Consider the following 144,179-nt stretch of genomic DNA (forward strand, 5'->3'; position numbering starts at 1 on the left):
GAGAGGAAGAGATCTCTCAACGGGATCATGGCCATAATCTCAAAGATTTGGGGCCAATCCGCGCTTGAACTCGACCTCTCTCTGTGCTGCCTCGTGCTGGACGCTGTGCCAGACGCCAGAGCGCGCACCGGCGTTTGCCGTGCACGCCCCGAGCGCTTGTCAGAGCCCCGCCCTCGGCCGTGCTCGCCCGCGCCTATAAAGCCTCCCCGGGCGCGCCTCACTTCACCCCGCGCTCACCACCGCCGACCAGACACCCCTCCTTAGCTCGCGAGCTCCTTTCCGCCCACCATTGCCTCCAGAGCTTCGACCATCGTGGCTAGCCCACTCCAGTCACCCCCAAGTCGCGCCCAGCGCTTCGGTTAGCTCCGTCATAGGCCCGTGAAGCTTTCCAAGCCCTCGGACCTGGCAGAACTTCACCGGAAGGCGAAGATCGACCTCACCGGACTTCGGCCGCCCGCCTGCACGCGTAGACTGGGCACTCCGGTGAGCCATTCTTCAATTCCTCGCGCGCACCCCTTCCTTGATCCCTGGTGAAGCTCTCGGACCCGTTTGATTGGTCATCTTCGCCTTGGATAGGCCGGACTCCTCGCCGCCGACGAGCTCCCCCGCCTGCGCACGCGGACCGGCCAACTCCGACCATCCCCGACGGTGACCCGCACATCGCTGTGACCCTCAGAACCTCCTCTACACCCTCGGCCATCTCACCGGAGCAATCTCGCCGCCGGTAAGCCCCTCCACCATTTCTTCCGCCGCGGGTACTGTTTAAATTGGGGAAAGGACCTCGGGTTAGGATTAGAAGAATTCAGGGGGTTTTCTGAGATGTCAGTGACTCATTTGATTAGTAGCCCAGGGACTAGTCTGTAAGGAAAACTTAAAACACCCGCCAGGAACCCCGTTGCAAAGTAGTTTTCCATTTAATCATTTCTGTTTATTCTTTTTAATAAACAGAGAACTTAGAAAATTCATAACTTGATGAATACTTAGCCAAAAGTTGTCAAACCAATTTTGGTAAATTCTAAATATAATGAACTACCAATTAAAAATACTGAACCCTATGCTTTAAGTTCTAATTTTTAAAGTTTAAAATTAAAAACAGAAACTGACCAAACCTTGTTTAATTAAGGAAAATTTGTTATGCTCCTGTGTTGAGCCTAAGAAAATTTGTAGATGTTCAAACCCCATTTAAGCACTGTTTAAAAATAGTGAGAACCCCAGTATTGAAAATTTTAGTGTAGATATCTATTAAAAGCCATTTCTGCTCAAACCTTAGGAAAATCAGAAAGGCCTTAGAAATTAATGACCAATGGATGAAATTATTTTTCCTAGTTTGCTTAAGTAACAGAGAACCTAGGAAAAATAAAGGAACCTCTAGTCCAGATTAGTTTTAAAGTGAAATGTTTTATTTAGCATTATTCCAACTAGAAATCAATTATTAGAATTACAAAACCAGACCCAAAATCGATAATAAAAATCCAGTGGACTTGTAACCACCAAAACCCCACTGCAAAAATAATAAACACCCCAGCCCATCATTTTAAGTAGGGTAAATAAATATAATATGATAATGAGTCATATTCCAAATAAATCATGAATAACCCATAATAATGCAATAATGGGCAAATAAAATTTTGCTAGATCAATAATGAGATAGGCCACCAGAGAAAAATGCAAACTCATTAGAAAGATGCAAATTAATACCTATTGCTAATATTTTACAAGAAAGGCCATTTAATCCAATTAATGAATACCACCCCTTCCCTTAAGCAAAAAGATGCCAAACTTCAAAATGATTGCTCTTGCACAAAATAGAAGCTAGGAAAAATCAGAAATCTGTTGTTTGATATTTTTCAAATATAGTGGTAGTAGAAAGCACCCCTTTTGCTAGAAACTTTAGAAACTCCTAGTAAAATAACCAATAAGTATTAATGGATAGAAATTTGTACCAAGTCATGTTATAGCATCTAAATGCCAGCAAAAATAAGTCTTAGAGAATTACCTACTATTATATGATAGTTGTAGTTCAAATCACCCCTTCTACCCTAAAATTTGGTAATTTTGTCGAGAGAGAACTATTCACTTTTTGAACCCCAAATTTTGAGACAAAGAATTATACACCATTAATAAGCCACTGTAATTTTTACAGAAGTTTTGGAAATTTATTAAAGTGACTTGTAGTTTAAACCCACTCCAAAAACTTAAAGAGAATAAAGAAAAAGAAGGGAGAAATAAGGTTTTAAAAGGAATTCAGTGGAACCCCAAAAATAAACCTACCACTTAACTTAGCTAAGGTTGATCCAATTTACCAAGTTACCACCCAAAAGTCTCACATAAGTAAGGTTTAACTCTATCTAACTCAATTAGATCATACACCATAAAAAGTTGAAATTACTAAAGCACATATCATATCATGCATATATCTTACGCATTGCATTCATTAGATTGTAATCTCGCCGACGGAGAGTACGTGCTCATCCCCGAGCAAGGAACTGTCCGAGAGGAGGACCAGGAACAAGCTTTCGAGGCTGCTATTGAGGATCTCCCCGCAGCCCCAGCTATTGAAGGCAAGCCCCGATTTATATGCATAATCGTATTATTATATGCTACTTTACTACACTTAATGCTTGTAGGATTGAAATGTGCACTTAACTATAGGAGTTGCTTGAAACCTCTAGTTGCATGAACTTAGGATTCCTTTTTGAGATGAATACTAGTATGCTAGGTCGAGTAGTTGCTTGCTAATCAGGATCTCGGTAGAAGTCGAGTGATTTTTCTAGCACTCGCGCAAGGTTAGGAATTGATTGTATTCATCTTGATAACGAGAGCTATGTTGGTCTATGGACTTGGATCCAGGGAGGATGCCTTGACCATGAGACGAGAAAAAGGAATTAAGGATTAATGTGTGGATACCCGAGTCAAGCGTTTGAACGTACTAAGCACATGTCGGGAAAAATGGTAACCGGTAAACCTAGTACCTGCGTGAAGCCGGGCGCGGACTTTATCCATCATGCGACCTGAGACTGGGTCTCCCATGCTAGCTATGGTGGGTACAAGTGCGGTCACTGCATGGCGGCAGCCGGGGTCAGTGGAGCATTGTATGCCAAGGTGGTGAGGCCTGGACGCGAACGGGGAATCGATGGGGACGGTTGACATGTGTGGGGACGGAGTGCCCTGACATGTCGTATGTTTAGGTTTACCTTGCAAGGATAAAAACTCGATTCGAATCGTCTGCTTCTCACAGCTAATGAGACTGCTTGACCCCTTGTACTACATCGAGTAAGAAGTGAAATGAGGTTACATGAGACAATTTGTTGATTGAACTAAATGCTTGTTACCATGTATGCTTAGAAGGAGCAAACCTAGCTAAAATAATGATACTAGAATTTTAAAAGCTAAGAATTGATTTTAGAAACAGCTAGCGCTTTTGGCAAACCAAACCCCTCAGCCAAACAGCTACATAGTCTAGAGGTAGAGGAGTAGACTCCTCACACCGGGTAAGTCTAGCTGAGTATTAGTATACTCAGCCTTGCTTGTGGCATAATTTTTGCAGGTGCGCTTTAGGATATGGTTGATGGTGTGACTTGGCCTACCACCCTACCACCGGGTTGGACGGTCGAGTGGGATGTTGCTCCGGCAGGAGAGGAGCATGAGGAGTAGTGGGCTAGGCCTTGCCCATTTCTTCGATACCGACGACATCGATTATCCGCTGCATTTTATTTCGTGAACTCTTATTTGCTACTCAAAAACTCTGATCTATGTAATAATTCAGCACTTAATTTGAGGTTTCTTGTTTTATTGTATTTCTTCTGTGACTCACCTTCGAGTGAGATTGTGGAATTTGATCCTGGTTAATTGGCTCTATCAGACTAGATCTGAGGGACTGACGGGTTATTCCGATTTAAGTGTGTTACGGCCCCTGAGGCGTGACTTAGGCACTTAAGCTGGAATAATTCGGGTGGTTCTGCCACAACTGGTATCGGAGCAAATTCCACCACAGATAAGGACAATAAACCATGAGTACCATTTTCAAAAATTAAAACTTGCCTAGAAACTGCTATGGATCGTCAGGACTAGACCACTAGACCTAGGACGAAAGGTCTTAGGCATAGAGGGAGAAATAGGTGGCTAATTACTTAGGCCCCGTGGGCCAGTACTTAGACTTTTAAGGATGCCCTAAGAGCACCCTATTATTGGAGACGAGATGTTACTTCCAGCATGCATGCATTATAAACACAAAAAAGGGAATTAAAACTTGAGCTAACCCACTTCCTTTAAAACCATCCGGGCTCTCTTTTTCTTTTTCCTTCCACCATAATCTTTACCTTTGGTTCCCTTCCGCAGATGAATTCACCCACCCCCGCCAGTGGAGGAGAAACTCGTTTCAGTTCCAACTTCCTTTCTCGTGATGGCTTTCCTTCCATCTTGTGGGAAGTGCTTAACTCCGCCGGTTACCCTACGCCCCCTTTGTACACGGTGCAGTTGTATGAGGAGCATCGGGTACCTCATTGTCGGGTCTGGCTGACTTTGGAGGCTCATCCTCTTCAGCCGGGTTGGCGTTCTCTTGATTCCGAGACAATTGGATTCAGGACGGACGACACCGTTGAAGCGGTAGCCATGAAGACTCTGACAACTTTCTGTGGCTACCATCCCCTGGAGATGGTGATGCACCCCTTGGGACTCTTCCCTGCTGAGAAGAAGGATGACCCCATGTGGTGTAACCGCGTGAGCCATGTGAAGGATGTATGGGCAATGTATCCTGACTTGGTTGGGAGGGTCACTGTTTAGTGCATGAGTGCGCTATACCGCCTTCAGGCCCTTCAGAGCGACGCTATGGCACACCTTGCTAACATCGCTCAAACCGCCAAGCTCACTCTCGATAGTCGAGAAGATTTTGTGGTCGATTTATCCACCGAGTTGGTAGAGAAGGATCTGCAGGTGGAAAGGCTGAGCCAGCGCATTACCACCTTGGAGCAGCAGGTGGAGATCCGAGACAACACTATTGATGTCTTGGAGAACCAGCTCCACGATGTGCAGATGGAACTCGAAGAAGCAAATGACCACCTGGACATGCACCACATGGAGATGGAGGCCAATGAAGCCGGAAGCGAGGGAGAAGAGGCTCCCGAGGAGCTAGGACCAGCCCCTGGTGCCAATGGGACTACCTCCGCGATGCCTCCTTCATCCGTATCCAGTGTCGCTTCCACCGCTCAGGGTTAATCAGTCACTTCGACACTTTTAGGCGGATAGAAACCTATGCGAGCTTAGTTAATGTCAGATTTTGGACTAGGCTTAAGGGTACCTTTTCCCCTAATGTAACCCTGTGAACTTTTGAAATCTGTGGGATGTTGTCACCATGTTATCTTCATTTCGAACCTAATATTATGATTATGGCATTTTTCCTTCCATATGAGATAATACCTTGTCGTCCGGAATTGTGAATTTGGATAACAATGGCGCCAATCTCTGTTTTCAGATGGCAGCTAGGCAGCGTCGCGGGCATAACGAGCAGGTTCCCCCGCCACCTCTTCCAGCTCCCACAGTGCAGGAGCTGATGGCCCAGCAGAATGAGATTCTGCGACGGCTCTTGCAGCGCCAGCCCCACCCTCAGCAGCATGGTGGAGGCCAGCATCAGCGACCTCCGGCAGCGGCAACCTACCAGGAGTTCCTGAGTACGCAGCCACCCTTGTTCACCAAGGCAGAGGATCCATTGGACGCCGACGTGTGGCTCCGCGTCGTTGAGTCCAAGTTTCCCCTCCTCATGGGAGACTGCCCTGATGAAGCCAAGGCTCGCTTCGCCGCACAACAGCTTCACGGCCCTGCTCGGACTTGGTGGGACCACTTTCGTGCTATGCTCCCCGCTGATCGTGAAGTGTCTTGGGAGGAATTCAAGACTGCTTTCAGAGGACACCACATCCCAGCTGGCATTCTTGATCGCAAGCTGAATGAGTTTCTGACGCTTAACCAAGGAACCCGCACGGTACTGCAGTATGCGTAGGCCTTCAACGACCTATGCCAGTATGCAGGGTACCATCCTGATTCTGATGAAAAGAAAAGAGACCGCTTCCGCAGGGGTCTTAACACCAAGCTGCGGGAACGACTCAACACTGTCCGGGCTGATAGCTTCAATGAGTTGGTCAACCTGGCCATTTCCCAGGAGGATTGCATTGTAGCTCACCGGGCAGAGAAGAAGAGAAAGGCACCAATAACAGCACCACCCACTCAGGCCCAGAGGTTCAGGATTGTTTCTCACAACCAGAGCAGTGGTTTCCACCAGCAGGCAGGCAGATGGGTGATCAGGCCACCTCAGCAGCAGCAGCCGACACCCAACCGTTTTCCAGCTCCCGCTCCAAGGAACAATCAGCCTCCGCAGCAGCAGCAGTTCCGCCAGGGCAACAGAAACAAGTGTTTCACTTGTGGCAATGTGGGCCACTATGCCAAGAATTGTCCCAGGAACCAGCAGAGGCAGATGTCAGCACCAAGTCAAGACAAGGGAAGAAAGCAGAAGGTACAAGTCAGGCAAGGGAAGCTCAACTTCACTACTCTGAAGGAAGTACCTGAGGGAGCTCCTATCATGACCGGTATCTTTTCAGTTTATAATCAACCTGCTTTAATTCTGTTTGATTCTGGTGCATCTCATAGTTTCATTAGCCAAAAGTTCAGTGCTAAATGTGAACTGCCATTCTCTCACTCAAAAGGGTCATTTATGATAGTCACAGCTGGGGGTAAAATTTCAACTAATCAATTAAACCAAAGTGTGCCTATTCAACTGGGAAGCCACATTGTCAAAACCACCCTTCTTGTTTTGGGTTTGGAAAATGTGGACATTATTCTGGGAGCTAATTGGATGACCTTGCACCAAGTTGTGCTTGATGTAGCCAGCATTACCGTGGAAATCAATTTTCCATTCTGTGGGAACTTCACCTTAATTCTGCCCAGTCGAGGTTCTACTCAGTCATTTGCTTTTTCTATGACGGAGTTACCTCTGAAGAAAATCCCAGTGGTCTGTGAGTATGCAGATGTATTTCCTGATGAATTGCCAGGAATGCCACCAGACCGGGATATTGGATTTGCCATCGAGTTGCAACCGGGAACGACATCAATTTCCAAGAGGCCCTACCGAATGCCACCCGCTGAGTTGGCAGAATTGAAGAAGCAATTGCAGGAGTTGCTGGATAAGGGATTTATTCACCCAAGTACTTCGCCTTGGGGATGTCCAGCACTGTTTGCGAAGAAGAAGGATGAAAGCTTGAGGCTGTGTATAGATTACCGCCCTCTTAATGCGGTAACTATCAAGAACAAGTATCCTTTGCCTCGTATTGATGTTCTTTTTGACCAGTTGGTCGGGGCCAAGGTGTTTCCCAAAATAGACCTTCGCTCCGGCTACCATCAGATCAAGATACGAGCAAGCGATATTCCGAAGACGGCATTCTCGACCAGATATGGGTTATATGAATTCTTGGTGATGTCATTCGGGCTGACTACTGCACCAGCATATTTCATGTATCTGATGAATTCTGTTTTCATGCCTGAATTGGACAAATTCGTAGTGGTTTTCATCGATGATATCTTGGTGTACTCGAAAAACGAAGAATAACATGTCGGGCATTTGCATGTAGTGCTTCAACGTCTGCGAGAGCACCACCTTTATGCCAAGTTGTCCAAGTGTGATTTTTGGCTAAAGGAAATCAAATTCTTGGGTCACACTATCTCTCAGGCAGGAATAGCTGTTGATCCTGATAAGGTGCAAGAGGTGATGAACTGGAAGCCACCAACGACTGTCTGTCAGATTCGGAGTTTTCTGGGGTTAGCTGGTTATTACCGAAGATTTATTCCGGACTTCTCTCGAATTGTGAAGCCTATAACTAAGTTGCTGAAGAAAGAAGCCAAGTTTGTTTGGGGTCAGAAGTGCGAAGATGCCTTCCATGCGTTAAGGCAGCATCTGACCACAGCACCAGTATTAGCGCAACCCGACAACAGCAAGCCTTTTGATGTGTATTGTGATGCCTCTGGCACTTGACTAGGTTGTGTCTTAATGCAAGACAACCGAGTCATTTCTTATGCCTCAAGAGCACTCAGACCTCATGAGCAAAATTATCCCACTCATGACCTCGAGTTGGCAGCAGTGGTTCATGCATTAAAAATGTGGAGGCACTATTTAATGGGAACCCACTGCAACATCTTCACTGATCATAAGAGCCTTAAGTACATCTTTACTCAGGCTGATCTCAACATGAGGCAGAGAAGATGGCAAGAGCTGATCAAGGATTATGACCTGGAGGTACATTATCACCCAGGAAAAGCCAATGTGGTAGCAGATGCCTTGAGTCGGAAGTTGCAATGCAATTGTATTCTGATGGATTCTCGCATCAACACCTTGTGTGATGAGTTGAGCAAGATGCAAATAGAAGTGATTCCTTCTGGTGCTCTGTCTCACATTTCTGTTGAGCCAGCTTTGCAAGACCAGATCATCATGGCCCAGCTCAGTGACAAGGGAGTACAAATTATCAAGAAGAATCTCCATCAGAAGGTTGAGAAGTATAAATGTTTCCGCCAAGATGAAAAGGGTGTATTATAGTTCAAAAGCAGATTGGTGATTCCTAAAAACCAGGACCTCAAGAGGAAAATCTTGGACGAGGCTCATCTCTTCAAATTCTCTATGCATCCGGGAAGCACCAAAATGTACCATGATCTGAAGCCTTTGTATTGGTGGACCAGAATGAAGAGGGAGATAGCCCAGTATGTATCGGAATGTGACACCTATCAGAGGATAAAGGCAAACCACTTGAAATCACCTGGAGCTTTGCAACCCCTATCTATACCTTCGTGGAAATGGGATGACATCAGCATGGATTTCATCGTGGGTCTGCCCAAGACCTCTCGTCATCATGATTCGATTTGGGTTATTGTGGACCGACTGACGAAAGTGGCACATTTTCTTCCTGTGCACACCACTGATAAGGCTCAAAAGTATGCAGAGTTGTACATTGACCGGTTCGTGTGTTTGCACGGATTACCTCGGACCATTGTTTCTGACCGAGGAGCCCAATTTGTTGCCAGATTTTGGGAACAACTGCAGGAGTCTTTGGGAACCAAGCTAATCAGAAGTTCAGCTTACCACCCACAGACTGATGGTCAGACGGAAAGGGTAAACCAAATTCTGGAGGATATGCTGAGAGCTTGTGCAATCGATTGTGGTAAGAACTGGGATAAGAACCTCTCCTTGGCAGAGTTTGCTTATAACAACAGTTATCAATCCAGCCTAAGGATGGCACCTTTCGAAGCTATCTATGGAAGAAGGTGTAGGACACCACTCATTTGGTCTCAACCTGGAGAAAGAGGAGTTTTTGGACCTGACTTAGTGACTGAAGCCAAAAGGAAGGTCAAACTAATCAGGAAAAATCTAGAAGCTGCTCAGGCCAGGCAGAAGAGTTACCATGATAAAAGAAGGAAACCTCTCTAGTTCAAGGTGGGAGATTTCGTATACCTCAAGGTATCACCCACCAAGGGAGTGCAGAGGTTTGGAATCAAAGGCAAGCTAGCCCCTCGTTACATTGGACCTTATGAGATCATCGAAACATGTGGACCCGTGGCATATAAGCTGAAGCTACCTTCAAAACTGTCTGCCATTCACAGTGTGTTCCATGTATCTCAGCTAAAGAAGTGTGTTCGACTGCCGACCGAGATCATAACAGAGCCAGAATTGGAGATAGAACCAGATCTATCGTACCAAGAGTACCCCTCCAAGATTCTGGATTGCAAAGAAAGATCTACTCGGGCTAAATCGATCAAGATGTACAAGGTCCAGTGGAGTAATCACTCAGAGGAAGAAGCTACTTGGGAGACTGAGGAATTCTTGAGATCCAACTTCCCCGATTGCCTACCTAAGGAAACTGGTACGTAATCACACCCCAACCCCTCCTCCTGCCCTTCGAATCTAAAATTCAGAAATATGATCTTAAATCAGAATGAAGTAATCATGAAACAAATTTAAAAAGGACTTCCTTCTGAAGTCGCAAAGAGAATGACATTCGAAGAGCAAATTGCCCTAATAACAATAATCACCCACTTCCTATAAGTCTCACCCTTCGCTTCACCCCGGGAGGACTCTGGTCCGAATCTCGAGACGAGATTCCTTTAAGGGGGGAAGGCTGTGACACCCCAGTGTCACCTAGGGTTTCTCTCAAGTGCTAACCCAAGAACCATCATCTTATGTGAACCAAAATTGAGCATGAACATCAAGTTGATTTAAGAATAAAGAACCCACTAAGCTTATACTTAAAAGCATCATGTTCAAAACAAAGGGCTTTTCAAAAAGGCAAAATGTGCAACCCCAATAAAAACCCCTAATTGAGCCCTATAAACAAAATTCAAGAAAATGGGGAAAAGAGTATGAAAAATTTAGAGTCATGGCTTGGGCCAATTATAAACATTAAAGTATACTAATTAAGCAACAACAAAGATTATGGAAGCTTGGCCAAAACAATTTAAATAAAACTCTAAACAAGCCTCTCAAATGGGATTTCATTAGGGAATTCTGAAATTCAGAATTCTGAATTTCAGACCTTGAGCCAAAGATCAAGCGTGTTCACCTTGATCCCTAACTCAAATCCTAATGGCCCCATTGACAAAAACGTGCCTAACTAACCTCTCTGTCTTGTGCCAGAAGATGGCATTGGGACGCGTGCCTTGGACACGTCAAACCAGAGATCTTCTCCCTGTGTGCGGCAGTGAGACAAACAGGATTTCTCCCCTCTCTATCTCTTAATCCAGTCGACCAAACCTGCTAGCCTCCACACACAAACGACAAAGGGACCTGAGAGGAAGAGATCTCTCAACGGGATCATGGCCATAATCTCAAAGATTTGGGGCCAATCCGCGCTTGAACTCGACCTCTCTTTGCGCTGCCTCGTGCTCGACGTTGTGCCAGACGCCAGAGCGCGCACTGGCGTTCGCCGCGCACGCCCCGAGCGCTTGTTAGAGCCCCGCCCTCGGTCGTGCTCGCCCGTGCCTATAAAGCCTCCCCGGGCACGCCTCACTTCACCCCGCGCTCACCACCGCCGACCAGACACCCCTCCTTAGCTCCGGCGAGCTCCTTTTCGCCCGCCATTGCCGCCAGAGCTTCAGCCACCGTGGCCAGCCCACTCCAGTCACCCCCAAGTCGCGCCAGCGCTTCGGTTAGCTCCGCCATAGGCCCGTGAAGCTTTCCAAGCCCTCGGACCTGGCAGAACTTCACCGGAAGGCGAAGATCGACCTCACCGGACTTCCGCCGCCCGCCTGCACGCGTAGACTGGGCACTCCGATGAGCCAATCTTCAATTCCTCGCGCGCACCCCTTCCTTGATCCCTGGTGAAGCTCTCTGACCCGTTTGATTGGTCAATTTCGCCCTGGATAGGCCGGGCTGCTCGCCGCCGACGAGCTCCCCCGCCTGCGCACGCGGACCGGCCAACTCCGACCATCCCCGACGGCGACCCGCACATCGCTGTGACCCTCAGGACCTCCCCTACACCCTCGGCCACCTCACCGGAGCAATCTCGCCGTCGGTAGGCCCCACCACCCTTTCTTCCGCCGCGGGTACTGTTTAAATTGGGGAAAGGACCTCGGGTTAGGATTAGAAGAATCCATGGGGTTTTCTGAGATGTCAGTGACCCATTTGAATAGTAGCCCAGGGACTAGTCTGTAAGGAAAACTTAAAACACCCGCCAGGGACCCCGTTGCAAAGTAGTTTTCCATTTAATCATTTCTGTTTAATCTTTTTAATAAACAGAGAACTTAGAAAATTCATAACTTGATGAATACTTAGCCAAAAGTTGTCAAACCAATTTTGGTAAATTCTAAATATAATGAACTACCAATTCAAAATACTGAACCCTATGCTTTCTGTTCTAATTTTTAAAGTTTAAAATTAAAAACAGAAACTGACCAAACCTTGTTTAATTAAGGAAAATTTGTTATGCTTCTGTACTGAGCCTAAGAAAATTTATAGATGTTCAAACCACATTTAAGCACTGTTTAAAAATAGTGAGAACCCCAGTATTGAAAAATTTAGTGTAGATATCTATTAAAAGCCATTTCTGCTCAAACCTTAGGAAAATCAAAAAGGCGTTAGAAATTAATGACCAATGGATGAAATTATTTTTCCTAGTTTGCTTAAGTAACAGAGAACCTAGGAAACATAAAGGAACCTCTAGTCCAGATTAGTTTTAAAGTGAAATGTTTTATTTAGCATTATTCCAACTAGAAATCAATTATTAGAATTACAAAACCAGACCCAAAATCGATAATAAAAATCCAGTGGACTTGTAACCACCAAAACCCCACTGCAAAAATAATAAACACCCCAGCCCATCATTTTAAGTAGGGTAAATAAATATAATATGATAATGAGTCATATTCCAAATAAATCATGAATAACCCATAATAATGCAATAATAGGCAAATAAATTTTTGCTAGATCAATAATGAGATAGGCCACCAGAGAAAAATGCAAACCCATTAGAAAGATGCAAATTAATACAATTAATGCATACCACCCTTTCCCTTAAGCAAAAAGATGCCAAACTTCAGAATGATTGCTCTTGCGCAAAATAGAAGCTAGGAAAAATCAGAAATCTGTTGTTTGATATTTTTCAAATATAGTGGTAGTAGAAAGCACCCCTTTTGCTAGAAAATTTAGAAAATCCTAGTAAAATAACCAATAAGTATTAATGGCTAGAAATTTGTACCAAGTCATGTTATAGCATCTAAATGCCAGCAAAAATAAGTCTTAGAGAATTACCTACTATTATATGATAGTTGTAGTTCAAATCACCCCTTCTGCCCTAAAATTTGGTAATTTTGTCCAGAGAGAACTATTCACTTTTTGAACCCCAAATTTTGAGACAAAGAATTATACACCAGTAATAAGCCACTGTAATTTTTACAGAATTTTTGGAAATTTATTAAATTGGCTTGTAGTTCAAACCCACTCCAAAAACTTAAAGAGAATAAAGAAAAAGAAGGGAGAAATAAACCTCAATCCAATAAGGCCAACATAAATTCTTGGCAATTCTCACTAAGGCTTTAAAAGGAATTTAGTGGAACCCCAAAAATAAACCTACCACTTAACTTAGCTAAGGTTGATCCAATTTACCATGTTACCACCCAAAAGTCTCACATAAGTAAGGTTTAACTCTATCTAACTCAAGTAGATCATACACCATCAAAAGTTGAAATTACTAAAGAACATATCATATCATGCATATATCTTACGCATTGCATTCATTAGATTGTAATCTCACCGACGGAGAGTACGTGCTCATCCCCGAGCAAGGAACTGTCCGAGAGGAGGACCAGGAACAAGCTTCCGAGGCTGCTATCGAGGATCTCCCCGCAGCCCCAGCTATTGAAGGCAAGCCCCGGTTTATATGCATAACCGTATTATTATATGCTACTTTACTACACTTAATTCTTGTAGGATTGAAATGTGCACTTAACTTTAGGAGTTGCTTGAAACCTCTAGTTGCATGAACTTAGGATTCCTTTTTGAGATGAATACTAGTATGCTAGGTCGAGTAGCTGCTTGCCAATCAGGATCTCGGTAGAAGTCGAGTGATTTTTCTAGCACTCGCGCGAGGTCAGGAATTGATTATATTCATCTTGATAACGAGATCTATGTTGGTCTATGGACTTGGATCCAGGGAGGATGCCTTGACCATGAGACGGGAAAAAGGAATTAAGGATTAATGTGTGGATACCTGAGTCAAGCGTTTGAACGTACTAAGCACATGCCGGGAAAAATGGTAACCGGTAAACCTAGTACCCGAGTGAAGCCGGGCGCGGACTTTATCCCTCATGCGACCTGAGACTGGGTCTCCCATGCTAGCTATGGTGGGTACAAGTGTGGTCACTGCACGGCGGCAGCCAGGGTCAGTGGAGCATTGTATGCCAAGGCGGTGAGGCCTGGACACGAACGGGGAATCGATGGGGACGGTTGACATGTGTGGGGACGGAGTGCCCTGACATGTCGTGTGTTTAGGTTTACCTTGCAAGGATAAAAACTCCATTCGAATCGTCTGCTTCTCGCAGCTAATGAGACTACTTGACCCCTTGTACTACATCGAGTAAGAAGTGAAATGAGGTTACATGAGACAATTTGTTGATTGAACTAAATGCTTGTTACCATGTATGCTTAGAAGGAGCAAACCTAGCTAAAATAATGATACTAGAATTTGAAAAGCTAAGAATTGATTTTAGAAACAGCTAGCGCTTTTGGCAAACCAAACCCCTCAGCCAAACAACTACATAGTCTAGAGGTAGAGGAGTAGACTCCTCACACCGGGTAAGTCTAGCTGAGTATTAGTATACTCAGCCTTGCTTGTGGCATAATTTTTGCAGGTGCGCTTTAGGATATGGTTGATGGTGTGACTTGGCCTACCACCCTACCACCGGGTTGGACGGTCGAGTGGGATGTTGCTCCGGCAGGAGAGGAGCATGAGGAGTAGTGGGATAGGCCTTGCCCATTTCCTCGATACCGACGACATCGATTATCCGCTGCATTTTATTTCGTGAACTCTTATTTGCTACTCAAAAATTCCGATCTATGTAATAATTCAACACTTAATTTGAGGTTTCCTGTTTTATTGTATTTCTTCTGTGACTCACCTTCGAGTGAGATTGTGGAATTTGATCCTGGTTAAGTGGCTCTATCAGACTAGATCTGAGGGACTGACGGGTTATTCCGATTTAGGTGTGTTACGGCCCCTGAGGCGTGACTTAGGCACTTAAGCTGGAATAATTCGGGTGGTTCTACCACACAAAGCCGGGTGCATGTCATACATGTGCCAAAGAAGACAACATATATAATAACAGAGTGTACAGAGATAAATGTCACAATATAATAAGAGTACTTTATTACATAGCGGAAGTCTTACAAAATAAAAGATGAATATAGCAGGAACTAAAATCTATCCTTGGCGCCAGAAACCTGACTGGGAGATGCCACCTAGATCAAGTCGAAAGCCTTAGTGTTAGGCGGCTCCTCTTCGACCACCTGTTCTTCTCCTGTGGGGGTGGGGTGTGAGACAGCAAGAGTGAGCTCACATACGATCATAGCTCAACAAGTTGTGGGGAATAATGTGCTTGAACTCACCAAAACCGAGTAGTAAACTGTGATCCTCGATAAGACACGATCTTCTTAGCCACCCCATGTAGACAAACTATCCGGGTCATATACAATTCTGCTAGCTTGGCTCCCGTGTAATTAGTCCTCACCGGTATATAATGAGCCACTTTTGTCAATCTGTCCACAATCACCCAAATAGAGTCATATCCTGCTGGAGTACGGGGTAGTCCAACAATGAAATCCATACCAATTTCTTCCCATTTCCACTCGGGAATCTTAAGCGAGTGCAATAGTCCAACTGGTCTTTGATGTTCGGCCTTAACTCTTTGACACACATCACACTTAGCCACATGTGCAGCAACATCTCTTTTCAATCCATACCACCAGTACTTTTGCTTCAAATCCTGATACATCTTAGTGCTACCAGGGTGAATAGAGTAATCAGAATCATGGGCTTCTTTCAATATAGTCTCACGAAGGCTATCAATCTCCGGAACACATATCCGATCCTTGAACCATATAGTACCTTGCTCATCCTCCGTGAATTCTGGACCTCTACCTTATGTAATCAGATCCTTAATCTCTTGAATTTTTGCATCACCCACTTGACCTTTACGAATTTCTTGCTCCAAGGTAGGTTCCAATTCAATGGTAACTCCTTCAGTGTGTGTAACAATTCCCAGGTTGAGTCTCTCAAAATCTTTTGCTAATTCATCGGGTAGCTAGACAACAATAGCGGAGTGAACGTGCTCCTTCCGACTCAAGGCATCTACAACCAAATTCACCTTGTCTGGGTGATAGTGAATCTCCAAATCATAATCCTTAATAAGCTCCAACCAACGACGTTGCCTAAGGTTGAGATCCTTCTGAGTGAATATGTACTTCAAACTCTTATGATCCGTGTACACTTGGCACTTAGTTCCCATAATGTAATGTCTCCAAATCTTAAGCGCATGCACAATGGCTGCTAGTTCCAAGTCATGAGTGGGGTAGTTCAATTCATGTTTCCGCAACTGACGAGACACATAGGCAATCACATGTCCTTCTTGCATGAGTACACATCCCAATCCTTGGCCACATGCATCGCAATAAATATCAAATCCCTTCATTAGATCTAGCATAACGAACACGAGTGGTGACATCAATCTTTCCTTTAATTGATCAAAGCTTTCTTGGCACTTCTCATCCCACTTAAATTCTCTTCCTTTCTCCAGAAGCGAGGTCATAGGCTTAGCAATCTTAGAAAATCCTTCAATAAACCTTTAGTAATATCCTGCAAGTCCCAAGAAACTCCGAATCTCCATAACTGTAGTGGGTATGCTCCACGCCATAATCTCCTTGACTTTAGCATGATCCACTGAAATTCCTCCATTAGAATTGATATGTCCAAGAAATGGCACCTTGTCAATCCAAAACTCGCATTTTCTAAACTTGGCGTAGAGTTGATTATCTCGTAGCTTCTGTAGCACCAATCTCAGATGTTCTTCATGATCACTTTCACTCTTAGAATAGATAAGAATATCGTCGATAAACACCACGACGAATCTGTCCAAATACTCCATAAACACCTTATTCATCAAATTCATAAAATAAGCTGGTCCATTGGTTAATCCAAACGACATAACAGTGAACTCATATAATCCATATTGGGTTGAGAAAGCCGTCTTGGGAATATTCGATGGTCTAATCTTCATTTGATGGTAACCCGATCAGAGATCAATCTTCGAGAATACCCTAGCACCTCTCATCTGATCGAATAAATCCTCAATGCGGGGTAACAAATATTTGTTCTTCATAGTAACATCGTTAAGTGATCTATAATCCACACACATCCGTTGCGACCCATCCTTCTTCTGTACAAACAGTACCGGTGCTCCCCAAGGTGAGGAACTCAGACGAATGTATCCAGCCTCTTGTAATTCCGTTAACTGCTTCTTAAGTTCTTTTAATTGTTCTACGGACATCCTGTATGGTCGTTTAGAAATAGGAGCAGTCACAGGTAAGAGATCAATGACAAACTCAACTTCTCTATCTGGTGGCATCCCTGGTAACTCCTCTAGAAAGATATCTGGAAAATCCCTAGCCACACGGATGTTGTCGCCAACAAACTCCTCAGCTATAAAGAACATCACCCGTTTGGAAGAGTTGGTTACTGCAATTTGAACTTGAAATCTTTCTCCTTTAGGGTTGGTGAGTTCTACAGTACCCCTACCACATGCTATAATGGCCTCTGCCTTTCTTAACCATGACATACCAAGGATCAGATCTATACTGCTTGCCTCTAATATTATATTAGTAGCTCCAAATTCTCTTCCCATAATTGTTAATGCCAATCTACGTGTCACATGATTTGCCTCAATAGGCCCTTTAGGTGTGATTACTATCATTGGTTTTCTCATATTTAGCAGTGGTATCTCATTTGTGTTGGCATATCGAGCAGACATGAATGAATGTGTAGCACCAGAATCAAATAATATGGTTGCATGAATTGCATTAACGTAAAACATACCAAGTACGATGTCAGCACCATCAGGAGTAGCATCAACGCTGACTTGATTAACCCTGGCAATAGAGTATCCCTTGCCAGGAGTCTGTTGCTTGTTCTTAGCTGGTGTACCAGAATTTCCCATCGAACAAGCATTAGCATAATGCCTAATCTGACTGCACTCGAAGCATGTAGGGCCGGTCTTCTGTCCTATAGGCCTCGTCGGGGTGCCAGTGGGGGCAGCCTGACGAGTGGGAGGTGTCCGTGGAGACCCCTGTGGAGCATACTGAGATGGGCGTGGTCCTCCTCCTGGACGAGTTGGTGTACCCTGTGACGAAACGTAGCGAGGACGAACACTGCTGCTACCCTGCCCCTATGAGATAGCCTTCCTATTCAAGTCTCCCAGTTGAACACGCTTGTGTTCAATAGCAAGAGCCTTATCCAACAGCCTCTGAAATGATGGAAATGTGTGTGCAACTAGTGCATACTGTAGGGGTCCATTAAGTCCTTCAATAAAGTGCTCCTGCTTTCTCTCATCCTCAACAACTTCATCCAGAGCATATCTGGAGAGCTGAATGAACTTGTCACGGTACTCGCTGACAAACATGTTGCCTTGCTTTAATGACAGAAACTCCTTCTTCTTGATCTTCATAAATCCAGCAGGAATGTGGTAGTTTCTGAACTATGTACTGAATTCCGCCCAAGTAATAGTGTCAGCAGCATCATGGGAAGCAACATAAGAATCCCACCAGTCAGCAGCAGGACCTGTCAGACGACCAAAAGCATAAAGAACCTTCTCCCGGTCAGAACATTAGGCAATGTTGAGCATCTTCTCAATTGATTTCAGCCAATCATCAGCATCTAGTGGATCTGGCGAGCTGGCGAAGGTCGGCGGCTTGTGACTCATAAACTCCTGGTGCTTATCACGAGGTGGAACTGGTGGTGGTGGTGGAGGCAGTGGTGCTTGCTGCGGTTGCTGTTGTTGTTGCGCCCTCCTTTCCTGGCGTATCTCCTCTCTTTCTTGATGCAGCTCCCGGCGTATCTCCTCTCTCTCCTGGCGCATCTCCTGGCGTTCTTGCTGCATCTGCGCACGCATATCTGCCATAGTGTCCGCCATCTGTTGCATCATCCTCATCTGAGCTGCAACCATTGGGTCAACTCCGCCTGGTGGAGGCGGTGGTGGAGGATCCATCTCTACTGGTTGTGGCTGGGGTTGTCTAAATATCCTCCGAGTGTGTCGTCTGGGAGGTAAATCAATTCCACCACCCTTCCTGGTATTGACCATCTAAGTTAGAAACATATGGTAAGAGAGAATAGTAGACAAAGCATGTAATTACGAATCATGTTACTTTGGGGGATTTATTAGCTAAGCAGATTGGTGTTTTACTTACTAAAGCTATTTCATTACCTTATGGTGGTACATGCTAAGATGCCCAACTATAATGTCTCAATCAATCAAAGAAGCAAATCAGACATTTATCATCAGAACAATCAACCAACATTTGTAGATATAGAAAATAGTTTTGATTTTGTTTTAGGCCTCCTATCTCTTAAAAAGATCATAAGTGTAGGATTCTACTCGCATCAACACAATACATACATAGTATAGCAAAAATTAACATCACACCAAACATGTAAATAAAATCCACAGTAATAATCTAGACATTAAAATAAGATCATAGGAACTGGAATCATTAAATTTGGAGTCATAGATTTTAAGTTATGATTTTCCAAGGTTTTATGTATTTAATATAAGATTAAGTAATAGATAAATGTTAATGAGTCTTTCATGCCAAAACAGTGGCACTACTGGATGAACAATAATATTACAAAAATTTAGGAACTGGAACGGACCAATTTGGAGTTCATATGGATTTTCTACAAATTAAACAAGTTTATGTAATTAATTAAATACTAAAAATCTATTTTTAAATTAGTTTCTCTGATTTTCCAATTCTCTGGAATGGGCCTCATTTTCTGGAAAACGCAGGGGTCTCGGGGCAATATTTCTAAGACTCTGAGCACAGTCAGGATGGACGGCGAGTTCATTTTGAAATTACCGAGGGCTCATATGCTAAAAGGTCTGGGTGAAGGGGTACGATTCTTTCTAAGCCGTTGGATTAGAACCCAAGGGCTAGGATTAGATCTCTCATAAAATGAATCGGTATTCAACTAGGGCCATTGGATCTAACTTCAACAGTCTGGATTTTATTTGACCGAGATCGGCACGAATCCATCCGATCTCACGTCAACGGCTGGGATTCAAAACGTGAAGGGGTATTTCTATCTCTAATCGTGGTCGTTCGTTGCACGATCGATGGCCGAGGGCCATTCTTCTTCCTCGCTCCGCTCTCCTCTCTCCGACGGCGCACCCCGCTGCTAGTGAACTACTCCGGTGATGGCAACCGAGCTCGATACTACACCATAATGCAATTACGCGGTTCTACACATGCATGATGCGAAGGCGATTCAGATGGAAGCTCATTTACCAGGAATTAGGCGACGATTGTGGCTGCCCACGCTACGCGTGACCTCCCTGCTAGAAGCGAACGACGGTGATGAATTGCCGCCGAGCTGATGATCACTGGAACCATCGATTGCTACCATGGCGTGCGCAAACCCGCGGCGAACACCTAGAGCGCGACACCGACGCCAAAGCCTTGCCCAAACCCAGGATGGCGGAAAGGCCCTCCTTCCTCTGACGCAAGTGCTGGTGGCGACAAAAGTTGGTTTAGCGGCTAGGGTTCGGTCGAGTGAGCACTTATACGCGTGGACGAGGCCAGTGCACGACGCCGATTCCCCGAAAACCCCGGCGAGATTAGCACGGCGCATGCGGGCAGCGACGACTCGCACCGGCTCCGGAGATGGCGGCGGGTTCGGTTGGAGTCGCGCTGATAGCCCTGCCCCACAATCCAGCCAGTCAGGAAGCTGTGAAGCACACGGGTGCTTGGTTATTAGCGGCTGCTAGTGGGACCCACGTGACAGGCGATCGCGCGCGCGGTGGAAGAGATAGTGTGGGCCGCGCGGATGGCTTTCACTGATGGGCCAGATAGGTGGCGCACGACCCAAACGAGGTTTTGGTTTTCTTTTTCTTTTTATATTTTTATGTTCTTTTCTCCCTTTTCAAATTCAATTTGAATTCCAACTTAATTCAAACTGTTATGGCCCATCATTACCAAGTGTATTTGTGAAATTGGAGGTACTAATTCTAGAGATATTTATTTATATATATGGTTTATTTATCTTTTCTCTTCTCCACATTTATAGAATTCCCTTTAAATCTTAAATTCCCATTTAGGCATTAATATATATTCTAATATTTTTTTTGTATAGCCACAAAATGCACACAAAATAAAATCTAGCATGATGCACAATTTAGTGACATGTATATTTTATTAATTGTTTTTTTAAAGATGGTGCTCACATGTGATGACAAATAGAGATACATACACATATATAAAAGAGAGAAAATTCTACTTTTATTCTTCCTTACAATTTGGGTATTACAACTTGAAGCGCGAGATCCAAGTCGACACGCTTTGAAACGGAGGAGAGCAACCGTCGTAGGGTGTAGGTTCCAGAGTCTTAGGGTTTAAAAGTGGGGAGGAAAGGTTTTTATAGCCCGCACAAATCAGATATAGCTAATTTTTTGCAGCTGCGCAATTCCCGATTGAACTGGCACTAATCTTTGTTGAACCGGTATTTCATTAGGAACTCTATGTAAATTCCTGGTTCAACTAGAAATTGAAATTCCGGTTGAACCTAAAAATTCTAGAGAAAACCTTGATGAATTCCGTTGGCATAGGACCCGGTTCAACCTGTGTGCACAGGGAAAAACAACTTTTGAAGTAAATGAGAAAGAAAACAAATGGTGGCTACGTAACTTTTCAAAACAAGGTCCCTATTACTAAGATAGAACATACCATCCTTACCTTGTGAAAAGAATAAGCATGCGAAGATCCCTATTACTAAGATAGAACAATAAAATAGCTTGGGAATCTTCGCCAGAAACCATTTGCAGATCTTTATTTTCCACCTCTTGGTTTCGCGTTAGCTCATTGATTTTATGCCTGTGCATCATTTCTTGATTTAAAACTGACATACACTGGGAGCAAACTCATTAGTACATATTTAATTGCTTTGTCCATTAATCACCAAAACCCTCAAGATGTTGATTGCACTTACACCATGGCTAGACACGACACGACCGGATAGGTCTCAGTCGGCTAAGCTTTAGTCGGCCAAACCTCCCTCAAGCTAAATTCAGTCAGCTAGATGTCGTTTAGCGAAAAACTCGATTTGCTCACAATCAGACCAATAAAATGATCCTTTGAAGAAAAGATCTCGGAGACCATCGAGTTGATTGTTGCTCAACTCAAGCTTGAGGGCTACATCCATTGGATGCACCTACAGCATGGGAAAAGAAGATGCAGTCAAAGACAATCAAATAATAGAGTTCATTCTTGGAGTTTTGAGCCTATTGTCCTCGAAAATTTTCTTGAGCCTTGGGGGCTTATGGGAGATAGATATCCCATGGGCCACTAAGGCACCCATACATTCCTTCGGTCGCCTGAGAGGCCCGTGATAAGTCGTCCAATAGGGCGCACAATGGGCCTCGCCTGGGCAGGACAAAAACTAACCGAAGTTATGGTGCGCGGGATAGTTAAAAATCTCGAAGGGTACTGCACGGGTATACCGGTGGTGCGCGTGTCCCACAGAGGGATCACCTCGTGTGTCCCGCGGAGGGATCACCTGAACTCTGAAGACGCATCCCGAGCATGGTCGAGGGCCGGATCATTCAGATGATAACCAAGCACCGAAAGAATTGGAATACTTGTAGCAACAGGAAGTAGACTCGAGTGGACTCAATGATCTATAAAGGGATATCTCTTCAGTCAGCTATATAAGGTTCCAGAGGTACCCCTACAAGAAAGAGAGAACACTCCATTAAATTGATAGGCAACTTCATCTTCCACCTCCCACAATCACTTGTAATCTTCAAACTCAGAGGAATCCAATACTCAGCACCACACAGTACGTAGGGTAATACGCACTTGCGCAACCCGAACCTGTATAAATCCCCTGTGTTCCGACGTTCCCCTACACATATCATCGAGTAGCAATCGACGTTGTCGTCCTTCCAAAAGCTCTACGTGGGTTACCCCGTGGTGCGCTGTCGGCACTAAACACCGGTAGTGTGCGCGTACAAGGAACAAAGTCCTCATAGAACTCGAGGAAGATGGTTCTAACGACCGGATCAGAAAATCAGCACACAAATAAAAAAGATTTTTGATATATTTTTATTTAAATTTCAAATTAGAATTTCTGAACAATCAAACATACATGAATGCATTACACTAGCTCACACTTAGTTTTTAATTACTTAGTGCACTCTAGGCGATAGAACCAGCCATTCATGAATACGTCGCCCTTTTCCCTGGCACAACTGTCGAGGTGGTCGAGGGATGGGTGGTGACTGGGGAGGGGAGGGGAGGAGAGGTGGCGATGGGGTGTAGGGGCAACACGTAGATTCGTGTCGTGATGGGGGTAAGCGGTAGACGACAGTACCTAGGACGAGGGCGGGGTGCGGTGTCGAGGCCGGGGAGAACGGGCCAGGCAAGAGGACGCCAGAGGCAGTGGCGGATGCGGTGAGCGCAAGGGGGATCACGAGCGGGGGGGGCACGGTATCACTGTGCACGGCTACAATTGATGCTTAATAGGTGGTAGAGATTTTGTTAATTATATATAAAAGTGGAGCTTTAATTTAAGATCTGGTGACGTATATTGTGAACAACAAAATTATTTGTTTTTAAAAAAAATATAGGATCACTATTTTCTAATAGAGTAGAGAATGTACGTAATGATTAGTGTAGAAAAAAATAATTTTATGATGATTTTTAATCTTGAATACGATGTCTTTTATGGCCTCATTGAATTTTGAAAACAATTCAACCTATATACAAATCAGGTTTTAGGCTAACTGCAACGCTGCCCCCTTGGCAGCCCCCTCCCCTTGCATGGCGCCTGTAGGGGGCACTCTACGGCCGCAGCGGTGCCCCCTACAACGCCCCCTACGCGTCGGCCCCCTTCTCTCTCCCCAGATATATCGTGTCACTGTTCATCCCCAAACACTGTGTTGTGGGTCCACGAGTAATTGTTAGTAGATAAAAAATTGATAGTTGATATAGAAAATGATAGTTTATAGTTGTAGTGGGGTATATGGGGGTATTTAGGGGGAACCGCTGTGGGAGATGAAGAAATAGGGGAAAATAGGGGGAAAAGTGATATAGGGGGAAAAATTTAGGGATAACGGTTGCGAATAGCTTTAGAAGCAAGGGATCGAACAAACAGAGGGAATACATTTCCATATTATTGGCATCTTAATTATAAAGATTATTTTGAGTTTTGACGTGTAAAACAAATTTACAAAGTTTGTAAATTTGAAGAAGAAATAAAGAAAGAAATACAAAGTTTGTAAATAAAAAACATGCATGGTTGTTTTGACGTACAAGCACACGTACATGGTTGTTTTTACGTCATGTACACGCAGAACGGGCAATACATACACAGCACACACATGCATGGTCTGTTCACGTACGTAGACGCAAGATAGATAGTAGATCGATCACCATTTCAAGATATATCTATCTTTTCACGTAGATAGATAGTAGATCGAAATTCTGTTATCTGGAAAAGGTGTATATAAAGACCTAGCTAGCTAGCTGCCTGTGTCCGTGCAAAACTATCACGCGCAGGCGCACATAGACGCAAGAAGCTAGCCGATCCACCATCACCTGCATCGTCCGGCGACGAGAGAACGTACGCTAGCCGGCCGGCCGATACACCATCACCACCTGGAGATCGGAGATCGGTGGCATATGGCCGCCAACGATCACGTCTTCCGGGCCACCAACGAGGCGTCCGTCGCCCTCCTGCGTGACCTCCGCGCCGGAACCGTCGACCCGAGATTCAAAGCCTTCATCCACCACGCGGACGTTTACACCGCTGTCCCTGAGGAGCTGGTCGCCGACCTGGAGCCGGTGCCGGGCACCGACGTGACGGAGGACGGGTACAACAGGCAGTGGTATATATACTGTCCGAAGCGATACAAGAACGGCGAGGGAAGGACCAGCGGGCACAGGCTGCGCGCGGTGGAGACAGCCGGGACGTGCTGGCACTCGGAGACTGGCCCGAAGCCCATGGAGGGCTTGCCCGGCGCCACGTTCTGCAGCCTATCCTACGGCCACAAGGAGAAGGAGGGGACGTCGGGTCGGCATCGCTTCCACCGAATGGGATGGAGGATGTTCGAGTACGACGACACCCAGGGCGGCGGCGGCGACCACGTGCTGTGCAAGGTGCACCGTTCGTCCTCGTCTCTGGCCAAGAACAAGTCCAAGGCCAAGAGGACGGCGACAGGCGATCACCCCGAGGCGCCGCCAACCAAGGTGATCCACGACGTGCAGGACCCCGCCGGCGCCATCTTCACTGGTGCTTACCCGACGATGGATGATCCCCTGATGGTCGGAGGCGAGGAGGCATCAGAGGCGGACTTGGGCAAGTTCAACGTCGGTGACTTGCTCATCAACATCGACAATGTCGATTGGAAAGCTTTGCTAGACTATGTCGATGGGGAGCACCAGCAGCAACAACCATGCGCTGAGCCGGCCAAGCAGAGCAGTGACGTGCAGGTGCATGTGGACCCCGCCGCCACCTTCATGTCCTCCAATGTTCATGGTCATGAACAAGGCGGGGATTCCATGATGGTCGGAGGCGAGGAAGAACAGCGTCGACTCATTGAGGAGGGGTTCAACGTCGACGACTTGTTCGACGTCAACAATGTCGATTGGAAAGCTTTGCTAGAGATGCTAGAAGACGATGAGGAGCAGGGGCTGCCGCTGCAGCAGCAGCCACGCGCTGAGCCGGCGGTCGAGCAGAGCCAGAGCAGCAGGATCGAGGACCCATCCGTGCCGCCCGTTTGAACATTATTCGTCAGCTCTAGTGTAGCGTCAAGATCAGAACAAATTTAGACAAGTGGTCTAAAATTAATCATCTTCAGGCAACGGACCCGAAGAATGTTTGATGCTTAATACTAGATGTAATGTAACAGTAGTTCGTTGGAGTCACAAGCTCGTCCAATTTTGACGTGGTTTGAGCACCACAATCACATGCTTTCTGAATTCTAATCACTCATAGCGCTCTCTGCTTGCTCATAATTTCATGGAGCACAAGGGGTAAACCAGTCAAGGTCTCTGGATTGCACAGTTAGAAAAAAACAATCTCCAGATTGCATCTTCTAGTGTAGCGTCAAGATCAGAACGAATTTAGAATGGAGTTGAGGCAGCGCTTGAAATTTTTCTCTTTGTGCAGCCATTTCCTCGATTAATCTTCACACAAGTGGTCTAAAATTAAACATAGAAAATAGAAAGGAAATCATTTATTTCAATCTTACGTCAGACTAGTTAGGAAAGATGAATACACAAGACATTCAAACATTTTAAAATGTTAACCGAACATTAGTAGTGCCAAAATAAAAATGTTACATAAGACATTCACGTTGTTGCCGTGTAATACCCTAAAATTTGGAAGGAATAAAGGAGTGTTTTAACTATGTGATTAGGAGAAATTCTTGTTTATTTAATTCCATGCGTATGAGTTATTTGTTTAATCAAATTAATAAATTAAAAATAAGAATTTCATCATGCTGGATTCATTGCCTGCTGCATTTATATTTGAATTCATGAATCATAACCAGATTTGATTTTAGAAATTCAAAATAAGAATTTTAAAAGGAATTAGAAATGGAAAACAAAAAAAGAAAAAGGAAAAAAGAGAAACAACTTGACCGTTGTTGGGCCAAAACCCTCAGCCAAACCCAATCGTGGGCTCATGTGCCGACAAGTGGGCCCCGCTAGGCAAACGTCGAGTCGTTGAAGCCATCCATGCCCTCGAGACCAGTCACCGACACCACATGCCCACTCGTCAGTCTCACATTTCACCACACGTTGTCTTCACGCGCGCACATCACTACTGATGGGCCGCGATATTAGCCGCACGACAAGATTTCACACGCACACACCAGAATCACTGGCATGTGGGGCCATGGTGCGAGAACCGCATTGGCGGGCCCAGGATTTAGAGGGTGGGTATTCGAATTTTTTTGTAGAATGATTTTTTGGAAGATTAAAACATGTCTATCGATATATATAATTAATTATATATGTATAACCTATAATTAAGCACACACTTTATGGTCAAAACCGATTCAATAACTAGTCTACTAAACTCAAATTTCATGAAACTGTTTCAAAAAATTTAAATCGAAATGCATCTGTTTGTTGTTGCTCGGTTGCTGGCTGGCTGCTTGTCCTCTTTGGCATTTTCCAATCGCTAATGCCCCACCTACAGCCTAGTACTGTGTAAGGAGCAAAGCAGGGAAGGTCAAGGTCGGGTTGCCACTGGCTTGGTGGGCTTGGACATTGGCACGATGGGACCTTGCCCCCTGGCTATCTGTTGTAGCACACGGTGACACCCTGACTACGGTGGATTGAAGCCTCGGACGATGCAACAACGAGGCAGATGCAACACAATGACAGTTAGTCGGTCAAGTATAGGTACCTAGCTGCACTGCAGAGCCACAATGGTGCAACAGAGGTGCTGGTGTCTCCATGGCATGTGGGACTGCAAGACGTGGCTAGCGCATCTGATGGCTCTGCCATGGTGCGACTACAATAGGGTTTGGGGTTTTTTGCCGTGAGGTACTGAGGTGGTGAAAGTCGCCTAGAGGGGGGTGAATAGGGCGAAACTGAAATTCTTAAAAATAATCACAACTACAAGCCGGGTTAGCGTTAGAAATATAATTGAGTCCGCGAGAGAGGGTGAAAAACAAATCGCAAGCGAATAAGGAGTGAGACACGTGGATTTGTTTTACCGAGGTTCGGTTCTCGCAAACCTACTCCCCGTTGAGGTGGTCACAAAGACCGGGTCTCTTTCAACCCTTTCCCTCTCTCAAACGGTCCCTCGTACCGAGTGAGCTTTCTCTTCTCAAATGCTTGGAACACAAAGTTCCCACAAGGACCACCACAAGATTGGTGTCTCTTGCCTCAATTACAAGTGAGTTTGATCGCAATAAAGAATCAAGAAAGAAGAAAGCAATCCAAGTGCAAGAGCTCGAAAGAACACAAGCAAATCTCTCTCTCTAATCACTAGGGCGTTGTGTGGAGTTTGGAGAGGATTTGATCACTTGGGTGTGTCTAGAATTGAATGCTAGAGCTCTTGTAAGTAGTTGAAGTGGGAAAACTTGGATGACTTGAATGTGGGGTGGTTGGGGGTATTTATAGCCCCAACCACCAAACTAGCCGTTTGGTGGTGGCTGACTGTCGTATGGCACACCGTACAGTTCGGTGCACACCGGACATGTCCGGTGCGCCAGCCACGTCACCAGGCCATTGGGATTCGACCGTTGGAGCTTCTGACTTCTGGGCCCGCCTGGCTGTCCGGTGTACACCGGACAAGTACTGTAGATTGTCTGGTGCACCGTCTCGCGCGTGCCTGACTTCTGCGCGCTTCTGGCGCGCATTAAATGCGCCTACAGGTGACCGTTGGCGCGAAGTAGTCGTTGCTCTGCTGGTTCACCGGACAGTCCGGTGAATTATAGCGGAGCAATTTCCCGAGGCTGGCGAGTTCCAGAGCCGCTCTTCCCTGGGGCACCGGACACTGTCCGGTGTACACCGGACAGTCCGGTGAATTATAGCGGAGCGCCTCTAGATTTTCCCGAAGGTGATGAGTTTGACTTGGAGTCCTCTGGTGCACCGGACACTGTCCGGTGGCACACCGAACAGTCCGGTGCGCCAGACCAGAGGTGCCTTCGGTTATCCCTTGCTCTCTTTGTTGAACCCCATACTTGGTCTTTTTATTGGCTAAGTGTGAACCTTTGACACCTGTATAACTTAAACACTAGAGCAAACTAGTTAGTCCATTTATTTGTGTTGGACAATTCAACCACCAAAATCAATTAGGAACTAGGTGTAAGCCTAATTCCCTTTCAATCTCCCCCTTTTTGGTGATTCATGCCAACACAAACCAAAGCAAGTATAGAAGTGCATAATTGAACTAGTTTGCATAATGTAAGTGTAAAGGTTGCTTGGAATTGAGCCAATATAAATACTTATAAGACATGCATGGATTGTTTCTTCAATTTTTAACATTTTGGACCACGCTTGCACCACATGTTTTGTTTTTGCAAATTATTTTGTAAATTCTTTTCAAAGTCCTTTTGCAAATAGTCAAAGGTAAATGAATAAGATTTTGTGAAGCATTTTCAAGATTTGAAATTTTCTCCCCTGTTTCAAATGCTTTTCCTATGACTAAACAAAACTCCCCCTAAATGAAATCCTCCTCTTAGTGTTCAAGAGGGTTTTGATATATCAATTTTGAAATACTATTTTTCCCCTTTTGAACACAATAAGATACTAATTTGAAATTTATCAATTGAGAATACTACCAATTGAAAAACTCGTTTTAAAATTAGGTGGTGGTGCGGTCCTTTTGCTTTGGGCTAATACTTTCTCCCCCTTTGGCATGAATCGCCAAAAACGGAGTCATTAGAGCCCTTGAATTACTCTCTCCCCCTTTGGTCATAAATAAATGAGTGAAGATTATACCAAAGACGAAGAGTGATCTCTCCCCCAAAGATGGAGAGTTGCTCGGAGCGACGGCGAAGGATGAGTTACGGAGTGGAAGCCTTTGTCTTCGCCGAAGACTCCAATTCCCTTTCAATACACCTATGACTTGGTTTGAAATAGACTTGAAAACACATTAGTTATAGCATATGAAAGATACATGATCAAAGGTATATAAATGAGCTATGTGTGCAAATCAACAAAAGAAGTTTCTAGAATCAAGAATATTTAGCTCATGCCTAAGTTTGTTAAAAGTTTGTTCATCAAGAGGCTTGGTAAAGATATCGGCTAATTGATCTTTAGTGTTAATATATGAAATCTCGATATCTCCCTTTTGTTGGTGATCCCTTAAAAAGTGATACCAAATGGCTATGTGTTTAGTGCGGCTATGTTCAACGGGATTATCCGCCATGCGGATTGCACTCTCATTATCACATAGAAGAGGAACTTCAGTTAATTTGTAACCGTAGTCCCTAAGGGTTTGCCTCATCCAAAGTAGTTGCGCGCAACAATGGCCTGCGACAATGTACTCGGCTTCGGCGGTAGAAAGAGCTATGGAATTTTGCTTCTTTGAAGCCCAAGACACCAAGGATCTTCCCAAGAGATGGCAAGTCCCCGATGTGCTCTTTCTATTAATTTTACACCCCGCCCAATCGGCATCCGAATAACCAATTAAATCAAAAGTGGATCCCCTAGGATACCAAAGCCCAAACATAGGAGTATAAACCAAATATCTCAAGATTTGTTTTACGGCCGCAAGGTGAGCTTACTTAGGGTCAGCTTGGAATCTTGCACATATGCATACGGAAAGCATAATATTCGGTCGAGATGCACATAAGTAGAGTAAAGATCCTATCATCGACCGGTATACCTTTTGATCGACGGATTTACCTCCCTCGTCGAGGTCGAGATGCCCATTGGTTCCCATGGGTGTCTTGATGGGTTTGGCATCCTTCATTCCAAACTTGCTTAGAATATCTTGAGTATACTTCGTTTGGCTTAGGAAGGTGCCCTCTTGGAGTTGCTTCACTTGAAATCCTAAGAAATACTTCAACTCCCCCATCATAGACATCTCGAATTTTTGTGTCATGATCCTACTAAATTCTTCACATGTAGACTCGTTAGTAGACCCAAATATGATATCATCAACATAAATTTGGCATACAAACAAGTCTTTTTCAAGAGTTTTAGTGAAGAGTGTAGGATCGGCTTTTCCAACTTTGAAGCCATTTGTGATAAGGAAATCTCTAAGGAATTCATACCATGCTCTTGGGGCTTGCTTAAGCCCATAAAGCGCCTTAGAGAGTTTATACACATGGTTAGGGTACTCACTATCTTCAAAGCCGGGAGGTTGCTCAACATAGACCTCTTCCTTGATTGGTCCATTGAGGAAGGCACTCTTCATGTCCATTTGATAAAGCTTGAAGCCATGGTAAGTAGCATAGGCCAATAATATACGAATTGACTCAAGCCTAGCTACGGGTGCATAGGATTTCACCGAAATCCAAACCTTCGACTTGAGAGTATCCTTTGGCCACAAGTCAAGCTTTGTTCCTTGTCACCACACCATGCTCATCTTGCTTGTTGCGGAAGACCCATTTGGTTCCTACAACATTTTGATTAGGACGTGGAACCAAATGCCATACCTCATTCCTGGTGAAATTGTTGAGCTCCTCTTGCATCGCCACCACCCAATCCGAATCTTGAAGTGCTTCCTCTACCCTGTGTGGATCAATAGAGGAAACAAAAGAGTAATGCTCACAAAAATGTGCAACACGAGATCTCGTGGTTACCCCCTTATGAATGTCGCCGAGGATGGTGTCGACGGGGTGATCTCGTTGGATTGCTTGGTGGACTCTTGGGTGTGGTGGTCTTTGTTCTTCATCCTCCTTGTCTTGATCATTTGCATCTCCCCCTTGATCATTGCCGTCATCTTGAGGTGGCTTATTTGCTTGATCTTCTACTTCATCAACTTGAGCTTCATCCTCATTTTGAGTTGGTGGAGATGCTTGAGTGGAGGAGGATGGTTGATCTTGTGTATTTGGAGGCTCTTCGGATTCCTTAGGACACACATCCCCAATGGACATGTTCCTTAGCGCGATGCACGGAGCCTCTTCATCACCTATCTCATCAAGATCAACTTGCTCTACTTGGGAGCCGTTAGTCTCATCAAACACAACGTCACAAGAAACTTCAACTTGTCCGGAGGACTTGTTAAAGACTCTATATGCCCTTGTGTTTGAATCATATCCTAGTAAAAAGCCTTCTACTGTCTTAGGAGCAAATTTAGATTTTCTACCTCTTTTAATAAGAATAAAGCATTTGCTACCAAAGACTCTAAAATATGAAATATTGGGCTTTTTACCGGTTAGGAGTTCATAAGATGTCTTCTTGAGGATTCGGTGTAGATATAACCGGTTGATGGCGTAGCAGGCGGTGTTGACTGCCTCGGCCCAAAACCGATCCGAAGTCTTATACTCATCAAGCATGGTTCTTGCCATGTCCAATAGAGTTCTATTCTTCCTTTCCACTACACCATTTTGTTGTGGGGTGTAGGGAGAAGAGAACTCATGCTTGATGCCCTCCTCCTCAAGGAAGCCTTCAATTTGTGAGTTCTTGAACTCCGTCCCATTGTCGCTTCTAATTTTCTTGATCCTTAAGCCGAACTCATTTTGAGCCCGTCTCAAGAATCCTTTTAAGGTCTCTTGGGTGTGAGATTTTTCCTGCAAAAAGAACACCCAAGTGAAGCGAGAATAATCATCCACAATAACTAGACAGTACTTACTCCCGCCGATGCTTATGTAAGCGATCGGGTCGAATAGATCCATGTGTAGGAGCTCCAATGGCCTGTCGGTCGTCATGATGTTCTTGTGTGGATGATGGGCACCAACTTGCTTTCCTGCTTGGCATGCTCTACAAACCCTGTCTTTCTCAAAATGAACATTTGTTAATCCTAAAATGTGCTCTCCCTTTAGAAGCTTATGAAGATTCTTCATCCCAACATGTGCTAGTCGGCGATGCCAGAGCCAGCCCATGTTAGTCTTAGCAATTAAGCAAGTGTTGAGTTCAGCTCTATCAAAATTCACTAAGTATAGCTGACCCTCTAACACTCCCTTAAATGATATTGAATCATCACTTCTTCTAAAGACAGTGACACCTACATCAGTGAATAAACAGTTGTAGCCCATTTTGCATAATTGAGATACAGAAAGCAAATTGTAATCTAAAGAATCTACAAGAAAAACATTGGAAATAGAATGGTCAGGTGATATAGCAATTTTACCAAGACCTTTGACCAAACCTTGATTTCCATCCCCGAATGTAATAGCTCGTTGGGGATCTTGATTTTTCTCATAGGAGGAGAACATTTTCTTCTCCCTTGTCATGTGGTTTGTGCACCCGCTGTCGATAATCCAACTTGAGCCCTCGGATGCATAAACCTACAAAACAAGTTTAGTTCTTGACTTTAGGTACCCAAATGGTTTTGGGTCCTTTGGCATTAGACACAAGAACTTTGGGTACCCAAACACAAGTCTTTGACCCCTTGTGCTTGCCCCCAACATATTTGGCAACTACCTTGCCGGATTTGTTAGTCAAAACATAGGATGCATCAAAAGTTTTAAATGAGATGTCATGGTCATTTGATGCACTAGGAGTTTTCTTCTTAGGCAACTTAACATGGGATTGTTGCCTAGAACTAGATGTCTCACTCTTATACATAAAAGCATGATTAGGACCAGAGTGAGACTTCCTAGAGTGAATTCTCCTAATTTTGCTCTCAGGATAACCGGCAGGGTACAAAATGTGTCCCTCGTTATCCTGAGGCATGGGAGCCTTGCCCTTAACAAAATTAGACAATTTCTTAGGAGGGGCATTAATTTTGACATTGCCTCCCTATTGGAAGCCAATGCCATCCTTAATACCAGGGCGTCTCCCACTATAAAGCATACTACGAGCAAATTTAAATTTTTCATTTTCAATTTCATGCTCGGCAATTTTAGCATCTAGTTTTGCTATATGATCATTTTGTTGTTTAATTAAAGCCATGTGATCATGTATAGCATTAACATCAACATCTCTACATCTAGTACAAATAGAAGTGTGCTCAATGGTAGATGTAGAGGGTTTGCAAGATTTTAATTCTACAACCTTAGCATGCAATATATTATTCTTAGTTCTAAGGTCGGAAATAGTAGCATTGCAAACATCAAAATCTTTAGCCTTAGCAAGCAATTTTTCATTTTCAATCCTAAGGCTAGCAAGAGACATGTTTAATTCTTCAATCTTAGCAAGCAAATCATCATTATCATTTCTAAGATTGGGAATTGAAACATTACAAGCAATAGAATCAACCTTAGCTAACAAATTAGAATTCTCATTTCTAAGGTTGTCTATAGTCTCATGGCAAGTGCTTAGCTCACTAGATAATTTTTCATATTTTTCAACTTCTATAGCATAAGCATTTTTAACCTTAACATGCTTTTTGTTTTCCTTGATTAGGAAGTCCTCTTGGGTGTCCAAGAGGCCATCCTTCTCATGGATGGTACTAATTAATTCATTTAACTTTTCTTTTTGTTGCATGTTTAGGTTGGCAAAAAGAGTGCGTAAGTTATCTTCCTCATCACTAGCATTTTCATCACTAGAAGACTCATATCTAGTGGAGGATTTAGATTTAACCTTCTTCTTTTTGCCATCCTTTGCCATGAGGCACTTGTGGCCGACGTTGGGGAAGAGAAGTCCCTTGGTGACGGCGATGTTGGCGGCGTCCTTGTCGTCGGAGGAGTCGCTAGAGCTTTCGTCGGAGTCCCACTCCCGACAAACATGGGCATCGCCGCCCTTCTTATTGTAGTACCTCTTCTTCTCCTTTCTTCTCCCCTTCTTGTTGTCGCCCTTGTCACTGTCACTAGATATGGGACATTTTGCAATAAAATGACCGGGCTTACCACATTTGTAACACACTTTCTTGGAGCGGGGTTTGTAGTCCTTCCCCCTCCTTTGTTTGAGGATTTGGCGGAAGCTCTTGATGACGAGCGCCATTTCCTCATTGTCGAGCTTGGAGGCGTCGATTGGTTGTCTACTTGGTGTAGACTCCTTTTCCTCCGTTGCCTTGAATGCAACCGGTTGAGCTTCGGACGTGGAGGGACCGTCAAGCTCGTTGATCTTCCGTGAGCCCTTGATCATAAATTCAAAGCTCACAAAATTCCCGATTACTTCCTCAGGAGTCATTAGTGTATATCTTGGATTACCACGAATTAATTGTACTTGAGTAGGGTTAAGGAAAATAAGAGATCTTATGTAACACCCCAGGTGTTTATCGTCTACTCGACCACGAGTGCGGACATTAACACGTGATAGCTGTGAATGTAAAAGTCACTAAATTTTAATCATCCTCGTCTATCACGATTTCGATATCGTGCCTGTCTCCATCTGTCTAAATGTTCTTAATTTATTCTGCAAAAAAAATTTAGACTTAAGTAATTTTCGGAACACCGAATCCAATATCGTTTGGGTTGAGCCATCGACGTCTTGCCCAAACTCTAATCCTTGAAATCGAATTTGGTTCCTTAAATTTCGTTTGAAATTCTTTCATGTTTGTGTTGCACGTGTCTCTTGGTGGCCCGACATTGTGACGCGTGTGGCGGGCGCAACCCTGTGTGTGACAACACACAACTTCTCATTTACGTGAAAGACATGTATCGTCTCCACGGAGGTCCCCGTGTGCACCTTATCTCTCTACCACTATCCCTTTTGTTTATCCAAATCGGCCACCGATTCAACTCTTCACTACGTGTCGCGCTTTCCGTCACTCCGCTGTCGCATGTCCGATGTGCTAGCGAGTGTAAAATTTGGGTATCGATTGATTCCATAAATCTGGACTGCACGTGTTATTCGAGGAAAACACACACAAAGTAGATAATTGAGGTTGGTTTCATCCTGCACGCTATTTATGGCAGCGAAATCCAAGTATTTGGTGGCGTGCGAATTTATTTGATCTCAGATAAATCAATGAAACAATACCATCTTGTCCCAGGTAAATTAAGCGGATCTCGACAACTAAAGTTTTTGGTGCAAAATAATTTCGTCTCCCTCGTCTACTGAGAAATCGCGTTTGAGGATTTATAATTGAAATTTATTCGTCCAGTAAATTATCTGCTCTAAATTAAATCAAGCGCAGTCTGTACTAGTTTGACTGGTATCTTTTGTTTCGTTCGGTTACATCTCGCGCAGACCTAATCTGTGAACTAAATTATCTGTGTAGTCTTTTGTAACAAAAATTGGAGAAAATAAAAAAAAAATCTGAATTTCTTTTCTCCCTTCCACCGCCTAAACCCTCTGACTTATCCCCTTCGTGAAGCCACCATTCGTGGTGCCGATCTCATCCACCTCATGCCCAGAAATTTCCGGAATTCTTCCACGTACTCAATTTCTGGAACCTCCCGTACGTCCTCATCACCTGCACAAGCCGACGCTTGTTCTCATCCTCTAGCTGCCGCCCTTGCTTTCCATGGCGGCGCTTCCTGCTGCTGGCAACAGCACCGACCGCCCTCCCTGCTCGCCGTTCCTATTCTCTGGCGCTCGCCCCTGCCCCAGCCATGGACGCCGTCGACCTCGACTTCCTCTGGCCGCGGCATCCGTCCTGCTCCCCGCTCCATCCATTTCTCCCTCCTATGGCGCACTCCTTCCCCTAGTCGCCCATGGCCGCGCCCTCTGCTCCTCCCCCTGGCGTCTCCTTCTCTGGTTACAGCTGTGGAACAGCAGCTGCCCTTGTCCCTCCCTGGCTCTAGCTCTCCAAGCCGATGCTGCTCGCTACCCCTCTCCAAGCTGACGCCCCAACCATGGCACTCTCTGCTCCTCCAAGCCGGCGACCCCTCCTCTCTGGTTCAGCGCAGGGGACTCCCTCCATGGCTGGCGCCCCTGATGGCCGGACCTCCACCTCGCCATTGCCGGTTGCTCCTGCACTAGATTATCTTCAAGCCCGGTCACGGTATAGCAGCAACAACCATGAAACCCCATCGTGTCGCGCCCTCGACGTGTTCGACAGAATATCGCAGCAAGCAGTGCCCTCCCCTTTTCTGCAGCAAGTGGATGCCCCCAGCCCCTCCCTTGTTCCCATGGCCGACCACCTCTGCTGCTCCCATGGTGATTTCTAAATTCCTTTGTTGTTTTACTAGTTCTTATTAATACCCTGCTGATGTGAGGTTTTATGTGTGTTGATGTGTGCGATATGGAGTAAAATCCTTGGAGAATTAGGTGGAGAAGAAGGTTAAGTTCAACGCTCCTTAGGTGTTCGATGGTATGCTCGAACTGGTGGCCGTCTTCGTTCTTGTTGAAATCGAGTCGGAGCATGATGTGGTGAGCCAAGTCATTTCTCCGACTACTTAGTTAATGAATGATTTGGTTATATAATTATTGTTGTAATGGTATTTGATGTGATGAAATGTTTTAGTTGTGTGCGATAATATGGTTGCCGTTCGAATGGAAAGTAGAATTAATCTATATATGTAATTCGAAAGTGCCAAGCACATGATAATTATAGGAGTAAACTGAATATTTGCTGTTTGGACTTGCTGTTTGGACTGTGTTTAGTTTTAGTATGCAGGTAGTTTAGTGAAATAAATCATGTTTTCTGTGAAAGTGTTATATATAAAAGTTGTAGATAATTTCTTTATCTTGCTTGTGCTAAAATTTCATGACCATAGGTCTAGTAGTTTAGAAGTTATGATTTTTCGAAGTCCAGTTTCAGAATCTGTCCAGATTCTGTACTGATTTCGAAAATGACCTTGTTTGTCCAAGTTAAACTGAGAATCAGCTCTTAGTAATTATAGGAGAATTATAGTACTTTTCTTAAGCCTTCCAACAAATTTTGGATCATCCTTTTTGGTGGTCTAGAAGTCAGGTTATGGCTGTTTGAAATGTGATGTTTGAAGCTGTCAAAATCTGGACAACAATGCTTGTTTGTATTAACTGACTTCGATACACATTGAATTACCTTGAGATGTTTATAAATAAGTTGTAGACAATTTTACTAGCTTTCTAAAAAGTCTAGAATCACCTGATTTGGGTGCCTGAAACTCTAGTTATGAATTAATGAAGTAAGTAGTCGAATTCTGTCCAAATCTGGACAGAAATTGCGTTTAGTACTGTTTGACATTTTTAAATGTCGAATCTCATTGTGATGATAATACCAAAATTATAGAGGATTTTATAAGCTTTCCAAAAAGTCTTAGTTTACTATTTTTGGATGAATATTGTGTAAGTTATGAATAAAACAGTTAACCACTATGCTGCTGTCTAGAAAATCTGCATGTGTTAAACTGATTTCTTGGTGTCATTTTTGTTTGCCTAGGAAGGATTAGTCAATCCTTGATCCTTGATTGATGAAAACTTGTTGCATATGAAGTGTTTATCCAAATTCTTTGTTATATATGGTCAGTTCATTCTTTCTAAATGTTTGCTTTAGACTTGATTGAATTAAGGAGGAGGTAAATACCTTGATGAATGTAAATGAGTTGCGACTATTTAGATTTGTGTAAGTATGGTGAAATCAGTAATACGAAGTAAAATTAAATTAGTTCTGCATGAGCGATGTGTGGTATAAATAATAATGCAAGAGATAAATGTAGCATTTCAATAATTAGCTGATAAGTCTGTTTAGGCTAATTGTGTTAAATGTGTTAGTTTGCTTCTCTCCATATGTTAGTCCTAGAAGCCAGTTATAGTGAATTTAATCGGATGAATCTTTTGTATTATACTCTACCTAAGTACGATAGGACTTGTATTCGTTTAAAGTTTCTCGATGTTTGGGTTAGAACCCGTGGTCGTCCTTGTTGTACTTAGTCATTTGTTGGCGTCTAGTATTTTCTCACAAGTGTTGCAGCGCCTTGTCATTGTGCTTAATTATTTATTGTGTGTAATATGTTGTGTTATTTTTCCTTATGTTTATACATGTGCATTGTACATCTAATTAGGTACGCTAGTTGAAAATCGTGCGAAGCGAAGGGTGTGGATCAAAACAACTCACAAGACGATGTCGGCCGATGATCCTGAAGCTAGATGAACTAAGCGGGTGTCAGAATAAAAGTTGATCGTCAAGTGGCCATCATCTAACAACACTAACATAGTGTTATCCCAGGCAAGCCCCGGTGCATTTGCCACCTTCCTTGTATTACAAAATTTTATCACTTATATGCTGCATTAGGTAATAGGAGTTGAATGATTAAACACTTGATGCATTACCATCCTTGAAAGATTGATTATCATACCTTGTTACCTATTTTATAAAAACTAGTAATGCTTAGTTATGCTTATAGATTAAGAAAAATGTTTTTGATCTATGACTCATGATTTTTTAAAAAAGAAAAAGGGCTTGGGATGATGGAGGCATCCTCCGCGGGGATGAATTCATCATTCAAGCAGGGTACCTCTGTCAGGTATCAAACTTTGAGAATTTGTTTAAAATGAGACCAGACGTTGAGCTGGACAGGTCGCCCGTCTGTGTCGTTCAAGGACCGTACCGATCGTAGGCCTGTTGATCTAGGACCTTTTAACTGGCCACATACCTCGTCATGGGTAAGCCTGAACCCGGCTACTCCATATGTGAAAAGACAATCGCGCACTGGGAGTGGAGAGATGGCGGGAGTGGCGTGTACCCACCTGGCACGTGGCTGGATGGTGGAGTACCGTACTCTCGGGTGGCGCGGACCGGTTCACGTAGTGGAGGACCCGTGGGAATGGTAGACATATGCAAAGGTTAAGTGCTACATATGTCGTGTGGTTGGAGATCCCCAGCTGGGTATTAATCGATTCGGATCGCCGTTACTTCTCGGATATGAAGACTGGATCGCTGCCCTTCATCGTAGATAACAAGCGAAACAAAAATTTGGATTTTAAAAGCAACCTAGTGTAGGTCAAGTGAATGATCTAGATTAGGAAAATGCTAGATTCAGGCTAGAAGATTCAGTTAATAAACTAACTTGTGAAATAAAACTTGGCTTAAGGACCCACTTCTAGTAAGCTTTTCTGCAAAATGAGTCCTTGAACTTTGATGAGCTTTACCTTGATTCCCAAAAGCCAGCATACCCTTGAGAGTCTTTTCTTTAGTCGGGTAAGTCTTGCTGAGTAATTGCGTACTCAGGGTTTTATTCCCTGTTGTTTTCAGGTTATAATTTTGTTCTGTTGTGGATGGTGCTAAGTGCCGGTGGGCTCGGCCTTCTTATATAAGTATATCCCATCTTTGGCTTCTTTATTGAGGATTGTCACTTAAGCTAGCATGTATTTTAAACCCTATAAGTATTTTATAGATTTTAAATTGTAATTCTTTCGAATCACTTTCTTTTGTAATCACTCCGATAATTGTATAATGTAAACTTATTGTAACATGTAATCATTTTGCAATAAAGAATTTATTTCCGCTACAAATGTTGGTATGTGATTTGTGTTTACTTAATCTTGCGATCCTGGTTGTTCGTGGTTTATCCGGGGTCCTCGGGGCATCGGACAGATCCTGTTAAGTTGTTTGGTGCACACGCATAGCTGTTTGAGGTCTTTGAGACAAGGACAGGTGCATGTGGGCCCGATAACTTGGGAGGTTCTGCCACAGCTGGTATCGGAGCATGATTAAGTATAATACGGTCACATACGTATTTTCAAAACAAAAGTTTTGGTTTTAGAAAACCTATTTTCAACTAAACACATTGTTTGCTTTTGAAAAACAGATTTGAAAAACTATAATGCTAGCGACATCCTTTGTTAAGCCCTATACTAAGGACTATCAGGTGGCTTAGTTGAAAAACCACTAACCCACAACCGGGGGTAATGCATACATGTGTATTGTTATTTTTGAGGCCATTCAGTTTTGAATGGATCGACGCTCAGGTAACGTGAGTTGTGAGAGCATGACTGAACAAACGTCGGTCTAGGGGAGTGCTTAATTGTGGCGCTTGATTATATACATGTTACACATATGTATATATGAAGGCTGCGATGTGGAGTAATTACTTTTCCGGGATTTAGTATCCCATGGATGTGTATGGATATACAGACATGGGAATACTGAGAAGTGTAATGTATTTGCAACGACGCACCTACGCTCAGGTAAGAAGGTGAGTTACCATAATGAGCTGCCCTATGGTTAAAGTGTGGCAGCAGCGCCTATGCGTGGCTCGGCGCTTAATGAGGAGCTGGCCTCCATATAGCAATATATGGAGTATAAACTGTGATAAACTGTTATGTGTGAATTGCATCATTGAGAATTGGGCTGTGATGGAATTTTCTACAGGTACACTAACCTCGAACTCGTATGTGTAGCTGACGACTAGCAATATACCGAGAGAGAACGTGGATATGCCACCGATATAGAACGCTATTGCCACATTATGTTGGCGAAATTCGTGAGGACGAATAGGACAAGCATGCATCCTGATTGTTGCATTGTGTTTGTCGTTTGTGCACAAATATGCTTCTCTCACCTTTATTCTAATAATTGGTGATTGTGAACGAACGTGCTTCCCTCATCTTTATTCCGATAATAAATAATTAGGAAATGTGTGAAGCATGACTGTCCTATAAGCAATTTTTAGTTTTGTTTGTTATGTCCTTTAGACATATGTTTATGTGGCCTGTGTTCTTCTTAATTTGACCGCTAGTGCAACTTGGGTTTGTTTTCGTGCTTGTGTGCTGGTAGAATGTAGGTAGTTTGTTTGCATAAACCCAAAGCTAGGTCATGTCCTCGTTTAGTGAACCATAACCCAAATCGTCATCAATCCTCCAAAAATTCCTCCAAGTCTCCAAGCATGGATGAGTTCGAGTTTCTCGTTACTACTCCATGACCGCTTAGATAAGCTTTTTGTTGGATGTAAAATGCACGCAGACTTAAAATAAGGATCTTGAGTACGTGTTCTTGTCGTTTAATATGTGACTCTTTTGTAGTAATTTTTCCATCCAAAATCATGCCTTTACTCGCTTGGTGCAAGTTGATGTTTCTATTCCACTTCGTATCATCTTGGGGACCATGTCGTTATTTTATCAACCTAACCCGGGAAAGGAATGCCCAATAAATTTTCTTGAATTTAATGCCTTTGGTTTCCTCGTATCTCTCGAAGGCATACCAATTTAATCTTCTGATCGTTTTCCCCTCTATATTTAATCAGACACTAATCGTTGACTTGATAATCTCTGCGATGGACATAGAAATATGATTGGGCTGAATTAACAATCTCCCATCGCACTCCTTCATAATAAATCTATTGAAAATCAAAATCTATCCATGTTTAATGGTGTGATAAAATCACCCTTTTCATGTGCGGTCTCTTTTCTCTTGACTTTGGTGGTGATTGCACACATACAAGTTCCCTTTGCATCCTTTACTGTAAAGGTGAAGCCTTGAAGCTTTTTAGTGTTGGAAGACAGCTAATTAGTTCTCAAAATGGAGAATTGATTTTCCCTGCTGCTGAGATACAGGAGTTTGTTCATACACTCTCTTATTTAATCCATGTATTCCTGAACCAAGTCAGTTCATCTTGCATGAAGAAACGGATGAACAACCTGACCAAATGGATTTCTACCCAAACGCATGATCTCTTGTTAACCAATGTGAACTCTCGACCATTGGATTGCTAATGGGTAATAAGACAAAGTTTCTCAGTGTCAAAAGTAGTTCAACAAGTTGGTTTTACTAACTTGTAACTGCATTGCGAACAAAGATTGAGTTTAGAGATCGTTTTATCGAGTTGTCTAAACTCACTTTAGTTCAGCCTATCCTGAAGAAACCCTTATCAAGATCAGGTGAAGGTTATGAACATATGCGCAGATCTTGTGCCATATTGGATTAGATTATGAGCATATGCATCTTAACTCTACATTGTTGGCCGAGGTACTTTACCATCCTCAGCTAACTGGTAACAGCCTGACCACAGTTCTAGTCGTGTCTCGATCGTCTCACATGTGATTTCCCAACATATGTGGTTTGATAGAGTTATGCTAGCGCTAGAAGAAGTTGGTCTTTGGTGAAGTCAACAATTGTTGTTCGCCTTCACTAATGTATTCCCCAAATCTCTATCATATTTATTGAGCTCGAAATCCCTGGATAACCACGGGTAACCATGATGTTGTTTGATATCCACACTTGTCTTATGTCCCATGGATTTCCAATGCTAGTTTATCAACAAACCTCTTTCTGTGTGTTTTACCCAAGAAGTTGCAACTAATTCCGTTTGGGTAAAGTCGCATATCTACAACTCGTTCAACAGACTCAGATAGTACAGTGTCATTAGAAAAAGCAAACTGCACATATGGAACCTTATGTGTTCTTTTGTCAGTTATAACTTGTTTGTTGACGTCTCTAGTTAAACTAAAGTGATATGTGCTATACCCACTAGAGAAGCAACATTTTGAGATGCTCGTCTTTGCTTGGAATTAGTTTATGCTATCACTATTATGGACAGGGTTATACGCCTCTCTACTCTTAGAAGTCTTTCGTTCTGAATCTCGGGACGAGATTCTTTTAAGGGGGGAAGGTTGTAACACCCCAGGTGTTTATCGTCTACTCGACCACGAGTGCGGACATTAACACGTGATAGCTGTGAATGTAAAAGTCACTAAATTTTAATCATCCTCGTCTATCACGATTTCGATATCGTGCCTGTCTCCATCTGTCTAAATGTTCTTAATTTATTCTGCAAAAAAAATTTAGACTTAAGTAATTTTCGGAACACCGAATCCAATATCGTTTGGGTTGAGCCATCGACGTCTTGCCCAAACTCTAATCCTTGAAATCGAATTTGGTTCCTTAAATTTCGTTTGAAATTCTTTCATGTTTGCGTTGCACGTGTCTCTTGGTGGCCCGACATTGTGACGCGTGTGGCGGGCGCAACCCTGTGTGTGACAACACACAACTTCTCATTTACGTGAAAGACACGTATCGTCTCCACGGAGGTCCCCGTGTGCACCTTATCTCTCTACCACTATCCCTTTTGTTTATCCAAATCGGCCACCGATTCAACTCTTCACTACGTGTCGCGCTTTCCGTCACTCCGCTGTCGCATGTCCGATGTGCTAGCGAGTGTAAAATTTGGGTATCGATTGATTCCATAAATCTGGACTGCACGTGTTATTCGAGGAAAACACACACAAAGTAGATAATTGAGGTTGGTTTCATCCTGCACGCTATTTATGGCAGCGAAATCCAAGTATTTGGTGGCGTGCGAATTTATTTGATCTCAGATAAATCAATGAAACAATACCATCTTGTCCCAGGTAAATTAAGCGGATCTCGACAACTAAAGTTTTTGGTGCAAAATAATTTCGTCTCCCTCGTCTACTGAGAAATCGCGTTTGAGGATTTATAATTGAAATTTATTCGTCCAGTAAGTTATCTGCTCTAAATTAAATCAAGCGCAGTCTGTACTAGTTTGACTGGTATCTTTTGTTTCGTTCGGTTACATCTCGCGCAGACCTAATCTGTGAACTAAATTATCTGTGTAGTCTTTTGTAACAAAAATTGGAGAAAATAAAAAAAAAGAATCTGAATTTCTTTTCTCCCTTCCACCGCCTAAACCCTCTGACTTATCCCCTTCGTGAAGCCACCATTCGTGGTGCCGATCTCATCCACCTCATGCCCAGAAATTTCCGGAATTCTTCCACGTACTCAATTTCTGGAACCTCCCGTACGTCCTCATCACCTGCACAAGCCGACGCTTGTTCTCATCCTCTAGCTGCCGCCCTTGCTTTCCATGGCGGCGCTTCCTGCTGCTGGCAACAGCACCGACCGCCCTCCCTGCTCGCCGTTCCTATTCTCTGGCGCTCGCCCCTGCCCCAGCCATGGACGCCGTCGACCTCGACTTCCTCTGGCCGCGGCATCCGTCCTGCTCCCCGCTCCATCCATTTCTCCCTCCTATGGCGCACTCCTTCCCCTAGTCGCCCATGGCCGCGCCCTCTGCTCCTCCCCCTGGCGTCTCCTTCTCTGGTTACAGCTGTGGAACAGCAGCTGCCCTTGTCCCTCCCTGGCTCTAGCTCTCCAAGCCGATGCTGCTCGCTACCCCTCTCCAAGCTGACGCCCCAACCATGGCACTCTCTGCTCCTCCAAGCCGGCGACCCCTCCTCTCTGGTTCAGCGCAGGGGACTCCCTCCATGGCTGGCGCCCCTGATGGCCGGACCTCCACCTCGCCATTGCCGGTTGCTCCTGCACTAGATTATCTTCAAGCCCGGTCGCGGTATAGCAGCAACAACCATGAAACCCCATCGTGTCGCGCCCTCGACGTGTTCGACAGAATATCGCAGCAAGCAGTGCCCTCCCCTTTTCTGCAGCAAGTGGATGCCCCCAGCCCCTCCCTTGTTCCCATGGCCGACCACCTCTGCTGCTCCCATGGTGATTTCTAAATCCCTTTGTTGTTTTACTAGTTCTTATTAATACCCTGCTGATGTGAGGTTTTATGTGTGTTGATGTGTGCGATATGGAGTAAAATCCTTGGAGAATTAGGTGGAGAAGAAGGTTAAGTTCAACGCTCCTTAGGTGTTCGATGGTATGCTCGAACTGGTGGCCGTCTTCGTTCTTGCTGAAATCGAGTCGGAGCATGATGTGGTGAGCCAAGTCATTTCTCCGACTACTTAGTTAATGAATGATTTGGTTATATAATTATTGTTGTAATGGTATTTGATGTGATGAAATGTTTTAGTTGTGTGCGATAATATGGTTGCCGTTCGAATGGAAAGTAGAATTAATCTATATATGTAATTCGAAAGTGCCAAGCACATGATAATTATAGGAGTAAACTGAATATTTGCTGTTTGGACTTGCTGTTTGGACTGTGTTTAGTTTTAGTATGCAGGTAGTTTAGTGAAATAAATCATGTTTTCTGTGAAAGTGTTATATATAAAAGTTGTAGATAATTTCTTTATCTTGCTTGTGCTAAAATTTCATGACCATAGGTCTAGTAGTTTAGAAGTTATGATTTTTCGAAGTCCAGTTTCAGAATCTGTCCAGATTCTGTACTGATTTCGAAAATGACCTTGTTTGTCCAAGTTAAACTGAGAATCAGCTCTTAGTAATTATAGGAGAATTATAGTACTTTTCTTAAGCCTTCCAACAAATTTTGGATCATCCTTTTTGGTGGTCTAGAAGTCAGGTTATGGCTGTTTGAAATGTGATGTTTGAAGCTGTCAAAATCTGGACAACAATGCTTGTTTGTATTAACTGACTTCGATACACATTGAATTACCTTGAGATGTTTATAAATAAGTTGTAGACAATTTTACTAGCTTTCTAAAAAGTCTAGAATCACCTGATTTGGGTGCCTGAAACTCTAGTTATGAATTAATGAAGTAAGTAGTCGAATTCTGTCCAAATCTGGACAGAAATTGCGTTTAGTACTGTTTGACATTTTTAAATGTCGAATCTCATTGTGATGATAATACCAAAATTATAGAGGATTTTATAAGCTTTCCAAAAAGTCTTAGTTTACTATTTTTGGATGAATATTGTGTAAGTTATGAATAAAACAGTTAACCACTATGCTGCTGTCTAGAAAATCTGCATGTGTTAAACTGATTTCTTGGTGTCATTTTTGTTTGCCTAGGAAGGATTAGTCAATCCTTGATCCTTGATTGATGAAAACTTGTTGCATATGAAGTGTTTATCCAAATTCTTTGTTATATATGGTCAGTTCATTCTTTCTAAATGTTTGCTTTAGACTTGATTGAATTAAGGAGGAGGTAAATACCTTGATGAATGTAAATGAGTTGCGACTATTTAGATTTGTGTAAGTATGGTGAAATCAGTAATACGAAGTAAAATTAAATTAGTTCTGCATGAGCGATGTGTGGTATAAATAATAATGCAAGAGATAAATGTAGCATTTCAATAATTAGCTGATAAGTCTGTTTAGGCTAATTGTGTTAAATGTGTTAGTTTGCTTCTCTCCATATGTTAGTCCTAGAAGCCAGTTATAGTGAATTTAATCGGATGAATCTTTTGTATTATACTCTACCTAAGTACGATAGGACTTGTATTCGTTTAAAGTTTCTCGATGTTTGGGTTAGAACCCGTGGTCGTCCTTGTTGTACTTAGTCATTTGTTGGCGTCTAGTATTTTCTCACAAGTGTTGCAGCGCCTTGTCATTGTGCTTAATTATTTATTGTGTGTAATATGTTGTGTTATTTTTCCTTATGTTTATACATGTGCATTGTACATCTAATTAGGTACGCTAGTTGAAAATCGTGCGAAGCGAAGGGTGTGGATCAAAACAACTCACAAGACGATGTCGGCCGATGATCCTGAAGCTAGATGAACTAAGCGGGTGTCAGAATAAAAGTTGATCGTCAAGTGGCCATCATCTAACAACACTAACATAGTGTTATCCCAGGCAAGCCCCGGTGCATTTGCCACCTTCCTTGTATTACAAAATTTTATCACTTATATGCTGCATTAGGTAATAGGAGTTGAATGATTAAACACTTGATGCATTACCATCCTTGAAAGATTGATTATCATACCTTGTTACCTATTTTATAAAAACTAGTAATGCTTAGTTATGCTTATAGATTAAGAAAAATGTTTTTGATCTATGACTCATGATTTTTTAAAAAAGAAAAAGGGCTTGGGATGATGGAGGCATCCTCCGCGGGGATGAATTCATCATTCAAGCAGGGTACCTCTGTCAGGTATCAAACTTTGAGAATTTGTTTAAAATGAGACCAGACGTTGAGCTGGACAGGTCGCCCGTCTGTGTCGTTCAAGGACCGTACCGATCGTAGGCCTGTTGATCTAGGACCTTTTAACTGGCCACATACCTCGTCATGGGTAAGCCTGAACCCGGCTACTCCATATGTGAAAAGACAATCGCGCACTGGGAGTGGAGAGATGGCGGGAGTGGCGTGTACCCACCTGGCACGTGGCTGGATGGTGGAGTACCGTACTCTCGGGTGGCGCGGACCGGTTCACGTAGTGGAGGACCCGTGGGAATGGTAGACATATGCAAGGGTTAAGTGCTACATATGTCGTGTGGTTGGAGATCCCCAGCTGGGTATTAATCGATTCGGATCGCCGTTACTTCTCGGATATGAAGACTGGATCGCTGCCCTTCATCGTAGATAACAAGCGAAACAAAAATTTGGATTTTAAAAGCAACCTAGTGTAGGTCAAGTGAATATCTAGATTAGGAAAATGCTAGATTCAGGCTAGAAGATTCAGTTAATAAACTAACTTGTGAAATAAAACTTGGCTTAAGGACCCACTTCTAGTAAGCTTTTCTGCAAAATGAGTCCTTGAACTTTGATGAGCTTTACCTTGATTCCCAAAAGCCAGCATACCCTTGAGAGTCTTTTCTTTAGTCGGGTAAGTCTTGCTGAGTAATTGCGTACTCAGGGTTTTATTCCCTGTTGTTTTCAGGTTATAATTTTGTTCTGTTGTGGATGGTGCTAAGTGCCGGTGGGCTCGGCCTTCTTATATAAGTATATCCCATCTTTGGCTTCTTTATTGAGGATTGTCACTTAAGCTAGCATGTATTTTAAACCCTATAAGTATTTTATAGATTTTAAATTGTAATTCTTTCGAATCACTTTCTTTTGTAATCACTCCGATAATTGTATAATGTAAACTTATTGTAACATGTAATCATTTTGCAATAAAGAATTTATTTCCGCTACAAATGTTGGTATGTGATTTGTGTTTACTTAATCTTGCGATCCTGGTTGTTCGTGGTTTATCCGGGGTCCTCGGGGCATCGGACAGATCCTGTTAAGTTGTTTGGTGCACACGCATAGCTGTTTGAGGTCTTTGAGACAAGGACAGGTGCATGTGGGCCCGATAACTTGGGAGGTTCTGCCACATCTTAGAATAACCTTAATCACCTCGTGGTCATCCCACTTTTTGCTCCCGAGGTTGCGCACATGATTCACCAAGGTCTTGAGCCGGTTGTACATATCTTGTGGCTCCTCCCCTTGGCGAAGACGGAAGCGACCGAGCTCCCCCTCGATCGTTTCCCACTTAGTGATGTTGGTGAGTTCATCACCCTCGTGTGTCGTCTTGAGCACGTCCCAAACTTCCTTGGCGCTTTTTAGTCCTTGCACCTTGTTGTACTCCTCCCTACTTAGAAAGGCGAGGAGTATGGTTGTGGCTTGGGAGTTGAAGTGCTCGATTTGGGCCACTTCGTCCTCATCATAATCCTCATCCCCTACGGATGGTACCTGTGCTCCAAACTCAACAACATTCCATATACTTTTGTGGAGTGAGGTTAGATGAAATTTCATTAAATCACTCCACCTAGCATAGTCTTCACCGTCAAAGGTTGGCGGTTTGCCTAATGGAACGGAAAGTAATGGAGTATGTCTAGAAGTACGAGGATAGTGTAAGGGGATCTTACTAAACTTCTTGCGCTCACGACGCTTAGAAGTTATGGAGGGCGCGTCGGAGCCGGAGGTAGAAGGTGATGAAGTGTCGGTCTCGTAGTAGACCACCTCCCTCATCTTCTTTATTTTGTCGCCACTCCGATGCGACTTGTGAGAAGAAGTCTTTTTCTCCTTCTTCTTCTCCTTCTTCTTCTCCTTGTTGTGGGACTCTTCCGATGAAGCCTTCCCGTGGCTTGTAGCGGGCTTGTCGCCGGTCTCCATCTCCTTCTTGGCGAGTTCTTCCGACATCGCTTCGAGCGGTTAGGCTCTAATGAAGCACCGGGCTTTGATACCAATTGAAAGTCGCCTAGAGGGGGGTGAATAGGGCGAAACTGAAATTCTTAAAAATAATCACAACTACAAGCCGGGTTAGCGTTAGAAATATAATTGAGTCCGCGAGAGAGGTTGAAAAACAAATCGCAAGCGAATAAGGAGTGAGACACGTGGATTTGTTTTACCGAGGTTCGGTTCTCGCAAACCTACTCCCCGTTGAGGTGGTCACAAAGACCGGGTCTCTTTCAACCCTTTCCCTCTCTCAAACGGTCCCTCGGACCGAGTGAGCTTTCTCTTCTCAAATGCTTGGAACACAAAGTTCCCACAAGGACCACCACAAGATTGGTGTCTCTTGCCTCAATTACAAGTGAGTTTGATCGCAATAAAGAATCAAGAAAGAAGAAAGCAATCCAAGCGCAAGAGCTCGAAAGAACACAAGCAAATCTCTCTCTCTAATCACTAGGGCGTTGTGTGGAGTTTGGAGAGGATTTGATCACTTTGGTGTGTCTAGAATTGAATGCTAGAGCTCTTGTAAGTAGTTGAAGAAGTGGGAAAACTTGGATGACTTGAATGTGGGGTGGTTGGGGGTATTTATAGCCCCAACCACCAAACTAGTCGTTTGGTGGTGGCTGACTGTCGTATGGCACACCGGACAGTCCGGTGCACACCGGACATGTCCGGTGCGCCAGCCACGTCATCAGGCCGTTGGGATTCGACCGTTGGAGCTTCTGACTTCTGGGCCCGCCTGGCTATCCGGTGTACACCGGACAAGTACTGTAGATTGTCCGGTGCACCGTCTCGCGCGTGCCTGACTTCTGCGCGCTTCTGGCGCGCATTAAATGTGCCTGCAGGTGACCGTTGGCGCGAAGTAGCCGTTGCTCTGCTGATTCACCGGACAGTCCGGTGTACACCGGACAGTCCGGTGAATTATAGCGGAGCAATTTCCCGAGGCTGGCGAGTTCCAGAGCCGCTCTTCCCTGGGGCACCGGACAGTCCGGTGAATTATAGCGGAGCGCCTCTGGATTTTCCAGAAGGTGATGAGTATGACTTGGAGTCCTCTGGTGCACCGGACAGTCCGGTGCGCCAGACGAGAGGTGCCTTCGGTTATCCCTTGCTCTCTTTGTTGAACCCCATACTTGGTCTTTTTATTGGCTAAGTGTGAACCTTTGACACCTGTATAACTTATACACTAGAGCAAACTAGTTAGTCCATTTATTTGTGTTGGACAATTCAACCACCAAAATCAATTAGGAACTAGGTGTAAGCCTAATTCCCTTTCAGGTGGGCTTTGTCGCTCCGTTGGGCAACACAAGATGTTAAATGTTAAAGCCCATCGTCCTTCGAAACATTATTTCCCTTAGGATATAATGATCTTCAGACGAAGGTCATGAAGGACATACCTTCATCAATGCAGTATATGATAAAATAGAAGGAGAAACGTATGGTGTGTAGAAAACAACATAAACAATCATATCATATCATTTATTCTTAATTATACAATCATGGAAAGGTAAGAACAATATTGGATTACAAAAGTACCTTCGGCTTGATAGAAGGCAAGAGAGTACAAGTGTGACGCGAAAGCGAGTACAAGTCAGTGTGAACAGTACGGGGGTACTGTTCACCTATTTATAGGCACAGGACACAGCCTATGAGAAATTACAATCATGCCCTTTACATTTACTATTGGCCTATAGAAAAATCTATGAGGACTGAATAGCTTTTTCCCTTTTAAGTCGGTTTCCTTTTCTGCGATTTAGCCGAAGCTCCCTTGCGCACAGCTTCAGAGATACCTCATTGTGTACGCTTTTATCATGAATCCAAAGATACATGTCCATAAACCATACTTGGAAGACATTGTTAAGTTATGTTTTTGAGGACCTTCGGAGGACGAAGGCCCCTAACACAATGTGTAAGTACACTGCCTTCATACCTCTTAGAGTATAAAACCACACCATCTGCAAATATCACTTTAATGAATGCATATGAATGCAATGCATATGTCCTCTACCTTCATACCTCTAAGGGTATGAAGCCCCATCGTACCCCTCCTCGGGCAACGTACGATGCTAAGTTGTACGGGTACGGTCGGACCATAGGTCACGACAAAACTTCAGATGCAAGTGAATCATGCAATGTATATGGCATGCTGCATTTATCAATATACTTCACTTCCTTCATATACAATACAAACCTCAAACAATACTTCGTTTACCTTCAGATACAATACAAACCTCAAATAATACTTCGTTTACCTTCAGACACAATACAAACCTCAAATATTACTTCATTCACCTTCAGGGGTGTGAATTAATCTCGTGGGTCATACTCGAATCTTCATCATCATCAATATATGATTAAGCATCAATATAATACAATCAAGTAAAGCATCACCATAGAGTTCAATTATGAAAGAATTCGATGATTCTGAATATTAGAGTGTAGACGATGAAACAACAAGTCAAAACGGTAGCAACCACCGCTACATTCACTTGCCTTCATCGAAGAAGAAAAATGTACTAGGCATGATCCGGAGTGTAGACACCTGCTGTGGGGCATAAAACTTAGTACATATATTTCACAAACATTTTCCGACAATCAACAAATCGCTCCTACACTTGAAACCAAGACCTGGTGGAATGACTCCCACCCTGAACCACATGCCAAACAGCAGCAGCGCTGTTTGTTAATTTTGTATCTTTAAAATTATAACAGTGGTGATATCAAACAAATACTCTAGGAGTTTTTACACAAAATACTCTACAACTTCGGTATTCAATGGATAATTAAATTTTGCCATCTATAAGTTCTAAAACATCTGACAAGATAACTGACTGAATCTGTTTCAGACAGCAGCATAGTTAACTTCAAATTTGATATCTCCCAAATTACTCAACAAAAAATTATGAAATTCTTCTGACAGTAAGAACTTTTATCCGTCTACAAAAGTCTCCATAGTTGGAAGAGCCAATTCGGCTATTTACTAGATGAAACCTACCAGTGAACAGACCTGCTCATTTTTGTCAGGTAAACAGGAACAGCCACAGTAAAACAAACATAACTGGAGTTTCAAAATTCATATGAATGCACTCTTTAACAATATGGAAAGCTTATGAAATTATATACAACTTCTGTTACCAACCTAAAGTTTAATTCTGTTGATAAAATTGCCTAAATCTTAAGAGAACAGATTCTACACAGAATTGTGAGACTGAAAAACTGCTATAATCAAACTGCAATTACTTTCTGATCTGATGTCCGATTTAGGTGTTCTTCACGGCCACGGAAATATATACAAATTATCTACGACTCATATATAGACTTTTTATTTTTTTGAGACAACTAAGACCACGGAAAACTAGTATGAACAGAAACTATCGAATCTGTCATTCTGCAGAAAACTAAATTCGAGATCAAAACCTAACCCCACATCTAATCCAACCTCTAATCCTTTAATCTCCGTGATACACAACCTCCAAAAGCACATAATTACAGGGAGGAACAAGGATTTCATCCATACCTAGGTTTTCCCCAAGAAAATCTTCAAGAAGAGATGGGGAAGAACATCTCCTTGATCCTCTCTCCCTCTTCAATTCAACGTGCTCCTCCTCTTCTCGATCCTTGCTGCGTGGGGGGGAGATCTAGAGGGAGGAGGAAGTCGTGGAAAGGGTAGAGGGCTGCTTCCCAAGGGGAGGAGAGGGAGGGGGGCGGCGGCCAAAGGGGTGGAAAGGGTGGGGGCGACTGCAACCAACTGGGAGAAGGGGAGGGGGTCGGCTAGGGTTGGGAAGGGGGGCTCCCATCCATCGGATCGAGATCAAAGGCCCAACACGCTCTCCCATCTGAGCTCCCTACCCCTGCGGAAAAAAATGCCAAAAGATCTACTTTTTCCCTGAGGAATGCCTCCTGAAACTCCAAACCCCAATGCCACAGAACATGAAAGAAAAGAGAAAAAGAAATTTAACTTCTTTTTCAGAAAATTGGATATCACACTCTACCCCCCTTAAAAAGAATTCGTCCTCGAATTCGACCACTCCAAGCAAAGCATCCAAGGTACCCGTTATAGCACCATCATTCAAAACATGGGTCCATTATTGGTCTTAATTAACACAAGAACTTCTACCTCGGACTAATTGTCTAAGGAAACTACACAACCTGATATCCAGCATGAATCAACATGCAATGAAGCTCAAAGCAAGTCATAGATGCAATCAACACTACGATTTCACACCATCGAATTTGGATGCAGCTATACATCAACATCAATGTCTTCAAACAACACTCTTTTATGAAGGGGTAATATGCACTAAGCACAACCCTTACCAGCTTCAACAATTCATTTTAATTCAATGGTGAAACATCTACACCAGATTAATGTATAAGAAGATCAAATACCTCGCCTCAAAGCACCACAAAACAAGTGGTTCTATTGAAACAAAACTCCTAATCATCCTAAAGCTTGTTCTTGCCATCATGAAAAGATAATCATGTAATCTCACATTCTTTGCACCCCACAAAAGGGAGAAAGTCTACAGAACTAATGGAGCAATAAAGCCGACAAGAAGCCAATAACATTCTACGCGGCACAGTTCATCGAAGAAATGCCAAAACTCCACAAAGAGCACTGACAGCACAACAACAACACAATACTTGCTTAATCAATGTCACTATACTTCATCCAAAACTCAACTAAGAAAAATATCCAAACTAGTAAGGTTAACCTACACATAACATAAGTCTTCATCTACTGTAGTTCAGAAACTTACATTTCATTCTATCATACGATGCACTCAAAGTACCAGACATACAGGGTCAATAATAACCCCGTAATTCTTCACACATTTGACAAACATCTCAAACTGATGTAAAAACCACATCATTTAGGAATAGGTGACTAACCACACCCAACCAACTCTAGGCTAGGCAATGACTTCATTCAAACCAATAGATAAGTGGTCCAACAATGGCTCCACAAGCATGCATCAGGGAGATAACCATTAGATCCTCAACGTATTAATATATAATCAATGGATCAAGAAAATCAAAGATTTATTCTACAATGAGCATGACTAACATGCAACCACTTTAAACCACATCTAGGCTTTGTGGCTACTAAAACACAAGATAGAAGGGAGACATGTAAACCACTCTGGCTAGCTATGTAAAGACTTCCCCCAAAATCCATATAAAAGTACCAATATTCATTTCTTTCAGAACTGGTTTCTCAGCATAAACAATCATTCCTTACAAAGATAGTTGGAGCTATCCACCAACCGCCCAACAACTTAAATCCAAATCGATGGTTACCTTGTAACCCAAAACACGCAATTCACACTCCTCTTAGAAACATCCTCAATCAAACATATATAACAATATTATTGTAATAAAACTCAACCATGAAAAACATGTTGACAACAACATAGGCATACATGTATATCACAAGCATAATAACAACTTCAATCTCACAAAAGACCAGCAATATCAATCGTATTAATACAACAATATCAAAATTTAGAAATGAATTATATCAGGCATTAAGTCATAACAACTTACCACATCACCGTAAAGGAATAGGGAGGGTGAAATTATATCATCTGCACTTCAAAGACATTAACATATATCAAAGATATTTGAACCCATACCCTTCCTATATGTGCAAGTGTGTCAAATTTATCTTCAAATTGCCAAGAATCTAAAGCTTATGCTTTGATACCAACTGTAAAACCCCGGGATCCACAAACACCCTGAAATGCTACTAAACTACACAACTATCATTCATATATAAAATTTTGACAGCATCTCCTTTGAAAATTTGCATAAACGTGGAAGCAACAGAGTATAAACAGATATCATGATAAGAAAACATACTAGACATTAATAATCTGCTAGTAATGGGAAGATAACCATAACGTCATAAACTGAATTAACTAGTGTGCACGACTAGTTAAAAACAAACATCCTTGACAAGAAGTTTCTAATTAAATCATGGCTGTGCCTAGGCAGCATTATTATGAGAGTGACGGTGGACGTGCTGCTACTTCCCTCATTCCCAACATGAATCAAGTACCTGCATTGAGTAATGCAAGAGTGAGATGAAAACATCTCAGCAAGTAAATTATTTTGACGAGATATTTAAACCAAAAATTGAATTAATCAACATTTTAAAGGGATCACAATTGAGATAAAAAAATTGAATTAATCAACATTGTAAATTGCATCTTCTAGTATGTGATATACAGATGAACAATAAACAGCTAATCTGGGATATGACGGTTATGAGTATAAACAAATGTAACGTGGCTAGCCCTTTTCATACAAAAACATAGAAAATAGAAAGGAAAACATTTATTTCAATCTTACTTCAGATTAGTTAGGAAAGATGAATACACAAGACATTCAAACATGTTAAAATGTTAATCGAACATTAGTAGTTCCAAAATAAAAAAGTTACATAAGACATTCACGATGTTGCCATGTAATACCCAAAATTTTGGAAAGAATTGTCGGCGTTTCGAGACCGGGGGGTCCCTGGGCCGACGAGTGAGTGTCGCCGCGTGCCCCAGCCCAGATGGGTCGAGCGCGAGGGCGAGCGCGAAGGGGGGAGAGCGAGGCGACCGGAGACCGGCGTGAGAGAGGTGGGAATCCCGCGGCCTTCGTGTTCGTCCCGCGCCCAGGTCGGGTGCGCTTGCAGTAGGGGGTTACAAGCGTCCACGCGGGAGAGGGAGCGAGCGGCTCCAAGCGAGCGCCTGTCTCGCCCTCGTCCCCGCGCGGCCCACCTTCTCTAAGAGGGCCCTGGTCCTTCCTTTTATAGGCGTAAGGAGAGGATCCAGGTGTACAATGGGGGGTGTAGCAGAGTGCTACGTGTCTAGCGGAGGGGAGCTAGCGCCCTAAGTACATGCCATTGTGGCAGCCGGAGAGATTTTGGCACCCAGCTGGTGTGATGTCGTGGCCATCGGAGGAGCGATGGAGCCTGGCGGAGGGACAGCTGTCGGAGCGGTTGGGTCCTTGTTGACGTCCTCTTGCTTTTGTAAGGGGGCTGAGAGCCGCCGTCGTCACAGAGTATGCGGGGCGCCATCATTGCCTATCTGGCGGAGCTAGCCAGATGGGACACCGGTCTTGTTCCCAGCGGCCCGAGTCAGCTCGGGGTAGGGTGATGATGGCGCCTCCTGTTGACGTGGCCGGTCTGCGCCCTAGGTTGGGCAATGTGGAGGCTCCTCCGAAGCCGAGGTCGAGTCTGTCTTCCGTGGCCGAGGCCGAGTCCGAGCCCCTTGGTCGGGCGAGGCGGAGGCCGTCGGCTGAGGCCAGGGCGGAGTCCGAGCCCTGGGGTCGGGCGAAGCGGAGTTCGTCGTCTTCTGGGGCTGAGCCCGAGTCCGAGCCCTGGGTCGGGCGGAGCAGAGTTCGCCGTCTTCTGAGGCTGAGCCCGAGTCCGAGCCCTGGGTCGGGCGGAGCGGAGTTCGCCGTGTTCTGGGGCTGAGCCCGAGTCCGAGCCCTAGGTCGGGCGGAGCGGAGTTCGCCGTCTTCCGGGACTTAGCCCGAGTCCGAGCCCTGGGTCGGGCGGAGCGGAGTTCGCCGTCTTCCAGGACTTAGCCCGAGTCCGAGCCCTGGGTCGGGCGAAGCGGAGCTTCCTATGGTGCCTTCTGCAGGGCCTGACTGCCTGTCAGTCTCACTCTGTCAAGTGGCACTGCAGTCGGAGTGGCGCAGGCGGCGCTGTCCTTCTGTCAGGCTGGTCAGTGGAGCGGCGAAGTGACGGCGGTCACTTCGGCTCTACCGGGGGGCGCGCGTCAGGATAAAGGTGTCAGGCCACCTTCGCATTAAATGCTCCTGCGATTTGGTCGGTCGGTGCGGCGATTTAGTCAGGGTTGCTTCTTAGTGAAGGCAGGGCCTCGGGCGAGCCGGGAATATGTTCGCCGTTGGAGGGGGGCCTCGGGCGAGACGGAAATCCTCCGGGGTTGGCTGCCCTTGTCCGAGGCTAGGCTCGGGCGAGGCGTGATTGAGTCGCTCGAATGGACTGATCCCTGACTTAATCGCACCCATCAGGCCTTAGCAGCTTTATGCTGATGAGGGTTACCAGCTGAGAATTAGGAGTCTTGAGGGTACCCCTAATTATGGTCCCCGACAGTAGCCCCCGAGCCTCGAAGGGAGTGTTAGCACTCGCTTGGAGGCTTTCGTCGCACTTTTTTGCAAGGGGACCAGCCTTTCTCGGTTGCATTTTGTTCCGGTGGGTGCGCGCGAGCGCACCCGCCGGGTGTAGCCCCCGAGGCCTCGGAGGAGTGGTTTCACTCCTTCGAGGTCTTAATGCCTCGCGTAATGCTTCGGCTGGTCTGGTTGTTCCCTCATGCGAGCTGGCCGTAGCCCGGGTGTACGGTCGGGTTCCAAGTTCTCGGGCTGGTATGTTGACGCTGTCAACGGTTCGGCCGGAGCCGGGTTTGCGAGAGCAGCCCCCGAGCCTCTGCACAGGGCGAGAGGGCGATTAGGGACAGACTCGGCTTTTTTACATACGCCCCTGCGTCGCCTTTTCGCAAGGAGGAGGGGGGAAAGCGCCATGTTGCCCTCGATGGGCGCCGAACATGGTGTCTCCGGTGAGCTGCAAGCGGGTAATCCGAGTGGACGTCCGTGCCCCGTTCGTTAGGGGTCGGCTAGGGGCCCAGAGGCACGCCCAAAAGTACCTGTGGGTGATCTGCCAGACCCGGTCCCCTGGCGACGGGGTCCGAGGGCTCGATGCCTCCCTCTGATGGGATTCCGTTACAAGATCGCTCCCGCTGGTCTCGGAAATGTCCTAGGGTACCTCGGGAGCGCAGCCCGAGCCTTGGTTATGTATCGAACGTACCCATGGTCATCCCTCGCTCGGCGTCTGAGGCGGCTGTGAACCCTTCGGGGGCCAGCCTTCGAACCCCTGATCAGTAATGGGCGCGGAGCCCGAGTAGCCTGAGGCGGCCGTGGTACCCTTCCGAGGGGCCGGACTTCGAACCTCTGACCAGTAGTGGGTGTAGGGCCCACGCGATCTGAGGCGGCTGTCGAACCCTTCCGGGGGGCCAGCCTTCGAACCTCTGATCAGTAGGGAGGCTCGGAGCCTGGTTCCTTCACGGGGAAGGATCCTTTTCGGGGTATCCCCCTTTCCCGGTCCCTGTTGCAAGAGAGAGAAAGAGGAAAAAAAGGAAAAGGATACAAAATCGAACGACGCGGCGTACCTTTACTGACGCGGTCATTATGGCGAAGGCGAAGCGTCGCCCGCTCCTCCTGCCAGAGGCGCCTCCTGTCCCGCCGCGGAGTTAATGCGACGGGGTGAGTGGTTGGCGGGGCGGCCGTTGCGCGTGCGCGAGCCGTTCGAGGAACGGATCACGGGCGCGTTGTCTTCACGCCGTGGGAGGGGGTTCTCTCGCTGCCCCTGGATGGGACGCGAGCTTGGCTGACGACGTGACCACTGCTCCCGCCCGCCTGCCACCGTCATTACTGCTGGCCCGTTTTTGGCCGCACTGACCGCCGCGCCAGGCTGGCGCTGCTGGGTCGTGCGCTGGGTCGCCTCGAGTCGCGGTATTGGTTCCGCAATCGAGGAGGCGCGGTGGTGGCGCAAGTGGCGGTGCAGTTGCATGCACGAAGCATTCGGCGCGCCGGTTGCCTGACGCGTGGGCCTGGGCCTCCATGCTGGGTGTGTTGGGAGTCGGAGAAGTGCGCCCACTTGGCGCGGTTGCATGCCGCCTGCATGGCTGCCCGCCCCTTTCGCCCGTTGGTCTGGGCAAAAGTGGAGGGTCACTTGTAACCGCTGGGCGGTCGTGCGCACCGCGCACGGCAGTTTGGCTTCTTCTGCTCTGAGCCGGCTTGCATGACATGTGGGACCCAGCCCCCGCGCCGCAGGGGAGGGCCTTGGAGCGTGTTGGAGAAGACTCAGCCCGTGACGGCTGGGGACGCAAGTAGGGATAGTCGCCTTTAAAAGGAGGGTGACCCCCTCTGGAAGGTGACCATGTCTCCGCTCTCCCTTATGCATCGTGTCTTTCCACCTTCCAAGCCCCCGGATGGGGGATACCCGTCGTCTTTCCGCCTCATCGTCGGAGGAACGCAACTCCGTGGGAGTTGGTACCTTTCAGCCATCGTTCGGCTTCAAGGATTTTCATCAGCCAGCTCGGCTGCACCCCTTCGCCGGCGGTCACCCGAGACGGCGACCACCAGCCCTTGGGCGGGGAGAAGCAAGCCGGGCTGCGATCTTGGTCCCACCCTCAGCTTCAAGGATGTTCATCATCCTCGCTGGGGTGGAGGCTGGGTTGAGCCGGAGCTCCACCTCCCACGCGGGTTCGTGGGTCACCCTCCCCTGCGGCGTTCGAGGGAGAGGGCGCTCGCTGGCCCTGCAGGCGGGTCGGACTTCGACAACGCGGGGCTGGTCGACGGCGGGCGTCGTCAGCCCCAGCGTGTCGAGCTCGTCGGCTGGGCTCCCGGTGGCCCCTCCTGCCGGAAGGAGGCTGCCGCGCCGTGTGCACGGGAGGACCGCCCAAGATGCCACGCGCTGCTAGGGCGGCGTTCGTGTTCTGTGGTGGTCCTGCCTTTGCACCGGTATGGCGCCTCCGTGCGGAGGTCGGTGCCCCACTCGTCCGGGAGGATTTGAGTGGGGATCTGCCGGAGGGCTGATGGCCCCTGCCGTCGGTGCCGAGGCGGAGGCGGCTCGAGAAGTCCCCGTCGCCGACGGGATCACCGCCACCATCCGCCCTTCGGGCCTCCGGCTCTTTGTACTTGTCCTCGCCCCTCGAGCGTCGGCGTGGGCGAGGGCAAGATTGCAGCAGCGCCCACCCTGAGGCCTGCGCTGCTGCAGTTCGGCCACCCGGAGCGGGGGTCGTTGTTGTCGCTGTCAGAGCGGGCGGCGGCGAGCCGCCCGTCAGTCTTCTGTTGCTCCGCAGGCCCTCCCCCATCGAGTGGGGTTGTTCGTACCTACGGAGGGGGAACCGGAGTTCCGCTTGTAATGGCACTTTGAATGTCAGTGTTTTTGTTCATTGTGGCTGTCGAGGCCTGAACATGTATGTGATTTTGGCACGGAGCCGTGTTTTTTCCTCGTTTTCGAGCACTAAGACTCGCCTGTTGGTTGTCTGAACCGCTTCACCAAGCGTGAGTCGCCCCGTGTCAAGGTGACGAGTGAGGTATCCGTATCCCGGAGGCGTAGGAGTCCCTTGGCTCGGTCGGCCTTGTTGTCCGAGGCTCCTCTAGCTTAGTTAAAGGGACCCCTTGGCCGCTCTTGGATGAGCCGAGGCCAGGGGTAGCGATATCAGCGTGAACAGGGGCAGAGTTGGCTCAAAAATGAAACCTGGTTGGCCGAAGCCTAACCGGGTCGTCCGTTGGCGGGACCGACGCTGGAGTTGACCAGCCGATGCCTCGGGTCGGGCTGGCGCCCTCGGTGGAAGGCTGGCCGAGGCCTCGGGGCGACCGGCCGAGCCGCCCGCTCGGGCCGGGTTCCCGGAGGAGACCCTGGCAGCGATGGCCCGGTCGTGGCGATGACGTCGTCCTTCGGAGCGGAGATCTTTGGACCGCGTCGCCGTCCGAGGCTAGGTCGGACCTCGCCGATGGTGTCGTCGATGCCGAGGGTGCTGCTGCCCCCTTCCAGCGTCAAGACCTGAGCCTGCAGGATCAGATTGTCTTGTAGCGTGTGTCTCCTGCGGCCGCCGAGGCCAGAACACGCCCTCGCTGTGTTGTAAAGCTGTGTCTCTTTTCCTCTTGTTTCGAGTATCTGGACTTTTTTGTCGGTAACAGGGATGTTTGTGCGAGCGAGAGTTGCTTCTCGCGGAAGGTGATGAGTGAGGTATCCGTATCCCGGAGGCGTGGGAGTCCCTCGGCTCGGTCGGCCTTGCCGCTTACGCGCACTTTTACCCGTCCATGAGGCTCTGTCACCGACTCAGTCGAGAAGGCTCGAAGGATCGCTTCGGCAGAAGAGCTTCCGAACGTGAAGACTTGTTCGGTCCGCGGAATCACTTATCCGAACGTGAGTTACTTATCACAGAAGGTGATGAGTGAGGTATCTGTATCCCGGAGGCGTAGGAGTCCCTCGGCTCGGTCAGCCTTGGCTGCTTACGTGTACTCCGTCGTTTTCAGGATCCACTTTTCGAAGTAGTCAAAAAGCACGAAAGACATTCTGGCAGAAGAGATCTTTTTTCGAGGAAAGTTTCAACGCGGAGGGGGTTCCCCCCTTTTAGCCCCCGAGGGAGGGTCGGGCTTTGCCGAGGCGAGGCCGACCCTTCCTTGATGACTAAACTTTGCGTGGGTGCGAGGTATATGAACAACTTGAAAACATCTTAAGGGTAGAAGCGACGTAGCTGTTGGATGTTCCAAGCGTTGCCGTAGACCTCGCCTTGACTGTTGGCCAGCTTGTACGTTCCGGGCTTTAGAACCTTGGCGATGACGAACGGTCCCTCCCAGGGGGGCGTGAGCTTGTGCCTCCCTCGGGGGTCTTGTCGCAGCCGAAGCACCAGGTCGCCCACCTGGAGGTCTCGGGACCGGACCCCTCGGGCGTGGTAGCGTCGCAGGGACTGCTGGTACCGCGCCGAGTGTAGTAAGGCCTTGTCCCGAGCCTCTTCCAGCTGGTCCAGCGAGTCTTCTCGGCTAGCTTGGTTGCTTTGATCGCTGTAGGCCCTCGTCCTCGGGGAGCCGTACTCCAGGTCTGTGGGCAAGACGGCCTCGGCCCCGTAGACTAGGAAGAACGACGTGAAACCCATGGCTCGGCTTGGTGTTGTCCTCAGACTCCAGACCACCGAGGGGAGTTCCTTCATCCATCGCTTGCCGAACTTGTTGAGGTCGTTGTAGATCCGAGGCTTGAGCCCTTGTAGAATCATGCCGTTGGCACGCTCTACTTGCCCATTTGACATGGGATGAGCCACGGTGGCCCAGTCCACCCGGATGTGGTGATCCTCGCAGAAGTCCAAGAACTTTCTGCCGGTGAACTGGGTGCCGTTGTCGGTGATGACGGAGTTTGGGACCCCGAAGCGATGGATGATGTTGGTGAAGAACGCCACCGCCTGCTCGGACCTGATGCTGTTCAGAGGTTGGACCTCGATCCACTTGGAGAATTTGTCGATGGCGAGCAGCAGGTGCGTGTAGCCCCCGGGTGCCTTCTGCAAGGGGCCGACGAGGTCCAGGCCCCACACAGCAAAGGGCCAGGTGATGGGTATCGTCTGCAGAGCCTGAGCGGGCAGGTGGGTCTGCTTCGCATAGAATTGACACCCTTCGCAGGTGCGGACAATTCTAGTGGCGTCGGCCACCGCCGTCGGCCAGTAGAAGCCCTGTCGGAAGGCATTCCCGACAAGGGCTCGAGGCGCTGCGTGATGGCCGCAAGCCCCCGAGTGTATCTCCCGCAGGAGTTCCTGACCTTCGGCGACGAAGATGCATTGCTGGAGGATGCCTGAGGGGCTGCGGTGGTAGGGCTCCTTTTCTTCGCCCAGCAAGACGAACGACTTGGCGCGCTGCGCCACCCGCCGAGCTTCGGCTCGGTCGAGGGGTAGCTCTCCTTGGTGGAGAAGTTGCAGGTACGAGGTCTGCCAGTCTCGATCAGGCGTGGCCCCGCTTCGCTCCTCCTCGACGCGCAGTGCCTCACCCTCGGGGGCCGAGGGTACCTCGGGCTGAACCGAGGGCACCTCGGGCCGAGCTGAGGGTGCCTCGGGCTGTGTCGAGGGTACCTCGGGCTGGACCGAGGGTACCTCAGACTGGGTCGAGGGCGCCTCAGGCTCGGGCGTGTCGTCGATCTTGACGGAGGGTTGATGCAGATCCCGGGAGAAGACGTCCGGGGGAACCGTTGTTCGCCCCGAGGCTATTTTAGCCAGCTCGTCCGCAGTCTCGTTGTAGCGCCGAGCGACGTGGTTGAGCTCGAGCCCGTAGAACTTGTCTTCCAGGCGCTGAACCTCATCGCAGTAGGCCTCCATCTTCGGGTCGCGGCAGTGGGAGTTCTTCATGACTTGGTCGATGATGAGCTGCGAGTCACCGCGGGCGTTGAGGCGCCGGACCCCTAGCTCGATGGCGATCCGCAACCCGTTGACTAGAGCCTCATACTCAGCCACATTGTTGGACGCCGGGAAATGGAGGCGTAGCACATAGCGTAGGTGTTTCCCGAGGGGCGAGATGAAGAGTAGGCCCGCGCCGGCTCCCGTCTTCATCAGTGACCCATAGAAAAACATGGTCCAGAGCTCCGGTTGGATCGGAGCCGTCGATAGCTGGGTGTCGACCCATTCGGCCACGAAGTCCGCCAAAACCTGGGACATGATGGCCTTCCGAGGTGCAAACGAGATTGTCTCGCCCATGATTTCCACCACCCACTTTGCAATCCTACCCGAGGCCTCTCGGCACTGGATGATCTCCCCCAGGGGGAAGGATGACACCACAGTTACCGGATGAGACTCGAAGTAGTGTCGCAACTTCCGCCGCGTCAGGATCACTGCATACAGCAGCTTCTGAACTTGTGGGTAGCGGATCTTGGTTTCGGACAGTACCTCGCTGACGAAGTAAACTGGCCTCTGAACGGGCAATGCATGCCCCTCTTCTTGCCTCTCGACCACAATCGCGGCGCTAACCACCTGAGTGGTCGCGGCAACGTAGACCAAGAGGGCTTCTCCGTCAGCTGGAGGCACCAAGATAGGCGCCTTTGTGAGGAGCGCCTTCAAGTTCCTGAGAGCTTCCTCGGCCTCAGGGGTCCAAGTGAAGCACTCGGCCTTCCTTAAGAGGCGGTACAGAGGCAGACCTCTTTCGCCGAGGCGTGAGATGAAGCGGCTCAGAGCCACGAGACATCCCATGACCCTCTGTACGCCTTTCAAGTCCTTGATGGGCCCCATGCTGGTGATGGCTGCAATCTTCTCCGGGTTGGCTTCGATGCCCCGCTCGGAGACGATGAACCCCAAGAGCATGCCTCGGGGCACCCCGAAGACACACTTCTCGGGATTGAGCTTGACGCCTTTCGCCTTGAGACATCGGAATGTCACTTCAAGGTCGGAAAGGAGGTCAGAAGCTTTCCTCGTCTTGACTACGATGTCATCGACGTAGGCCTCGACCGTGCGGCCAATGTGTTCGCCGAACACATGGTTCATGCACCGCTGGTACGTCGCGCCCGCATTCCTCAAGCCGAACGACATGGTGACATAGCAGTACATGCCGAAGGGCGTGATGAAAGAAGTCGCGAGCTGGTCGGACTCTTTCATCCTGATTTGATGATACCCTAAGTAGGCATCGAGGAAAGACAGGGTTTCGCACCCAGCAGTGGTATCCACGATTTGATCGATGCGAGGCAGAGGGTAGGGAACCTTCGGACATGCTTTGTTGAGACCAGTGTAGTCTACACACATCCGCCATTTCCCCCCTTTCTTTCTCACAAGCACGGGGTTGGCAAGCCATTCGGGATGGAATACCTCTTTGATGAACCCTGCTGCCATTAGCTTGTGGATCTCCTCGCCTATCACTCTGCGCTTCTCCTCGTCGAATCGGCGCAGAGGCTGCTTGACGGGTCGAGCTCCAGCTCGAATGTCCAGCGAGTGCTCGGCGACATCCCTCGGTATGCCGGGCATGTCCGAGGGACTCCACGCGAAGACATCGGCGTTCGCGCGGAGAAAGTCGATGAGCACTGCTTCCTATTTGGGGTCGAGCCCGGAGCCGATCCGGATCTGCTTGGAGGCGTCGCCGCTGGGGTCGAGGGGGACGGCCTTAACCATCTCCACTGGCTCGAAGTTGCCGGCATGACGTTTCACGTCTGGCACCTCCTTAGAGAGGTTTTCCAAGTCGGCGATGAGGGCCTCGGACTCGGCGAGGGCCTCGGCATACTCCACGCACTCCACGTCGCATTCGAACACGTGTTTGTACGTGGGGCCGATGGTGATGACCCCGTTGGGGCCCGGCATCTTGAGCTTCAGGTAGGTGTAGTTGGGGACGGCCATGAACTTCACGTAGCATGGCCTTCCCAGTACCGCGTGGTAGGTTCCTCGGAACCCGACCACCTCGAACGTCAGAGTCTCCCTTCGGAAGTTGGAGGGCGTTCCGAAACAGACGGGAAGGTCGAGTTGTCCGAGGGGCTGGACGCGCATCCCGGGAATGATCCCATGGAAGGGCGCAGCGCCTGCTCGGACGGAGGACAGGTCAACACGCAGGAGCCTGAGGGTCTCGGTGTAGATGATGTTGAGGCTGCTGCCTCCGTCCATAAGGACCTTGGTGAGCCTGACGTCGCCGATGACGGGGTCGACGACGAGCGGGTATTTCCCCGGGCTCGGCACGTGGTCGGGGTGGTCGGCTTGGTCGAAGGTGATGAGCTTGTCGGACCAGTCTAGGTAGACTGGCGCCGCCACCTTCACCGAGCATACCTCCCGGCGCTCTTGCTTGCGATGCCGAGCCGAGGCATTCGCCGCTTGCCCACCGTAGATCATGAAGCAGTCGCGGACCTCGGGGAACTCTCCTGCTTGGTGATCTTCCTTCTTGTCGTCTGTAACGCCCTGAATTTGGGGGTATAAAATTTCTTTTCTAATATTCACCAAATTCAGGTGTTACCCTCTCTTTTCCTTCCTTTTCTTATCTTTCTTTCTAAATGATGAAGAGTTATTTTATATATAGGTGTAATCCTAATAAACTAAATTTCTATAAGAACTTTTGCATTCATGCCGATGCAAAGGGTTTATGAGTGCAAAATGTTATCGTAACAGGTTAAAGTATCTCGAGGATGTTTCCAAGAGTTTTTCAAATCTTTGGAACGTCTCTTCGAGTATTAAATATGAATTTTAGTTTTTCTAATATTAATTAAATACCTAAAATTTAGTATTTGAGAAAAACTATAAATTTTTGGAAACTCGAAAATATTTGTGTGTTGTATTGCATGCTGAAACACATTTTCTTGGTTGCTAAAAAATAGTCTTGGTGGTGTTTTCGTTCAAAAAAAAGGAAATATTAAATTTGGATGACCTAATATAAATAAATAAATACATTCATATATACATATATATATACCTATTTATATTTATGTATAAGGAATGAAAAAACACATTCTTTTCCCACCCGTCCCGGTACCGGGGCTGGCCCAGCAAGAGGCTTGCTCGCCGTGCCTTGTCCCTACAGACTGGGACCCACGCGTCAGATGTTTTTTTTTTCCTTCCTCACAACTGCCTCAGCCCCGCCTGAACCGCCCCACGTCGCGGCTCGCTCGCTAAACCGTCCGCCCAAGCCGCTCCTGTTCAAAATACATTGACCCTCGTCATCTACACCCTCTCTCTCTCCCAAATCCTCTCACTGCGAATCTGCGATGGCCGTTGCGCAGCGTCTCACCGCGCTGGAGCTCCACCATTGCTGCTGCCCAACACCTCGTCATACGTCGCGCCTAGACTTGAGCTCGCTGCGCGCTGGGAGCCCCGCCGAGTTCGCTGTTGAGCACCGCCGCGGAAGACTCTTCCTGCCGTGCGTCGTCGCAAGGTAAGACTTCGTCGTCTTCAACCCCCGCGGACTCCTAGCTCCCTGCGAATCCCGACATAGCGGCCTGCTCCCTCCCGTGGATGCGTGCGTCCTGGCCAGAGGCCGAGCGACACAGCGCCCCGGTGGCTCCCTTCCCCTGCGTGGAGCTCGCCTGAAGATCCCCTGAACCTGCCCCTTGCCAGCCCTGCGCTCAGCCGCAGCCAGCGCTGCTAGTGTGCCCACCTGGCTGGACGAAGCCCCGTTGCGCGAGCTCCGCCCGACCCTGGCGAGCGCTCTCTGGCCACCAGATTTGCCCAGCCCGTGCTCGCCCTGCCCGGTGAGCTAGCCCCTACGCCGCGTTGCCCTTCCTTGCTCATTCCTGCTCCCCTCCGGTGAGACGCCGCGGCAGCCGACGAACGGCATTCTTCTCTATGTGCGTATAGGTTGCAGAAGAAAGAAAAACTGACCACGTTCAAACGCCGAGCAAATAGGCTGGAAAAGAGAACTGCATGGGCCCCACGATCCCATCACCATACGTGCACTATGCATTAGAAAAAAAAACCATCTCGTCATGTGTCAGTGTCCCATAGGCCTAGCTGTGAACGATTTTCAGCAGCCATGCTCTTTGTAGTCTGTCGCGTGGCTTTGTTTCGGGCCAATAGAAATGTGCCACGTCGTCGCAATTCCACAGGCTATTAGATAGACGATATATGTTGGGTCGCAGACCCGTTTCGACACGTTTCAGTCGCGTTAGCTTTATAATAATGTCGATTACGTGTTAGTAGCATTATTTTGCCACGACCCGTGTTATAATTAATTAATTAATTGTTTATTTGATAGTCACTAAAATGGCTTTCCAATTAAAACTAACTTATAGTTTTTTTACTTGCGCTTTATAAATACATGTTATTGTGATTAATGCTAACTCAAATATTCTTAATTAGTACTCGCTTAGTTTGTGCGTGATATTTGGTAGCGATCCTCGCATGACGTGCTTGTTGTCGTGCTGTTCGAGCACGGCGTTCGCGCGCTAGCGCGTGCGTTGTTTCGTGTGCCGGCCACACGTTGTTTCACGCACGTCGTCGCGTGTCGTTCGTGTCGCACGTGCTGTTCGCGCGCGTAGTCACGTTGACTCGCGCGTGTCGCGCACTGTCGTGTACGTTGTTTCACACGTCATCCACGCACTGTTTTGCATAGTGTCGCGCGTCCTCACACGTCATTCTCGTGTGCCGCGCATGCCATTTTCACGTGTGTCGCGCGGCGTCTGCGCGTGATAATAAATTGTTTTCGCTTATAAACACTCATGTTAATAACGTTAATTCGTCTGGTCACATATTTTAGACAATTAACTTAAGGTTTGCTCGACTAATATTTATTAGATTAATATTCTAATTAATACTTTCTCAGTGTAAACACGCTAACCCCTCGACCGTAGCTTCGACTATCGCGGTTCTTTTCCTCGCATAACTGTAGAAGCGCTCTCTATTTTATATTGCTCGCTCTATAATATTTATTGTATGGTGTAATGTTCTTATGCAAGTATATGTTTGCTTGTGCCTGTTTGTATTCGTTGCGTGTCGCAAATAGACTGCGATCCATTTCCGAGCTTCGAGGAATCAACAGTCAAGCTTCGGCGACCAAGAGATCGAACTCTTCGAGTTCTACGAGGCTGAAGATCCTGAGCATCTGTTTGGTGAAGGCAAGTGTCCTCTGACCTATTATGTCCCATTCACTTATAATTTATTGTCCCGCATTACTCAATTGAAACCTAAGGATTGACTAGCTTTCTATTTATCATATCCTTGTTTACCTTTGGGTTATCATGGTTAACATTCTGCTATTGCTTTAACTTAATCAATGAACATGATGAGACTATTTATGATACTGTTATCCTTATGATGTTGATGATCTTGTGATACTCTAGGGGGCTCAGGTTGTTTCCTGAGTACCTCTCCGTAAGGACCTGTTCGTTGAGAGACCACCCGGGATAACAGTGCAACCATGAGGGTGGAATGGGGTGCCCTTAGCTAATTAATTAGAGGAACTAGAAGTGTAGTTGCTTCGCCGTCGTGCCGTCAATGGGGTCCAGGCACAGTGCTTGCTCTGCCGAGGTTCTTTCGTTTTGCTTTTTAGTCGCCCTCCTGCGGGGAGAGGTACTGTGTTTATCAAACTGGAGAAACCTAACGGGCAGCTATGACCTCTAGGGAATCTTTGTAAAGGCTTCGTAGTCAATCCCTGGCCATTCACCTTAGGAGTGAATAAGGGTCTTGCAAGCCCGGGCTAGAGAGGGAATCACGGCTCATGGGTAAAGTGTGCGACCTCTGCAGAGGGTAGTGAAACTGCTATATCAGCCGTGCTCACGGTTAAGAGCAGCCTTGGGATCCTCTTTGATTAGAGATACAAATGGTTCGAGTTACAATGGTTCTATTTATGATTTTGGTTCGATGATGATAATGATGTTCCTCGATGAGGAAATGGTTCACGGGTTTGTTATTACTAAAATTTGGCTTCCACTGATAATAAAATACCTGACCAAGTAAAAGCAACTGCTTGAGCTTAACCCCACATAAAGCTAGTCCACCTCAGCCAAACGGGACATTTGCTGAGTATGTTGATGTGTACTCACCCTTGCTTTCACAAAACACCAGGTTACCTTTGGTGCAATCTATGCTTAGGTAAAGAAGAAGGCGTCGAGGCGGATCTCCAGGAGTTCCGGGGCTTCGATGAGTTCGAGGATTAGGCTAGCGACTACCCCCAGTCAGCTGCCTGTGGTGGGTTTATTTACGTTGGCTACGTTTCTATTCTGGGTACTTTGATTATATTATGTAAATGACTCTAGTCTTTTATATTATTACTTACTCTTTATTGTATTCGAAGCATTGTGCTATGATGAGTCATTTATGTAATCGCTGTGTACGTGAATTTCTGATCCTGGCACGTACATGGTTCACTGAATTTGGGGGTATAAAATTTCTTTTCTAATATTCACCAAATTCAGGTGTTACCCTCTCTTTTCCTTCCTTTTCTTATCTTTCTTTCTAAATGATGAAGAGTTATTTTATATATAGGTGTAATCCTAATAAACTAAATTTCTATAAGAACTTTTGCATTCATGCCGATGCAAAGGGTTTATGAGTGCAAAATGTTATCGTAACAGGTTAAAGTATCTCGAGGATGTTTCCAAGAGTTTTTCAAATCTTTGGAACGTCTCTTCGAGTATTAAATATGAATTTTAGTTTTTCTAATATTAATTAAATACCTAAAATTTAGTATTTGAGAAAAACTATAAAATTTTGGAAACTCGAAAATATTTGTGTGTTGTATTGCATGCTGAAACACATTTTCTTGGTTGCTAAAAAATAGTCTTGGTGGTGTTTTCGTTCAAAAAAAAGGAAATATTAAATTTGGATGACCTAATATAAATAAATAAATACATTCATATATACATATATACATATATATATACCTATTTATATTTATGTATAAGGAATGAAAAAACACATTCTTTTCCCACCCGTCCCGGTACCGGGGCTGGCCCAGCAAGAGGCTTGCTCGCCGTGCCTTGTCCCTACAGACTGGGACCCACGCGTTAGATGTTTTTTTTCCTTCCTCACAACTGCCTCAGCCCCGCCTGAACCGCCCCACGTCGCAGCTCGCTCGCTAAACCGTCCGCCCAAGCTGCTCCTGTTCAAAATACATTGACCCTCGTCATCTACACCCTCTCTCTCTCCCAAATCCTCTCACTGCGAATCTGCGATGGCCATTGCGCAGCGTCTCACCGCGCTGGAGCTCCACCATTGCTGCTGCCCAACACCTCGTCATACGTCGCGCCTAGACTTGAGCTCGCTGCGCGCTGGGAGCCCCGCCGAGTTCGCTGTTGAGCACCGCCGCGGAAGACTCTTCCTGCCGTGCGTCGTCGCAAGGTAAGACTTCGTCGTCTTCAACCCCCTCGGACTCCTAGCTCCCTGCGAATCCCGACATAGCGGCCTGCTCCCTCCCGTGGATGCGTGCGTCCTGGCCAGAGGCCGAGCGACACAGCGCCCCGGTGGCTCCCTTCCCCTGCGTGGAGCTCGCCTGAAGATCCCCTGAACCTGCCCCTTGCCAGCCCTGCGCTCAGCCGCAGCCAGCGCTGCTAGTGTGCCCACCTGGCCGGACGAAGCCCCGTTGCGCGAGCTCCGCCCGACCCTGGCGAGCGCTCTCTGGCCACCGGATTTGCCCAGCCCGTGCTCGCCCTGCTCGGTGAGCTAGCCCCTACGCCGCGTCGCCCTTCCTTGCTCATTCCTGCTCCCCTCCGGTGAGACGCCGCGGCAGCCGACGAACGGCCTTCTTCTCTATGTGCGTATAGGTTGCAGAAGAAAGAAAAACTGACCACGTTCAAACGCCGAGCAAATAGGCTGGAAAAGAGAACTGCATGGGCCCCACGATCCCATCACCATACGTGCACTATGCATTAGAAAAAAAACCATCTCGTCATGTGTCAGTGTCCCATAGGCCTAGCTGTGAACGATTTTCAGCAGCCATGCTCTTTGTAGTCCGTCGCGTGGCTTTGTTTCGGGCCAATAGAAATGTGCCACGTCGTCGCAATTCCACAGGCTATTAGATAGACGATATATGTTGGGTCGCAGACCCGTTTCGACACGTTTCAGTCGCGTTAGCTTTATAATAATGTCGATTACGTGTTAGTAGCATTATTTTGCCACGACCCGTGTTATAATTAATTAATTAATTGTTTATTTGATAGTCACTAAAATGGCTTTCCAATTAAAACTAACTTATAGTTTTTTTACTTGCGCTTTATAAATACATGTTATTGTGATTAATGCTAACTCAAATATTCTTAATTAGTACTCCCTTAGTTTGTGCGCGATATTTGGTAGCGATCCTCGCATGACGTGCTTGTTGTCGTGCTGTTCGAGCACGGCGTTCGCGCGCTAGCGCGTGCGTTGTTTCGTGTGCCGGCCACACGTTGTTTCACGCACGTCGTCGCGTGTCGTTCGTGTCGCACGTGCTGTTCGCGCGCGTAGTCACGTTGACTCGCGCGTGTCGCGCACTGTCGTGTACGTTGTTTCACACGTCATCCACGCACTGTTTTGCATAGTGTCGCGCGTCCTCACACGTCATTCTCGTGTGCCGCGCATGCCATTTTCACGTGTGTCGCGCGGCGTCTGCGCGTGATAATAAATTGTTTTCGCTTATAAACACTCATGTTAATAACGTTAATTCGTCTGGTCACATATTTTAGACAATTAACTTAAGGTTTGCTCGACTATTATTTATTAGATTAATATTCTAATTAATACTTTCTCAGTGTAAACACGCTAACCCAAACGGGACATTTGCTGAGTATGTTGATGTGTACTCACCCTTGCTTTCACAAAACACCAGGTTGCCTTTGGTGCAATCTATGCTTAGGTAAAGAAGAAGGCGTCGAGGCGGATCTCCAGGAGTTTCGGGGCTTTGATGAGTTCGAGGATTAGGCTAGCGACTACCCCCAGTCAGCTGCCTGTGGTGGGTTTATTTACGTTGGCTACGTTTCTATTCTGGGTACTTTGATTATATTATGTAAATGACTCTAGTCTTTTATATTATTACTTACTCTTTATTGTATTCGAAGCATTGTGCTATGATGAGTCATTTATGTAATCGCTGTGTACGTGAATTTCTGATCCTGGCACGTACATGGTTCACATTCGGTTTACCTTCAAAACCGGGTGTGACATGTGTTTCAGCATGCAATACAACACACAAATATTTTCGAGTTTCCAAAATTTTATAGTTTTTCTCAAATACTAAAATTTAGGTATTTAATTAATATTAGAAAAACTAAAATTCATATTTAATACTCGAAGAGACGTTCCAAAGATTTGAAAAACTCTTGGAAACATCCTCGAGATACTTTAACCTGTTACGATAACATTTTGCACTCATAAACCCTTTGCATCGGCATGAATGCAAAAGTTCTTATAGAAATTTAGTTTATTAGGATTACACCTATATATAAAATAACTCTTCATCATTTAGAAAGAAAGATAAGAAAAGGAAGGAAAAGAGAGGGTAACACCTGAATTTGGTGAATATTAGAAAAGAAATTTTATACCCCCAAATTCAGGGCGTTACAAATCTAACCCCCTTAACAGGAATCTCGCCCCCAAGATTCAAGGAGAAGCTAGCAAGAAAACAAGGTTGGTTCATAGGCTGTTCACAACTTTCTTGAGTTGACTTTGAATCTGCAAGCTTAACTTGTGGATTGGTTGCTTTGACCTTCAGATGCTCGCGACCAATTGATGTAATTCTTGAGGATCCCTTGGGCCTATGGGTTAGGACCCACACACGCTTTCGCTGCGCCACTTCAATCTTGTTGGTTGATGTTGATCACATTGTCTTCATTGAGGTTAGCGGCTAACCCCCTTAATAGGAGCATTGATACGCACTTGGTGAAGATGCTGCCAACTCTGATCTTGACTGATTAAGAGAGGTTGGAGGTTGCCAACCAGACAGGTGCAAGAGGAAAGGGTGCAAATAGAAAAGGTAAGCATAGATGGATTAAAGAGAGAAAAGAGAGAGAGAGCACCCAACTACCTAACTCTATGGCACTCAGCTAGTAAACTGATGTCATTGCGGACCAAGGGCCACAACACATCAACATTCATCACAAAGAAGCAAATCAGTCATCACACAAAGACAAACAACACAAGCATACAACAATAAACATCTCATTGCTACACGTTCCTTTTAATTAAATGGTGTTCTTTCTTAAAAAGGGAATAACTACTCTCTAAGGTTGTTGAAGGACAAGGAGAAGAACGAAACGTGTAGGATAGGGACACGAGCACAATAAGGGATGGAGTTAAAGAAAGGATTGTAATCTACAAGGGAGAAAATGCAACCAAGGGCAGGGTAGGTAAACACCATTCTCAAATCGATATGGGAAAGATGATAATTCAAAAGGTAGGCATAAGATGAGCATCATGGAAAGATCTAGTGATTACAAGGGTACATGAGGTAACAGGCAAAAGCACACCAAAAGATCAGGTTAAGACAAGACCTGCAACATAACAGAGGAATATGGAACGAACAAGAGCTGGGAGGGGTAAGACAACACTATTGAGCTGAAATGGGAGAGGAAGCTTTAAAATATGGGTGCATGATAAGCATCAAGATAAAGATCAACGGATGACAAGAATTAAGGTGATAACAATCAAACACACAATAAAGGATGTATTTTAGACAAGACTTGCAAGGTGTCAAAGAGGGGGAAGCAGTCAATGATGAAATAGAGGAGGCATTATCCCCGGACAGGGATGGAAAAGGGAAGGCTTCAAAGGGTAGGTTCAAGGTAAGCAGGAAGGCAAGGGCATAGATATCACGACGATTTTAAAGGTAATAACTGGCAAGGATGTAGGAGAGGAGGTAAATAGACATAAGACAAATGATATAAGAACCAAAAAGGATGGAGTTAAGACATGACCTACAAATGGAAAAGGAGAGGGTGCGTCCAAGGGCCAGATAGGTAAACTGCCACTCTCAAATTGAGGTGGAAGAGAGGAGTTTTTTTAAGAGTAGGATTAGAGATGTGTACCAAGGCAAGATCGATGGACGACAAGGTGAGGGTGATAGCAAAATAAAAAATACAGGTAGGGATGGAATTAACACAAAACTTGTAAGGCGACAAGAAGTGAAAACAAATCAGGGAAGGGATAGGTAACTCGCAACTCTCAACTGGGTAGAAAGAAAGGGGAGGTTTTAAAAGGATAAGTTTAAGGTGAGAATTTAGGTAGAAGACAAAAATATCGCAAGTGCCAGAGGCGATAACAGACAAGGGTGTGAGAGAGAAGATGAAGGCATTGAAGAGACAGTGGTATGATTACAACAAATAATGGAGTTGCACCCAAGCTTACACGCGGTAAAGAAGAGGATACAACCAAGGGTGAGGTAAGTAAAACACCGCTCTCAAATTGGAATATGAAGTTGGAGATTTTAGATAACATACATAACGTAATCACCAAGGTAAGATCGAGGGATGAGAAAGGTAAAGGTAATAGCAAACAAAAGTAGGCAAAGGATGGAGTTAAGGCAAAACTCGCAAAATGGAGAAATGGAGAAGACAATCGTGGGTAAGGTAGGTAAGGTTCCAACAGAATGGTTGAAGTAAAAGAAATTATTACCGAGGGAAGTTATATGGAAACGATGAGATCATTAAGGATGTGAGGAATAGAACGATCGCTCATGGATCATGAAGAAACAAAGGTGGTCAAGAGCATGTAAACTGAAATGTCTTAAACAGACATTGGGGTACAAAGGTTAGCATTTATATAAAAAGTAAGAGTATGCAAGATTCCGAAGGTGCGAGCATACCAAGACCAAGGGAGTACGAATTACTAAAAGATAGCGACTTAACAATAGAAGAGGAAAGGCTCTCAAAAGACAGGAAGGTCAGGAACATATAAACTGAAATGTCTAAGTAGGTAGTAGAAATTTAGAGGCAAGTATTTGAAACAAGGGCATTAAAGGGGTACATCGTCGTCGCGGGCCCTGCCACCCTCCGCGGGTGGCCCGGCCCTGTGGAAGTGGCGCCGAAGCATGACGCACTCCTCAAGGGTGTGCTTGACGGGCCCCTGATGATAGGGGCACGACTCCTTGAGCATCTTGTCGAAGAGGTTGGCACCTCCGGGGGGTTTCCGAGGGTTCTTGTACTCGGCAGCGGCGACAAGGTCCGCGTCGGCGGCGTCGCGTTTCGCTTGCGACTTCTTCTTGCCTTTCTTCTTGGCGCCGCGCTGAGTCGATGCCTCGGGAGCATCTTCCGATGGGCGGCCCTGGGGCTGCTTGTCCTTTCGGAAGATAGCCTCGACCGCCTCGTGGCCGGAGGCGAACTTGGTGGCGATGTCCATCAGCTCGCTCGCTCTGGTGGGGGTCTTGCGACCCAACTTGCTCACCAGGTCGCGGCAGGTGGTGCCGGCGAGGAACGCGCCGATGACATCCGAGTCGGTGATGTTGGGCAGCTCGGTGCGCTGCTTCGAGAATCGCCGGATGTAGTCCCGGAGAGACTCTCCCGGCTGCTGCCGGCAGCTTCGGAGGTCCCAGGAATTCCCGGGGCGCACATACGTGCCCTGGAAATTGCCGGCGAAAGCTTGGACTAGGTCGTCCCAGTTGGAGATCTGCCCCGGAGGCAGGTGCTCCAACCAGGCGCGAGCGGTGTCGGAGAGGAACAGGGGGAGGTTGCGGATGATGAGGTTGTCATCGTCCGTTCCACCCAGTTGGCAGGCCAGACGGTAGTCCGCGAGCCACAGTTCCGGTATCGTCTCCCCCGAGTACTTTGTGATAGTAGTCGGGGGTCGGAACCGGGTCGGGAACGGTGCCCGTCGGATGGCCCGGCTGAAGGCCTGCGGACCGGGCGGTTCGGGCGAAGGACTCCGATCCTCCCCGCTGTCGTAGCGTCCCCCACGCCTGGGGTGGTAGCCTCGGCGCACCCTCTCGTCGAGGTGGGCCCGACGGTCGCGGTGATGGTGCTCGTTGCCGAGGCGGCCCGGGGCCGCAGGCACGGTGTTGCGCGTGCGCCCGGTGTAGACCGAGGCTTCCCGCATGAATCGGGAAGTCACGACATGAGGTTCCGAGGGGTACCCCTGCCTTCGGGAGGCAGAGCTCTCGGCTCGTCGGACCGCAGCGCCTTCCAGGAGATTCTTGAGCTCCCCCTGGATTCGCCAACCCTCGGTGGTTGATGGCTCCGGCATCGCACGGAGAAGCATCGCTGCTGCAGCTAGGTTCTGGCCGACCCCACTAGATGCAGGTGGTGGCCTGACCCTGACGTCGTCGGCGACGCGGTGCTGGAAGCCCTGGGGCAGATGATGTATTTCTCCGGCCGGGGGTTGGCCCGCCCATGCCTGCCCGATGTCCCGGCGGATCGGCTCAAGCGCTCCTGCTCCCTCGTCGAGCCTAGCCTGCACACCGCGGATTTGCTCGAGCTGTGGGTCATGGCCCCCCGCCTGAACGGGGACCACAGCTAGCTCTCGTGGGATGTCAACGTGGGGCACGGGCCTAGGGAGATCACCGTCCTCTGGCATGCCGAGATGATTGCCTTCGGAGGGACCCCCTAGATCGACGTGGAAACATTCGCGGCTTGGGCCGCAGTCCTCGTCGCCGAGGCTGCGGCTATCGTCGGAACAGTTGGAGAGGCAGTAGTCGCATGCGGTCATGAAGTCCTGCATGGCACTGGGGTTGCCAAGTCCAGAGAAATCCCAACAGATGCTGGGCTCGTCGTCTTCCTCGGACCCAGAGGGCCCGTAGGTCGAGACGTCCGTCAGCCGGTCCCAAGGCGACCGCATGCGAAACCCCAGAGGGTTTGGACTCGCCTCTACGAGAGCGCCCACCAAAGCGAGGTCGCTAGGCGGGTTGAGGCTGAATCCAAATGACGTGGGATGGGAATCGATCGGTACCTCTTGGTCGACGAGCGGCGATAAAGTCACGTCGGGGACTGACTGCACCGTCGTCTCGGGTACGAGGGCGACGTCCAGCAAGCTTTTCGCAAGCGCGCTAGCGTCGTCCGCTTGCTCGGGATTGGCGTGTTGCGGGGAGACGGCGCTCGTCTTCGTCTCAAGCGCGAAGTCGATACCCGGTGCGCCCCCTGTTGGGGTGCCGGCGTCGTTGACTTGCTCGACAGCCGACGAGGCGCTGCCTCCTGCTTGGCCTTGGCTGCCCTGCCTTCCCCTCCGTCGGCGGGGAAGAGGGCGGGATGAGCTCGAAGGTTGTTCTTCCACCATGCGGGGAAGACGTCGTCGATTCCGCCACCGGCGGGCGGGCTGTCGGCAACATTGTCGTTGTCGCGCGGCGGTGGAGAGAGTATCATGTCGTAGCTGCCGTCGAAGGACATGAACTCAAGACTCCCGAAATGGAGCATCGTCCCGGGTTGGAGAGGTTGCTGGAGACTGCCCATCTGGAGCTTGACGGGAAGCTGTTCGTCAACACGCAGCAGGCCCCTACCTGGCGCGCCAACTGTCGGCGTTTCGAGACCGGGGGGTCCCTGGGCCGACGAGTGAGTGTCGCCGCGTGCCCCAGCCCAGATGGGTCGAGCGCAAGGGCGAGCGCGAAGGGGGGAGAGCGAGGCGGCCGCAGACCGGCGTGAGATAGGTGGGAATCCCGCGGCCTTCGTGTTCGTCCCGCGCCTAGGTCGGGTGCGCTTGCAGTAGAGGGTTACAAGCGTCCACGCGGGAGAGTGAGCGAGCGGCTCCAAGCGAGCGCCTGTCTCGCCCTCGTCCCCGCGCGGCCCACCTTCTCTAAGAGGGCCCTGGTCCTTCCTTTTATAGGCGTAAGGAGAGGATCCAGGTGTACAATGGGGGTGTAGCAGAGTGCTACGTGTCTAGCGGAGGGGAGCTAGCGCCCTAAGTACATGCCGTTGTGGCAGCTGGAGAGATTTTGGCACCCAGCTGGTGTGATGTCGTGGCCGTCGGAGGAGCGATGGATCCTGGCGGAGGGACAACTGCCGGAGCGGTTGGGTCCTTGCTGACGTCCTCTTGCTTCCGTAAGGGAGCTGAGAGCCGCCGTCGTCACAGAGTATGCGGGGCGCCATCATTGCCTATCTGGCGGAGCTAGCCAGATGGGACGCCGGTCTTGTTCCCTGCGGCCCGAGTCAGCTCGGGGTAGGGTGATGATGGCGCCTCCTATTGACGTGGCCGGCCTGCGCCCTAGGTTGGGCGATGTGGAGGCTCCTCCGAAGCCGAGGTCGAGTCTGTCTTCCGTGGCCGAGGCCGAGTCCGAGCCCCTTGGTCGGGCGAGGTAGAGGCCGTCGGCTGAGGCCAGGGCGGAGTCCGAGCCCTGGGGTCGGGCGAAGCGGAGTTCGTCGTCTTCTGGGGCTGAGCCCGAGTCCGAGCCCTGGGTCGGGCGGAGCGGAGTTCGCCGTCTTCTAGGGCTGAGCCCGAGTCCGAGCCCTGGGTCGGGCGGAGCGGAGTTCGTCGTCTTCTGGGGCTGAGCCCGAGTCCGAGCCCTGGGTCGGGCGGAGCGGAGTTCGCCGTCTTCCGGGACGTAGCCCGAGTCCGAGCCCTGGGTCGGGCGGAGCGGAGTTCGCCATCTTCCGGGTCTTAGCCCGAGTCCGAGCCCTGGGTCGGGCGAAGCGGAGCTTCCTATGGTGCCTTCTGCAGGGCCTGACTGCCTGTCAGTCTCACTCTGTCAAGTGGCACTGCAGTCGGAGTGGCGCAGGCGGCGCTGTCCTTCTGTCAGGCCGGTCAGTGGAGCGGCGAAGTGACGGCGGTCACTTCGGCTCTGCCGGGGGGCGCGCGTCAGGATAAAGGTGTCAGGCCACCTTCGCATTAAATGCTCCTGCGATTTGGTCGGTCGATGCGGCGATTTAGTCAGGGTTGCTTCTTAGCGAAGGCAGGGCCTCGGGCGAGCCGGGAATATGTTCGCCGTTGGAGGGGGGCCTCGGGCGAGACAGAAATCCTCCGGGGTCGGCTGCCCTTGTCCGAGGCTAGGCTCGGGCGAGGCGTGATCGAGTCGCTGGAACGGACTGATCCCTGACTTAATCGCACCCATCAGGCCTTAGCAGCTTTATGCTGATGGGGGTTACCAGCTGAGAATTAGGAGTCTTGAGGGTACCCCTAATTATGGTCCCCGACAAGAATAAAGGAATGTTTTAACTTTATGATTAGGAGAAATTCTTGTTTATTTAATTCCATGTGTATGAGTTATTTGTTTAAACAAATTAATAAATTAAAAATAAGACTTTCGTCATGCTGGATTCATTGTTTGTTACATTTATATTTGAATTCATGAATCATAACCAGATTTGATTTAGAAATTCAAAATAAGAATTTAAAAATGAATTAGAAATGGAAAACATAAAAGAAAAAGGAAAAAAAGAGAAACAGATTGACCGTTGCTGGGCCAAAACCCTCAGCCGAACTGAGTCGTGGGTTCGTGTGCTGACAAGTGGGCCCCGCTGGGCAAACGTCGAGTCGCTGAAGCTATCCACGCCCTTGAGACCAGTCACCGACACTACATGCACACTCGTTAGTCTCCCATATCACCACACGCCGTCTTCACGCGCGCACACCGCTACTGATGGGCCGCGATGTTAACCGCACGACAAGATTTCACATGCACACACCGGAATCACTAGCATGTGGGCCATGGTGCCAGAACCGTCTTCCACCTAGGGTTGTTACAGTTTGCAACTGTCGCCATAACCGCTAGAGTTGTTGCCAGCCATGAGCCGAGGAACTCAACCCAGTGGCGAACGTAGAGAGAGAGAGGAAGGGATAGACAAGCCACCAAACTCAAAATCGCCTCGTCGCAGGGATATTGGAGGGCGCCCGAGTGGTTGCTGGAGCACCTCAAATGTGTTCCCGACATATTGGAGCATGGGGAGGGATCGGAGCAATCAAAATTACCTCGCCGCCAACGATCCGGGTAAGGAGTGCATCAGATAGGTCACGACTGTCTTGGCTACGTTCGTTACCGACCGTTGTGCGTGGAGGTGCTCGGATCGCTAGATCGGGGTTACGCCTACGAGAGTCTACCGTGGCGAGGAGGCATCGTCCGGTTTTGTTGGTGAAAGGAGAAGAACGACCGTTTGTAACGCCCCGAATTTTGGAGTTGAATTTTTTCCTTTTCTTCACTCGCCAAATTCGGGCGTTACCCTTTCCTTTTTCTATTTATTCTCGCGATGCCTTGATCTTTTCCAAAGTGATAGCGAGAATTAGCTCGATATCTTGTGTAAGCAAAACCTAGAATTATTTTCTTTGGTTGTTGCATCATGCCGGATCATGCATTTTGTTGTTTGATTGAGAGGGTTTGTGAATCATACATTCTAGTGATGATTTATGGTTAAAATAGGGAAAAAATAGAAAAAGGAAAAGCCCTCTCTCTCTTGGGCCAACTTCTTCGTGTGGCCCAGCTCCCCCCTTCTCTTTCCCCTTTCCCCCCTGTGCGCGGCCCAGCCGCGGCCTCGCGGCCCAGCTCGCCCCCTCCCCTCTTTCCCCTTGGGCCGGCTGGCTCGGCGGCCCAGCTCGCCCTCGTGGCCCCCTCCTTTGGGCCGGCGTGCGCGGCCCAGCCCCCCCCGCTGTCCTCGCGCGTGGAGCGTGCGGCGGTTGGAGCCGCCGCCGCCTCCCCCTGTGGGCCCCACCTGTCATTCCCCCCTCCCCCCAAAATCTCTCCTTCTCTCTCTCCTCTAACCCCCCACGCGACCCGTCTCCCCCGCCCAGCTCGCCCGTCGCCCAGAAACTGCCGCCCGCCTACGCCCTCGCCCCCCCACGCGGTGAGCCGTCCTCCCCCTCCTCCTCCCCATTTCCACCCCCCTTCTTCTTCCTCGGTCCACGGCGCGACCCCCCTTCCTCTCCCTCGCGCCCGCCCCAGCCATGGCGCCGCTCGGCCCGGCGCGACCGACCATGCCGCGCACGCCCGCCCCGCCCCTCTTCCGGCGCGGATCCGTCGAGCCCCCTCCCTGCACGGCGGCTCGCCCCGGTCCGACGTGGCCGCAGCCCCAGCGTTCTGCCCCGCCCCGGCGTCCCTCCCTCCCCTCCCCTCCCCTCCCCGGCGTGGGTGCGGCCCGGCCATGGCGCGCTCGTGGCGGCCTGGTGCCCCCGCCCGACGCGGCCCTCCCGACCCTGCCCCCTCCCTCGCGCGCGGTCCGGCCCGACCCCACCCACCGTGGCGCGCGGCCCGGCCCTGGCTGTCCCTCCCTCACGCCCCGTCCTGGCGCGGCCGGCCATGGCGCGGCCTCGGCGCGGCGCGCCAGCGCGGCTCCCCTGCCCCGGCCCGTTCGGTCGCTGTCCATGGCGCGGCCTCAGCGGCGCGCTCGCACAGCCCTGCCCCGGCGCGGCTCCCCCCCACCCGACCTCGCCCCTGCCCCAGCGCGCCCGCCCGGCTCGCCGCCCCTGCTGGCAGTGCAGCGCGGCGTGCCCCCACCCGGCGCGGCCCCCCAGCCCCGGCCATCGTCCCGGCGTGCTCGCCATGGTGCGGTGCGCGTCCGCCTCGGTCGTGGTGGCGTGGTGCGGCCCCTGCCCTTGCACGTCGTGGCCCCTGTGCAGCGCGGCCCCGGCCCGGCGCGGCTTCGGCTCGCGCGGCCGCGGTGCCCCTGCGTAGCGCAGCGCGTGCGCGGCTCGGCCACGGCGTTTGCGTAACCTGTTCACGACGCATCAGCGCGGCCTTGCACGCGCGCGTGCTCGCATGGTGCGCGCGGTGCTTTGGCACGGCTCGTCGTGCCCTCGACGCGCTCGTCTACCTCTAGACGTGCCCATCTACCCCCCTCCTGTGCATTCCATGCGTAGTGATCACGTTATCTATATTAATGAAAATGGAAACTCAATTCATAAATTGATTACCTTTGTTATTTCATGTAGTTAATCATTGACCTTGTTTAATGTTGATCAATTGAAAATAGTTATAATTCTATTAGTGCATGTGACTAATACTTGTTAGTGTAACTAGGTGGAACTAGATCACGTAATGATTAGTTATGCATCAACCCGTAATACGCTTCGAGTATAGCTTTAACCACTGCGAGACCTTCCTTCGTCTCTTTCTAGCCATGGCGAATGCAATATCGTATGTCATATCCTATGCATATTCAGTTTATCTGCTCTCTTGTATGGTGTACTATTTATTTCCTAATTCAAATGGATGGATATATGTATGTTTGCACTCGCATAGAGAACGATCTGGTTGAGGAGCCCGAAGAACTCGCAGTAGAAGCCCCTGAGCAGCAGCTGGTTGGTGGAGGCAAGTGTCCCTCGACCTATCTTGTCCTATACATTCTTTAATTCACTTCCCGCATTTATACAGTTATACCTAAGGATTGACTAGCTTTTGTTATCCATGTCCTTGCTTACCTATTTGGGTTGGATTATTATTATTTAGCTTCATGCTATTGCTTAACACTAATCAATGAACATGATGAGATTTATCAATGATACATTGTTTCCCTTCTTATTATGATATACTTGTGGCATTTAAGGGGGCTCGAGCGGTTTCTCGAGTGCCTCTCCGTAAGGACCTGCTCATTGGATGACCACCTGGGAAAACAGTGCAACCATGAGGGTGGAGTGGGACGCCCTTAGCTGAATAATTAGAGGAACTGGGGTGTAGTTCGCATAGCCGTCGTGCCGTTAATGGGGCTCGGTGTATGAGGCTCGCTCTGCCATGTTTGGTTCGCCCCTTGGGGAGGAGTGCGGTGCATTTAGAAAACCTAACGGGCGGCTACAGCCCTAGGGAATCTTTGTAAATGCTACGTAGTGATACCTTGCTGGGTTACCTTGGTAGTGATCAATGGAGAGTCATGATCTCCGGGCAGAAAGGGAATCACGGTTTGTGGGTAAAGTGCACAACCTCTGCAGAGTGTTTGAAAACTGATATATCAGCCGTGCTCGCGGTTATGAGCGGCCAAGGGAGCTCCATTGATTAGTGGAACTTGATCAGAGATGTTCGGATTACAGGTGGCAATGAGATTGATGGTTTTTGGTATTGACTCTGGTGATGGTAAGTGGTACTCTTTCTGTTTGGAAAGGGTACGTTTGGGTTAATAACGTGGGTTAATTCTAAAACTTGGCTTTCTCTACTAGTAATAGTAATCTGACCAACTAAAAGCAACTGCTTGACTTACCCCCACATAAAGCTAGTCCACTACAGCCAAACAGGACACTTGCTGAGTATGTTGATGTGTACTCACCCTTGCTCTACACACCAAACCCCCCCATCCTCAAGTTGTCAGCATTGCAACCACTGCTCAGGAGAAGATGAAGTCGTGGAAGGATACTTCCAGGAGTTCCAAGATTACGACGAGTTCTAGGCGTGGGTTAGCGGCAACCCCTAGTCGGCTGCCTGTGAAGGCCGCGTGTATCTACGTTTCTTTTCCGCACTTTGATTATTGTAAATACTATGTGGATGTCTCAGACATATGATGTAATCGACTATTATTACCCTTTTATGTTATTATTTGAGCACTGTGTGATGATGACCAGTTATGTAACTGTTGTGTACGTGAATTGCTGATCCTGGCACGTACATGGTTCGCATTCGGTTTGCCTTCTAAAACCGGGTGTGACACTGTGTGTTGTAAGATTAGACACAAGTGGTTCAGATTAGTGGAACTTTGCGACCGTCAATTTTCTCGCACGCGATCCCCGCGCCCTCGCGAACTCCTTCGATTGCCTTGTAGCCTCTGAACGGTGGCGTACACAGGGTGATGCTGACGGCTCTCCCTACCTCTCTGTTCTCTCATCGCTCGCTTCAATGGGCTCGCGGCTCATCTACTACGAGGCTTATGGGTCAAGGGGATGCAGCGTAGTGTGTATATATAGTCTCCCAAGGTGCTGGCTGAGGAAAGAACGAACGACATGAGAATCTCGGTGTTCGGTTTGCTGTTGGCCCATCTCTGACGCGAGGTAAGAGAACACCTAACAAGGGGTCCCTGCTGTCAGCGACATTCGAGTGCGGTGTGGATGCGAGGAAATGTGCGGGTGAGGGACTAGGTCGGCCGAGTGTGAGAAGTGGGACGCGCCTGAGGATGAGCTGTGGGAAGGGAATGTGCTTTTCTCTTTCCTTTTTTGTTTCTTTTTAATTTTCTTTTCTGTATTATTTTCATTTTTATTTTCTGTTTTGTGAATTCAAATTTGAATTTGTTCTGAAACTAAAGCACAAGTTAAATGCATAAAACAAAGAACCACAACATGATGCACAACAAAATTTTATATTAATTATTTTCTACATTTATTTTGGGCTAATGTGTTAGATATGCAATACACATATTATTTATTTAAGAAACTAATTTTTGAATGTATAGACAAATTAAAAGTTCATTTACCAATTAATGTTCATTACTTATTTACTTTACGAGAAGGCAATGTATAATCTTTATCAAAAGTTACTTTAACTCAAATAACGAGCATCTCTAATTATATAGTTTATGAAGGGAATAATCCACTCTAATAACTAAATTGAAAATCTTTGTATTATTTATTTTTTCTAGTTTCAAAGGTTTAAACCTAAATTTTGAATCTACCATAATTTTAATATTATTTTATTATTTATTTTAGGAAGGGCACTACCGAGGTGTAATCCCTCATTAGAAGGCACTTTGATTTAATACTTTTGGAAAAAATTACTAAAGCCAAATTAGGATTTTGGGGTGTTGCATCCAACTAACTAGTTGGCCATCTGTTATTGTGTGATGGAAACATGTTGCGAGACGGGCAAAAATGCTCATGCCTGGCGTGTCAACTGTCGGTGTTTCGAAACCACTGGCTAGTAATTATTGTGCTCTATGTGTCTTTGAGCGAATGGTGTACAAAGAGGACACAAGGCTTTATTCTAGTTTGGGAATAACATCCATAAATCCAGTTGACCTGCTCATTTTACGTTGCAATGGTTTGAAGTAGTGGTTACAAACGGGCGAGAGAGGGATTGAGCTCCCAAGTCTCTAGTGTGTGAATATGTGTGCGGTTATAAGTGCTTTGTTCTTTGACTTGTGCTAGTGATGTGTATGTGTGATTGCTCGTCCTTGGAATCGTGTGCCTTTCCCTTTCTTTATAGGCCAATGTCCGAGACCAACCCTGTTACAAGAGCCTAAGGGTCAAGCGAATAAAGGTCAGGCATTGTCGTCTAGTTCATTGTCCTCTTGGGTTCCCATCAGACGAGGGACGCCATGGATGATGCCTTCTTCCTCCGTCAGGGTACTGTAGGCACACCTAGGCCACCTTAGAGCCCGTTGTTACACTCAGTCATGTCATGCAGCGGTTTATCCAGTGTCCTTTGTTGACTTAATAGCTACGAAGTGGTTGAGCCACTGTCCACCAATATGCCGTGGTGGATAACATACGCGCTCTGACATACTTACTCCCATTTTCATCAATCGAACCTCTCGCTTAGTCAGACTTGCACATTCTCACCTCTATAATGGCTGAAGTAATACGATCCTAGGAATACCGCACCGTGGTGGTCGAGTGCAGTGTCTAATCCAATATGACCCTTCCTTTTAATTTTTTTGGTTGGTATAGCTTACCCCTTAAGCCCACGTTTGACATGGTGACAGGTACCCGAGAACCAGGTACCTGTAGTAGTTCTGTGACTCTTAACGGTCCACCTGGCGACTAGGTCCCTACCGAGCAACTCAACGAGATGGAGGTCTCGACAAAGTCCCTATCGAGCAACTCACCAAGGCGGAGGTCCCAACCTAGTCCCTGCCGAGCAACTCAGCGAGGTGGACGTCCCGACCTAGTCCCAGCTAGGTTGAATTCAGCGTGCGCACGTGGGCCCTGCCTCTCGGGCCCACCTATCACTCACAGAATGATCACTCACATACGCTTGTACTCGTCTGTTATGAAAATGAGGTAGATATTGTTGATCCATGTTAGCCACGACAGGCCGCGTCGTCACCGAACTTCATCTGGGCCAACAGTGCGGCACACCAAAGGGGTGTTGGGAAGTCTCTGTCAACATGATAGCACCTCACCACATATGGTCTTTGTCTTTGGCACTTCCTGTCTCTACCTTGTGAGACCAATCAACCCCAGTCATGGAGGACCTAAGCATCAGAGTATCTATAGTGTGACCCACATACACGGCAAGACGGATAGGCCTGGACGTTCGGTTCTTCAGGTTGGTTTGGTTCCTCAGTTTTTTATAAAATTCGATTTCTAGAAAATGAGAACCTAAATGTGTATATAGAAAAGAAGAACCAATAAATGGTTCGATCGTTTTAACCGAATTAACCGAGACTCAGTCGCTATGCTCGTTCGTTCGCTTTTCTCTGGCGGCTTGGCTTGGGTTGCCTTTTTGCTTTCTAGGTGTAGACGCACTGAGCTCAAGGCAATTTCACTTCACTCCCTTTGGATTGGCTAGAACATAAAAGCACCCTTACGAGCACCCTATCAGAACACAAAAAATTCAGAAATGTTTTGTAACAGTGCAAACAATTATCCCTAAAAATTGTAAAGACCTTTTATACACCATTCTTGCCATGATCTGCAGTTAGACCTAAAAGACTTGAATGAATAAAAACGACATGTCTGAGGATTTGTACTTCTCAAGGTGAATCATTCTCAATTATCATTCAACTCTGATGCCAATTTGTGGTTTGCTTTACAGGTCAATATATGTTTTGCTTGTAATGGACTTTTCCTCATATAAAGTCGTGTCAACCTATTTTTGATGAATGGTAATTGCTTCTGAAAATGAACCAGCAACACACATATAATATTAGTTAATAAGAGTTTCTTTCCTTTAGGTAGAGAGCTTGGCGATTTCAAGGCATTCACCAGGTTCGATTGCAGGTTTAGCAACAATGGTTGTCCCTAGACATTGGGGCTGCACAAAGGTAGCAGAAGCAGTGCCTGCACCTATAAATTGGAACAAAGAAGATGATAATCATTTGTACTCAGTGTAATGAATGTTCTATTTGTGAGCACTACCTTTAGATGATAAATACACAGCCCCAGATCCTCTCCACATATATCTTGCACTTGGGGCACCTCTGCCACTTGTTCGACCTTCCTCGGCAGTAGGTCCTCCCTAACCTGCTCATCCTTCCTCATGTCATTGGAACTCTGCGCAAGTGACACCAGTGTGCCATGGAACCTTACACTGGGCACAGAACATCCAACAACGGTGTGGGCACTCCAAATTTGTTATCACCGCCTCACCATGCTCAGGATCATCAGCCAACAGAGCAAAGCATTCCCTCAAGGGGTAGTAGAATCTGAGTGAACCCAATGAAGAGTCACAGAGTGGAAGGCATCTTGTAGGGGTTTCAGTAGAACCGTTTTATTCTTGATTTCCTGCTAATATAACTACCCATTAACATACATGTGACTCAAATCTTTGTAAAGAAAATAGATAACCGACCATAGACAAATGAATCCCGATCAAGCAACTTAGATTGTAGCATCTCATCGCCAACATGAAGAAAATGGTATTCCCTGGAAGTACACATAAATACATGATGATACAAAAGGAGAAACCCATTCCAAATGCTAAGTTTTGGTCAATGCATGAAAAGATTGTGACATGTAGTATAGGGATATTAAGAAAACAAAAAAATACACAATGAGCAGAATATGGAAGTGCTGAAAGCTAAAAAACAAATCGGGTTAGCTCATAATACAATGTGCCTCTGAAGGAGTTTAGCTAAGACTCATAATATTGTTAGTTTTGTGTTCCAATATCTACAAATACAAATATCTTAGCGCAAGGTGTCTCATGTTGACTTATCCGAACGAAAGGATATGCAATTTATATTGGAAAATACGACCATTTAGTGATTCCATATGTAGAGATTTCATCTTAGTTTCAGGGGCACATTGTTGAACTTTATTTATGTGGACAGTCAATATAAATGTACAAGCAAAGGAAACTGAGTTCCAATCTTATATGCCATAAATTCTACTAAACCATTGCCAACAACTCTATATCAAATCTGTGTTGAAGCTGTTGTGTACTATGTACAGGAACTGAAACAAATTTACATATGTTTGTATTTTGTTAACATGAGTTAAAAATGACCAAGAGTTTGAAGAGAACAACATATATGTTGTCCAGGTTTTACCTAAGCCTTAGGAAGACTCATTCTAGGTTGATCCATACAACACAATCTGCATGAGAAAATGTGGCATGTCTTCTTTAGTTCTTTCCGATTTGAGATGGACAAGTAACTCATTTGTAGGAAGGCATTTAATAAAGCAAAAAAACTGAAAGTGTTGACATAGTACTCAATACTCCCTCCATTCTAAACCATAATCACTCCATTATAAATCATAAGAAGTTTTGGCTTTTATAAATGCATAGCTTTTTCTATGCACCTAAATATACACTGTCTGAAAAAATATACACTATGTCTGATACATAGTAAATCGATGTATCTAGAAAATTTTAAATATCTTATAATTTGGAATGAGGGAATAGATGACAAAAAAACTGACGGATGATAATTCATTTGATGAAGAGTTGTCCAACTGTTCAGTACATATAATTCAAGAATATCAAGCACAACAAAGAGTAATTCCATGAAATTGGTAATATGTTTTTAAAGAACATGAAATTGGTAATCTTAAGGTAGCAACTCAGTGCTCAGATGAGTACTCCAAATGAGTAAGTGATGTCATTCTGAAAATGGCACCCCACACATAAATATAGAAATATGATCATCTGCACAATACATGTTAGGAACATCATATCAAGGCCAAGAGTAACAACTTTAGGCATGTAATTCCTCATTATTTTGTATCTTCCCTACAAAATGTAACAACCATTGCCTAACGCGTATCTGAACAATGATTTATCAGTCATTTTCCCCAAAGTGTTCAACACATTATTTGGGTAACTAACAAGTCTATATTGTTGTGTCGAAAATGGGAGATGTACCAAAAGACAACATTTCTAGTGATAGCATCTCATTTAAGTATTTAACTATATCAAGAATGCTATGCTTAAAAGTCAAAAGAAGCATGATGAGGTGTCTGGCAAGCAGTAGTTAACATTCCAGGAATAAAACAAAGTTCAAAAAAATATAAGCTTACAAGGTTAAAGGAGAGAGTTATCTTTGGCATTATTGGTATATCACTCGGTGCTCATTTTGGCTGAAAGCCGAGCCCTAGAAATCTATCACACCCGGTTTTAGAAGGTAAACCGAATGCGAACCATTTACGTGCCAGGATCAGAAATTCACGTACACAGCGATTACATAAATGACTCATCATAGCACAATGCTTCGAATAACAATAAAGAGTAAGTAATAATATTAAAGACAAGAGTCATTTACATAATATAAATCAAGTACACAGAATCGAAACGTAGCCAACATAAACAACCCACCACAGGCAGCTGACTAGGGGAGGTCACTAGCCTAATCCTCGAACTCATCGACGTCCTGGAACTCCTAGAGATCCACCTCGACACCTTCTTCTCTTTCTTTACCTGAGCATAGATTGCATCAAAGGCAACCTGGTGTTTTGTGAAAGCAAGGGTGAGTACACATCAACATACTCAGCAAATGTCCCGTTTGGCTGAAGTGGACTAGATTTATGTGGGGTTAAGGTCAAGCAATTGCTTTTAGTTGGCCAGGTAATTATTAATAGTAGAGAGCCAGGTTTTAACATTAACCCAAGTTGTTAACCCAAAAGTACTCTTTCCAAATGGAAAGAATACCAGAAACCATAAGCATAATCATAATCATAAAAACCATCATTATCCTCATCATCATATGTAACCAAACATCTTTGATCAATGTGTCTCTAATCAATGGAGCTCCCTTGGCCGCTCATAACCGCGAGCACGGCTGATATATCAGTTTTATAACACTCTGCAGAGGTTGCACACTTTACCCACAAGCCGTGATTCCCTTTCTGCCCGGAGAGAGCTACTCCCCATTGACCACTACCTAGGTGGTCTGGCAGGGTATCACTACGTAGCCTTTACAAAGATTCTCTGGGGCTGTAGCCGCCCGTTATGTTTCCTAAATGCACCGCACTCCTCCCCAAGGGGCGAACCAACCTTGGCAGAGCGAGCCACATACACCGAGCCCCATTAACGGCACGACGGCGAAGCGAACTACACCCCAGTTCCTCTAATTATTCAGCTAAGGGCGTCCCATTCCACCCTCATGGTTGCACTGTTTTCCCGGGCAGTCATCCAACGAACAGGTCCTTACAGAGAGGCACTCGAGAAATCGCTCGAGTCCCCTTAAATGCCACAAGTATATCATGATAATAAAGAGGGGAAACATCGTATCATTAATAAATCTCATCATGTTCATTGATTAATGTGAAGCACTAGCATGAAGCTAAACCAGAATAATCCAACCCAAATAGGTAAGCAAGAACATGGATCACAAAAGCTAGTCAATCCTTAGGTATAAACTGTGTAAATGCGGAAAGTGAATTTAGCAATGTATAGGACATAAGTGGGTCAAGGGACACTTGCCTTCACCAAACAGATGCTTAGGGTCTTCAATCTCGTAGAGCTCGAAGAGCTAGATCACTTGGTCGCCAACGCTTGACCGTCGATTCCTCGAAACTTGGAAATGAACCATGATCTAATCGCAAAGCGAAGCAAAGACGAACCAGTACAAGCAAAGAAACATATATATATATATATATATATATATATATATATATATATGCATAAGAACATTACACCATACAAGATAAAACATTATAAAAATGTGCAGAATAAAATAGAGCTCGCTTCTACGGTCACACGAGGGAAAGAAACGCGTCAATCGGAGCTACGGTCGACAAGTTATCGTGTTTACGCTAAACAAATATAAAATAGGAAATTTAATTCGGTGTTATCAAATATAAATTATAACTACTATTTAATTAAAGCGAGAGATTCTAAGCGAGGCGAATTTACGATGCACGAAACAATACAACAGTGTGCAGACGACGCGCAGACACGCGTGACATAGCACACAAACGTCGCACGAGACAGTGCGAGCGACGAGCGCGAACGACACGTGAACCAGCACGCCACCACGTGCAGGACAACACGCGTGACAGACGAGGAAAACTAAATAGGTGACGCGTTTATACTAAACAAATATTAAATAATTATAAAGCAGTTAAGTTAATACTGGTCATGTTAATATTTATTATAAAAGCGCAGTTGAACACTACATATTTAATCTAATTGAAATATTAATCTAATAAATATTAGTCGAGTGAACCTTAAGTTAACTATCTAAAATATGCGACCAGACGAATTAATGTTATTAACATGAATTAATGTTATTAACATGAGTGTCTATAAGCAAAAGCAATTTATTATCACACACAGACGCCGCACGACACACGTGATCGACACGCGAGATACGCGCGACACGCGAACCAGACGTGCGGCACGAACGCGCGAAGGAATGACGATGACGCGCAACCGGCACACATACGACATGCAACGACTTGCGCGAGCAGCACGCGGCACTCAAGAACAACATACTGATGTCACATTTATACTAAGAATGTATTAATTTAAAATGATTGAGTCGGCATTAACCATACTAACATGTAAATGATTATTACAAAATTAACGTGACTGTAACAGTATAACACAGATCCGTGACACAAAACATATCGAATAACTACAATTTTAAAAGTAATCAGATTATATTTATAAACATTGCAATGGACTTGCTACGTTTAAACAGTAAATCTTGAAAGGGCATGACAAGCAAGGATCGCTAATAATATCGTGTTTATGTTAAATGGGTATTAACTATAATACTTAGTTTCGGCATGATCATATTAGCACACATTTATAAAATATAAATTAGCGCAACTGCTTAGTTTTGATTAATTTGATATTCTAATAGTTAACGCATACACATGTGATTAATTAATGTGAGTGATCATAAGCGAGAACAATTTAATAACGCACGCGACAACGTGCGAAAGACGCGTGACGACACGCAACATAGTGCGAAACAGCGCGCGGACGGCACGCGAAACAACACGCACGAATCAACGCAACTACACGCGCGGACAGCACGATGACGCGCGAACAATGCCGCACGCCAACAACAACAAACAAATAACTAATTTAAAGTATTTAAGCTGGTAGTAATCAAGTTAATTAACATTTATATTAATAAAAGCACGAGTTAAAACTATAGACTCGTTCTAATTAAATTGTTATTTTATTAACCCTCGAACAATCCAATAATTAATTAATTAATTAAAACGTTTGAAATTGTCGGGTACCGTAATTAGGGGTACCCCCAACACTCCTACACATGGCTGGTAACCGCCATCAGCACAAGCTGCAGAGACTGATGGGCACGATTCAGGTCAAGGCTTCGTCTACCCAAGGGGCGCGATCTCGCCTCGCCCGAGCCCAGCCTCGGGCGGGAACTGTAGTCCCGGACGAAGTTACGTCTCGCTTGAGGGCCTCCTAAGGCAGTGGGCGCACCCTCGGCACGCCCGAGGCCCAACTCGAGCAGGCTTCATCGAGAAGCAACCTTGGCCAAATCGCCTCTCCAACCGACCGTATCGCAGGCGCATTCAATGCGAGGATCGCCTGACACCTTATCCTGACACGCGTGCCTCAGTCGGCAAGGTCGAAGTGACCGCAGTCACTTCGCCCTTTCACTGACCAACCTGACAGGAAAACAGCGCCGCTCGCCCCGCTCCGACTGCTGTGCCACCCACCAGGGTGAGGCTGACAACAGCCTTGTTCAGCCTCGGGCGCTACAAGAAGCTCCGCCTCGCCCGACCTTAGGCCTCGGCCTCTGAAGGTGGTCTCCGCCTCGCCCGACCCTAGGGCTCGGCCTCAACCTCGGCCTCGGGAGGAATTGCGTCCTCGCCCGACCCCGGCCTCGGCCTCAGGAGGAGTCTCCGCCTCGCCCGACCTTGGGCTCGGACCAACCGCGCCACGGGGGATACATCATTACCCTACCCCTAGCTAGCTCAGGCTACGAGGGAACAAGACCGGCGTCCCATCTGGCTCACCCCGGTAACAAGTAATGATGGCTCCCCGCGTGCGTCCATGACGACAGTGGTTCTCAGCCCCCTACGGAAGCAAGGAGACGTCAGCAAGATCCCAGCAGCACCGACAGTTGTGCTTCTACAGGGCTCAAGCACTTCTCCGACGACCACGTTATCGCCTACGCAGGGCTCAAGCACTTCTCCGACAGCCACGTTGGCATGTACACAGGGCTCAGGCACTTCCCTGCCAGACACGTTAGCGCCTAGCTACGCCCTCCATTGTACACCTGGACCCTCTCCTTGCATCTATAAAAGGGAGGTCCAGGGCCTTCATGCGAAAGGGTCGCGCGGGAGAACGAGCTAACGAACAGGCTCACTCTCTCTCTCTCTCGCGAACGCTTGTAACCCCTACTACGAGCACACCCCCTGGTGCGGGATAACACGAGCCGCGTTTCTCTCTTGTGTTCCATCTCACGCCAACCCATCTGGGCTGGGACACGCAGCGACAAATTTACTCGTCGGTCCAGGGACCCCCCGGGGTCGAAACACCGACAGTTGGCACACCAGGTAGGGGCCTGCTGCGTGTTAACGAACAACTTCCCATTGAGTTCCAGATGGGTAGTCTTCAGCAACCTCTTTAGCCCGGGACGGTGCTCTGCTTCGGGAGTCTCGAGTTCATGTCCCTCGACGGCAGCTACGACATGGTACTCCTCCCCCCGCAGCGTGACAGCAACCACGACGGTCGTCAGCTCGCCCGGTGGCGGCGAACTCGACGACGTCTTCCCCCCATGGCAAAAGAGTAGCATCCGGGTTTGCCTCGCCACCCTCCTCGCCACAGAAGGAGGAGATGGGGCAACCGTGGCCATGCAGGAGGCAGCGCCTCGTCGGCTGTCGAGCGAGTCGACGACACCGACGCCCCAACAGGGGACATGTCGGGCGTTGTCCTCGCGCCTGAGACAACGACGGATGTCATTTCCCCGCAACGTGCCAACCCCAAGCGGACTGATGATGCCAGCACTCTTGCGAAGGACTTGCTGGGCGTTAGCCTCGTACCTGAGATGACGGTGCAGTCTGTCCCCGACGCGACTTCGTCACAGTCCATCGATCAAGAGGTACCGTCCGTTTTCCACCCTGTGCCTTTTTGATTCAGCTTCGATCCACCAAACGACCCCGCTTCGGTGAGCACTTTCGTAAAGGCATACCCTAACCTTCCGGGGTACCATATGTGGTCAACCTGGGACCGACTGACGGCCGTCTCAACCTACGGGCCCCCGAGTTCCGAGGAAGAGGACGAGCCCGACTCTGGTTGGGATTTCTCTGGGCTCTGTGATCCTAGTGCCATGCGAGACCTCATGACCGCATGTGACTACTGCCTCTCCAATTGCTCCGACGATGGTCACAGCCTTGATGACGAGGGTTGTGGCCCAACTCGCAAATGTTTCCACGTCGATCTAGGGGGTCACGACGAAGGCAACCACCTCGGTATGCCGAAGGGTGACAATCCCCCAGGGCCTGTGCCTCGCGTTGACATCCTGCGGGAGCTAGCTGTGGTCCCAGTCCCTGCGGGGGGTCAGGACACACAACTCGAGCAAATCCGCAAGATGCAGGCCAAGCTTGACGAGGAAGCAGGGCAACTTGTGCAGCTCCGTCAAAACATCGAGCAGGAGTGGGTAGGCAGAGCACTCACCGGAGAAGCGTGTCATCGGGCCTGGGACGTCCAACACCGTACCGTTGACGATGCCAGGGCAAGGCTGCCCCTAACCTCCAGTGGGGTTAGCCAGAATCTGGCTGCAGCGGCGATTCTACTCCGAGCAATGCCGGAGCCATCCACCACCGAGGGGCGGCGTATCCAAGGAGAACTCAAGAATCTCCTGGAGGATGCTGTGGTTCGGCGGGCCTAAAGCTCTACCTCCCGAAGGCAAGGGTGCCCCCCCGGAGCATCGCGCAACGACTTCCAAACTCATGCGGGAGGCCTCGGTCCACACCGGGCGCACGCGGGACGCAACGCCTGCAGCCCCGGGTCGCCTCGGCAACAAGCACCACTGCCGCGACCGTCGAGCCCGCCTCGACGAGAAGGTGCGCCGAGGCTACCACCCCAGGCGTGGGGGACACTACGACAGCGAGGAGGATCGAAGCCCCTCGCCCGAACCACCAGGTCCGCAAGCCTTCAGCCGAGCCATACGACGGGCGCCGTTCCCAGCTCGGTTCCGGGCCCCGACTACCATCACCAAGTACTCGGGGGAAACAAGGCCGAAGTTGTGGCTTGCAGACTACCGGCTGGCCTACCAGCTGGGAGGGACGGACGATGACAACCTCATCATCTGCAACCTCCCCCTGTTCCTCTCCGACGCCGCCCGAGCCTGGCTGGAGCATCTGCCTCCTGCGCAGATCTCCAACTGGGATGACCTGGTCAAGGCTTTCGCTGGAAACTTCCAGGGCACGTACGTGCGCCCTGTGAACTCCTGGGATCTCCGAAGCTGCCACCAGCAGCCAGGGGAATCCCTGCGAGAGTACATCCGGCGGTTTTTGAAGCAGCGCACCGAGCTGCCCAACATCACCGACTCGGATGTCATCAGAGCGTTCCTCGCCGGCACCACTTGCCGAGACCTGGTGAGCAAACTGGGCCGCAAGACTCCCACCAAGGCGAGCGAGTTGATGGACATCGCCACCAAGTTCACCTCTGGGCAGGAGGCGGTCGAAGCCATCTTCCGGAAGGACAAGCAGCCTCAGGGACGGCAGCAGGAAAACATCCCCGAGGCGTCCGCCCAGCACGGCACGAAGAAGAAGGCCAAGAAGAAGGCGCAAGCAAAGCGCGACGCCGCTGACGCGGATCTCGTCGCTGCTGTCAAACACAGGAACCCTCGAAAGCCTCCCGGAGGGGCCAACCTGTTCGACAAGATGCTCAATGAGTCGTGCCCCTATCACCAGGGTCCCGTCAAGCACACCCTTGAGGAATGCGTCATGCTTCGGTGCTACTTTCATAAGGCCGGGCCCTCGACGGGAGGTGGCAAAGGCCGAGACGACGACAAGAAAGAGGGCGATAAGGAAGATGAGTTCCCCGATGTCCACGGCTGCTTCATGGTCTACGGTGGGCGAGTGGCGAATGCCTCAGCTCGGCACCGCAAGCAGGAGCGCCGGGAGGTCTACTCGGTGAAGGTGGCGGTGCCAGTCTATTTGGACTGGTCCGACAAGCCCATCACCTTCGACCAAGGCGACCACCCCGACTGCGTGCCGAGCCTAGGAAGGTACCCGCTCATTGTCGATCCTGTCATCGGCAACGCCAGGCTCACCAAGGTCCTCATGGACGGAGGCAGCAACCTCAACATCATCTACGCCGAGACCCTCGGGCTCTTGGATATCGACCTGTCCACGATCCGGGCCGGTGCGGCGCCCTTTCACGGGATCGTCCCCGGAAAGCGCGTCCTGCCCCTCGGGCAGCTCGATTTGCCCGTCTGTTTCGGGACTCCCTCCATCTTCCGCAGAGAAACCCTCACGTTCGACGTGGTCGGGTTCCGAGGGACCTACCACGCGGTGCTGGGGAGACCGTGCTACGCCAAGTTCATGGTCGTCCCCAACTACACGTACCTCAAGTTCAAGATGTCAGGCCCCAACAGGGTCATCACCATCGGATCCACGTACCGACACGCGTACGAATACGACGTGGAGTGCGTGGAGTACGCTGAGGCCCTCGCCGAGTCCGAGGCCCTCATCGCCGACCTGGAGTGCCTCTCCAAGGAGGTGCCTGATGCGAAGCGCCACGCCGGCAACTTCGAACCGACAGAGGCAGTTAAGTCCGTCGCCCTCGACCCTAGAAATGACGCCTGCAAGCAAGTCCGGATCGGCTCCGAGCTCGACCCCAAATAGGAAGCAGTGCTCATCGACTTTCTCTGCGCAAATGCCGAAATTTTTGCGTGGAGTCCCTCGAACATGCCGGGCATACCGAGGGATGTCGCCGAGCACTCGCTGGATATCTGAGCTGGGGCCCGACCCGTGAAGCAGCACCTGCGCCGCTTCGACGAAGAGAAGCGCAGGGCCATAGGCGAGGAGATCCACAAGCTGATGGCCGCAGGGTTCATCAAAGAGGTATTCCATCCCGAATGGCTAGCTAACCCTGTGCTTGTGAAAAAGAAAGGTGGGAAGTGGAGGATGTGCGTAGACTACACTGGTCTAAACAAGGCATGTCCGAAGGTTCCCTACCCTCTGCCTCGCATCGATCAAATTGTGGACTCCAGTGCTGGGTGCGAAACCATGTCATTCCTCGATGCCTACTCAGGGTATCACCAAATCAAGATGAAAGAGTCCGACCAGCTCGTGACTTCTTTCATCACACCTTTTGGCATGTACTGTTATACTACTATGCCATTTGGCTTGAGGAATGCAGGTGCAACATACCAAAGGTGCATGAACCATGTGTTCGGAGAGCACATCGGTCGATCGGTCGAGGCTTACGTCGATGACATCGTTGTCAAGACGAGGAAAGCCTCCGACCTCCTCTCCGACCTTGAAACGACATTCAAGTGTCTGAGAGCGAAGGGAGTGAAGCTCAATCCCGAGAAGTGTGTCTTCAGAGTCCCCCGAGGCATGCTCCTGGGGTTCATCGTCTCCAAGCGGGGCATCGAGGCCAACCCGAAGAAAATCGTGGCCATCAACAACATGGGGCCTATCAAAGATTTGAAAGGAGTGCAAAGGGTCATGGGATGTCTTGTGGCTCTGAGCCGCTTCATCTCGTGCCTCGGCGAAAAAGGCCTACCCTTGTACGCCTCTTAAGGAAGGCCGAGCGCTTCACTTGGACCCCCGAGGCCGAGGAAGCCCTTGGAAACTTAAAGGCGCTCCTTACAAACACGCCCATCTTGGTGCCCCCGCTGCGGGAGAAGCCCTCTTGATCTACGTAGCCGCAACCACTCAGGTGGTCAGCGCCACGATCGTAGTCGAGACACGGGAAGAAGGGCATGCACTGCTCGTCCAGATGCCGGTCTACTTCATCAGTGAGGTGCTATCCGAGACCAAGATCCGCTACCCACAAATTCAGAAGCTACTGTACTCAGTAATTCTGACGCGGCGAAAGTTGCGACACTACTTCGAGTCTCATCCGGTGACTGTGGTGTCATCCTTCCCCCTGGGGGAGATCATCCAGTGCCGAGAGGCCTCGGGTAGGATAGCAAAGTGGGCAGTGGAGCTCATGGGCGAAACAATCTCGTTCGCCCCTCGGAAGGCCATAAAGTCCCAAGTCTTGGCGGACTTCGTGGCTGAATGGGTCGACACCCAACTGCCAACAGCTCCGATCCAACCCGAGCTTTGGACCATGTACTTCGATGGGTCGTTGATGAAAACAGGAGCCGGTGCGGGCCTGCTCTTCATCTCACCCCTCGGGAAACATCTCCGCTACGTGTTGCGCCTCCATTTCCCGGTGTCAAACAACGTGGCCGAGTAGGAGGCTCTGGTTAATGGGTTGTGCATCGCCGTCGAGCTAGGGGTTCGGCGCCTCGACGCTTGCAGCGACTCGCAGCTTGTCATTAACCAAGTCATGAAGAACTCCCACTGCCGTGACCCGAAGATGGAGGCCTACTGCGACGAAGTTCGGCGCCTGAAAGACAAGTTCTATGGGCTGGAGCTCAACCACATCGCTCGACGGTACAACAAGACTGTGGATGAGCTGGCAAAAATAGCCTTGGGGTGGACAACGGTTCCCCCCGACGTCTTCTCCAGAGACATACAACAACCCTCCGTCAAGATCGACGACACGCCCGAGCCCGAGGAGGCCTCGGCCCAGCCCGAGGTACCCTCGGCCGCCGAAGGTGAGGCCCTGCGTGTCGAGGGAGAGCGGAATGGGGTTGCGACAAATCGAAACTGGCAGACCCCGTACCTGCAATATCTTCACCGAGCAGAGCTACCCTCGACAAGGCCGAAGCTCGGCGACTGGCGCGGCGCGGCAAGTCGTTCGTCTTACTGGGTGATGAAAAGGAGCTCTACCACCGCAGCCCCTCAGGCATTCTCCAACGATGCATATCCGTCACCGAAGGACAGGAGCTATTGCAATAAATACACTCGGGGGCTTGCGGTCACCATGTAGCACCTCGAGCCCTCGTGGGAAACGCCTTCCGACAAGGTTTCTACTGGCCGACCGCGGTGGCCGACGCCACTAGGATTGTACGCTCTTGCAAAGGGTGTCAATTCTACGCAAGACAGACGCACCTATACGCTCAGGCCCTGCAGACAATACCCATCACCTGGCCATTTGCTATGTGGGGTCTGGACCTCGTCGGTCCCTTGCAGAAGGCACCTGGGGGCTTCTCGCACCTGCTGGTCACCATCGACAAATTCTCCAAGTGGATCGAGGTCCGACCCCTAACCAGCATCAGGTCCAAGCAGGCAGTGGCGTTCTTCACCAACATCATCCATCGCTTTGGGGTCCCGAACTCCATCATCACTGACAACGGCACACAGTTCATTGGGAAGAAGTTCCTGGACTTCTGCGAGGACCACCACATCCGTGTGGACTGGGCCACCGTAGCTCACCCCATGACGAATGGGCAGGTGGAGCGTGCCAACGGTATGATTCTGTAGGGACTTAAACCAAGGATCTACAATGACCTCAACAAGTTCGGCAAGCGGTGGATGGAAGAGCTACCCTCGGTGGTCTGGATTCTGAGGACGACGCCGAGCCGAGCCACGGGTTTCTCGCCGTTCTTTCTAGTCTATGGGGCCGAGGCTATCTTACCCACAGACTTAGAATACGGTTCCCCGAGGGCAAAGGCGTACAAAGACCGAAGCAACCAGACCAGCCGAGAATATTCACTGGACAAGCTGGAAGAGGCTTGGGACGTGGCCTTACTACACTCGGCGCGGTATCAGCAGTCTCTGCGACGCTACCACGCCCGAGGGGTTCGACCCCGAGGCTTCCAGGTCGGAGACTTGGTACTTCGGTTGCGGCAGGACGCTCGAGGACTCCACAAGCTTACTCCTCCCTAGGAAGGGCCGTTCATCATCGCCAAGATTTTGAAGCCTAGAACATACAAGCTGGCCAATGATCAAGGCGAGGTCTACAGCAACGCTTGGAACATCCAACAGCTACGTCGCTTCTACCCTTAAGATGTTTCAAGTTGTTCATATTCCTCGTTCTTTTTACATACACAAATAAAGTCTAACCGTCAAGGAAGGGTCAGCCTTGCCTTGGCAAAGCCCGACCCTCCCTCGGGGGCTAGAACGGGGGAACCCCCTCTGCGTCAAAATTTTCCTCGGAAAAAGTCTTTTGCCAGAACGTCTTTCGCGCTTTTCGACCGCTTCAATAGCGGGATCCTGAAAACGACGAGAGTACACGTAAGCGGCAAGACCGACCGAGCCGAGGGACTCCTACGTCTCTGGGATACGGATACCTCACTCATCACCTTCCGCGATAAGTAACTCACGTTCGGATAAGCGATTCTGCTACCGAACAAGTCCTAACGCTCAAAAACTTTTCTGCCAGAACCATTTTCGTGCCTTCTCGACTATATCGATAACAGAATCCTGCGAACGAGTAAGAGTGCACGTAAGCGGCAAGGCCGACCTAGCCGAGGGACTCCTACGCCTCCGAGATACGGATACCTCACTCATCACCTTCCGCGAAAAGTAACTCTCGCTCGGATAAGCGATTCTGCTACCGACGAAAAAGTCCTGATACTCGAAACAAGAGGAAAGAAAACGCAGCTTTATAATACGACAATAAGATGTTTAGGCCTCGGCGATCGCAAAAATCATACGCATACTACAGACAAACTGTTCCTGCAGGTTCAGACATCGGCAGAGGGAGCAGCAGCACCCTCAGCGTTGTTTCCACCCTCGGCGGAACTTGGCCCAGCCTCGGACGGCGATACGGGCGGAAGGATCTCCACCCCAAGGGAAGAAGCCAGCACCGCGCTCGGGCCCTCACGGTCGGGTTCTCCGCAAGGGTTTCGGCCCGAGCGGGCGCCTCGGCTGGCCGCTCCGTAGCCTCAGCCAGGTGTCCCCCGAGGACCTCAGGTCGGCTCACAGCCTCGGCAGCATGACTCCAGGGTTGGTCCCGCTAGTGGATGACTTGGCCAGGCTCCAGCCGCTGCCGCTGCACCTCCTCGGCCAGGGGAGCCACGTGCTCCGGGCTGACGAAGCCTCTTTTCGAGCCGACTCCGCCTCTGTCCACGCCGACATCACTGCCTCCGGCTTCGGCTCATCGCAGAGCGGCCGAAGGTTCTATAACTGAGCAAGAGAGGCCTTGAGTGGCAAGGCCGACCGAGCCGAGGGACTCCTACGCCTCCGGGATACGGATACCTCACTCGTCACCTTCCGCGGAAGGCAACTCACGCTCGGTTAAGCGGTTCAGCTAGCCGACAGGCAAGTCCTAGTGCTCGAAATAAAGAAGAAACACGGCTTCATGCCCGAATACCCAGATGTTCAGGCCTCGACAGCCACAATGAACAAACACCCATACTCAGGGTGCCATTACAAACAGAACTTCGGTTCCACTCCCGCGGGTATGAACTACCTCCACACCAGAGGGCCTGCGGGACAACAAACTCCAGGTGGTTCGCCTTCCCCCGCATGGCTGGAGGACGCATCCTCCGTAGAGCTGGAGGATGCCTTTCTCCCCCAAATGCCGGAGGAAGAAGCGGGTCGCCGGCCCACGCGGGGGAAGGCCCCGACGTGCCCCGCCCCCCTCTCCAGCAAGGATGATGAAGATCCTTGAAGCTGAGGGCGGGGTAGAGGCCGCAACCCGGCTTGCTTCTCCCCACCACCGAACTGGTGGTCATCATCCTGGATGACCATTGGTGAGGGAATGCAGCCAGGCTGCATGATGAAAATCCTTGAAGCCGAGCGATGGCTGAAGGGTGCCAACTCCCGCGAGGTCGCGCTCCTCCAACAACAGCAAGACGAAGGCAACGCGGGTGCCCCCCATCCGGGGGCTCGGAAGGTGGAAGGACGCGATGCATGAGGGGAGTGCGAAGACATGGCTACCACCCGGGAGATCGATCCCTTTTTAAATTTGGCTCTCCCCACTCGCATCCTCAAGCATCACGGGCAAAGTCTTCACCGACATGCTCCGGGGTCCTCCCCCTACGACACGGGGGCTGGGTCCCACATGTCATGCAAGCTGACCAGAAATGGAAGAAGCCAAACCACTACGCGTGAAGCAGGTAACCACCCCACGGTTATAAGCGTTCCCCATTCTCGCTGAAACCAGCAGGCGAAAGGGCAGACCGCCATGCAGGAGGCATGCAACCGCACCACGGTTGTGCACCTTTTCGGCTTCATCACATCCGGTGGGTCAGCGTGAAGGCCCGGGCCCGCATGTCATGCAACCGGCGCAACGGTTACTGCGTGCAAGGAAACCGCACCGCCACTCACGCCAATGCCGCGTCTTCTCGACTGTGGAACTAGTGCCGCGACTCGAGGCAGCCCTGCGCATGACCCAACAGTGCCAATCGGGCACAACGATCACGGGTCAGTCAGCCGCAGGGGGAGGCACGACGGTCGATATGGCCAAAAGCGAACCGGCAGTAGCTGCAGCAGCAGACGGGCGGGGGCAGCGGTCAAATCGCCCGCAGGCTCACGTCCCCTCCTAAAGAGGCAGGAGAGCCCTCTCCCACGGCACGAAGACGACGCGCCCGTGTTCCGTTCCTCGAACAACTCGAGCACGCGCAACGGTCGCCCCACGAATCGCCCGTCTCGTCGCATTAACTCCTCGACAGGGCAAGCAACACCTTTGGCAGGCGAAGAGGGCGTCGTTTCACCTCCGCCATGATAACCGCGTCAAAAAAGGTGCGCCACACCGTTTAAATTCATATCCTTTTCCTCTTCCCCTTTCTCTCTCTTGCTAAAGGGACCGTTAAAGGGGATATTTCGAAAGGGATCCTTCTCCGCGAAGGAAGCAGGCCCCGAGCCCTCCTACTAATCAGGGGTTCGAAGGCTGGCCCCTCAGAAGGGTTCGACAGCCGCCCCAGAGCACTTGGGCTTCAAGCCCATTACTGATCAGGGGTTTGAAGGCTGGCCCTCGGAAGGGTTCGACAGTCGCCCCAGAGCGCCCGGGCTCCGCGCCCACTACTAATCAGGGGTTCGAAGGCTGGCCCCTCGGAAGGGTTCGACAGCCGCCCCAGAGCACGCAGAGAGAGGGATGACTCTGGGTACGTCCGTTACATGGCCGAGGCTCGGGCTACGCTCCCGAGGTACCCTAGGACATTTTCGAGACCAGCAGGAGTGATTTTGTAATGGAATCCCATCAGAGGGAGGCATCGAGCCCTCAGACCTTATCGAATGGGTCTGGGTCCGGCAAATCACCTGCAGGTTCTTTTGGAGCGCGCCTCTGCGCCACTAGCCGACCCCTATCGAATGGGGCACGGGCGTCCACTCGGATCACCCGTTAGCAACTCACTGGAGACACCATGTTCGGCGCCCTCCGAGTGCAACATGGCGCTTTCCCCCCCTTCCTCCTTGCGGAAAGGCAATGAAGGGGCGTATAATAAAAGTCGAGACAGTCTTTGATCGTCCTCTCGCTCTGTGCAGAGGCTTGGGGGCTGCTCTCGCAACCCGGCTACGGCCAAACCGTTGACAGCGTCAACAAACCAGCCTAAAAACTCGGAACCTGACCATGCACCCGGGCTACGACCAGGCCGCATGAGGGAGCAACAAGGCCGGCCGAAGCATCACGAAAAGCATTAAGACCTCAGAGGAGTCAAACCACTCCTCCGAGGCCTCGGGGGCTACACCCGGCGGGTGCGCTCGCGCGCACCCACCGGAACAAAGCCTCCAAGCGAGTACCAACACTCCCTTCGAGGCTCGGGGGCTACTGTCGGGTACCGTAATTAGGGGTACCCCCAACACTCCTACACACGGCTGGTAACCGCCATCAGCATAAGCTGCAGAGACTGATGGGCACGATTCAGGTCAAGGCTTCGTCTACCCAAGGGGCGCGATCTCGCCTCGCCCGAGCCCAGCCTCGGGCGGGAACTGTAGTCCCGGACGAAGTTACGTCTCGCCCGAGGGCCTCCTCAGGCAGTGGGCGCACCCTCGGCACGCCCAAGGCCCAACTCGAGCAGGCTTCGTCGAGAAGCAACCTTGGCCAAATCGTCTCTCCAACCGACCATATCGCAGGCGCATTCAATGCGAGGATCGCCTGACACCTTATCCTGACACGCGTGCCTCAGTTGGTAAGGTCGAAGTGACCGCAGTCACTTCGCCCTTTCACTGACCGACCTGACAGGAAAACAGCGTCGCTCGCCCCGCTCCGACTGCTGTGCCACCCACCAGGGTGAGGCTGACAATAGCCAAGTTCAGCCTCGGGCGCTACAGGAAGCTCCGCCTCGCCCGACCTTAGGCCTCGGCCTCGGAAGGTGGTCTCCGCCTCGCCCAACCCCAGGGCTCGGCCTCAGGAGGAATCACATCCTCGCCCGACCCCGGCCTCAGCCTCAGGAGGAGTCTCCGCCTCGCCCGACCTTGGGCTCGGACCAACCGCGCCACGGGGGATACATGATTACCCTACCCCTAGCTAGCTCAGGCTACGAGGGAACAGGACCGGCGTCCCATCTGGCTCGCCCCGGTAGCAAGTAATGATGGCTCCCCGCGTGCGTCCATGACGACGGTGGTTCTCAGCCCCCTACGGAAGCAAGGAGACATCAGCAAGATCCCAGCAGCACCGATAGCTGTGCTTCTACAGGGCTCAAGCACTTCTCCGACGACCACGTTATCGCCTACGCAGGGCTCAAGCACTTCTCCGACAGCCACGTTAGCATGTACACAGGCCTCAGACACTTCCCTGCCAGACACGTTAGCGCCTAGCTACACCCCCATTGTACACCTGGACCCTCTCCTTGCATCTATAAAAGGGAGGTCCAGGGCCTTCATGCGAAAGGGTCGAGCGGGAGAACGAGCTAATGAACATGCTCACTCTCTCTCTCTCTTGCGAACGCTTGTAACCCCTACTACGAGCACACACCCCTGGTGCGGGATAACACGAGCCGCGTTTCTCCCTTGTGTTCCATCTCACGCCAACCCATCTGGGCTGGGACACACAGCGACAAATTTACTCGTCGGTCCAGGGACCCCCCGGGGTCGAAACGCCGACAGAAATGATAGAAAAATAATTTTTAGCGGATAGACCACATTAATACGAATCTAACACAACTTGCGCGGAGTGAAACAGATTTATAGTGCAAAAGAAATGCCATTTAGTAACCGAGGGACCTATTCCTAATTAACCATAAACTTCAGCTGCTAGCATATAACTTTCTCAAGTCTAAAAAAACAGCATACCATCTTTAGAAAAAGATAGGGGCTTTTTCAGAAATAGGTTGTTGGGGACTTGTTCTCAAATGCTATGAATTAAGAACAAGGCAACACAAAAAGAGGTTAATGGTTAATGCCCTTCGTCCTTCGAAGCATTATTTCCCTTAGGACATAACGATCTTCGGATGAAGGTCATGAAGGACGTACCTTCATCATCACAGTATACATTAATGAAAGGAGAAGCATATGAAACATGAGAAATAACATGAATAATTATACGACATCATTAATATATCTTTATTATATAATCATGGATGAATAAGAACAATATTGAATTACATTTGTACCTTCGGCTTGACAGAAGGCAAAAGTACAAGCGTGACGCACGAGCGAATACAAGTCAGCGTGAACAGTACAGGGGTACTGTTCATCTATTTATAGGCACAGGGCGCAGCCTGTGTGAAAATACAATCACGCCCTTTATGTTTACTATTGACGTAAGGACAATTTGACGAGGACTAGACGGCCTTTTCCCCTTTAAGTCGGTTCCTTTTCCTGCTGCTGAGCCGAAGCTCCCTTGTGCGTAGTTTCAGAGCTGCATCATCCTTCGTCTCGACCATGCTTTTCATAGTGTATTGTTTCATTATGAGTTCGAAGGTACCTGTTCACATATTACACTTGGGAAACATTGTTAAATCGTGTTTTTGAGGACCATCGGAAGACGAAGGCCCCCAATAGTAGCCCCTCGCAGTATTAATTTGTTATAACAACGAATTTAGACTGCGACATGAACGAAGGCCTTAAGCCGAAGGTCCGAAAAAACACCTTCCCTTTGCTAGAATAGCAATAGTCAATGACAGATGGGGCCCTTCAAGTTTCAACGCACTGAGCGTATAAATATGAACCCACACCGGCAACATTTGATACGCCACTCCTAGCATTCGCGTTATTTTCTCAAACTTTTTATCTCTTGCTCACTAGGTCTCGCCTGATTTTCAAGCTTTTCGAGCTTCGGTTCAAAGACGTGTTTTCACCATGTCTGGGGTAAAAGTGATTGAGGAAAAGAAGACGACTGCGGAGACGAAGCTAATTGAGGAGACGAAGTTGTTTGAAGAAAAGAAAACCACGGATCCTTTTATCGCTGGGTTTATTGAGTCTATGTCAAAAACAAACACAAAGAGGATTACTAAAGAGATACTAGAAGGTTTGTCTGAAGATACTGATGATAGTGATAGCTATGATGTGGAAAGTGGAGATGAAGATTCTGAAGATCGGCCTTGGCGACCAAGCCATACTGTTTTCGGAAAATCGACTATTAAACATAGTCACCTTGACAACATGAGAGGAAGGTACTTTCGTGACATGTCTATCGTGAGAGCTGGCGGAGACAACATCGTCCCTGCCCCTGAGGAAAATGAAGTTGTTATCTACCAAAGCTTCTTTAAGGCTGGTCTTCGGTTCCCTTTAAGCAAGTTTGTAGTTGAAGTGCTAAAGATATACCAGATCTTCCTTCATCAAATCACCCCCGAAGCCATAATAAGGATGGGGATTTTTGTCTGGGCTATAAGGAGTCAGGGGCTAGATCCAAGCGCGAAGTGCTTCTATAGTATGCACGAGCTTTTGTATGAGACGAAGGCTACTGGCAAAGAACAGTACCACAACAACTTTGGTTGTTATGGATTTATTGCCCGCCCCAACGCAAGCCAACCGGTGCCAACATTCCGGAAGAGATGGCCTGGAGCCTGGATGGAGGAGTGGTTTTATGTTAAAATTGACTTAAAGGCAAGGGAAGATATCAAAGAAATCATTCAGCGACCCATTTGGTCTCGCTTCGGCCTTCGAAGGCCGAAGGTGGAAATTGATGACACTGTTGAAGCATGTCAGAGGGCTTTTAGCATTGTTTGTTCCTTCATTGGAACAAGGGATTTGATTCAAGAGCATATATTCTTTAGGGTATGGCCACTTGTGGAAAGCTGAGAAATGCCGAAGGAAACCACCACCGACTCTAGTGATGGTGGTCTGGTCCGACTGAAGTACACCTTCAGATTTAGGGAGAAGTTTGATTAGCCAAACGACGACTGGCTGAAGTGTATTGAAGCTACCAGTGATGAGCTACTTGGAGCTTACTCCATGGCCGAAGATAATGCTTTGTCTGCAGCCTTCAGAGGCCGGGGGAAGAAAATACTGAACAGGGTCTTTGATGCGATTGGCTTCATATACCCTCATTATCGCTTTCCGCTGCATGGGCAAGGAAAAAAGAGGAAGACTGCCACTTCGGCCACTGCAGTTGAGCCGAAGGGCAAAAAGATAAAGGTTCTGAACCACCGGCCTCGTTACATTGAACCGGCCGTCGTGCCTAAATTTGTCGAAGGAGCCTCTTCAACTGCTGGAGCAAGACAGGCTGCTTCAATTGCACAGAGCGCTGAAGAACCAACTGTAATGCCAAAGACGCCTACAGTCGAGCCAGTCGAAGCTAAGGTTGATAAAGCCGAAGAGCCACAGATTGAAGAAATAATGAAAATGCCAGAAATTTTGAGCCCTCCAACAGAGGCGAACCTGCCGAAGGTGCAAAAGGCTTCTGTCGCGACTCCCAAGAGAAGGAGGATGGCCAACGTGCTGGATGTTGTGCTAGAGACTACAAAGGCCTTGAGCCCAGCTCCTACAAAGAAAATTGCTGAAGCTGTCAAAGCGCAAGCCAAAGCCGAAACTGGGCAAGCAGAAGCCGAAGCTACAAAAACTCAGGCTGATGCCGAAGCTGGGCCTTCAGCACCCGTCGTGGTGAAGCCTGGCGCCCGTGAGGAAAAAACGGTAGGGCAGATTGCACCTGAAAAGATTGAGACTCCTGCTCCCGAAGCTCCGATCGAAAATGTTGACTACATCATTCGACACGCTTCGGGGAAGAAATTGTCTAGAGAAGAAATTCAGGAAGCCAGACACTATGCGCAAAAGTTGAAATATCCAAAGGGAGCTTTAGTGTTTAATGGCACTAACGATGACGACTTTTTGTACTGTCTCCCAGACAATAAAGAAATATTTGTTTGCCATAGATAGGTAAAAGCATGGGATTTCCGAAGTTGTAGGATGGCCTTTCAATTTTGTCGAAGGATGATCTTGCCGACAGCCTAGCATACAACAGTATAAAGGTATAGAAGTTGGCGTTGAATTTAAGAATGAAGTATTTTATTTGTCATGCTCAATTCTTTCTTCTCTTTTGTTACAGGGCTTAATTCTTAGCAATGCCATGAGGGCACAGAAGAATATTGAAGACGAAGGCTATACAATGGCTCTGAATAACCTTCGTTCAGAGGTGATTGAATTGAGGAACGAAGGTCTGGAAAAAGACAAAATCTTAATTTCCTTGGTGAACAAAGTAAAAGAAGACGAAGCTAATTTCAAAGCTCAGGCCGAGGCTCAGAAAACTGAAATTGAAGACCTTTGGAGACAACTCGCCGAAGCTAAGGAAAAGTGCGCAGTCGCACAAACTAACCAAGAAAGCAGCGAAAATTGGAAAAATTATCTAGAGAAAAATGTTGAAGAACTTCGCACATCCAAGGAAAGGTGCTTTGAGAAATCCTTGGATTGCGTGAAGAAAATAAAAGCTAGCTTCGCCAAAGTGGGTGCCTACTCTGCTGAAGAAAACTTCATACGAGGCGACCCCGAAGGCGTTGTTGAATGGATAAGTGGAGAAGCCGAAACCTTCAAAGAAATTTTAAGTGATCGCGGGGATGTTTGCGCGTTTTCCAGTGTGCGAGGAATTTCAGCCATCTTGGAGAAGGCTGGATGTGATCATATTAAAGTTGTAGCCCAGGCCGAAGCTGCCTTCTCCGTAGATGATACGAAGGATCCTTCAGCCGAGGCAACCTTAATGGGTGGAAAATTTTACAATGATGTCTGGGTGAATGGTGGCCGAGAGATGGCCCATGAGATTATTTAAAAGAGTGAGAAAGACACCCACGACGCCAGAGCAGAAGCAAAGCGAGCTGAAGAAGCTGCAGAACGCGATAGGCGTATAGGTATTATTTTTTGGTTTTTTAGCTTTGGTACTTGCTTTATGGCTTCGAGCTAATCAATTTTTCCTACTTCAGCAGAACTATCTCCGCCGCCGGAACCGTACGATCCCCTAGCTGATCCAAAAATGAAGGAAGCGCTGGACATCATAAACATGGCTGAATCCATTGTCGACGAAGTCGTTAACAAATTACTAAACAAAGTTGCAGAGAAAGTTCTTAAAGAAGAATAGATTATGTTGTAATAATAGCTAGAATGTATGGAACAATTTAAATAAGACTAAGCTTCTATTGTAACAAAAGTATGTGATAATTGATGTATGTAACATTTGAAATGGTCGATGTATGAGAAACTAGAATGAACATTATACTTCTATTGTAACAAGACTGTAATATTTGACGTGTGTAACTTTGAATCGAATATGTAAATTATTGTAATTCATTTCTTTGTGATGCATGAAACTTACATACATACCGTTTTGAGCCTTCGGCGAAAAAACACCTTCCCTTCTTTTCATGCTTCGTAAAGAAAAAGATCCATGCTTCGTAACGGAAGATATCTGTGCTTCGCAAAGAGAGATCCCTTCTTGTGATAAAGCTGATAAAACTGTATTTCTCGAAGCTTACTTCGTGCCTTAGCACCTTTTCATTTGGACGAAGCATTTGCCGAAGATTAATTCCGTATTCAATTCTCGTGTCATTGATGCAATATGATGTATGATGTGATGTTATGCGAAATGATGTGATGATATGATGCGAAATGATGAGGATGTCGAAGACACAAACCCACACGCCCACACTGGAACACACAAGCTTTGCATCCCCTTAGGAACGACTTTTGAGCTTCTTCACCTTCTATTTCAGTGATATAAGTTCTGCATCCCCTTAGTAACGTCTTTTGAACTTCTTCGCCATCTATTTCAACGGTATAAGTTCTGCATCCCCTTAGGAACGACTTTTGAACTTCTTCGCCTTATATTTCGGTGGTATTTGGCTCTGCATTCCCTTTGGAACGATATTTGAGCAGAAAACTTACGTTGCGCTCCCTTAGGAACGACTTTTTGTAGCTTCGTCAATTTTTGGTCTACATTCCCTTAGGAACGACTTTTGAGCGCAAAACTTACGCTGCGCTCCCTTAGGAACGACTTTTTGTAGCTTCGTTTATGCTGGCTCTGTATTCCCTTAGGAACGACTTTTGAGCTTCGTAAATCTATGAAGAAGACATATTTTATTCTGATAGAAGCAAAAATTCATTCTGATAGAAGCAAAAATTCATTTTGATAGAAGCAAAATCATTAAAAGAAATTAAAACTAAGTTTTCATTGCTTGTTCCTTACTCAAAAAAGTAAAATAGCCTAGAAGGTAAAGGTATTTCAAAAGCAGGATATTGTTCAGTATATGTGTTTTGATTCTAGTACAGTACTATTGACTGTACGAGCTTGGGACTCCTCCCTGAAGTCACATTGCTGTTGGGAGTGTTGGCGCCCTTCTGGCTGCTAGGTTCGGGAATAGGTAGGCTGCAGTGGTGGTGGCGGTGGGAGCTGAGGCCATGAAGCTTGTGAATGGCTTGCCAAAGAAACAGAAGCTGCAGGTTGGTTTCCCACATATTCTGGTATGTAAGGAGAGTGGCACGAAGTAGTATGTAAAACCTGCTTCGGCTGATTCTGCCGAGCTTCTGCTTCGGTAATCTCTTTTTGCTTCAGGATAGTGATCTAGCACGTTCTTGTAGTATGGCCCTTGTCCTCTCCACAGAATAAGCAATAGATCTTCCTGAGCTGATCCCCATATCTTCCTCCGAAGCCCCTGCTGCCTCTGGCCCTTGGAGCTGGTGGCCTGAAGGAGCTGTGCTGCTGTCCCGAAGACTGTGAGGTGTGCTGTGGCCTCTGAAGCTGGCTTCCTTTGTCATCATACTGACTAGAGCTGTGGATTGATCTGACATGCCTAGGGTGGATTCTCCCTCCGAAGCCCCTAGTCATCTCAGAAAATCTATAAGCTTCCTCCCTTCTTTGTCGGAAGTCATTGTCAACCCGGATGTACTCATCCATTTTCTGAAGCAGCTTCTCCAGAGTCTGGGGAGGTTTCCTGGCGAAGTACTGGGTCGTAGGTCCTGGCCGAAGACCCTTGATCATGGCCTCAATGATGATTTCATTGGGCACTGTGGGCGCTTGTGCTCTTAATTGAAAGAACCTTCGGACATACGCGTGAAGGTATTCCTCATGGTCTTGTGTGCACTAGAACAAGGCTTGAGCTATGACCGGCTTCGTCTGAAAGCCTTGAAAACTGGTAACCAACATGTCCTTGAGCTTCTGCCATGATGTGATTGTCCCTGGCCGGAGAGAATAGTACCATGTCTGGGCCACGTTTCAGACTACCATGATGAAGGACTTTGCCATGACAGCTGTGTTGCCTCCATATGAGGATATTGTTACCTCATAGCTCATCAAAAATTGCTTTAGGTCTGAGTGCCCATCGTACATGGGTAGCTGAGGTGGCTTGTAGGACTGTGGCCATGGGATAGCCTGCAATTCTGCTGCTAGGGGAGAAGCATCATCAAAAGTAAAGGTACCATGATTAAAATCATCGTACCATTCATCTTCATTGAATGAGCCCTCTTGACGAAGCTCCATGTGTTGGGGCCTTCGGTCATGGTCATCTTGAGTAAGATGACGCACTTCCTCAGTAGCTTCATCGATCTTCTTCTGAAGATCGGCCAGCCGAGCCATCTTCTCCTTTTTCCTTTGCACCTGCTGTTGAATGATTTCCATGTCCCTGATCTCCTGGTCCAACTCCTCCTCCTGAAGTGTCAGACTGGTGGTCTTTCTCTTTTCTGTCCTCTCGGAGGGAGAGAGTCTCCTGGTTTGTGTCTAGTGGCTGCAGAGCAGCCCCTGGCACGGTTATCTTCTTCGGTGGCATGACGAAGGTTGATGCTTTGCTGAAGATTGTGGAAGTGAGTACACTAGAGGTGGGTGCCAATGTTGGGGACTTGTTCTCAAATGGTATGAATTAAGAACAAGCCAACACAAAACGAGGTTAATGGTTAATGCCCTTCATCCTTCGAAGCATTATTTCCCTTAGGATATAACGATCTTCGGACGAAGGTCATGAAGGACGTACCTTCATCATCATAGTATACATTAATGAAAGGAGAAGCATATGAAACATGAGAAAGAACATGAATAATCATACGACATTATTAATATATCTTTATTATATAATCATGGATGAATAAGAACAATATTGAATTACATTTGTACCTTCGGCTTGACAGAAGGCAAAAGTACAAGCGTGACGCACGAGCGAATACAAGTCAGCGTGAACAGTACGGGGGTACTGTTCATCTATTTATAGGCACAGGGCGCAGCCTCTGTGAAATTACAATCACGCCCTTTATGTTTACTATTGATGTAAGGACAATTTGATGAGGACTAGATAGCCTTTTCCCCTTTAAGTCGGTTCCTTTTCCAGCCGCTGAGCCGAAGCTCCCTTGTGCGTAGCTTCGGAGCCGCATCATCCTTCGTCTCGACCATGCTTTTCATATTGTGTATTGATTCATTCTAAGTTCGAAGGTACCTATTCACATATTACACTTGGGAAACATTGTTAAATCGTGTTTTTGAGGACCTTCGGAAGACGAAGGCCCCTAACATAGGCCTTCTTCCTCCTTGGGTCGTCACCATGGGGGCAGGGGACGAGCTCACGTGGGGGTGGGGGGTTTGGCCAACCGGCCGGCGGCCGTGCCACCGCACATAGCCGCGCCCCCAGGGGACGCGCCGGGGAGGGGCGGGCGAGCGCCGCGCTAGGGCCGTGCCGCCGGGGCTGGACCGGCTGCGGGCTGGGTGATAGGGCGCCATGGCCAGCACGGGAGGCGGCTGGTGTGTAGGTCTGACAAGAGGGGGAGGACAGGGGCCGGCCTGGCGGCCTAGCGGCTCGGCCCTATGCTACTGGTCGGTCGGCTACCGCGCTGGTGTGCTGGGCTGCCGCACTGCCGCGCCGAGAGGGTGGGCTGTCGCGCCGGGGAGGATCTCCACGGTCCCAGATGGCGGAGATTAGCACAGGGAAAGACTTGACGCGGTTGTGGGCGAGAACAGGCGATAGGAGCGTGTAGTGGGCGGTTCTGGCAGAGATAGGCGCGTACACAAATGAGAAATAGGAGGCAGCAATTGCAAGAGATGACAGGTGGGGCCAAAAAGCAGCGGCACCAGGCCGGCAGTGCTCGGATGGGCGTTGCCCACACGCGCGCGGGCTAGCTCCTGGGCCCCGCTGCTAGGGGCAGCGCATCTCCAGCCGCGACCTGGGTGACTGGGTGAGAGGCGCCGAGCGCGCCGGATGGATCTTGGCCTGGTGGCTGGCGCGGGGCAGGCCGAGGGGGCTAATGGAGGCTCGTGGGCCGCGGGTGCGCGCAGCGGCCCAGGAGCGCGGCAGGCTAGAGGGAGCAGGAATGCGCCATGGGCGCGAGATGGGTCGAGGGGGCGCGCGGCGTGGGCTGTGGCTGGGAGCTAGGCCACGCTCGGAAGCTGGGCCGCAGGGAAGATTGGGAAAGGTTGTTTTCTCTTTTATTTTCTCTATTCCTTGCTCTTGTTTTCTATCTTCTAATTTATGTTATTTTCTTTTGAATTCAACTTCAAACACAAATTTGCGGACTACGTGAATGCACAACTCGAATAAATCAACATACAAAAAGAAAAGATGATCTGGCATGTCGTGCAACAATCATGACCCTTATTGGGTTTTATTTTACTCAGCTTAAAACTTATATAAAATAACTCTCCATTATTTAAAAAAAATAGAAGAAAAGCGATAAGGGAGAGAGTAACACCTGAATTTGTTGGATATTAGAAAAGAAATTTTATACCCCCAAATTCAGGGTGTTACAAAATCCTATTCACATTTCCTCTCCAACTGCTTTGACCTGCAAGAACAGGTAAACTTTGAGGTCATATCCTAATTGCACTGAAATGCAGTCTTGTAGAAACAATACAGTTTAGTGGCATGCAATTTTGAAAATTTCCCATAAGACCCTAGTTAGTGTGTTAAAGCAAATACAAAATAAACTCCAACAAGATGCTCAAGTTGAAGGTATAGTTTTCATCAAGAATTACTTAATTTTTTGGTCCAAGACGTGTCCTAAAGTGTTTGTTGTGTTGTTCAAATCTAGAATCCCATCCTGAGCCTCACTGAGCAGATTGGCAAAAAAATCAATAGTGCTGGATAAACATCACATATCCACATAAGTAGGTGTCAGTAAAAGAATTCATGTGAAAAAAGACAATAGTAAAAAAATAATTGTTATGAAACAATGTAACAAAAATGGTATATCAAATAAGCACTGCATGGATTATTGTAGATGCTGCAATACTGCAAGGATAAATACTTCTCATTAGTAAAGGAGTGGAAAATAACAGGAATATAAATGAAATTTAATGATACAAACTGGATCAAGCTTGTTAGCTAGTAAAGATCTGACATTGGATCAGTGAAATAGAGTGGCAAATTATATTGGGTCCACTCTAGAATAATCCAGACATAGAGGTCATGAGAAAGATCCTATATATTAATTGTTTTGATCTACCACATTTTTTGTTCAAGAGATTATCTTCACCGTGCTAACATGACAACTTAACTTTTATCCTATACTTGTATGTGGTAAGGGGGAAAACCAGGTCATTAAACAATGACATGTAGAAATTATTATAAATACACTTTAGAAGATAATTTGGCCTCTCCAATAACCTTACAATTAAGAGTATCATTATTCCTAATTCATTTCAGGAATCAACAGGAGGGCGAGGAGTCCACCTGAACATCTCCACTATCTTTAGTGGGGGAAGTGTGATGCATCGGCGAAGAGGCAGAGAGCGAGGCCCAATGAGAGGTTAGCATGGCATCGAGGAACTAGATAGATCGTAGACCTGAGATGATGAGGAACAAATCACGCTCACAAGAAGGCACACAAAACACATGATTTTTACCAAGGTTTGGTCACACCACCAAGGTGCCCTACTGCTCGTTGAGGTGCCCACAAAGGGTCGGGTCTTTCTCAACCCTTTTCTTCAATGCCGACCACACAGGTCAAGGCGATCCCTTACTCAATTTGCCCATTAAGAGCTGGTGATACAAAATGTTCTTGGGGTCTTCCACAGATTTGGAGACTCCCAAAGCAAGATCACAAGCGCACAAGGAACAACGCGTTCCAAAAACAAATATATCGCAAGTAAGAATGATTTGCACAGACTAGAGAGAGATTGAAGAACTTGAATCAAAATGCACGTTGGAATTGATAATTTATCTCACACCGAAGAATCTTCCCACCAATCGAAGGGGGAGGACTTGAAGCGTGAGATCGAAGTCGACACACTTTGAAACGGAGGAGAGCAACCGTCATAGGGTGTAGGTTCGAGAGTCTTAGGGTTTAAAAGTGGGGAGGAAAGGTTTTTATAGCCCACACAAATCAGATCTAGCTGATTTTTTTGCGGCTGTGCAATTCCCGATTGAACTGACACTAATCTCGGTTGAACTGGTATTTCATTAGGAACTCTCTGTAAATTCCTGGTTCAACTAGAAATTGAAATTCCGGTTGAACCTAAAATTTCTAGAGAAAACCTTGATGAATTCCGATTGAATTGGCATAGGACCCTGTTGAACCGGTGTGCACAGGAAAAACATCTTTTGAAGTAAATGAGAAAGAAAACAAATGGTGGCTACGTAACTTCTCAAAAAAGGTCCCTATTACTAAAATAGAACATACCATCCTTACCTTGTCAAAAGAATAAGCATGCGAAGATCCCTATTACTAAGATACAACAATAAAATAGTTTGGGAATCTTCGCCAGAAACCATTTGCAGATCTTTATTTTCCACATCTTGGTTTCGCGTTAGCTCATTGATTTTATGCTTGTGCATCATTTCATGATTTAAAACTGACATACACTAGGAGCAAACTCATTAGTACATATTTAATTGTTTTGTTCATTAGTCACCAAAACCCTCAAGATGTTGATTTCACTTACACCATGGCCAGACACGACACGACCGGATAGGTCTCAGTCGGCTAAGCTTAAGTCGGCCAAACCTCCCTCAAGCTAAATTCAGTCAGCTAGATGTCGTTTAGCGAAAAACTCGATTTGCTCACAATCATACCAATAAAATGATCCATTGAAGAAAAGATCTCGGAGACCATCGAGTTGATTGTTGCTCAACTCAAAGATCGAGGGCTACATCCATTGGATGCACCTACAGCATGGGAAAAGAAGATGCACTCAAAGACAATCAAATAATAGAGTTCATTCTTGGAGTTTCGAGCCTATTGTCCTCGAAAATTTTCTTGAGCCTTGGGTCTTATGGGAGATAGATATCCCATGGGCAACTAAGGCACCCATACATTCCTTCGGTCGCATGAGAGGCCTGTGATAAGTCGTCCAATAGGGCGCACAATGGGCCTCGCCTGGTGTCGGGGACCATAATTAGGGGTACCCTCAAGACGCCTAATTCTCAGCTGGTAACCCCCATCAGCATAAAGCTGCAAAGGCCTGATGGGTACGATTAAGTCAGGGATCAGTCCACACGAGTGACTCGATCACGCTTCACCCGAGCCTAGCCTCGGCCAAGGGCAGCCGACCTCGAGAGACTTCCGTCTCGCCCGAGGCCCCCCTTTTTACGGCGGACACATCACCGGCTCGCCCGAGGCCTTGGCTTCGCTCAGAAGCAACCCTGACTAAATCGCCACACCGACTGACCAAGTTGCAGGGGCATTTAACGCAAAGGTGGCCTGACACCTTTATCCTGACACGCGCCCCCTCGACAGAGCCGAAGTGACCGCCGTCACTCCACCGCTCCACTGACTAGTCTGATAGAAGGACAGCGCCGCCTGCGCCACTCCGACTGCAGTTCCACTCGACAGAGTGAGTCTGACAGGCAGTCAGGCCTTGCCAAAGGCGCCATAGCGAACTCCGCTCCGCCCGACCCCAGGGCTCGGACTCGGGCTAAGACCCGGAAGACAGCGAACTCCGCTCCGCCCGACCCTAGGGCTCGGACTTGGGCTAAGACCCGGAAGACGGCGAACTCCGCTCCACCCGACCCCAGGGCTCGGACTCGGGCTAAGACCCGGAAGACGGCGAACTCCGCTCCGCCCGACCCTAGGGCTCGGACTCGGGCTAAGACCCGGAAGACGGCGAACTCCGCTCCGCCCGACCCCAGGGCTCGGACTCGGGCTAAGACCCGGAAGATGGCGAACTCCGCTCCGCCCGACCCCAGGGCTCGGACTCGGGCTAAGACCCGGTAGACGACGAAACTCCGCCTCGCCCGACCCCAGGGCTCGGACTCCGCCTCGCCCGACCCTAGGGCTCGGACTCCGCCCTGGCCTCGGCCGAACGACCTCCGCCTCGCCCGACCCCATGGCTCGGACTCGACCTCGGCAACAGAAGACAGACTCAACCTCGGCTTCGGAGGAGCCCCCACGTCACCCTGCCTAGGGCACAGACCCGCCACGTCAACAGGGGGCGCCATCATCGTCCTACCCCGAATCAACTCGGGTCACGGAGAACAAGACCGGCGTCCCATCCGGCCAGCTCCGCCGGATGTGCAATGATGGCGCTCCACAAGCTCTGTGACGACGGCGGCCCCCGGCTCTCTTACGGAAGCAGGGCGACGTCAGCAAGGACTCGACCGCTCCAACAGCTGTCCCTCCGCCAGGCTCCGTCGCACCTCTGACAGCCACGACATCACGCCAGCAAGGTGCCAAGACCTCTCCGGCTGCCACATTGGCATGTACCTAGGGCGCTAGCTCTCTCTCCGCTAGACACGTAGCACTCTGCTACACCCCCCATTGTACACCTGGATCCTCTCCTTACGACTATAAAAGGGAGGACCAGGGCCTTCTTAGAGAAGGTTGGCCGCGCGGGACCGAGGACGGGACAGGCGCTCTCTTGGGGCCGCTCGCTTCCCTCACCCGCGTAGACGCTTGTAACCCCCCTACTGCAAGCGCTCCCGACCTGGGCGCGGGACGAACACGAAGGCCGCGGGACTTCCACCTCTCTCACGCCCGGCTCCGGCCACCTCGCCTCTCCCCCCTTCGCGCTCGCCCACGCGCTCGACCCATCTTGGCTGGGGCACGCAGCACACTCACTCGTCGGCTTAGGGACCCCCCTGTCTCGAAACGCCGACAGTTGGCGTGCCAGGTAGGGGCCTGCTGCGTGCTGACGAACAGCTCCCCGTCAAGCTCCAGATGGGCAGTCTCCAGCAACCTCTCCGGCCCGGGGCGGTGCTTCGTTTCGGGACTCTTGAGTTCATGTCCTTCGACGGCAGCTACGACATGATACTTCTTCCACCGCCGCGCGACAACGACAATGGCGGCCGACAACCCGCCCGCCGGCGGCGGAATCGACGACACCTTCCCCGCGTGGTGGAAGAACAACGTTCGAGCTCGCTCCGTTCTCTCCCCCGCCAACGGAGGAGGAGGCGGGGTCATCAAGGCCAAGCGGGAGGCCGCGCTTCTTTGGCCGTCGAACGAATCGACGCCCCCGGCGCCCCGACGGAAGGCACGCCGGACGTCGACCTCGCGTTCAAGACGAAGGCAAGCGCCGTCCCCCCGCGACGCGCTGACCCCGAGCAAGAAGACGACGCCGGCGCGCTCGCGGAAAGCCTGCAGGACGTCGCCCTCGTACCTGAGATGACGGTGCAACCAGTCCCCGATGTGACTACGCCGCTCCTCGTCGACCAAAAGGTACCGACTAACTCCCATCTTGCGTCATTTCAACTCGGCCTCAACCCGCCAAACGACCTCGTTTTGGCGGGCGCTCTCATTGAGGCGAGTGCAACCCCACTGGGGTTTCGTATGCGGTCGCCTTGGGACCGGCTGACGGACGTCTCGACCTACGGGCCCTCTGGGTCCGAGGAAGATGACGATCCCAGCATCTGTTGGGATTTCTCCGGACTTGGCAACCCCAGTGCCATGCGGGACTTCATGACCGCATGTGACTACTGCCTCTCCGACTGTTCCGACGGAAGCCGCAGCCTTGGCGACGAGAGCTGCGGCCCAAGCCGCGAATGTTTCCACATCGAGCTAGGGGATCCCTCCGAAGGCAACCATCTCGGCATGCTGGAGGACGGTGATCCTCCTAGGCCGGTGCCTCGCGCCGACATCCCACGGGAGCTAGCTGTGGTCCTCGCTCCGGCGGGGGGTTACGACCCACAACTCGAGCAAGTCCGCGAGGCGCAGGCCAGGCTCGACGAGGGAACAGGAGCGCTTGAGCCGATCCGTCGGGACGGCGGGCAGGTATGGGCGGGCCAACCCCTGGCCGGAGAAATACGTCACCTGCCCCAAGGTCTCCAGCATCGCGTCGCCAACGATGTCAGGGTCAGGCCGCCGCCCGCATCCAGCGGGGTTGGTCAGAACCTGGCAGCCGCAGCGATGCTTCTCCGCGCGATGCCGGAGCCATCAACTACCGAGGGTCGGCGAATCCAGGGAGAGCTCAAGAATCTCCTGGAAGGCGCTGCGGCCCGACGGGCCGAGAGCACTGCCTCCCAAAGGCAGGGATATCCCTCGGAACCTCATGCCGCGACTTCCCGATTCATGCGGGAAGCCTCGGTCTACACCGGGCGCACGCGCAACACCGCGCCTGCGGCCCCGGGCCACCTCGGCAACGAGCACCACCGACGCGACCGTCGGGCTCACCTCGACGAAAGGGTGCACCGAGGCTACCACCCCAGGCGTGGGGGGCGCTACGACAGCGGGGAGGATCGAAGTCCCTCGCCCGAACCACCCGGTCCGCAGGCCTTCAGTTGGGCCATCCGACGGGCGCCATTCCCGACCCGGTTCCGACCCCCGACTACTATCACGAAGTACTCGGGGGAAACGAGACCGGAACTGTGGCTCGCGGACTACCGCCTTGCTTGCCAACTGGGTGGGACGGACGACGACAACCTCATCATCCGTAACCTCCCCCTGTTCCTCTCCGACACTGCTCGCGCCTGGTTGGAGCACCTACCTCCGGGGCAGATCTCCAACTGGGACGACTTGGTCCAAGCCTTCGCTGGCAATTTCCAGGGCACATACGTGCGCCCCGGGAATTCCTGGGACCTTCGAAGCTGCCGGCAACAGCCGGGGGAGTCGCTCCGGGACTACATCCGGCGATTCTCGAAGCAGCGCACCGAGCTGCCCAACATCACCGACTCGGATGTCATCGGCACGTTCCTCGCCGACACCACTTGCCGCGACCTGGTGAGCAAGCTGGGTCGCAAGACCCCCACCAGGGCGAGTGAGCTGATGGACATCGCCACCAAGTTCGCCTCTGGCCAGGAGGCGGTCGAGGCTATCTTCCGAAAGGACAAGCAGCCCCAGGGCCGCCCATCGGAAGAGGCACCCGAGGCGTCTGCTCCGCGCGGCGCCAAGAAGAAAGGCAAGAAGAAGTCACAATCGAAACGCGACGCCGCTGACGCGGACCTTGTCGCCGCCGCCGAGTACAAGAACCCTCGGAAGCCCCCCGGAGGTGCAAACCTCTTCGACAAGATGCTCAAGGAGCCGTGCCCCTACCATCAGGGGCCCATCAAGCACACCCTCGAGGAGTGCGTTATGCTTCGGCGTCACTTCCACAGGGCCGGGCCACCCGTCGAGGGTGGCAGGGCCTGCGACGACGACAAGAACGAAGATCACCAAGCAGGAGAGTTCCCCGAGGTCCGCGACTGCTTCATGATCTATGGAGGGCATGCGGCAAATGCCTCGGCTCGGCATCGCAAGAAAGAGCGCCGGGAGGTCTGCTCGGTGAAGGTGGCGGCGCCAGTCTATCTAGACTGGTCCAACAAGCCCATCACCTTCGACCAGGCCGACCACCCCGACCATGTGCCGAGCCCGGGGAAATACCCGCTCGTCGTCGACCCCGTTGTCGGCAATGTCAGGCTCGCCAAGGTCCTGATGGATGGGGGTAGCTGCCTCAACATCATCTACGTCGAGACCCTCAAGCTCCTGCGTGTCGATCTGTCCTCCGTCCGAGCAGGCGCTACGCCCTTCCACGGGATCATCCCTGGGAAGCGCGTCCAGCCCCTCGGGCGACTTGACCTCCCCGTCTGCTTCGGGACACCCTCCAACTTCCGAAGGGAGACCCTGACGTTCGAGGTGGTCGGGTTCCGAGGAACCTACCACGCCGTACTAGGGAGGCCATGCTACGCGAAGTTCATGGCCATCCCCAACTACACCTACCTGAAGCTCAAGATGCCGGGCCCCAACGGGGTCATCACCGTCGGCCCCACGTACAAACACGCGTTCGAATGCGACGTGGAGTGCGTGGAGTACGCCGAGGCCCTCGCCGAGTCCGAGGCCCTCATCGCCGACCTGGAGAACCTCTCCAAGGAGGTGCCGGACGTGAAGCGCCATGCCGGCAACTTCGAGCCAGCGGAGACGGTTAAGGCCGTCCCTCTCGACCCCAGTGGCGACACCGCCAAGCAGATCCAGATCGGTTCCGGGCTCGACCCCAAATAGGAAGAAGTGCTCGTCGACTTTCTCTGCGCAAACGCCGACGTCTTTGCGTGGAGTCCCTCGGACATGCCCGGCATACCGAGGGATGTCGCCGAGCACTCGCTGGATATTCGGGCCGGAGCCCGACCCGTCAGGCAGCCTCTGCGCCGATTCGACGAGGAGAAGCGCAGAGTGATTGGCGAAGAGATCCACAAGCTAATGGCAGCAGGGTTCATCAAAGAGGTATTCCATCCCGAATGGCTTGCCAACCCTGTGCTTGTGAGGAAGAAAGGGGGGAAATGGCGGATGTGTGTAGACTACACTAGTCTCAACAAAGCATGTCCGAAGGTTCCCTACCCTCTGCCTCGCATCGATCAAATCGTGGATTCCACCGCTGGGTGCGAAACCCTGTCCTTCCTCGATGCCTACTCAGGGTATCACCAGATCCGGATGAAAGAGTCCGACCAGCTCGCGACTTCTTTCATCACGCCGTTCGGCATGTACTGCTATGTCACCATGCCGTTCGGTTTGAGGAATGCGGGCGCGACGTACCAGCGGTGCATGAACCATGTGTTCGGTGAACACATCGGTCGCACAGTCGAGGCCTACGTCGATGACATCGTAGTCAAGACAAGGAAGGCTTCCGACCTCCTCTCCGACCTTAAAGTGACATTCCGATGTCTCAAGGCGAAAGGAGTCAAGCTCAATCCTGAGAAGTGTGTCTTCGGGGTGCCCCGAGGCATGCTCCTGGGGCTCATCGTCTCCGAGCGAGGCATTGAAGCCAACCCGGAGAAGATCGCGGCCATCACCAGCATGGGACCCATCAAGGACTTAAAAGGTGTACAGAGGGTCATGGGATGCCTCGCGGCCCTGAGCCGCTTCATCTCACGCCTCGACGAAAGAGGTCTGCCTCTGTACCGCCTCTTAAGGAAGGCCGAGTGTTTCGCTTGGACCCCTGAGGCCGAGGAAGCCCTCGGCAACCTGAAGGCGCTCCTTACGAAGGCGCCTGTCTTGGTGCCCCCGGCGGATGGAGAAGCCCTCTTGGTCTACGTCGCCGCGACTACTCAGGTGGTTAGCGCCGCGATTGTGGTCGAGAGGCAAGAGGAAGGGCATGCATTGCCCGTTCAGAGGCCGGTCTACTTCGTCAGCGAAGTGCTGTCCGAGACCAAGATCCACTACCCACAAGTTCAAAAGCTGCTGTATGCTGTGATCCTGACAAGGTGGAAGCTGCGACACTACTTCGAGTCTCATCCGGTAACTGTGGTGTCATCCTTCCCCCTGGGGGAGATCATCCAGTGCCGAGAGGCCTCGGGCAGGATCGCAAAGTGGGCGGTGGAAATCATGGGCGAAACGATCTCGTTCGCCCCTCGGAAGGCCATCAAGTCCCAGGTGTTGGCGGACTTCGTGGCCGAATGGGTCGACACCCAGTTGCCGACGGCTCCGATCCAACCGGAGCTCTGGACCATGTTTTTCGACGGGTCGTTGATGAAGACAGGAGCCGGCGCGGGCCTGCTCTTCATCTCGCCCCTTGGAAAGCACCTACGCTACGTGCTGCGCCTCCATTTCCCGGCATCCAACAATGTGGCCGAGTACGAAGCTCTGGTCAACGGGTTGCGGATCGCCATCGAGCTAGGGGTCAGACGCCTCGACGCCCGCGGTGATTCGCAGCTCGTCATCGACCAAGTCATGAAGAACTCCCACTGCCGCGACCCGAAGATGGAGGCCTACTGCGACGAGGTTCGGCGCCTGGAAGACAAGTTCTTCGGGCTCGAGCTCAACCACATCGCTCGGTGCTACAACGAAACCGCAGACGAGCTGGCTAAAATAGCCTCGGGGCGAACGACGGTCCCCCCCGGACGTCTTCTCCCGGGATCTGCATCGACCCTCTGTCAAGATCGACGACGCGCCCGAGCCCGAGGCACCCTCAGCTCGGCCCGAGGCACCCTCGGCTCAGCCCGAGGTACCCTCGGCTCAGCCCGAGGTACCCTCGGCCCCCGAGGGCGAGACACTGGACGTCGAGGAAGAGCAGAGCGGGGCCACGCCTGATCGAGATTGGCAGGCCCCGTACCTGCAATATCTCCGTCGAGGAGAACTACCCCTCGACCAAGTCGAGGCTCGGCGGGTAGCGCGACGCGCCAAGTTGTTCGTCCTGCTGGGCGATGAAGAGGAGCTCTACCATCGCAGCCCCTCGGGCATCCTCCAGCGATGCATCTCCATCGCCGAAGGTCGGGAACTGCTGCAAGAAATACACTCGGGGGCTTGCGGCCATCACGCAGCGCCCCGAGCCCTTGTCGGGAATGCTTTCCGGCAAGGCTTCTACTGGCCAACAGCGGTGGTTGACGCCACTAGAATTGTCCGCACCTGCGAAGGGTGCCAATTCTATGCAAAGCAGACCCACCTGTCCGCTCAGGCTCTACAGACGATACCCATCACCTGGCCCTTCGCTGTATGGGGTCTGGACCTCGTCGGTCCCTTGCAGAAGGCGCCCGGGGGCTACACGCACCTGCTGGTCGCCATCGACAAATTCTCCAAGTGGATCGAGGTCCGACCTCTGAACAGCATCAGGTCCGAGCAGGCGGTGGCGTTCTTCACCAACATCATCCATCGCTTCGGGGTCCCGAACTCCATCATCACCGACAACGGCACCCAGTTCACCGGCAAAAAATTCTTGGATTTTTGCGAGGATCACCACATCCAGGTGGACTGGGCCGCCGTGGCTCATCCCATGTCAAATGGGCAAGTAGAGCGTGCCAACGGCATGATTCTACAAGGGCTCAAGCCTCGGATCTACAACGACCTCAACAAGTTCGGCAAGCGGTGGATGAAGGAACTCCCCTCGGTGGTCTGGAGCCTAAGGACGACGCCGAGTCGTGCCACGGGTTTCACGCCGTCTTTCCTGGTCTACGGGGCTGAAGCTATCTTGCCCACTGACCTGGAATACGGCTCCCCGAGGACGAGGTCCTACACCGATCAAAGCAACCAAGCTAGCCGAGAAGAATCGCTGGACCTGCTGGAGGAGGCTCGGGACAGGGCCTTACTACACTCGGCGCGGTACCAGCAGTCCCTGCGACGCTACCACGCCCGAGGGGTCCGGTCCCGAGACCTCCAGGTGGGCGATCTGGTGCTTCGGCTGCGGCAAGACGCCCGAGGGAGGCACAAGCTCACGCCCCCCTGGGAAGGGCCATTCGTCATCGCCAAAGTTCTGAAGCCCGGAACATACAAGCTGGCCAACAATCAAGGCGAGATCTACGGCAACGCTTGGAACATCAAACAGCTACGTCGCTTCTACCCTTAAGATGTTTCCAAGTTTTTCATATACCTCGCACCTACGCAAAGTTTAGTCGTCAAGGAAGGGTCGACCTAGCCTCGGTAAAGCCCGACCCTCCCTCGGGGGCTAAAAGGGGGGAGACCCCCTCTGCGTCGAATTTTTCCTCGAAAAAGGATCTCTTTTTAGCAGGATTACTTTCGTGCTTCTTGACTACTTCGGAAAGCGGATCCTGGAAACGACGGAGTACACGTAAGCTGCCAAGGCTGACCGAGCCGAGGGACTCCTACGCCTCCGGGATACGGATACCTCACTCATCACCTTCTGCGATAAGTAACTCGCGCTCGGATAAAGCGACTCCGTGGACCGAACAAGTCTTCACGTTTGGAAGCTCTCCTGCCAAAGCAGTCCTTCAAGCTTTCTCGACTAAGTCGGGGACAGGGCCTCATGGACGGGTGAAAGTACGCGTAAGCGGCAAGGCCGACCGAGCTGAGGGATTCCCACGCCTCTGGGATACGGATACCTCACTCGTCCCTTCCGCGAGAAGCAACTCTCGCTCACACAAACCTCCCTGTTACCGACAGAGTCCAGATGCTCGAAACAAGAGGAAAAAAGACGCAGCTTCGCAAGCGCGACGAGGGTGTGTTTTTCTGGCCTCGGCGCCCGCAGAAGGCACACGCTACAAGACGATCTGATCCTGCAGGCTCGGGTCTTCACGCTGAAGGGAGCCGTAGCACCCTCGGCATCGACGACGTCTTCAGCAAAATCCGACCCAGCCTCAGACGGCGACGCGGTCCAGGGACTCCTCCGGGAATCCGGCCCGAGCAGGCGGCTCGGCCGGTTACCTCTGGGGCCTCCGCCAACCGGCTTCCAAGGGCGCCAGCCCGACCCGAGGCCTCGGCTGATCGACTTTGGCGTCGGCTCCGCTGACGGACAACACGGCTAGGCTCCGGCCAACCAGGTTCCCATTCTCGAGCCAACTCCGCCTCCGTTCATACTGATATCGCTACCCCTGGCCTCGGCTCATCGAAGGGCGGCCGAGGGGTCTCTTTAACTAAGCTAGAGGAGCCCCAGACAGCAAGGCCGATCGAGCCGAGGGATTCCTACGCCTCCGGGACACGGATACCTCACTCGTCACCTTGACACAGGGCGACTCATGCTCGGTAAAGCGGTTCAGATAGTCAACAGGCGAGACTTAGCGCTCGAAAATGAGGAAAAAACACGGCTCCGTGCCGAAATTACATACATGTTCAGGCCTCGACAGCCGCAATGAACAAACACACCGGCATTCGAGATGCCATTACAAACGGAACTCCGGTTACCCTCCGCGGGTGCGAACAACCCCACTCCGAGGGGGAAGGCCTGCGGAGCAACAGAAGGATGATGAGCGGCTCGCTGCCGCCCGTTCTAACCACGACGACAACCACCCCCGCCCTGGGCAGCGAAGCGGCTTAGGCAGCAGCTTTGGGGCAGGTGTCACGACAGAAGGGCTCTCCCCCGCTGAGGACGAGAACCAGCCATTCAGGCAGGGAGACGGAGACCCAGGGCCACTGGCGCCCTACCTATCCCGGCACGGCTGGAGGAAGTCCCCGTGGGACTCAAGGACGCCATTCTCCCCCAGGCGCGGGGGGAAGAAAAAGGCAGCCGACCCACGCGGGGGCGGCCCCCCGACTCGCCTCATCTTCCATCTTGGCCTGGATGACGAAAATCCTTGAGGCCGAGGGAGGAGTAGAGGCCGCGGCCTGGCCCGCTTTCCCCACCGTCGAACTGGAGGTCACCATCTTGGGTGACCGCCGGTGGCGGGGTGTGGCCAGGCTGCGTGATGAAAATCCTTGAAGCCGAACGATGGCTGAGAGGTACCAACTCCCATGGAGTTGAGTTCCTCCAACGAGGAGGTGGAAAGGCGGCGGATACCCCCCATCCGGGGGCTTGGAAGATGAAAAGACACGACGCATAAGGGAGGAAGAAGACATGGTTGCCTTCTGAAAGGAGTCTTCCTCCTTTTAAAGGCAACTCTCCCTACGTGCGCCCCCAGACGCCACGGGCTGAGTCTTCTCCAACACGCTCCAAGGCCCTCCCCTGCGACTCGGGGGCTGGGTCCCGCATGTCATGCAAACCGGCTCAGGGCAGAAGAAGCCAAACCGCCGCGCGTGGTGCGCACGACCGCCCAGCGGTTACAAGCGACCCCCCACTTTTGCCCAGACCAACGGGCGGAAGGGGCGGGCAGCCATGCAGGCGGCATGCAACCGCGCCAGGTGGACGCGCTTCTCCGACTTCTGACACGCCAGCTTGGAAGCCCAGGCCCACGCGTCAAGCAACCGGCGCGCCAGTTGCTGCATGCAAGCAACCGCACCGCCACTTGTGCCACCGTCGCGCCTCTTCGATTGCGGAGCCTATGCCGCGACTCGAGGCGACCCAGCAGCGCCAGCCTGGCGCGTTGGTCAAAGCGACCGAAAGTGGGCCGGCAGTAATGGCGGTGGCAGGCGGGCGGGCGCAGCGGTCACGTCGTCAGCCAGGCTCACGTCCCATCCTGGGATAGCAAGAGGGCCTCCTCCCACGGCGTGAAGACGGTGCACCCGTGACCCGTTCCTCGAACGGATCGCGCACGCGCAACGGCCGCCCCGCCAACCACTCGCTCCGTCGCATTAACTCCGCGGCGGGACACGCGGCGCCTCTGGCGGAAGAAGCGCGCGACGCTTCGCCTTCGCCGTAATAACCGCGTCAACAAAGAGGTACGCCACGTCGTTCGATTTCGTATCCTTTTCCTTCTTCCTCTTTCTCTATCTCTTGCAACAGGGACCGGGAAAGGGGGATACCCCGAAAAGGATCCTTCTCTGCGAAGGAACCGGGCTCCGAGCCCCCCCTACTGATCAGGGGTTCGAAGACTGGCCCTCCGAAGGGTTCAACAGTCGCCTCAGATCGCGTGGGCCCGACACCCACTACTGGTCAGGGGTTCGAAGGCCAGCCCCCCGAAGGGTTCCATGGCCGCCTCAGGCTACTCGGGCTCCGCGCCCATTACTGATCAGGGGTTCGAAGGCTAGCCCCCGAAGGGTTCACAGTCGCCTCAGACACCGAGCGAGGGATGACCAGGGGTACGTTCGATACATAACCGAGGCTCGGGCTGCTCTCCCGAGGTACCCTAGGACATTTCCGAGACCAGCGGGAACGATCTTGTAACGGAATCCCATCGGAGGGAGGCATCGAGCCCTCGGACCCCGTCGCCAGGGGACCGGGTCCGGCAAATCACCCGCAGGTACTTTTGGGCGTGCCTCTGGGCCCCTAGCCGACCCCCAACGAACGGGGCACGGACGTCCACTCGGATTACCCGCTTGCAGCTCACCGGAGACACCATGTTCGGTGCCCATCGAGGGTAACATGGCGCACTCCCCCCCTCCTCCTTGCGGAAAGGCGACGTAGGGGCGTATGTAAAAAGTCGAGTCTGTCCCTGATCGTCCTCTCGCCCCGTGCAGAGGCTCGGGGGCTGCTCTCGCAAAAACCGGCTCCGGCCAAACCGTTGGCAGCGTCAACATACCAGCCCGAGAGCTTGGGCCCCGACCGTGCACCCGAGCTACGGCCAGTTCGCATGAGGGAACGACCAGACTAGCCGAAGCATTGCGCAAGGTATTAAGACCTCGAAGGAGTGTAACCACTCCTCCGAGGCCTCGGGGGCTACACCCGGCGGGTGCGCTCGCGCGCACCCACCGGAACAAAATGCAATCGAGAAAGGCTGGTCCCCTTGCAAAAAAGTGCGACGAAAGCCTCCAAGCGAGTGCTAACACTCCCTTCGAGGCTCGGGGGCTACTGTCGGGGACCATAATTAGGGGTACCCTCAAGACGCCTAATTCTCAGCTGGTAACCCCCATCAGCATAAAGCTGCAAAGGCCTGATGGGTACGATTAAGTCAGGGATCAGTCCACACGAGTGACTCGATCATGCTTCACCCGAGCCTAGCCTCGGCCAAGGGCAGCCGACCTCGAGAGACTTCCGTCTCGCCCGAGGCCCCCCTTTTTACGGCGGACACATCACCGGCTCGCCCGAGGCCTTGGCTTCGCTCAGAAGCAACCCTGACTAAATCGCCACACCGACTGACCAAGTTGCAGGGGCATTTAACGCAAAGGTGGCCTGACACCTTTATCCTGACACGCGCCCCCCCGACAGAGCCGAAGTGACCGCCGTCACTCCACCGCTCCACTGACTAGTCTGACAGAAGGACAGCGCCGCCTGCGCCACTCCGACTGCAGTGCCACTCGACAGAGTGAGTCTGACAGGCAGTCAGGCCTTGCCAAAGGCGCCATAGCGAACTCCGCTCCGCCCGACCCCAGGGCTCGGACTCGGGCTAAGACCCGGAAGACGGCGAACTCCGCTCCGCCCGACCCCAGGGCTCGGACTCGGGCTAAGACCCGGAAGACGGCGAACTCCGCTCCGCCCGACCCCAGGGCTCGGACTCGGGCTAAGACCTGGAAGACGGCGAACTCCGCTCCGCCCGACCCCAGGGCTCGGACTCGGGCTAAGACCCGGAAGACGGCAAACTCCGCTCCGCCCGACCCTAGGGCTCGGACTCGGGCTAAGACCCGGAAGACGGCGAACTCCGCTCCGCCCGACCCCAGGGCTCGGACTCGGGCTAAGACCCGGAAGACGACGAAACTCCGCCTCGCCCGACCCCAGGGCTCGGACTCCGCCTCGCCCGACCCCAGGGCTCGGACTCCGCCCTGGCCTCGGCCGAACGACCTCCGCCTCGCCCGACCCCATGGCTCGGACTCGGCCTCGGCAACAGAAGACAGACTCAACCTCGGCTTCGGAGGAGCCCCCACGTCACCCTGCCTAGGGCACAGACCCGCCACGTCAACAGGGGGCGCCATCATCGTCCTACCCCGAATCGACTCGGGTCACGGAGAACAAGACCGGCGTCCCATCCGGCCAGCTCCGCCGGATGTGCAATGATGGCGCTCCACAAGCTCTGTGACGACGGCGGCCCCCGGCTCTCTTACGGAAGCAGGGCGACGTCAGCAAGGACTCGACCGCTCCAATAGCTGTCCCTCCGCCAGGCTCCGTCGCACCTCCGACAGCCACGACATCACGCCAGCAAGGTGCCAAGACCTCTCCGGCTGCCACATTGGCATGTACCTAGGGCGCTAGCTCTCTCTCCGCTAGACACGTAGCACTCTGCTACACCCCCCATTGTACACCTGGATCCTCTCCTTACGACTATAAAAGGGAGGACCAGGGCCTTCTTAGAGAAGGTTGGCCGCGCGGGACCGAGGACGGGACAGGCGCTCTCTTGGGGCCGCTCGCTTCCCTCACCCGCGTGGACGCTTGTAACCCCCCTACTGCAAGCGCACCCGACCTGGGCGCGGGACGAACACGAAGGCCGCGGGACTTCCACCTCTCTCACGCCCGGCTCCGGCCACCTCGCCTCTCCCCCCTTCGCGCTCGCCCACGCGCTCGACCCATCTGGGCTGGGGCACGCAGCACACTCACTCGTCGGCTTAGGGACCCCCCTGTCTCGAAACGCCGACACCTGGGCAGGATAAAAACTAACCGAAGTTATGGTGTGCGGGATAGCTGAAAATCTCGAAGGGTACTGCACGGGTATACCGGTGGTGCGCGTGTCCCACGGAGGGATCACCTGAACTCTGAAGACGCATCCCGAGCATGGTCAAGCGTCGGATCATTCAGATGATAACCAAGCACCAAAAGAATATGAATACTTGTAGCAATAGGAAGTAGACTCGAGTGGACTCAATGATCTATAAAGGGATATCTCTCCAGTCAGCTATATAAGGTTGTAGAGGTACCCCTACAAGAAAAAGAGAACACTCCATTAAATTGATAGGCAACTTCATCTTCCACCTCCCACAATCACTTGTAACCTTCAAACTCAGAGGAATCCAATACTCATCACCACACAGTACGTAGGGTAATACGCACTTGCGCAACCTGAACCTGTATAAATCCCCCGTGTTCCGACGTGCCCCTACACATATCATCGAGTAGCAATCGACGTTGTCGTCCTTCCAAAATCTCTACGCGGGTTACCCCGTGGTGCGCCATCGGGACTAAACACCGGTAGTATGCGCGTACAAGGAACAAAGTCCTGATAGAACTCGAGGAAGACGGTTCTAACGACCGGATCAGAAAATCAGCACACGAATAAAAAACATTTTTAATTTTTTAGAAAAGAGTTTAAATCCAAATCTATTTTTTAGATGAGAATATAAATTCACACACGCAAAAATAATGCTCTAGCATGTAGCGAACAAACAAAAAATTTATTTTAATAAAAACATTATTTGAAATGTTTAATCCGTATAAATGTCCTCTAATTCAAATAAATAGCGGACAAACAAAGATATTTTTATTTAAATTTCAAATTAGAATTTCTCAACAACCAAACATACATGAATGCATTACACTAGCTCACATTTAGTTTTTAATTACTTAGTGCATTCTAGGCGATAGAACCAGCCATTCATGAATATGTCGCAGATTCAGGTCGTGATGAGGGTAAGCAGTAGACGATAGCGCCTAGGACGAGGGCGGGTGCGGTGCCGAGGCCGGGGAGAACAGGCCAGGCAGGAGGACGTCAGAGGCAGTAGCGTCTGCGGTGAGCGCAGGCAGGATCACGAGCGGGGAGGACGGGGTGGGGGCACGATATCACTGTGCACGGCTACAATTGATGCTTAATAGGTAGTAGAGATTTAGTTAATTATATATAAAAGTGGAGCTTTAATTTAAGATCTGGTGAGGTATATTGTGAACAACAAAATTATTTGTTTTAAAAAAATATAGGATCACTATTTTGTAAGAGAGTAGAGAATGTAATGATTAGTGTAGAAAAAAAATAATTTTATGATGATTTTTAATCTTGAATACGATGTCTTTTATGGCCTCATTGAATTTTGAAAACAATTCAACCTATATACAAATCAGGTTTTAGAAGCAAGGGATCCAAACAAACAGAGGGAATACATTTCCATATTATTGGCATCTTAATTATAAAGATTATTTTGAGTTTTGACGTGTAAAACAAATTTACAAAGTTTGTAAATTTGAAGAAGAAATAAAGAAAGAAATACAAAGTTTGTAAATAAAAAACATGCATGGTTGTTTTGACGTACAAGGACACGTACATGGTTGTTTTTACGTCGTGTACACGCAGAACGGGCAATACATACACAGCACACACATGCATGGTCTGTTCACGTACGTAGACGCAAGATAGATAGTAGATCGATCACCATTTCAAGATATATCTATCTTTTCACGTAGATAAATAGTAGATCGAAATTCTGTTATCTGGAAAAGGTGTATATAAACACCTAGCTAGCTAGCTGCCTGTGTCCGTGCAAAACTATCACGCGCAGGCGCACATAGACGCAAGAAGCTAGCCGATCCACCATCACCTGCATCGTCCGGCGACGAGAGAACGTACGCTAGCCGGCCGGCCGATACACCATCACCACCTGGAGATCGGAGATCGGTGGCATATGGCCGCCAACGATCACGTCTTCCGGGCCACCAACGAGGCGTCCGTCGCCCTCCTGCGTGACCTCCGCGCCGGAACCGTCGACCCGAGATTCAAAGCCTTCATCCACCACGCGGACGTTTACACCGCTGTCCCTGAGGAGCTGGTCGCCGACCTGGAGCCGGTGCCGGGCACCGACGTGACGGAGGACGGGTACAACAGGCAGTGGTATATATACTGTCCGAAGCGATACAAGAACGGCGAGGGAAGGACCAGCGGGCACAGGCTGCGCGCGGTGGAGACCGCCGGGACGTGCTGGCACTCGGAGACTGGCCCGAAGCCCATGGAGGGCTTGCCCGGCGCCACGTTGTGCAGCCTATCCTACGGCCACAAGGAGAAGGAGGGGACGTCGGGTCGGCATCGCTTCCACCGAATGGGATGGAGGATGTTCGAGTACGACGACACCCAGGGCGGCGGCGGCGACCACGTGCTGTGCAAGGTGCACCGTTCGTCCTCGTCTCTGGCCAAGAACAAGTCCAAGGCCAAGAGGACGGCGACAGGCGATCACCCCGAGGCGCCGCCAACCAAGGTGATCCACGACGTGCAGGACCCCGCCGGCGCCATCTTCACTGGTGCTTACCCGACGATGGATGATCCCCTGATGGTCGGAGGCGAGGAGGCATCAGAGGCGGACTTGGGCAAGTTCAACCTCGGTGACTTGCTCAACATCGACAATGTCGATTGGAAAGCTTTGCTAGACTATGCCGATGGGAAGCAGCAGCAGCAACAACCATGCGCTGAGCCGGCCAAGCAGAGCAGTGACGTGCAGGTGCATGTGGACCCCGCCGCCACCTTGATGCCCTATGTTCATGGTCATGAACAAGGCGAGGATTCCATGATGGTCGGAGGCGAGGAAGAACAGCGTCGACGCATTGAGGAGGCGTTCAACGTCGACGACTTGTTCGACGTCAACAATGTCGATTGGAAAGCTTTGCTAGAGATGCTAGGAGACGATGAGGAGCAGGGACTGCCGCTGCAGCAGCAGCCACGCGCTGAGCCGGCGGCCGAGCAGAGCCAGAGCAGCAGGATCGAGGGCCCATCTGTGCCGCCCGTTTGAACATTATTCGTCAGCTCTAGTGTAGCGTCAAGATCAGAACGAATTTAGACAAGTGGTCTAAAATTAATCATCTTCAGGCAACGGACCTGAAGAATGTTTGATGCTTAATACCAGATGTAATGTAGCAGTTGTTCGTTGGAGTCACAAGCTCGTCCAATTTTGACGTGGTTTGAGCACCACAATCACATGCTTTCTGAATTCTAATCACTCATAGCGCTCTCTGCTTGCTCATAATTTCATGGAGCACAAGGGGTAGACTAGTCAAGGTCTCTAGATTGCACAGTTAGAAAAAAAAATCTCCAGATTATATCTTCTAGTATGTGATGTACAGATGAACAATAAGCAACTTATCTATGATATGACGATTATGAGTATAAACAAATGAAATGTGGCTAGCCCTTTTCATACAAAAACATAGAAAATAGAAAGGAAAACATTTATTTCAATCTTACTTCAGATTAGATAGGAAAGATGAATACACAAGATATTCAAACATGTTAAAATGTTAACCGAACATTAGTAATTCCAAAATAAAAATGTTACATAAGACATTCACGATGTTGCCATGTAATACCCTAAAATTTGGAAGGAATAAAGGAGTGTTTTAACTATGTGATTAGGAGAAATTCTTGTTTATTTAATTCCATATGTATGAGTTATTTGTTTAATCAAATTAATAAATTAAAAATAACACTTTCATCATGCTAGATTCAATGTCTGCTGCATTTATTTTTGAATTCATGAATCATAACCAGATTTAATTTTATAAATTCAAAATAAGAATTTAAAAAGGAATTAGAAATGGAAAACAGAAAAGAAAAAGGAAAAAAGAGAAACAGCTTGACCGTTGTTGGGCCAAAACCCTCAGCCGAACCCAATCGTGGGCTCGTGTGCTGACAAGTGGGCCCCACTGGGCAAACGTCGTCGCAGGGATATTGGAGGGCACCCAAGGGGTTGCTAGAGCACCTCAAACGCGTTCCCGACACATTGGAGCATGGGGAAGGACCAGAGCGATCGAAATTACCTCGGGGCCAACGATCCGGGTAAGGAGTGCATCAGATAGTTCACGGTTGTCTTGGCTACATTCGTTACCGGTCGTTGTGCATGGAGGTGCTGGGATGGCTAGATCGGGGTTACGCCTGTTAGCGTCCACTGTGGCGAGGAGGCGTCGTCCTGTTTTGTTGGTGAAAGGAGAAGAATGACCGTGCGTTGTTAGATTAGACACAAGTGGTTCAGATTAGAGGAACTTTGTGACCTTCAATTTTCTCACATATGATCCCCGCGCCCTCGCGAACTCCTTCGATTGCCTTCTAGCCTCCGAATGGTGGTGTACACAGGGTGATGCCGACAGCTCCCTCTACCTCTATGTTCTCTCGTTGCTCGCTTCAATGGGCCCGTGGCTCATCTACTACGACGCTTATGGGTCAAGGGGTTGAAGTGCAGTGTGTATATATAGTCTCCCAAGGTCCTGGCTGAAGAAAGAATGAACGGCATGAGAATCCCGGTGTTCGGTTTGCTGTTGGCCCATCTCTGACGCGAGGTAAGAGAACGCCTAACAAGGGGTCCCTGCTGTCAGCGACATTCGAGTGTGGTGTGGGTGCAAGGAAACGTGCGGATGAGGACGCGCCTGAGGATGAGCTGTGGGAAGGGAATGTGCTTTTCTTTTTCCTTTTTTGTTTCTTTTCAATCTTCTTTTCTGTATTATTTTCATATCTATTTTCTGTTTTTGCCAATTCAAATTTGAATTTGTTCTGAAACTAAATCACAAGTTAATTGCATAAAACAAAGAACCTCAGCATGATGCAAAACAAAATTTTATATTAATTATTTTATTCATTTATTTTGGGCTAATGTGTTAAATATGCAATACACATATTATTTATTTAAGATTTTTTTGAATGTATAGACAAATTAAAAGTTCATTTAGAAATTAATATTCATTACTTATTTACTTTACGAGAAGGCAATGTATAATCTTTATCAAGAGTTACTTTAACTCAAATATTTTTAAATAGTGTTTCTAATTATATAATTTATGAAGGGAATAATCCACTCTAATAAATAAATTGAAAATCTTTCTATTATTTCTTTTTCTGGGTTTAAAATTATATTCTAGTTTCAAAGGTTTAAACCTAAATTTTGAATCTACCATAATTTTAATATTATTTTATTATTTATTTAGGAAGGGCACTACCAAGGTATAATCCCTCATTAAAAGAGACTTTATTTTAATATATTTTGGAAAATTTTTACTAAAGCCAAATTAGGATTTTGGTGTGTTGCACCTAGCTAACTAGTTGGCCATCCGCTATTGTGTGATGGAAAATTATTGCGAGACGGGCAAAAATGCTCATGCCTAATGTATCAATTGTCGGTGTTTCAAAACCACTGGCTATTAATTATTGTGCTTTGCGTGTCTTGGAGCGGATGGTGTACAAAGAGGACACAAGAGTTTATTCTAGTTTGGGCATAACATCCATAAATCCAGTCGACCTGCTTGTGTTACCTTGCAATGGTTTGTAGTAGTGGTTACAAACGGGCGAGAGAGGGATCGAGCTCCCAAGTCTCTAGTGTGCGAATATGTGTGCGGTTATAAGTGCTCTGTACTTTGACTTGTGCTAGTGATGCGTATGTGTGATTGCTCATCCTCGGAATCAGGTCCCTTTCCCTTAGACCAACCGTGTTACAAGAGCCTAAGGGTCAAGCGAATAAAGGTCAGTCATTGTCGTGTAGTTCGTTGTCCTCTTGGGTTCCCATCGGTCAAGGGACGCCATGGATGACTCCTTCTTCCTCCGTCAAGGTACTATAGTCACACCTAGGCCACCCTGTAGCCCGTCGTTACACTCAGTCATGTCCTGTAGCGGTTTATCAAGTGTCCTTTGTTGACTTTATAGCTATGGTGTGGTTGAGCCACTTTCCACCAATAGGTCGTGGTGGATGACATACGTGCTCTAACATACATACTCCCATTTTCGTCAATCGATCCTCTCGCTTAGTCAGAGTATGACTTGCACATTCTCACCTCTGTAATGGCTGAAGTAATACGACCCTAGGAATACCGCGCCCTGGTGGTCGGGCGCAGTGTCTAATCCAATGTCCCTTCCATGAAAATTGTTTTGGTTGGTATAGCTTACCCCTCAAGCCTCGTTTGACATGGTGACAGGTACCCGGGAACTAGGTACCTGTAGTAGGCCTGTGACTCTTAACGGCCCACCTGACGACTAGGTCCCTACTGAGCAACTCAACGTGGTGGAGGTCTCGACCAAGTCCCTTTCAAGCAAATCAGCGAGGCGGAGGTCCCAACCTGGTCCCTGCCGAGCAACTCACCGAGGTGGAGGTCCCGACCTAGTGTCAGCCAGGTTGTAATTCAGCGTGCGCCCATGGGCCCCGGCTCTCGGGCCCACCTATCACTCACCGGATGATCACTCACATACGCTTGTACTCGTCCGTTATGAAAACGAGGTAGATACTGTTGATCCACGTTAGCCACGACAGGTCGCGTTGTCACCGAACTTCGTCCAGTCCAACAGTGCGGCACACCAAAGGGTGTCGGGAAGTCTCTCTCAACATGATAGCACATCACCGCATATGGTCTTTGTCTTTGGCACTTCCTGTCTCTACCTTAAGGGACCAATCAACCATATTCATGGAGGCCCTAAGCATCAGAGTATCTATAGTGATCCACATTCAGGGCAGGACAGATTGGCCTAGCGTTTGGTTCTTCAGTTTGGTTTGGTTCGGTTCCTCGTTTTTTTATAAAATTCGGTTTCTAGAAAATAAGAACTGAAATGTGTATACAGAAAAGTAGAACCCATAATTTTTTTAACAGATACTCAGTCGCTATGCTTGCTCGTTCACTTTTCTCTAGCGGCTTGGCTTGCCTTGCCTTTTTGCTTTATGGGTGTAGACGCGCTGAGCTCATGGCAATTTCACTTCACTCCCTTTGGATTGGATGCATGGCCATGGCACTCGTGTTTCCAGAGTTTGGATTTTTTTTCTCATGGTATTTTTCCACATCCTTTTTCAAACCCAAACATACCCCTAATTGGCTGACTCACCCGGATACGGGAAACATGTTCCTCAAACTCCGAAGGTACAGCTAGCCCTTCGCTGACACGGCTGGTGTCTGTGATATAGCAAGCGTGTGTGTTAGAATGAACAAACAGAGTGAATGAAGCAAACAACACAGTTGATTCATTTTTTCCGGTTAGTTCGGTTTTTAGGTCTGGAACTAAAATTTCATCGATTATTTCGGTTTTAGAAACATGGAACTGAAATTATTAACAATTAATTCAGTTCCGGTTAGTTCGGTTTCGGTTTATTTTGTCCAGGCCTAAGACGGAGCAATACACCATACTAGGTGTATGCTTACGCACACGAGAAGGGTGACTCAGGTTTTCTGACAAAGAGGCAAGGCTGTGCACGACCCCCAAACATACCTTGACTCTGTCCTGTGGGATCCACCAAGCGTCGCTCGGTGACATCAGCGGCGGACTCGCTACACGTATAACGGGTGGGTAGGACAGTACGCCATGTCGGGTGTACGACTACGCACGATCCTAAAGGTGACGTCAGGGGACTATATCAAGGGATCGTATCCAGTGCACAAGGGCCACGCCGTGCACAAATGCACAAAACGAAACCTGGTCGTCCGTCTCCCATCCAACGGCCGTCGTAAATATGCAGATGAACCCTCCCGCAGCCTCCGTAGCTTGCCGAGTCTGTTTTGTGAAAAACCCTTCGCGCCGTCATGTCGTTGGATGGGAGACGGACGGCCAGATTTCGTTTTGTGCATTTGTGCACGGCGTGGCCCTTGTGCACTAGATACGATCCCCTATATCAAAAGGACTACCGAAGACAACATATCACACCCTTATCAATAAGAAACAAATCCCCTCTGTAAGGTCCTACCCTTGAACTATAAAAGGGCAGGACCCTTCCCTCATTGGACACATGCACCTGTTGTAACACGACCCTGAGAGCAATACTACGATCAACACTACACTAGACTAAGGCGAAAGCCTGAACCAGTATAAACTCTATGTCTGAATCCTTGGATTCACCATTCGGAGTGAGTCTACGTGTAGTACCCAAATTGTAAAAATCTAAGAAAGGAGAGTTGTTTCCTTAATTGTTTGGCATTCCACTCATTACAACATGAAAACATCTTATGAAAGTCAACAAATAACTAATAAAAATATATTCTAAGCATCATGTTGGAGATTGGTTTGTTTGTGCATTTAATAAAATATTAAGATGAATAAAAACATTATAAAAATTTGAGATATGGATTGAAAACCAAATAGAAATTTAGCTTGAAATAGAGAAGGAAAAGATTATACAAAATAGAGAAAATAAATATATAAATAAATACATTTTGTTCCTACTAATATTTGAATGTAAGCATTTAACTCAGGTATGAAGTTCACAAATAAGTTTGAATTCAAATTTGAAATCAGAATTTAGAAAAAGAATAGAAAAGAAAAAGAAAAATAAAAGGAAAATGGAAAAGCGTGCGTGGCCCAGGACCGATTTCGGCCCAACTAACATAGGTTTCAACTGCGGGGATAAAACCGTGGGTGTTGTACTGTTGTGGCTCTCCCTGTTGACTCGCGCAAAAGATGCTATCATAGCTCGTGCGCTGCCACCGAGACCCCCTTTCCACGTACCGTAGACTTCGCCGCGACGGGACCACGATTGTGGCAAGATTTGGTCCGCCGTCGTCGCTCGGCTAACTCACCGGCGATCAAGCCCCGATCTTGGGTGTGGGAGCTTCACCAAGTCAGGCGGGTCACGGAAGGGACTTCGTCTCGGCGAATTGCGCGGCGGTCAACCCGGAATTGCTCGTCGACGCTACTCATTTCGCCGAGGGCCACGCGTCATCGTCCCCAGGGCCCTCTGCACCGGTGTCGCTGGTAAATTGTCCCCCATACCGTCCGCCTTGCCTCCACCAATGTACAACATCATTTTCTTTCGAGTTTAGCGCATTTGCAAGGGGATTTGGCTCTGCTCCGGCGGTGCTCCGCCGCGACCGAGCGGGCGGCGCCGCCAGTTTCGGTCGTAGGGGGTCGAGCTGAGCTAGAGCGTTGATCACGTGATCTACGGTCTAGATTAGAAGAAGCGTACCGATTGGGTTAGGGTAACGAGAGCCGTCCAATTCGGATCGAAAGCGCGAGATTAGAGCTCGGGTACATTAGATCTGAACCATAGGATGCAAATCCAACGACCCCACGCGCATACCGATTCTTTTTAGGTGCTTTTAATCCGAGCGCTCGATTATAGACCGGGCAGCTGAAATGAACTGATACCCCTTCGGCCCTGGAATTTTACTAAAGAGACCCCGAGAGAAACAGAAATCTACCCGCCGTCTGTGGTTGCTGTTCACTGAGTCTTGGGAGTTTTGCAGACTAGCCCTGGTGCTCTTTAATAATTGTGCGAGCAGTCCTGAGGTCAGAGAAAATAGAAAAAAGGAGTATAGAAAATGAATTTCTAGTGTAAAAATAATTACCGAACTCATTTAAATCATAGAAAATTCATATTAAATCCTTTTTAGTTCATTTCAGTTGCAACAATTTTGTATTATTATTGTTCATCACTTAGTACCTCTGTTTATCCATGAAACTTGAATTAAAATTGTTCATTTGAATTAATCTATTCCAAGTACTTAATAACTTCAGAAATTCATAACTAAATAATCGTAACTCTGAATTTAGTGATTCTTGTTCCTACGATCTCGTTACGCAACGTAGAATATTATCATGTATTTTGTTCTATTGTTTGGTGTGATGTTAATTTTTACTATACTATGTATGTTTGTATTGATGCGAGTAGACGAGCAAGACACAGAGGATCCAGGGGTTCAGCAAGTGGAGACTGCTGAGCAGGAGCTCGTTGATGGCAAGTTGTGCCCTTGATCACTTTCTTTTTACCCAATCATGTTCTTATTAATCATAATGATATGCATAGGTTAATTTTGATGGGACCCAATAGGTTACCCTAGTTTGACTATCTTTATACCTTGTTTTACCACTGAATTTTTGGGTAGTACATGCTATTGATTTATGTGGTTTTGGGTATAGAGATATATATTATTCATGATTACACTGTTATTATCAGTTTATTATTATTGTTCATGATAAGATCATTATGTTAATGGGAATATTAATGGGAATATGGAGAACCACCCGGGAAAACAGTGCTACCACAAGGGTGGTATGGGACGCCCTTAGCTGACTAACTAGGAAAGCTAGTGGAGGACTACCTTACCCGATAGTGGCAAGGGCCACATGGGAGTGGTCAGTGTGCGGAGGTCCTTCAGTTGATTTTGCTGCGATGGCGGTCAAGCGAGGGATCCCTGCACTGGAGCTTCCTAGAAACTGTAGCGGGTTTTAAGAAGCTAGTGGAACTTTGTAAAGGCCTCGTAGTGAATCATGTCTCTCTTCTTGGTAGAGGTGTATGGGGTCCGATCAACCCCGTGGAAAATGGGTAACACAACTTGTGGGTAAAGATGTGCAAGCTCTGAAAAGTGTAAAACTGGTATACTAGCCGTGCTCACGGTCATGAGCAGCTCAGACACTCACATGATTATTTGATGGAATTAAATTCAATTTGTCATTTGCATCGCAATGGGATTATTTATTATTACTTTTATTTACTATTACTATGGTTTGGTATTTACTTGCACTTAGTAACTAGTAATAAAATTTTGAACAACTTATAAAAGCAATGCTCAGCTTTAACCATTATTTATTGATTAGCCTTACACTCCACATCAACTCTCACCTTTGGTGAGTTCATGCACATTATTCCCCACAATTTGTTGAGCGATGAACATATGTGAGCTCACCCTTGCTGCCTCACACCCCCATAGGAGAAGAATAGGTGGTCGAAGAGGAGCCACATAACGAGGAGTTCGACTTGATCTAGGTGGCGTCTCCCAGTCAGCTTTGTGGCACCAGGGAAATAATAATTAGTATGTTTTATATTTATCATTTATTTTGTAAGACTTCCACTATGTAATAAGTACATTTATGATATTTATGACATTTATCTCTATGCACTCTGTTATTATATGTGTTGTTCTTCCTTGGCGCACATATGAGACGCACCCGACTTTTTCCATTAAATCCGGGTGTGACACTACGCTAGCCTCCCCTCTCGAACATAAAATCTACTGTGTCCCCGGTTCCAATAACCATGACAGTTGGCACGCAGGGTAGGAGAATATTAGTGTTCCAAGTGACATCTTCCACTCTGATGGCTCAGTCATCAGTGTTTGTCGGTGGCAAGACCTTTGCGTCTAGGAGCCACATCACGTTCGGTTCCCCGGACTTCCTCGCCACCGCCACCGGTGAACTCCACCTTGTCGACTCCGACGTTTCGGCCGCAGTAGGCGTGGGAGGACCAACATGCTCTGCCACCAGGAGCAATGCAGATAAGCAATGTCTCAAGAGGCATGATGTCATTCTTAAGCGGCGCCTTAACCGGCTTGCCGCCGCCATCAGGCAAAATGCAGAGGGAGCCTTACCCTCAACATTTGTGGCCGTCATCGGCCATCATCCACTTCCATTCTTGACCTGCTCGACTTAGGAGGCCGACTCCAACGCCTCTGAGGCAGTGGGAAGGGCTTGTTTCATGGCAACGCCACCGTGGAACGAGAATGGAGGAGGGACGATGAAAGGGAAATGTGCCCTTAGGTTATTTCTATATTGTTTTGGTGATTAGATGCACAACACATTATGTTTAACTAACAAGATGAATGAGCAAAGGGGTACAAAGCAAATTTAGATCCAAGAGGTCATAATGAAAATCTAGATGGACTAAGTGAAAAGGTAAGCTCTGAACACTTAGTAAATTGTTTTGTATGCTAATAATGTTTGTTTAAGTGTTAGGGTCTTAGTAGAGTCAAGTTCAAAAGAAGCAAAAGAAAACAGAGGAAGAAACAGGGAAAAGCTACTGGACTGTGTAGCACCGGATGGTCTGTTGCACGGTCCGGCCCAACTCTCTGCTCTCGGGTTTTTTCAGCCTACGTCGGCTAAAATTCACCGGATAGTCCGCGCGAGACATCAGAAAGTCTGGTGTATCAGCCACGCAACAGCTAGCTGCCACGTTGGCCTAGGTGATTCTCTGTCCGATGCCCAATAGAAGCAGAAACCAACCAATCAGGTGATTCTCTGTCGTGTCCAGTGCGCGTACTGTTCATAGTCTGGTGTGCACCGGACAGTCCGGTCCGCCAGCGGACAAAAGGGAAGCAGGGCCTTCCAAATGTAGCTCCAACGGCTCCTAGCTCCCTTAGGGCTATAAAAGGGACCCCTAGGAGCATGAACAGTATACCAAGCCTCCATTGAACATCCTACAACGCCTAGACTTTGTAAGCACACATCCGGTCCATTGCGATTGAGATTTGAGCACTTCTTTGAGCTGTGACTCCACTTCGTTGTTTTGTGTGCTTGTTTCTTGACTTATGTGCATGTCGTTGTTGTGACTCTAGTTCTTGTGTGTGTTTCTATTCCCTCCCTTACTCTTGTGGTTTAATTGCGATCAATCTTGTAAGGGTGAGAGACTCCAACTTGTGAAGATTCCTCACAAAGGGAATACTTGAGAAAAGGAAGAAAGTTGTGGTACTCAAGTTTGATCTTTGGATCACTTGATAGGGATTGAGTACAATCCTTGACCGAAGGAGGACACCACAACGTGGAGTAGGTATTGGCCAAACCACAGGATAAAATCACCGTGTTTCTTATGCATTTTTTTAGTGTGATTGTTTTTCTTTCATAGAGTTCTCATATATTCACTTGTTCTATTGTTCCAAAGTTTAATACATATCTCAAAGGAACAATCAAGTGAAGAGTTCTCTCTCTCTATTCATAGCAACTTGGTTTTCATTTCACTAACATTTATAAACCAAGTTTGTATTGTTTATATTTGATTTTTACAAATCACCTATTCGCCCCCCTCTAGGTGCTCTTAGACGATGAACCCCCAACCAAGAAGAGGAATACAAACACTAGCGTTAGACGCGGATCCTCGCCCATGAGGCTACCGTCCGGTAGTAGCATGGGAGGTCGATGCCCTCGTCTGAAAAGTCAAATGAGTTTACGATGACAAAGAGCGGCAGTGCCTTTAGGCCAAGAGACATCGAGCGATGAAAGTCTATGATTAGCTCACCTAGGGGAGCCACGAGGCCTAGTACTTCCTCAACTCCGGGGAGAACATGGCTGCATCGGCCATGATGCTTCGATCTGTCCCTGAGCTAGACAAACTGGATGCAAGGGTGATGTACCATAACCTCCGCAACCTGGTGAAGATGGCCACTGTACAACAAGTTGAGATCGATCGGCAGGCGCTTGTAGGCACGGACAGCTTCGGTGCCTAATTGGCCTCATCCTAGAGCAAGGGGGCTAGCCCTCCCAATCCATGGGGTCATGTGTTTCCTTGAAGAACCTTTTCCAAGATATATGTGATACCCGTCACATCCTCAACAACTGACGGTAGGAACAAGAAGTAGATCAATTGCACATGCCCGAGAGGAGCGCGTGAGTGAAGTTCCAACCCACTTGAGCGTGGACCACGCACCTTTGAGTGTGCAATCCGAATGGCGCAATTCGCTACAAAAGTGCACACATCAGTGAACAATACCAAGAACGACAGGACTACCAATACTGTCGTCTATCTGGAAGAGTATTGACTTGCCTACTGCTTGGCGGGATTCAAGGATGATCACCTGATCATCTAGTTCCTCCATATCCACCTCACAGAGGGGGTGAGGACCTAGCTCAAGCACTTACCAAGCAGAATCATCCACGACTGGCCCAACCTCATTTACTCTTTCGTGGGAAATTTATAGGGCACTTATAAATGCCTCGAGAGCTCTTGGGACCTCAAGCGATGTGTCCAAAAGAGTGGAGAAAGCCTTTGGGATTACATCTGGAGGTTCTCCCAAAAGAGAAACTAACTTCCTAATGCCACCG

The 144,179-nt window shown here is 49.0% G+C and overlaps 3 protein-coding genes, 2 long non-coding RNA genes and 2 pseudogenes across 5 annotated transcripts; 3 read left to right on the forward strand and 4 right to left on the reverse strand.

Annotated features, from left to right (window-relative positions):
- Positions 1 to 24,814: 24,814 nt before the first annotated feature.
- Positions 24,815 to 25,321, reverse strand: LOC103641271 (uncharacterized; annotated as a pseudogene).
- Positions 25,322 to 35,561: 10,240 nt separating this feature from the next.
- Positions 35,562 to 36,613, reverse strand: LOC118473559 (uncharacterized). Its single transcript, XM_035963400.1, has one exon. The coding sequence runs from the start codon at positions 36,605 to 36,607 to the stop codon at positions 36,068 to 36,070; it is 540 nt and encodes a 179-aa protein (XP_035819293.1). The 5' UTR covers positions 36,608 to 36,613; the 3' UTR covers positions 35,562 to 36,067.
- LOC113664108 (uncharacterized) lies at positions 35,592 to 39,674 on the forward strand. Its single transcript, NR_159975.1, has 3 exons — positions 35,592 to 36,613; positions 38,230 to 38,393; positions 39,420 to 39,674. It is a non-coding gene; the product is annotated as an uncharacterized lncRNA (long non-coding RNA).
- A 4,277-nt stretch (positions 39,675 to 43,951) lies between these two features.
- On the forward strand, positions 43,952 to 47,801 carry LOC100274915 (uncharacterized). The gene is made up of 3 exons (NR_159974.1): positions 43,952 to 44,837; positions 46,454 to 46,617; positions 47,643 to 47,801. It is a non-coding gene; the product is annotated as an uncharacterized lncRNA (long non-coding RNA).
- Positions 43,958 to 44,960, reverse strand: LOC118473560 (uncharacterized). Its single transcript, XM_035963401.1, has one exon. It carries the CDS (start codon positions 44,829 to 44,831, stop codon positions 44,292 to 44,294), a length of 540 nt encoding a protein of 179 aa, XP_035819294.1. The 5' UTR covers positions 44,832 to 44,960; the 3' UTR covers positions 43,958 to 44,291.
- Positions 47,802 to 65,839: 18,038 nt separating the features above from the next.
- On the forward strand, positions 65,840 to 69,150 carry LOC103641273 (uncharacterized). Its single transcript, XM_008664629.4, has 3 exons — positions 65,840 to 66,307; positions 67,874 to 67,985; positions 68,935 to 69,150. The coding sequence occupies exons 1-3, from the start codon at positions 66,141 to 66,143 to the stop codon at positions 68,959 to 68,961; spliced, it is 306 nt and encodes a 101-aa protein (XP_008662851.1). The 5' UTR covers positions 65,840 to 66,140; the 3' UTR covers positions 68,962 to 69,150.
- Positions 69,151 to 132,468: 63,318 nt separating this feature from the next.
- Positions 132,469 to 132,969, reverse strand: LOC109943186 (uncharacterized; annotated as a pseudogene).
- Positions 132,970 to 144,179: the final 11,210 nt, after the last annotated feature.

Source organism: Zea mays, chromosome 10 (assembly GCF_902167145.1).
Source record: "Zea mays cultivar B73 chromosome 10, Zm-B73-REFERENCE-NAM-5.0, whole genome shotgun sequence".
Lineage (NCBI taxonomy): Eukaryota > Viridiplantae > Streptophyta > Magnoliopsida > Poales > Poaceae > Zea > Zea mays.

What these genes read in the sequence shown, in the direction of transcription:
- LOC118473559 (XM_035963400.1), bottom strand. Translation starts at nt 36,607, where the DNA reads ATGCTCCGACTCGATTTCAACAAGAACGAAGACGGCCACCAGTTCGAG.
- LOC118473560 (XM_035963401.1), bottom strand. Translation starts at nt 44,831, where the DNA reads ATGCTCCGACTCGATTTCAGCAAGAACGAAGACGGCCACCAGTTCGAG.
- LOC103641273 (XM_008664629.4), top strand. Translation starts at nt 66,141, where the DNA reads ATGGCCGTTGCGCAGCGTCTCACCGCGCTGGAGCTCCACCATTGCTGC. An exon ending in CTGCCGTGCGTCGTCGCAAG is followed by an intron (nt 66,308 to 67,873) that starts GTAAGACTTCGT and finishes TGTCGCAAATAG; the next exon opens with ACTGCGATCCATTTCCGAGC. An exon ending in TGAGCATCTGTTTGGTGAAG is followed by an intron (nt 67,986 to 68,934) that starts GCAAGTGTCCTC and finishes ACAAAACACCAG; the next exon opens with GTTACCTTTGGTGCAATCTA.